Raw genomic sequence first — 140650 nt, forward strand, 5'->3', positions numbered from 1 at the left:
CCAAAGTAGCGGTGCAAGGAAAAGGTAATATCTTGATTAAGTTGAAGAATGGAAATCATGGTTTTATATATGACGTCTATTATGTGCCTGCCATGAAGAGCAATATTTTGAGTCTTGGACAATTGCTGGAGAAAGGATTTGATGTTAATATCAAGAATTCTTATCTGTCTATCAATGATGCTCGAGGTAATTTGGTTGCCTGTGTGAAGATGTCCAAAAATAGATTATTTGAATTGAACATGAAACATGATATGTTGAAGTGCATGAATGATGTTGTTAAAGATGAATTGTGGTTATGGCATTTGCGTCTTGGACATCTGAATTTTGGTGGTTTGAAGCTTCTGTCCTCAAAGAATATGGCAAAAGGCTTGCCGCATATTAATCATCTTGAAGAAGTTTGTGAAGGATGCATACTGGGAAAACATCACAGGCCAAGTTTCTCAAAAGAAATGAGATGGAGAGCATCACGCCCGTTGGAGATCGTTCATACAGACGTTTGTGATCCCCTAAAGCCTATTTCTACTGGAGGTAATTTTAGGGTTTAGGGTTTAGTATTTTCTAACTTTCATTGATGATTATTCCAGAAAGACTTGGGTGTATTTCTTGAAAAGGAAATCTGAGGTGTTTGATATTTTCAAAGAGTTCAAAATTGTTGTTGAAAGGCAGAGTGGACACTATATTAAAGTTCTCAGATCCGACCAAGGAGGCGAGTTCACATCCGATCAGTTCGAAAAGTTTTGCAATGATCATGGAATCGTTCACCAGCTTACACCTGCATATACTCCTCAACAGAATAGCGTTGCTGAAAGGAAGAACATAACAATTCTTGATATGTCGAGGAGTATGATCAAGGGAAGGACTTACCCCGAGAATTCTGGGCTGAAGTTGTCGCAACAGCAGTATATCTCTTGAATCGGTGTCCTACCAAAAGTGTTCGCAACATGACGCCTGAAGAAGCATGGAGCTTGTTCAAGCCCAATGTTGCACACCTGAGAGTTTTTGGCTGCATTGCTTATGCCAAAATTCCCGAAGCTCGAAGAATCAAGCTTGATGATAAAGGCAAAAAGTGTATCTTAGTGGGATATGGAGATCGAGTAATGGGTTACAAATTGTATAACCCACTCACGAAGAAGGTAATCATAAGCCGCGATGTGGTGTTTGAAGAAGATCAATCATGGAGCTGGGAGGATAAGAAAGTTGCAAGCTCGTCAGAAATTGTACCTGATCAGCAAGAAGATGCACGTGAAGCTGAAGAACCTGATTCACCAACATCATCTCAAGGTCCAGTCGGAAGGCCAAGAAGAATGCGCAATCTGAATGATATATATGAATCTACTGAAGAAATTGATGGGGCTAGAGAAGAAAATGTGAATCTTATTTGTTTTTATATGGATGGTGATCCTATTGCTTATGCAGATGCTGCGCAAGACAGGAAATGGAAGATTGCAATGGATGAAGAAATCAATGCGATCGAGAAAAATGATACTTGGTCGTTGACAACACTGCCAGAAGGCCGAAAAGCAATTGGTGTGAAATGGGTGTTCAAAACAAAGAAAAATACCAATGGTGAAGTGCAAAGGTACAAAGTGAAGCTTGGTGGCGAAAGGATACAAGCAGAAGGCCGGAATTGATTATAGTGAAGTCTTCGCTCCTGTTGCTCGTCTTGAGACGATTAGATTGCTTATCTCGCTGGTCGCCCAACACAATTGGAAGATCTATCAGCTCGATGTGAAGTCGGCTTTTCTAAATGGTTTTCTTGAAGAAGAAATTTACATTGAGCAACCTGAAGGTTATGTGAAACGAGGAGCTGAAGATAAAGTTTACAGATTGAAGAAAGCTTTGTACGGGCTCAAGCAAGCTCCACGCGCATGGAATTCCAGAATCAATGAGTATTTTCTGAAGAATGACTTTGTGAAGTGCCCTTTCGAACATGCTCTGCAGGTAACATGTTATTTGTTTGCTTATATGTTGATGATCTAATCTTTACTGGAAATTGTGAAGCAATGTTTCATAAATTCAAGAAGAGCATGATCAAGGAGTTCGAGATGACGGACATTGGTTTGATGGCACATTTTCTGGGAATTGAGGTAGTGCAAAATGAAGATGGGATATTTATCTCTCAAAGCTCTTTTGCAAAACAAATCTTGGAGAAATTCAAAATGGAGTCTTGCAATCATGTTAACACTCAAGTGGCGATCGGTCAAGAATTGAGGAAGCATGATGGTGAAGCAGAGGTGGATCCAACTTACTTCAAAAGCCTCGTTGGAAGTCTACGATATCTAACTTGCACTAGGCCTGATATTCTCTATGGAGTTGGATTAATCAGCAGATACATGGAAACGCCGTCACAGTCTCATTTGAATGCGACCAAGAGGATTTTGAGCTATATTAAAGGTACGCTGAATGAAGGTATACTTTATCCCTCTAACCAAGAAGTTAAGCTCGTTGGTTATTCGGATAGTGATTGGGGAAGAGACTTGGATAATAGAAAGAGCACTACCGGCTACTGTTTTTATATTGGAGATATTGTCTTTACTTGGTCGTCAAAGAAGCAAGCTATAGTGACACTCTCAACATGTGAAGCCGAGTATGTTGCAGCAAGTTCAACGGGGTGCCATTGCATTTGGTTGAGAAATTTATTAACTTTTTTGGGATTCGCCAACAAGGCTCGACGGAGATACGTGTTGATAATAAGTCTGCAATAGCACTTGCAAAGAATCCAGTGTTCCACGAAAGAAGTAAGCATATTGATACTCGTTATCACTTTATTCGGGAGCACGTGAACCAAAATGATGTGGAATTAGTGTACTGCAAGTCACAGGATCAAATTGCAGACATATTTACGAAGCCACTAAAGCAGGATGTTTTTAGAAGATTGAAGTTTATGCTTGGAATGAAGATCATGAAGAATTGAGTTTAAGGGAGAATGTTGAGTTTATTAAACTCAATTACTTCACAATTAAGGAATTTTAAGTTTATTAAAGTATTGGAAGCTTGGTGAACATTATGGAGAAATAAGAAAATATGAGATTATGATGAAGTGGCTAGAGGATTCTAGAAGATTAAAAGTTGTCATGCAACTTGTAATTATTAGGATTATCTAGCTCCATGCATTAACCGACATAAAGAGATATTATCAATATTATATTTAGAAAGAAGATAGCTCGAATTCTCTAGATGTGGTAATGTCGGTTAAGAACCGACTTAGACTTTCTATATATATTGCCACTAGGCCATTTTGTAGAATGTGTACACAAAAGAAATATAAGAAAGTGTGTGTGAAAATAGTGAGAAAAGAACCGTAGCTCATAGTTGGAAAGAAAGAGAGAGTTTTGTAGTGCGGTAGCACTTTTGTATGAGTGTATTTTGTCATTCCTTTTTAATGAGAAGTTTTTAATCCCACTTATCCTTCCATACTTCATCTTTGTGGAGTGCTTCTATATTTTGTGTGTCAAATACTCCAACACGGTTGAGCTTCTTTTTTAACAGCCAACATTTTGGCGACGATCTCCTCCGTAGAACCCTTTCTCTGACGCAGCATATCGTACAGCGCCTCCATGTCGACGTTTCGCTCCGGCAGTATTTCGCCGGGCTCCGCCATTGTCACTTCCATTTTCCTCTCACTTCTCCGCCTTCGCTGCACCCTCAGTAATAAGGGAAATATAAAAACATAAATTAAAAAAAAAAACTTGGTTTGTCTACATATTAAAGCAACTAAATTAAATGTAACATCTACCATTAAAAATCACTGATCTCCCGCCATCCTCCCTCTCCCCACCCGCCTCCGCCTCCCTCTCCCCCCACCGCAATCCTTAGCCATGAATCACGCCAACGAACAATTCGTCAATGTCTTCGCGGATCAGCTCAACCAAGAAGCTCATGATCTCGAAATGTGGGACTAGGAGGGCCAGGAGGATAACCCCATGAATCACGCCAACGAACAACTCGTCAATGTCTTCGCGGATCAGCTCAACCAAGAAGAAGCTCATGACCAGGAGGGCCAGGAGGATAACGTCGTCTTCGACGAGTCACTACCGAATTCAACGGTCACTTCCGTGGGCGATCAACAAACAGACGTGGAATCCTTGGGAAACATGGAAGAGCCCCAAGAAGAGGTATTGGTCATTGCCGAGGATGAAGGGGTGGGACATGGATTGCTCACTGATGAGGATGGACATGTAATGTGCCTGATCGTGCTTTGTGGTAGGGGTCCTGATCGTGCTTGTGGTGGCATTTCTCTCTAGTTTTCACCTTAAACACTAGTATGTATGTATTCTCCTCCTTGATTATGAAACTGTATGATCTCCCGCCTTTCAACTTGATATCTGTCACTCTGTCAGCTTTGTTATATATTTATTGGTTTTGTCAATGTTGCAAAATTATCTTTGGAGTTATAGATAAATGCTGTTTCTGGCTTCAAGGTCATGAGGCAAGGTTGTCTATAAAAATGATGAAATGTGACGATAATGCATATTAGTAGATGTTGGCTACAATGTTAGTTACAACAAACATGCTTTTTTGATGCTTCCGTAGCTATCTTTTTCTGAATTTTCATGAAATCAAGGTAATGGGACGAATCCACGGAATTCAATCAAATGGGACTGTTGTGAAAAATGTTGAGGTTATTATTATATGTTTCACCCTTTGTACCTCTAACTCTTGGTTTAATGTCAACTGTTTCAAGTTACATTTTCCTGTTGAATCTTCCTGTAATAGACTCCTAGTACTGATGGTCGATATCCATCTAGTTTAGTTGTGGGTTTAAGGTAGTCCACACATTCACAGATGTTTGATATAGATGTCCTGTGCATTGCCAGTCATGTGTGCAGAATATTTTTTTTCCATCAACTTAGAAACTGCAAGTTGCAAAACCTCCCTGAGAAACAGCCTTCCCTCTTCATGACAAGTAGTGTTAAATTTGATGAGTGCTTTCACTGGTTGATGCTTGAATGCACAAATAAACATTTATGTAGCTGATAGATGCGTACAATATCTCAAAGAATAGGTAGGTCAGAAAGTTAATTTTCTTGTATTTGTTGAGTTACAGTCAACTGTCAATCAGCGTATAACACAGAAGAGATTTCTCCTATGCAGGCATTCAGAAAACTTTATGAAGCAGTTGGTTTGGGATGGGTTTATGCCATTACAATATATGAACCTGTAAGTCCAGCTTCGATATCTTCAAATGATGTGTTGTTATTAGGGGTGTCGAAACGGGTACCCGCGGGTACCGGTACCCGGAGAACCGGGTACCCGTACCCGTTTGTAGCAAAAATCTTTGTCCCGTTACCCGACCCGCACAGTGACGGGTACCCGCCTTGTCGGGTACAGGATACCCGTACCCGACCCGTTTAAAATATATTCATCACGTTGGTACATAGGTTACGTGTTATAATTCTAAAACTCATCCCCAAATACTTGCCACCTAAATCTATATTTTAATGCATAAAGAGGTTGCATGAAAGAGTATGAAATATTTTGTAAAGACAGAACAAAATCTTGTTTCAGTTTTAATAATTTCCAACGCAGTTTCTTAGGAATTGGGGCAACAATCTGGAAGTTATTGACTTGAGCCCTTACCTTCTTCGCGGCAGGGGTCGGCGGCTGATGCGGGTGGCGGCGTGGGTGTGAAGAGCAGACAATTTAGGGTAATGGACAAAAGACTTCAGAGTTAATCCTAAAACGGGTATTAATTAAAATTACGGTAATGGACAAAAGACTTAAACGGATATTAATTAAAAAAATTAATACAATATTTATATTTAAACAGGTATATAAGCGGGTATCGGGTATACCCGATACCCCCAAAAACCTGAAACTCAATACCTGTACCCAAAGCCGTTCCCGCTTATGTCGGGTAGCGGGTACCCAAAACCCGACGGGTAACGGGTCGGGTGTGCGGGTACCCAATACCCGCTACCCGTTTTGACACCCCTAGTTGTTATTCGCCGTCTCTTTCCTCAACTGGAATCTTTTTTCATTTATTGAGTGGACTGATGACAATGTGTGGCCCACAGGTTGCAAGCATCGCAGCTGCAGTTTATGGAGTTTGGGCTAAATATTGTCTTAAAGGTTTCTGCGTATGAGCTTTACTACATATGGATGGATATACAGATTAGAAACAAAGAATACCCCTCATAACCAATCTATTTTATAGTACTACAAAATAGTAGAAATATTTTCACTTTCCACCCCCTAATTAAATGAATGCCCATGTTCACTAACAATTTTATATAAAAGCTTCCAATAAACTTCTCTATAGATATTACTGCACGCAACATTTAGTCGGGCAGATCATTTTAACATTCGACAAATGAATGGTCACGACGAACACATGTATATACCAACAGCGGCATGGCATCAAGATATCAACCTAGCACCGGCTCCTCCTAGATACGATTCTTTTCACAGAGAACCGCCATCTCAATACGCATGCCAAAAAGTTCCACCCTTTATGACTTCTATCACTGGGACTCCGTAGAGAACAATCTGGCTCAAAATACTTTAAATGCTCGCTTTGGGAGAATGCCCCGGCCATGGTATCAGTGTCACAGATTGAGGTGTCCACGACCTGACTAGGGAAACCTAGAGGCTGATCATACCCGATTTCCATTGGGTCGATACCAGGAAGATAGTAGTCGAAGCTATTGGAAGCTCCAAAGGGATAGAACGACTGCATAAAATCTGGGGAAGAAGCTACTAGTTGTGAGTAGGTGGATCTGCTCATGTTCTCAGAAGTTGTTGAATCTTGCCGGTAACTACCTTCTGAGAGCAAGTTTGAAGAAGGTTCAGCATTGGATACGCACGGCGAGGAGGTAGGCATATTAAGGGGCGATTCGTCTATGATGACAATTTTCTCATGATATCTAAATGCAGAGGTAACCAACTGATGAGCTTCTGCCTGAAATCAACATAGAATGCAATTACAGTGTAATCAGTAATTCATCCTATCAAAATATTACACAACAATACTATAAAGGTAAATGAATAGCATAAGGTAACCTTTTCATCATCGGACAACTTATCAGAGGTCACATACTGGCCATCGGAGAATATCCCTACAACTTGTCCTACAACATTGAAAACGACACCATTCTGTCCTGGAGATGCAGGGCTGTACATGTACAACTTTTTGTCCAGTACACATGTCCGAGCATGCTCCATTGTGACTTCCCACTTCTTAGTTGACATACCATTCCCGAGGATCAGCAGGAATTTCAACTACTGTTACTATCTTAGAGTAACTGTATATTAAACATATCTCTTTAATACTAATACATGACGAGTTTAATAGTATCTTTACGTTTCGAAGCCTTGTGGGGTCCAAGGAGAGCAAGAGCAGGAAATCATGCACGGTCCTGATTCCTTCCTTGCTCAAGCGCTTGTGAAATGCTCCGTCTTTTCCAATTTTCTCCAGCCGCCAAACTTCATCAGTCAGGGATGGAGGATGGTGCTTCTATTGAAAGGCGAAATACAAAATGGAAAAAGGTCAAGCAATGGCAATAAGAGAGAGATTAGATAATAAAGGGAGTGAACTCACATTCTCCACGATGATCCCTGACAACAAAGGGATCTGTTCTGGCCTCCCTTATTCTGAGACAGTTAGCCGAGGATGATGCAGATGGGAAGGTGATTCACTTTAAAAGTTTAATTTCAGTTTCAGCAGCTTCATGCTCTCATTTGATTCGTAGTAGTATTTATTTTCTGCAATAGTAAACTCATGCCATATGTAATACATCGTGCTTCTGTATAGGATGAAATCGTGAAGACAGTTGATATATCAACAATAATAAAGATGCTGTCAAGTAATCACACACCTGTGAGACATGCATCTGCGTCGCTCCTGCTTGAGCTGTCGAAAAGCCAATCTTCGTGTTATAAGATTGGGACAGTAGCTGGAGGTATTCTGATGCTGATCACTGTCAAATACAGACAATCCTCAGATGCATTTGCTTCAGAAACAGCCGATCAGATCTTGAAGAACTTGGAGATTCTTCCTGGTAATACCAAGATCATGGCAGAAAATGGATATTGGGAGCCATTGCTAGCTCATCTATTCGAAGGTAATAATATTCTTACTGCAGTGTGATTGTGAGTTAAGAGCTGAAGAGTTGAGTTGCTCAAGTTGAAAAGAAAGAGCCGTTGCAGACTCAAGGAGAGGATCAAGAAGTAAGCTAGGTGCATGAGCTGAAAGTAGCCGTTGGAATAGCGGTTATAACCGAATTTCAGTTTCAAGGAGATTGAGTTGGTTAGCTTTGTATCTCATATATTAGCTCAGCTTGTTCATGTAAATAGAGAGAGAGAGAGAGAGAGAGAAACCCACAACACACACGCATAGAATTGAGGGTTATGAGCTCTTGCTTGTGATTAGTTTAGAGCATTCGATTTGTATGTGTGAGGATCATCTTCTTGAGAGTGTGAATCAATAAACTTCGTTAGTCTTCTCCGTGGATGTAGACAACCATTGCCGAACCACGTAATCGCTTGAGAGTGCTTTACATTTCTTGTTTGTGTTAGTTCAATCGATAGAAAGATCCTAACAAGTGGCGTCGTCCGGTGGGAAGTCGATTGATCGAATCTTGGGCGATTGAAGTTGTCACTGCTGTTTTGGAGTTGATCTTGGCAGACGGTTCACCAACTGCTTGAAAAAATGTCTACAATGAAATTTGAGGTTGAAAAGTTTACCGGCCGCAATGATTTTGGGTTATGGAGGCTCAAGATGAAGGCAATCTTGATTCAACAAGGCCTCTGGGAAATCTTGAGCGGTGGCAACAGCGAGGAGGAAAAACCAGAGCAAGATGAGAAAAAGAAGAGCAGATTCAAGGAGATGCAATACAAGGCCTATAGCACCTTGATTTTGAATCTAAGTGATAGAGTACCCAGAGAGGTAGCTAAGGAGGACACAGCCTCGGGTATGTGGTCCAAGTTAGAGTCATTATACATGACTAAACCCTTGCAAACCGACTGCATTTGAAGCAGAAGTTGCTCACCTTCAAGATTTCAGATTCCAAGAGGGTATTGGAGTAGCTGGAAGAGTTTGGGAAGTGTATTGATGATTTGGAGAACATTGATTAGCAGATTAAAAATGAGGACAATGCCCTCATGTTGCTGAACTCTCTGCCAAAGAGCTATGAACACTTCAAGGATACAATGTGATGCGAAGCATATTTCCTATACATTTCCCCCTTAGACATTACATTTTATGTAAATTATAACTCATCAAATAGTGCTTTTATCAAAGTTTAGGATGTAAAGAGCTGGTTGGAGCTCACTCAAACGTCACTTGGTGTGCAGAAGGCGTGGAGACTCCAGACGAAACACCCGGTCGGGTGATTTCTCTCCAACACAACACCCGGCCGGGTGAAATGTGCAAAGCATGCGGAGTCCAGATTCTTCGCCCGGTCGGGCGATTCTCAGCTTCAAAACGCCCGGTCGGGCGAAATTCGTTAAGCATGAGGAGTCCAGAAGCTGCACCCGGTCGGGTGTTTTGATTTCACCATATCACCCGGTCGGGTGTTTTCCGCGAGGCATCCAGTAGAAGTTCGCCCGGTCGGGCGATTCTATCTTTTAATTTCACCCGGTCGGGCGTTTTGGTGTTCCAACCGCTAATTGGCAGTTTTCTCGGCAGTTTGAGGATTAAAAAAAGAGAGAGGACGACAGATGGGGGACGTTTTGGGACAGAGGATCTGGGAGAAAGAAGCAAGAGGAGAGAGGAGGAAGCCACGATCCAAATCTCCATTTGGGAGATCATCCATCATCCTAGAGTTGGAGAACACCATGGAGTTCACGGTTCACGGTTCTTTTGGTGTAATTCATTTTAGTATATTTGGATAGATCTCCTTTGTTACTCCGAATATGTTGTAGGGTGAATTGTTGGATACTTTGATTATTTTTATGGTTTAATTTATGTGTGATTCTTGTTTATGAATTGTTAAATCATTCTACTAATCTTGAGACGTCTAGATAGGTAGAATTTTGTAGCCATTATTCTAATGCCCCTTTAGCTTAGATTTTGGCCAGTACTCATATGCAAGGAACTCGAGATTTGATACTTGTTCAGAGAGATAGTCTCGAGTGGATCGATAGTTTTTATCTGTAAATTTGGTTTGGTGTCTGTTGCGCTTCCGCGTGGGCATTAAGTTAATATGATTTAATTATCATGTTTGACAATTGAAGAAACTAATCTAAAGCTTGCTACGCGACCTAGTAGTGATCATAGGTTAGTGAGTAGAACTTGGGAGACGTGTTCAGCTTATCCTAGGTATACAATTCCCTTGAAGTGTTCAACGGATAGGAAGCGTAAAACAAACTTAATCCTCTTAAGCATAGTCTTGATCGTAGTAATCCATCGAAGTATCCCAATTCATATGCCCGAGACATATAGGAGCAATGCTTTCTTCTTATCCTATTTTCTAATTTTTGTTTTTTTTAATCTTTGTTTGTTTTATCATCTCTTTATTTTATCTTTCTCTAATTAAATAACCTACGCCTCTCTGTGGTTCGACACTCTTTTACTACAACTACATATGTACTCTTGCAGAAAGGTTGTAATTTTAGAGCTCATTTATTAAGATTGTGTGTTATTAGTCCATTGATATAAAAGCTCGAAAAATACACATCACAATGCTTCTTGGAAGGGATTAAAAAATCAGCTATGAGGAGGTGCACTGAGCCTTGAAGCTCAAAGATACTCAGAAATCTACAACCAAACAAACTGAGCCAGCAGCTGAAAGTTTCTATATGAAAAATGGAGACAAGATAAGTTCCAAGAAAAAGTTTCAGAAAAAGCAAGATAAAGGGAAGGCAGATGGTGAAAAGGAGACTAGAAGCTGTCACTATTGCAAGAAGCCTGACCATCTCAAGAAGGCTTATTTTGCATGGAAGAAGAAGCAAGAGCAAGAAAAGAATGGTGGGGTGATGCTGCAGATGTGATCCAGGAAGTAGAGGCTCCAAAAGCTTTGAAATTTGCAAGATGGACTAGCATTGAGGAGTCTTGGATCATGGATTCAGGCTGCACTTATCACATCTGCTCACACAAATCTTGATTTCAGAATTTGGAAATCAGCCAAGGATCTGTGATATTAGGCAATGATCAAACCTATGAAGTCAAAAGAATTAGAGATATAAAGCTCAAGGTGTTGGATGGCAGCATCAAAATCTTGACAGAAGTCAAGTACATTCCTCAAGTAAAGAGAAACTTAATCTCTCTTGGACTACTGGAATCAAAGGGGTACAAGTTCAATTCTGAATCTGGAATTCTAAGGGTAACTAAAGATTCAAGAATTATCATGGAAGCTAAGAGAAGGAACAGCCTATACTATTTGATGGCAGAGATAATCACTGGATCAGTAAACATTACTCAGTCAGGGAGCATGAATTCTTGGCACTCCAGACTGGGCCATGTTGGAGAAAAGGGGATCAATGAGCTAGCCAAGCAAGGAGTGATCAAGTTGAATGCATCAGAAGGTTTAGGAAAGTGTGAGCCATGTATTCTTGGAAAGGCTAAGAAGCTGCCTTTTGCAACCGGGAAGCACAGCTCAACGGCTCCATTTGCGTATGCTCACTCAGATTTATGGGGTCCAGCTCAGGTTTCATCTATGAGTGGAGGTAAGTACTTCATGTCTATAATAGATGACTACTCTAGGAAGGTTTGGATTTATATTTTAAAAGAAAAGTCTCAAGCATTTGAAAAGTTTAAGGAATGGCACCTGGATCTTGGTGAGAAATCCATAAACCCATAAATTGATCAGCTGCAAATGGATTTTTAAGAAGAAAGTGGAATTTGTTGAAGTTGAATCTATCAGGTTTAAAGCAAGATTAGTAGCAATAGGTTTCACACAAGTTGAGGGGATAGACTATACAAAAGTGTTTTCCCTAGTAGTGAAACACACTTCTATCAGGATTTTGCTGGCACTCACTGCTCATTTTGATTGGGAGATGCATCAACTCGATTCAAGACTGCTTTCCTTCATGGGGACTTAGAAGAAACAATATACATGATGCAGCCTAAAGGGTTTGAAAGGCCTGGTGAAGAACACAAAGTATGTCTGCTAAAGAAAAGCCTCTACGGGCTGAATCAAAGTAGCAGACTAGAGATGCCCACGGTTCCGGAACCGGCGGTTCCAGTTTTGGAAATTGTTGAATTGGAACCGAACCGCGAGGGTGTTTCGCGGTTACGGTTTCAATTTCAAAACCGGCGGTTACGGTTCCGGTTCGGAACCGCCGGTTTTCCTGCTGTTTTTTACGGTTTTTCACTTTCCCGAACTGCCGGTTTTCGGCAGTTTCGGCACGATTTAAATCTCACGGTTCCGGTTCGAAACCGGAACCGCCGGTTACGGTTCCGCGGTTAACCGCCCGAACCGAAAACCTTGGGCATCTGTATAGCGGACAATGGATGAGGAAATTGGTCATTCATACATGACCCTTCGAGGAGAACCATCCTTTTTCAATCACTTTTCTCTTAATTTCCCCTTTTTTTTCAATATACCATTTCTCATTCAATCCTCTTTTTTCATATTCTTTTATCTATTCTATAAACTTATACATTTGAGATTCTAGAAAAAAAATTATCATGGAAAGTGCACTTTATAGTTTATACGTCCAAAGTACCTTTCCACTTTTTGGAAATTTTTTACAAGCTCAAAATGCTTTCCAATTACTCCTAGATAGCATTTAAATTCATACACACTAATACTCTATCCACATGCACATATGTATCTTTGATTTTTTTTCCGAATTTCTGTCAATATATTTTTCATTTACTTTTTTATGCCATTTGATAGGCAACTCCTATAAATTTATTTTACTCATATTTTATTATAAAAATAATACTACTATATAATAAATGGATTAAGATTTTATTAACCTTTTACATTTACATTCTTTCAGATTAAAATCTGAGCCAGCAAATGAGAGACATATTTGTCGATGGTAATAGGTACTACTAGAATTTTACATTTTTGAACTCTTTTGACCCATGTTTTTATTTTAGTACACTCTACTTATTTAGTAAACAATTATTTAATCAAACACATAATATTTGACTTGCACACTGGAATATATGATTCAGTCAAACACCACAGAAATCTTGGAGTAAATTCTGGGATCGTAGGCCCTGTTCTGTTTCGTAAAACTTAAGCAAATCGACGTGAGCAAAGGGTTTGAATTTCAAGGGATGTTCATCATCAACCAACTCCTTAGGAACTTCCACAGTCTTGGTAAGGAAAGAAAACAGCCCAGCTGTGTATCTTGTTTCCTTTCCCTTGCTGTCCATGGTAACTTTGTGGATCGCAGAAAGCACCCGATCATTACTCCATGCCTATTTTGTCCTCAGACGAAAAGAGAAAAAATGGTTGAAATATTGTTAGTTGAACGTTAATAAATATGTGAGAGAAAAAAGTTGTGTGTCATGCTACTAAATTTTGAAGGGGACTAATTTTTATGCGCAGACTAAAATAGAAAAACAGGACTATTATTAGTTGAGTTATGATATATGCTGACCTTGCAAGCATCTCCGGCCATGACAACGAAAGAGGTGGGTGGGAACTGGACATTAATCCACTTCCCGTCTCTTGCCATAGTTTGGAGGCCGGAGATGTGATTTTGATAGAGTATGCTTATGAAGCTCTTGTCAGTGTGTGGCGGAAGACCCAACGTTGTTTGTCCCTCGTTTGGGACCCCATACTTCATCAACAGGAGAAGATAAGTGGTCGCATCACGATGTGGATCTGCGTGCTTCTCCAAGCCGTAGCTCTCAAACAGCATCGTCGTCACCTTCTTCTCTAGCTCTGCGACCGTCTTTGCAAAGCTCATCGTGGTCTCACTAGAGATAACAATAAAAATTAGGGTTTTTTAAAATTAAAAAATATTAGGGTTAATAAAGAAAATATTAGTACCAGAAAGATTGGTTGCCCTGAGGCCACATGAGGGTGGTGAAGCTCTGAGCTCCTTCAAGAGTGTCAGCGTAGTCAATTCCTAAGGCTTCATGGAGAGGCGCGATGGGGATTTGACCCATGTATCCATGGTAGGGTTTTTCATTGATGTTTTGGATTTTGGTTTGAAGGGGAAGATCAAGAAGGTCTTGAGTTGCTTTGAAGATGGATTTGTGGAGTTGGGGTGAGATCTTGTCATATAATGCTACAAAAAAACCATGGTTTTCAAAGGCTTCTCTTATGTTTTTGGAGGCAGATGTCCAACAATTTGAGCCTGGCTTCATTCCTGGGTTGTTAAAGTCTAATATTAGAAGCTCAGGGGTAGTTTCGGAACCCATGATTGTTACTTGCTTATGATCTTGTGTTTTTGGAGAATGAGGAAATATAAGATTGTTTTGAAAAATAATTGTAGATTCTCACGGGTTTATATATGTTAAGATATTGAAAATAAAAATAAATAAATAAATATGGTAACATTATTAGGACTTCCTATGTGGATTATTATGGAGTATTAATGTATGTATCCATATATACACATGTATTTTCGTATGCATATATTGACTTTAATTGCTTTTGAACAAATTTAGTGAAATTACTTTAATCAACTTAATTTTGTTAATCTTCTTATTAATCATAATGTAAAATATTTTAATTAACTTTAGTTACTTTAATTAAATTAATTCATATTATGTTTACTTTAATTAACTTTAATCTGTTAATTTTTATATGATATTAATCATGATGTAAAATATTTTTGCGCATATATTAATATTGCCATTGCACATTATTAACTACATAAATGGTTATATGTTACTATATTAAAATATAAAGGTATCTAAATATAAAATATGATCTAAAAATTACATATATTATATTATATTAAATCTAAATCTACATTTATATAGCATGAAAAAACTCTAAAAACAAAATAAAAGTTATTATGCAAAATATGTCTCTACTTCAAAAATAAAATAAATATTAGTTGAAATAAAAGTCTTCCAAAAATATTTCATTTAAATACGTTGAATACTACTCCTATTTGTGTACACATGAATGCATGTGTTGTATATACATGGAGTATTAGGGTAATGATAAAATGCAAACTCATATATTGTACAAACTCCAAACTATAATCTGGACCGTTAGAAAGTGTCAACAGGTGATACAATAGTAGCAACAGAAAATGTCAAAACAATATCAACACAGCATCAACCATTGACACTGTGTTGACATTTTTGTTGCTACTATTTTATCACATGTTGACATTTTCTAACGGTCCAGATCATAGTTTGGAGTTTGTATAATATTAGTTTGCATTTGATCGCGTTCCTGGAGTATTATATGTAGGAAGTTCACAAAAGCTATCATATTTTAGTTATATTTCCAAACAAGGTGAATGTTATATTAGGTGAGATAATTGGGTTTTAATCTATTTCCACCTGTCAAATAAATATTGGTTGGACATACCATGTCACAGTGCCACCTTGGTATGTCTTGACTAGTGATTTTTTTCTCGATTAGGGATAGTTTCGGAACCCATTATTATTACTTTGTTTCAGATTTTAGAGATGTAAGTTTGCTTTGAAAAAATGGTGATTGTTATGGGTTTATATGGTAAGATATTGAAAACAAATAATACTAAAAAATTCAATAGTTATATCAAATGTGAATTTGTGAAGCACGAGTTCCGTTTTATTAAGATGGATTTCTTGTAGTGAAGATGTCACTTTACTAGAAGCCAAACATTAAGGGACATGTATATATGATATATTATCTATTTGATTCGAAGATATCATCTAGAAAATGAAATATAACAGCCAAGGGTCGTATTGTACGATGAAACAAAATAGCTTTGTCCACGTATGAATAACTCAGTAGTGTAAGAGATCTTCCTCAAATCAATTTAAGTAAATTTTAATGAGACCAGTAGTTGTTATGAGGAAAGTACTTGTTGACAAAATTGTAGTATTATATTTCTTGGGTGAGTTTGTGTGTGGATTGATTGCTAAAAAATGTTTTTAAAATTGTGATATTTTGAGTGATTTCACTAAAAACAAAGAAAATAAGAGCCTATTTCCACATCATATCACTGCAAAAAAAACCGGCAATTATTTAGCATCACTCGTCACCCGCAATCATACTATATCTTGTACTCACATATTGACTTATTCAAAGGTATAATTAAACCTGGCACATAAAATGTTATTAATCGGTCCAAGGGTACACTAAAATCTAAAATGGGATAGATAATTAGCTCAAATATTGCTTTAAAACAAATCCCATTTTTGGGTTTTTGGATAAACAATGCATATCTTTAAGTTTACACTAAACTCAAATCTAAAAGTTTTTCAAATTTTGTGAGTAAAAAATGCATAATGTCGAGAATATTCTTTTAAGTTTGAGTTTAGTGTAAATAATTAGAGTAAAATCATATTTGATGTGACATTTACATTAAAATGGATTTGAGTTTAGTGTAAATGGTTGGAGGGAGATGCTCTTAGAACAATATCAAAGTAGACTAAGATAAAAGGACAAACATGATACCAATTTTTAAATTAGCATTATATCAAATGAATAATTAAAAATACAGCTTTGTCCATGCATGCATGAGAGCATTGGTATACAATTGCAAGAGAGCTTCAACTCAATTTAATTGAAATTTAAGGAGATCGGCTGGTTTGATTCCCTTAATTAAGGGAATACTATTAGTTTATTCGAATGCTTAATATAAACGTTTCTTTTAAAAAAAAGCAAAATAAACTCTTTAAATAACAAAAATGGCAGTTTACTAGAAAATTTACTTATTTTAGTTAAGACCAATTAAAAGTTTATTTACGAGGAGAATTGGCAGTTTAAGACCTGAAACAAATCAAGGTGATAAAAGTTTTGTGAAGATGATTGATGAATCGGAGCAAATCCAGCTGCATTGATGTTCAAGAAAGCAGCACAAGCTGAAACTCTTCAGCTACAGTTGGATCTCGAGTAAATAGATGGATTAAGTCGCAGCCGTTCGATGAAAATCGACCGTTAGTTAGCTTTTGTTTTAAATAGCTGATTAGTTTGTTTTCTTTAGTTAGTTGAGCTAATTTTCAGTTTTCTCTCTTCGATTTAGTTTTCAATAAAAGTTCTTCCACAAGAAATTCTCTCGATTCTCTTCAATCAAATACGCAAACACGTATATACGATTCAGGAACAATTCCTAACAAATGGCGCCATCTGTGGGAAGCTGAAATCTGTGAATTGGTTCTGGTCTTGCGAAGAAGGAAGCGGATCTACGACGAAGATGGCATCAAGGTTTGAAGCGGAGAAATTTACCGGCAAGAATGATTTCGCTTTGTGGAAGATGAAGATGCGGGCTATGCTTACCCAACAAGGTCTTGTCTCGGCTCTGACGACGAAAGAAAGGGAGTCAGGGGACAAGGATCTTGATGAAAAAGTGATTCAGCAACGAGCGGAGACGGAGGCGAAAGCGTACAGTACGATCGTCTTGTGCCTTGGTGATAAGGTGCTCCGAGAAATTGCGAGAGAGAAAACTGCAGCAGGTATAATGGCTAAACTAGAAGATCTCTATCTTACTAAATCACTTGCGAATAGATTGATCATGAAGCAGAGATTGTATTCCTATAAGTTCTTGGAGGGAAAAGGAGTGTTGGAACAGCTGGAGGATTTTAATAAGGCAATTGATGACCTAGAGAATATAGATGTATTGATTGGTGATGAGGATAAGGCGATTTTGTTGCTGAACGCACTCCCATCAAATTATGACCAGCTGCGTGATGCAATATTGTATGGGAGGGAAAGAACTGTGACTTTCTTGGAAGTGCAAACTGCCTTGAGATCGAAGGAGTTGCAGTCGGTTGAGAAGAAGTCAGGGGGTTCGATCCATGAAAGCTTGAATGTAAAGAATTTCAAGGGTAAGAAGCCATACAAGAAATATGCTGATACCTCCAAACCTGGTCCAAGTGAACAAAAGGAGACAAGGTCTTGCCATTGGTGCAAGAAACCCGGCCATCTAAAAAGGGATTGTTTTGCCTGGAAAAGAAGGCAACAAGAAGGTGGTGCAAAGGCTGTGAATGCTACTGAGGAAGTTGATGAATGTGAGCTCCCAGTAGCATTAAATGTGACAGAGAAAAGTGACAGTGGCTCATGGATAATGGACTCGGGTTGTAGTTTCCATATGAGTCACAATTTAGCTTGGTTTGATGATCTGAAGGAGACTACAGGATCAGAAATTCTGGGAAACAATCAAGTTTGCTCTGCCAGAGGGATTGGTACTATAAGATTGAAGGCTGAAAATGGATGCATCATACTGTTAAGTGAAGTAAGATATATCCCTGAGATAAAAAGGAATCTTATTTCTCTTGGTTCTCTAGAGAAGAAAGGCTGCAGATTTGTATCTGAATCTGGTGTGATGATAGTCAGCAAATCAGGGAAGACTCTGATGAAGGCTAGGAGGATAGGTAGCCTGTATTACATGACAGTGAGTATACAGAATGATTGTGCTAAGGAAGCTTGTGTACTCATTACAGAAGGTCTGGGAACTTGGCATTCTAGGCTGGGACACCCAGCCTTTGGTACTGTGAAAGAACTGGTTAAGAGAGGGCTTATACATTGTAATGAGGTGGAGAGTGAGTCACTGAGATGTGAAGAATGTACACTGGGGAAGGCTAAGAAACTGAGCTTCCCAAAGGCGGCCATCCACACATCAAGTCAGCCTCTTGATTATGCCCACAGTGACTTGTGGGGGCCTGCTCAAGTTCAATCCATTGGAGGTGGAAGATATTACATGAGTATCATTGATGACTACTCAAGGAAGATCTGGATCTATGTACTAAAAGAAAAATATGAGGTTTTCACAAAGTTCAAAGAGTGGTGTGCTGAGGTGGAGGCTGAAAAGAAGACAAGTTTGGGGTGTTTGAGGACTGACAACGGTCTAGAATACCTCTCAAAGGACTTTGATATATTCTGCAAGTCAAAAGGGATTAAGAGGCACCGAACCGTCCCTCTGAATCCACAGCAGAATGGTGTTGCAGAGAGGGCAAATCGCACCATTTTGGAGAGAACAAGATGTATGCTATTAGCTGCTGGACTGGAGAAACGTTTCTGGGCTGAGGCAGCTTCTACAGCTGCTGTGTTAATAAATAAATGTCCTACATCAAGTTTGGATGGAGATATCCCAGACAATGGGTGGTTTGGCAGGCAGTGCAACTATGGAAATCTGAGAACATTTGGTTGCAGGGCTTTTGCACATCTCAGATAGGGAAAGCTTGAACCTAGAGCTATTATATGCATAATGCTGGGCTATCAACCGGGAGTCAAGGGATATAGACTCTGGTGCACTGAGCCTGGAAATGGTAGGATTGTGATCTCAAGAGATGTGGTATTCTGGGAGCATGACATACCATTTAAGAGGAAACGAGCTAGTAATTCTGATGATGTTTCTGAAGTAGTTGGAATTGAGGTGGAGGTGGAGGGTCAGAAAACTCAGGAAACTGAGAATGCAGCCGATGATAGAATTGATGCAGAAAGCACTTCACAACCATCAGCTGATGATAGAATTGATGCACAAAGCACTCCACAACCACCACAGCAATCACAGCAGTTGCAACAATCAATTTCCACTGCTGGGGGTAGTTGGAGATTGGCCCGAGATAGGGTGAAGAGAAATGTGAAGCCATCAAAGAAGTACTCTGATGCTGAGTATTTGTTTTTCTGTCTGATAGCAGCTGAAGAAGTGGATTATTCTGAGCCATGTAGCTATGAGGAGGCAGTTGGAAGTAAGGATTGGGAGCTATGGATGAAAGCCATGGTTGATGAGATTGACTCTTTATTGAAGAATGGGACCTGGGTGCTGGTTGAAAAACCAGATGGCAGAAGGATTGTGAGTTGCAAATGGATATTCAAAAGGAAGATAGAGGGTGTTGATGGTGAGAAGCTGAGGTATAAAGCCAGGCTGGTTGCAAGGGGTTTCACACAAGAATATGGAATTGATTATGATGAAGTGTTCTCCCCTGTTGTTAAACACACTTCTATCAGAATTTTGTTGGCAATAGTGGCAAGGAAAGATTGGGAATTGGAACAATTAGATGTCAAAACAGCTTTTCTACATGGTGAACTCAAGGAAACCATCTATATGGCTCAGCCAAAGGGGTTTGTCAAATCTGGGGATGAAGGCAAGGTTTGCTTATTAAAGAAGAGCATTTATGGTTTGAAGCAAGCTAGCCGTCAGTGGCACATGAAATTCAATGAGCATATGGTGAAATCTGGATTTCTGAGATCATCCTATGATGGCTGTGTATACATCAAGAGTGTAGGTGGAGCTGTGGTAGCCTATCTCCTCTTGTATGTAGATGACATGTTACTTGCTGGGGCTGATGTGGGTGAGATTCATAGGGTGAAAAAGGATCTCAGCAATGCCTTTGAGATGAAAGACCTAGGACCTGCCAGAAGAATCCTTGGAATGTCTATTCTGAGAAAAAGAGAGTGCAAGCAGATTTGGCTCACTCAAGATGATTATGTATCCAGGTTATTGAGGAAGTTCAAGATGGATAGCATCAAGGATGTTGGTGTACCAATGGGTCAGCATTACAAACTGACAGCTGAGAAAGGTCCAAAGACAGAAGCTGAAGTAATGGAGATGCAGAGAATCCCTTATGCGAATATCATTGGCAGTGTGATGTATGCCATGATATGCACACGCCCGGACATAGCACAAGCCGTATCAATAACTAGCAGATACATGACCAACTATGGAAAGGAACATTGGTCTGCATTGAAGTGGCTCATGAGATATTTGAAGGGAGCTGCTGATTATGGAATTATGTTCGATGGAGACAATGGGTATAAGGGAGATGCTTTGGTGGGTTGGAGTGACTCTGATTTTGCAGGGAACTTGGATACAAGGAGATCACAATCAGGTTATTTGTTCACTCTGTTTGGATCAGTCATCAGTTGGAAAAGCAACCTGCAATCGGTAGTTGCATTATCTACTACCGAGGCTGAGTTCATGGCAATGACTTCGGCAGTGAAGGAAAGTGTGTGGCTTAAAGGAATCTTGAAAGATTTTGGCATACCGCAGGAATCAGTGAGTATAGGATGCGATAATAACAGTGCCCTATGCTTAGCAAAACATCAAGTTTATCATGAGAGAAGCAAGCACATTGATGTGCGTCTACACTTCATTCGGGAAAGGATTGAAGATGGGGAGATAAAGGTGTTCAAGGTTGACACGACCGAGAATCCAGCAGATATGTTGACTAAGCCGTTGCCAAGGTCGAAGTTGGAGCTGTGCATGAGTTTGATAAACTTAAAGAGGAGCAGCTGATTGGCTATCGAGTCATCAAGGTGGAGTTTGTGAAGATGATTGATGAATCGGAGCAAATCCAGCTGCATTGATGTTCAAGAAAGCAGCACAAGCTGAAACTCTTCAGCTACCGTTGGATCTCGAGTAAATAGATGGATTAAGTCGCAGCCGTTCGATGAAAATCGACCGTTAGTTAGCTTTTGTTTTAAATAGCTGATTAGTTTGTTTTCTTTAGTTAGTTGAGCTAATTTTCAGTTTTCTCTCTTCGATTTAGTTTTCAATAAAAGTTCTTCCACAAGAAATTCTCTCGATTCTCTTCAATCAAATACGCAAACACGTATATACGATTCAGGAACTATTCCTAACAAGTTTAGTGGTAATTCTTAATTTGAGATAAAGGACTTATGAGGACCATACATAGATTATTAATTAGATGTAACTTTAGACATGTTAAATTACTTCCCTTGAATTTTATTTTCTTGGAAATCTACAATATCCTACAATTTAATGAAAACAGAATTGCCATTCAATCATTCATAATGTTCCAAAACAAACACCAACCCAAAAATGTTTACATGTTGTTAATGGTTTTGGACTTTTGTTTATAATTTAATGGGCAGAAAGTAACTTTGAATTATTTTTGTCTATGTAATTAATTATACACATTAATATGGGTTTTGTTCTAATATAGTACTATTGAATTGTGATCAATGATGAACTAATTTTAATGACCGAATTGGAGATCAAATTAGAGCCTAATAGATGTACTGCCACGCCCGCACTACCTAAGGATAGTATAGTACGGAAATTCGTGACTAAAAGGGAAGGGTTAAGAGAACTGGGGATGAGAAATAGGGATGAACAATAACAAGTACAAATTCAGACGGGAGATTATCAAAATATCATGTACTACATCCTGGGATACTTGAGTAGGAGTTTATATAGGATCAAAAGATGGCGTTATGATACAAAATCAGATTTGTAGTTATAGCTTTCACAGCGGAAGTAAACAACACGGTTTCATGTATAGAGACATAAACCTCAGAGGTCTTGCTAGATCAAACTCAAAAGAACTTTCTCTCAACACCCTTGCTTCACCGTTTTGCAGCTCAACCTGTACATTTAGAAATATATACAGAGCTGAGTACAGGAGTACTCAATGAACACAGTGCCGAAAGATATAATTATACATTTGAAAGTATTGTCACGTCATCACAACAACACTCATGGATTTTTACTTAAAAGGCCTGAGCTTGCTAAAATTCTATGTTCAAACGCGGTCTAAGTTCCTTTACCATATCTTAACATTTGTGTACCGGGAAGGTGGCCACCTTCCACGACGGTCACATGACCGGCCAACGGCTCACGGTTCATTTGTGTACACTAGTCCAAGCAAGGTTTGCGGCCTTACTTGAACCTGAATTCGATTATAACATATTTGGCATAACCAAGGCAGATAGGCATAAATCATTTATGATGGGACAATAACATTGACGAGCATGAGTTTGGATTTTCACCAAAACTCATCTCGAAATTACTTTGTGATTTTTATCCGCATTAGTATGTAGGATAGAAAGCTCACCTTATTTACTTTCCAATTATTAGAAAAAGATCCTTCGTTTCCCATCGTTACTTTCTTCATAAATCTCCCTTCTTGGTGTTGCTTCATGTTTATAAAAACCAAAATTCAGTTTTCGATTGTTATTTATGCACATATTTAGCCGTCACTTCTTACATTTATAATATCAGAGTTCGGGTCGTCACATCTTGATACCACTTAAACTGTGACACCTCAACCCCTCTGACGTATTTTTATAATAATTAAATCTCTTATCATAAAAGCAATTTACACACGTGTCTAATTTATAGAGCACCCAATCCTATACAACCCTATGAGATTATGATTAAGTTTTAATCAATTATACGCATGAAATATTTAAACATAGTGAAAACATTAATTTAGAAGGACATGTATTTATTAATGCATTTCCACAAATCTCATCATTATAGCTCTAAACAACTAAACATGTATACGACTCTATCAAATGAAGTGTTTCAAACTAACCTTCTAAATCCTTATTATCCCTTGAGACTGATTCCCTCTTTTTTTTCTTAATCTCTACCCCTACATATGTATATTTGTGTTTATATGTGCACGTCGGCTATTTGCCGACTTATACATATTAGTTAGTATGCTATTACTCCAAGTGGCATATCCCTAGCAAGACACATGGTGATACACGCCACCTACACACAATTGTGAGATAAACATGATTTACAATTATACTAACATTTAATATTCTAAATATATATATATAAAGCTCACTTCATTATGTGAAAAAAAAACTCCCATGCAACATGCACACGTACACATGCATTCACAATTACTATACTTTCATGCATGCTCATTAAATTTTAATATTGAACATTTATGATCAAATTTTATACATAATATATATATATATATATAGATATATTTAAGAAAACAACTAGACATAGTATAAATACATTACCTATTAAAGTATTGGACAAAAATTCTTACACACACAAATAGGCATAATACATGCATTTCTCATGCATACCAAATTGCAAAGTACGTACATAATATAAAATCATGCACACACTACTATCCCATGCATATGTAACCATGTACACAATTTAAATCAATAAATTAACATACTAAACACTTTATATTATACCTAATATATTCATTATTTATTTTGAAATACGGAATAAAACATGCAGTGATGCAAAATGATGTACGTTTCAGGTTAGGGATATCACATGTACGTAACTGAGTAATTTTTTTATGAGATTCGCTGATGTGTAAATTATTTCGGTCTTCATTACAAACTCATTTTACTTCATTGTAGTAGGTTTATTCCTTCATTCCACTACATAGTACCTTGAAACTACAGTATGTTTTTACTTACTTCCAGTAGGTTTTGAAATAATTCAACACATGTTTCATTCAAATTTATCGAACTGGATTTTTACTTACTTCTAGTAGTTTCAACTAAGTCTTGGGGCATTTATATTTAATAGGTATTTGGGCTGGACTATACTAGTTATGAGTTGGGCTGAAGTTTTGATTAAGTTTGGGCCTGCAAGTTGAATAATAAACTCGGTCGGTATTAAATCTTGGAAAATTGATTTTTATCATGTAAATCAAGTTTAAAATTTGGTTTAATTGTGTAATATCAGGTTTTAATCGTGTAATATTGGGTTCAGGTCGTTCTCGTGTCGTGTCAACCCATATTATATCATAGCGTTAACGGGATTGGATTGTCTTTAGATTTGAAGGTAGCAGGTCGAGTTATAGAAGATATCAAAAGACGTACATAAGGTAAAGAAACAATCATTACTACTAGACAGAAATATAACTATAAACTTAATTCCATTGGTTTATTAATTATATAATTTTCTTTATTATCATATCTATATCAAGCTATAGAAACATCTATATTTGAACGGTGGTGTCATTGCTTGCTATATTAGAGGGTGGATAACTAATCAGCTAATTTTCTAATTAAATAAAAATACAGTATTGATCTTGGGCTCAATTTGCATGTGCCCGTGTAATTTCATCTCATATGGTCCAATGTAGAATTTTGCAGCTTAAATGGCAGTGTTGCAGTGTTGTGATTCCACTGATTGTGGCATCAATATTGAAACATTATAATTTGTGATTAAATTGTTTCATGATTAATTGTTTCATGTTTATTATGTTTCTAATTTCATTTAATTAATTTATTGTCTCATATATATCAATGTTAAAAAATATCTTAATCCGTGTATCCATATATATGGGTGTGATACTAGTTTAAAAGTAAAAATAGAGTTATACATATAGGAGGAGGTTTTTCTAATTAAGTGTGATTCTTTTAACAATAAATGATATATTAAAATATGAAGTATATTACTCTTTTTGTTGTATCAAGCTATTTCTTTTTTGAAGCAAAGAACCTTTTCATATTTATTTTTACAAAATATCAAAAACTAAATAATGTTGAAAATAATTTTTTAGAGGATAGAGAGTTGGAGAGTAAGAGGATGTATTTCAACATTATGAATGAATACAAATTCCAAATATATATTATCTATCTAATAGGTGGTTCGACTCTTCTTTCGCGATCCGGGAAAGTGCCAACAAAGAAAACCCGGAAGTGAGCTTATCTATCACATTTATGTGAAGCATCAGAAGCTTCTATTATTATAGCAATAAATTAACAAGAAATTAAACACCCAAACAAGCAGACATAAAAGCTGATAATCATGGAATTTAGGCTCCACAATATTCCTTGAGAGGATCCAACGAAGCCCTACCAGCATATGTGGTGGTAAAATTAATGAACTTATAGTAATCAAAAGGCTTGTAGAGCAAAGGGTGATCTTCATTCACCAACTCTTCCGGAGTCTTAATCACGCACCCTTCTTTCGCAACCGTAAACAATCCGATAGTGTATCGAGTTTCATCCCCTCTAACCACCACATTGTGGATTGGATCATGCAGTTGCCCGTTTGTCCATGCATGTAAATGACGCGTACCAGTGAAGTAAAATACGAGATTCATTACAAATGAAAAGGCCAATAAATTATTAAAAAAAATTATGAAGTAAAATACGAGATTCATTACAAATGAAAAGGCCAATAAATTATTAAAAAAAATTATGATCTCCATTCATGTAAAAATAGTCTCAACAGTAGATGACGCGTATTTTAATGATAAATTAGTGAAATGAAGGAAATACATGTTTTGAGTACGTTGTAAAAAAATAGAAAAATAAGATTATTTTTTGTAAACGAGGATAGTAGTAACATACACGGAGAGTGGTCCCGACTATGACAATGATTGGATCGAGTGATGTTGGATCTGCAGGGATCCAAGTTTTGCCATCTTTGGTAAGAATCTGCAAACCTTTAACATGATTGAGTTGTTTCAGCGTGGAGATGATGTTCTTGTCTGTATGGGAATATAATCCGAGTGTTGAGTGAGGCGTTCGAGGCGCCTCGTACTTCTGGATACGACAGACGTAATCTGTGGAGTTGATGTGTTCGTCTATGTATTATTCCAGTCCAAGACTCTCCAACACCATCCGCCTCACAATCTTGTCCGGTTACAATAGTTTCTCACAGTATAACTGTATATCTTTGTTGTTACAATAGTACAATCAAGAAGGAAATAATCTGTCTTAATGCACAATTTTTTTAGTCAAAATTTAATGTTAGATGAAAGCTTAAAATACAATGCAACCCAATTGATGTTTCCAAATAAACACAAACAATATTCAACAAAAATTAATGTAAAAAAGAAACTATGTAGAACACTAGTACATAAGTATCATAAGAGAAACTATTATATGAATCTCAATAGTCAAATCATCAAAAGTTAGCAACATTAACCTTTTTAGTAGACCCACGTGTATTAAAAATGGTCATCAAGAAGGTAGTATTAATAAATTAAACAAAAAGGGGATTAAACCTGAAAGTGGGATTGCCTTGATCAGGCCACATCAGGTTGGCGAAGGTGTCGACTACGTGAGACGACAGGGCGCCATCGATGCCAATACTTTCCATGAGTGGACTAAAATTGTTTTGGCCAATATAGCCATGTAAAGGTTTATGTGAATTGTTAAGTAGTTTGATGGCTAAAGGGAGATCGAAAAGTTGTCGAATCCCATCACCAACTGATTTCCTCAACTCAAAAGGAATAATGTTATTGAATGTAGCTTCAAAACACCCATATTCTTGAAGGGCTTCTCGAATTTGGATTTTGGTTGATTCCCACCTTGGAGAATCATTTTCTCCTAGGTTGTTCAAATCAATCAAAGGGAGCTTCATGCTTGCACAACTCATTTTTATGAATAAAAACTTAGGTAGCTCCCTTCTTGTAGGAAAAAACAAATGATCTTGGTTGTGGTTATGGTATAATTTCCATTTTATAGGGCTGTTTATAGATCTTGGTTGTGGTTATGCTTTATTAGGTTTGTAAGATTGTATTCGAGATTAAATTTGTAGTGTGTTTGGTTCATGAGATTCAATCCCAAAACTCAATCCTAGATGGATCATGAGATAATTAGTCATTGCTAACCCCTACGACTAAAATAATCTCACAACTCAATCTTAGGTTATATCTTGGTATTATTTTATCTTGGAAACCAAATAGTTGTCGGTTTAATTATTCATTAAAAAGCTCATTTAGTAGGTATGGGTACGCATGAATACTTGTTAACATAGTACGGACCGAACTAACCAAATCCAATCCAATACAGGCTCTAATATGACCTACTACTACTACTACTACTACTACTACTACTACTACTACTACTACTACTACTACTACTACTACTATTATTTTAATTATTTGTACTTTAAACTTTATCTTTTTTAAATTATATTCACTCAAATTACTTATATATTTTTCAAAATCACTTTGCAATTGATATTTTTTTAAATAATTATAGGAAGATAAATTTGAATATACATATTTAATGTTCCATCTATCTCATATAAATAGTCCACTTCTATATTTGGTGACTTTTTTTGTCTAATGAAGTGGAGTTCATTCTCCACTAATACTCCAAATCACTTTCTCTCTCAAATTCTCTCATATTTTACCAATTTTGCATCAACCCATGTCATCCCAAAAGTGTCTATTTTTATGGGACGAAGGGAGTAATATTTAACGTGATTCAAAAATCATCTAATAAATATATATGAAATACTATTAAAAATAGAAAATTATAGGAATATATATAATTTAATTCTCAAATAAAACAATTTTTAATTTGGAGCACTACAATTTATTAAAAAAAACATTAAAAATACATTTTTAAAAAAATGATAAAACAATAATTTAATTTATGGGTTATCCAACCTAACTTGGGCTAGATTGAGTCTAAATTTATAGAAAGAAAATGCTGTCCAATCTCGCCTACTTTAGTCATGGGCATGGGTCTAAAATGGTCTTGACATGCGCCGCCAATTGACAACTCCTAAAAGGATGTAATGTGATGGTTGACATTTAATTTGCATTAAAAATAAGACATTGATCAAATTTCAATAGTTGTTCTTAATTTTATTTTATTTTTGATGAAATGAAAAATGCTCAAGCAAGCAAGCAAATGGAAACAACCATCAAACCACAAAAACAAAACACACCCAAACTAACACAAAAAGTAAAGAAAAGCTAGAAAGTAAAAACATCTATACCAGGGCTCTAGCCTCTAGGTATTAAAAACAAACACCAACCCAAAAATGTTTACAAGTTGTTAATGGTTTTGGACTTTTGTTTACTCCATCCGTCCCATAGAAATAGACCATATTTCCTTTTTTGTCCGTCCCATAGAAATAGTCCATATACATTTATGGTTAACATTTTTTCTTCTTCTCTTTTAGTTTATCATTTATGGTCTCACCACTCATTACCCAATTTCAACTACTTTTTCTTCTTTTCTCTTACTTTACCAATTACAGTACATATTAAAACCCGTGCCAACTCTAAAGGGCTTATTTCTATGGGACGGAGGGAGTATAATTTAATGGGCAGAAAGTAACTCTGGATTATTTTTGTCTATGTAATTAATTATACACATTAATATGGGTTTGGTTCTAATATAGTACTATTGAACTGTGATTAATGACGAATTAATTTTAATGACCGAATTGGAGACCAAACTAGGGCCATCAGATGTATGTAATTGAGTAGTTTTTTTTATGAGATTCGTTGATGTGTAAATTATTTCGGTCTTCATTACAAACTCATTTCACTTCATTGTAGTAGGTTTATTACTTTATTCCGGTACGTAGTACTTTGAAACTAAAGTATGATTTTACTTACTTCCAGTAGGTTATGAAATCATTCAACACATGTTTCATTCAAATTCATTGAACTGGATTTTTACTTACCTCTAGTAGTTTCAACTAAGTCTTGGGGCATTTATATTTAATAGGTATTTGGGCTGGACTATACTAGTTATGAGTTGGGCTGAGGTTTTGATTAAGTTTGGACCTGCAAATTGAATAATAAACTTGGTCGGGATTAAATCTTGGAAAATTAATTTTTTTTCTTGTAAATCAAGTTTAAAATTAGGTTTAATTGTGTAATATCAGGTCTTAATCGTGTAATATTGGGTTCAGGCCATTCTCGTGTCGTGTCAACCCATATTATATCGTAGCGTTAACGGGTTTTGGTCATATTCAGATTTGAAGGTAGCAGGTCGAGTTAGAGAAGATATAAAAAGGCGTACATAAGGTAACGAAATTCCGCCCCTCCAGAAAACATTTCTCGATCCGTCACCAAATTCAAGGATCTAATTGAGTATTATAGCAATCATTACTACTAGACAGAAATATAACTAGGGATGTTAATTTAGCCCGCAACCCGTGGGCTGGCCAGAATAGCCCGCCAAATTTACAAGGTTAGGGTTGGAAATTTCCAGCCCGATTAGCCCGCACCCGATTAACCCGCAACCCGTTAGGGCCAGACCCGAAAACCCGATGGGCTGGCCTGGAAACTCGATAAAATTTATATTGTTCTATTTGTTTGACTCTAATTCGACACTTCAAATATTATTTTATAATATAGATTACTAAAAAAATAACTTTCCATTTTATATATTAAATATATAAATTATATACTAAGTTTTTATTAATATAATAATAGATAAATGAATTAGAAACTTCAAATTCACTAAAAAATATATTTAAATTTCTAAACATGCTTTAAAATTTCTTGATGTTATGTTTTATTTTGTATAAATCTCAAATATTAGTATTTGATCATGTTTATGTTTGAGTTTACACATATATCTCAAATTTATCATAATTAAATATTTTACATTTTATAAATATAACTAATTTTTAGTATTATTTATTGGATTGATCGCATGTTAATTTTATCGGTAGCAACCCGATTAACCCGATGGGCTAGCCCGAAACCCGAGCTTTTAGGGTTAGGGTTGAACTTTTATAACTCGGAAAAATCAACCCATGTCATCCCAAAAGTGTCTATTTTTATGGGACGAAGGGAGTAATATTTAACGTGATTCAAAAAATCATCTAATAAATATATATGAAATACTATTAAAAATAGAAAATTATAGGAATATATATAATTTAATTCTCGAATATAACAATTTTTAATTTGGAGTACTACAATTTAATAAAAAAAACATTAAAAATACATTTTAAAAAAATGATAAAACAATAATTTAATTTATGGGTTATCCAACCTAGCTTGGGCTAGATTGAGTCTAAATTTATAGAAAGAAAATGCAGCCCAATCTCGCCTACTTTAGTCATGGGCCTGGGTCTAGAATGGTCTTGACATGCGCCGCCAATTGACAACTCTTAAAAGGATGTAATGTGATGGTTGACATTTAATTTGCATTAAAAATGCTCAAGCCAAGCAAGCAAATGGAAACAACCATCAAACCACAAGAACAAAACACACCCAAACTAACACCAAAAGTAAAGAAAAGCTAGAAAGTAAAAACATCTATACCATGGCTCTAGCCTCTAGGTATTAAAAACAAACACCAACCCAAAAATGATTACATGTTGTTAATGGTTTTGGACTTATGTTTACTCCATCCGTCCCATAGAAATAGACCATATTTCCTTTTTTGTTCGTCCCATATAAATAGTCCATATCCATTTATGGTTAACATTTTTTCTTCTTCTCTTTTAGTTTATCATTTATGGTCCCACCACTCATTACACAATTTCAACTACTTTTTCTTCTTCTCTCTTACTTTACCAATTACAGTACATATTAAAACCCATGCCAACTCTAAAGGGCTTATTTCTATGGGACGGAGGGAGTATAATTTAGTGGGCAGATAGTAACTCTGGATTATTTTTGTCTATGTAATTAATTATACACATTAATATGGGTTTGGTTCTAATATAGTACTATTGAACTGTGATTAATGACTAATTAATTTTAATGACCGAATTGGAGACCAAATTAGGGTCATCAGATGTACGTAATTGAGTGGTTTTTTTTTATGAGATTCGCTGATGTGTAAATTATTTCGGTCTTCATTACAAACTCATTTTACTTCATTGTAGTAGGTTTATTAATTTATTCCGGTACGTAGTACTTTGAAACTAAAGTATGATTTTACTTACTTCCAGTAGGTTATGAAATAATTCAACACATGTTTCATTCAAATTCATTGAACTGGATTTTTACTTACGTCTAGTAGTTTCAACTAAGTCTTGGGCTGGCCCGAATAGCCTGCCAAATTTATAGGTTAGGGCTGAAAATTTCCAGCCCGATTAGCCCGCACCCGATTAACCCGCAACCGTTAGGGCCAAACCCGAAAACCCGATGGGCTGGCCTGGAAACTCGATAAAATTTATATTGTTCTATATGTTTGACTCTAATTCGACACTTCAGTTATTATTTTATAATATAGATTACTGAAAAAATAACTTTCCATTTTATATATTAAATATATAAATTATATATTAAGTTTTTATTAATAGAATAATAGATAAATGAATTAGAAACTTCAAATTCACTAAAAAATATATTTAAATTTCTAAACATGCTTTAAAATTTCTTGATGTTATGTTTTATTTTGTATAAATCTCATATATTAGTATTTGATCATGTTTATGTTTGAGTTTACGCATATATCTTAAATTTTTCATAATTAAATATTTTATATTTTATAAATATAACTAATTTACAACATTATTTATTGGATTGATCGAATGTTAATTTTATCGGTAGCAACCCGATTAACCCGATGGGCTAGCCCGAAACCCGAGCTTTCAGGGTTAGGGTTGAACTTTTATAACTCGGAAAAATCACAACCCGATTAGCTCGCACCCGATTGACCCGCAACCCGAATAGGGTTGGCCCGAAACCCGGTGGGCTGGCCCGATAGACATCCCTAAATATAACTATAAACATAACTCCAATGGTTTATTAATTATATAATTTTCTTCATTATCATATCTATATCAAGCCATAGAAACATCTATGATTTGAACGGTGGTGTCATTGCTTGCTATATTAGAGGGTGGATAACTAAAAAGTTAATTTTCCAATTAAATAAAAATATAGTACTGATCTTGGGTTCAACTTTCATGTGCCCGTGTAATTTTCATCTCATGTGGTCCAATGTAGAATTTTGCAGCTTAAATGGCGGTGTTGTGATTCCACTGATTGGGGTATTAGTATTGGAACATTATAACTTGTGATTAAATTGTTTCATGATTAATTATTTCATGTTTATTATGTTTCTAATTTCATTTAATTAATTTATTGTCTCATATATATCAATGTTAAAATATATCTTAATCCATGTATCCATATATATGGGTGTGATACTAGGTAAAAATAAAGTTATACACATAGGAGGTGGTTTTTTAAATTAATTTTGATTCTTTTAAAAATAAATGAAATATTAAAATATGACGTATATTACTCTCCCTGTTGTATCAAGCTATGTATTTCAACATTATGAATGAATACAAACTCCAAATATATACTTTCTATCTAATATGCAGTTCGACTCTTCTTTCGCGATCCGGGAAAAAACCAACAAAGAAAACTCGTAAATGAGCTTATTTATCACATATATTTGAAGCATAAGAAGTTTCAATTATTTTAGCAGTAAACTAACAAGAAATCAAACACCCAAACAAGCATACATATAAGCCGATAATCATGGAATTTAGGCTCCACAATATTCCTTGAGAGGATCCGGCGAAGACCTACCAGCATCTGTGTAGATAAAATCAATGAACTTGTAGTAATCAAAAGGCTTGTAGAGCAAAGGATGATCTTTATTCACCAACTCTTCCGGAGTCTTAATCACACACCCTTCTTTCGGAACCGAAAACAATCCGATAGTGTATCGAGCTTCATCCCCGCTCACCACCACCCTGTGGATTGGAGCATGCAGTCGCCCGTTTGTCCATGCCTGTAAATGACGTGTATCGGTGAAGTAAAATACGAGATTTGTTACAAATGAAAAGGCCAAAAAATTATTTAAAAAATCATGATCTCCATTCATGAAAAATAGTCTCAACAGTATATGACACGTATTTTAATGAGAAATTAGTACAATGAAGGAAATACATGTTTTGAGTATGTTGTAAAAAAATTGAAAAAATATCACTATTTTTTGTAAACGAGGATAGTAGTAACATACATGGAAAGAGGTCGCGACCATGACAACGATTGAATCGAGTGATGTAGGATCTGCAGGGATCCAAGTTTTGCCATCTTTGGTAAGAATCTGCAAACCGTTAACATGATTGAGCTGATGCAATATGGAGATAATGTTCTTGTCTGCATGGGGAAAAAATCCGAGCGTTGAGTGAGGCGTTCGAGGCGCCTCGTACTTCTGGAAACGACAGAGGTAATTCATGGAGTTGAGGTGTTCGTCTATGTATTTTTCCAGTCCAAGACTCTCCACCACCATCCGCCTCACAATCTTGTCCAGTTCAGACAGTTTCTCACAGTATAACTGTATATCTTTGCTGTTACAATAGTACAATCAAGAAGGAAATAATCTGTCTTAATGCACAATTTTTTTAGTCAAAATTTAATGTTAGATGAAAGCTTAAAATATAATGCAACCCAATTGATGTTTCCAAATAAACACAAACAATATTCAACAAAAATTAATGTAAAAAAGACACTATGTAGAACACTAGTACATAAGTATCATAAGAGAAACTATTATATGAATCTCAATAGTCAAATCATCAAAAGTTGGCAACATTAACCTTTTTAGTAGACCCACATGTATTAAAAATGGTCATCAAGAAGGTAGTATTAATAAATTAAACAAAAAGGGGATTGAACCTGAAAGTGGGATTGCCTTGATCAGGCCACATCAGGTTGGCGAAGGTGTCGACTACGTGAGACGAGAGGGCGCCATCGATGCCCATACTTTCCATGAGTGGACTAAAATTGTTTTGGCCAATATAGCCATGTAAAGGTTTATGAGAATTGTTAAGTAGTTTGATGGCTAAAGGGAGATCGAAAAGTTGTCGAATCCCATCACCAACTGATTTCCTCAACTCAAAAGGAATAATGTTATTGAATGTAGCTTCAAAACACCCATATTCTTGAAGGGCTTCTCGAATTTGGATTTTGGTTGATTCCCACCTTGGAGAATCATTTTCTCCTAGGTTGTTCAAATCAATCAAAGGGAGCTTCATGCTTGCACAACTCATTTTTATGAATAAAAACTTAGGTAGCTCCCTTCTTGTAGGAAAAAACAAATGATCTTGGTTTTGGTTATGGTATAATTTCCATTTTATAGGGATGTTTATAGATCTTGGTTGTGGTTATGCTCTATTAGGTTTGTAAGATTGTATTCGAGATTAAATTTGTAGTGTGTTTGGTTCATGAGATTCAATCCCAAAACTCAATCGTAGATGGATCATGAGATAAGTAGTCATAGCTAACCCCTACGACTAAAATAATCTCACAACTCAATCTTAGGTTATATCTTGGTATTATTTTATCTTGGAAACCAAATAGTTGGCGGTTTAATTATTCATTAAAAAGCTCATTTAGTAGGTATGGGTACACATGAATACTTGTTAACATAGTACGGACCGAACTAACCAAATCCAATCCAATACAGGCTCAAATATGAGCCACAACAACTAACTCTATACTACTACTACTACTACTACTATTTTAATTATTTGTACTTTAAATTTTATCTTTTTTAAATTATATTCACTCAAATTACTTATATATTTTTCAAAATCTCTTTGCAATTGATTTTTTTTTAAATAATTATAGGAAGATAAATTTGAATATACATATTTAATGTTCCATCTATCTCATATAAATAGTCCACTTCTATATTTGGTGACTTTTTTTGTCTAATGAAGTGGAGTTCATTCTCCACTAATACTCCAAATCACTTTCTCTCTCAAATCCTCTCATATATTACCAATTTTGCATCAACCCATGTCATCCCAAAAGTGTCTATTTTTATGGGACGAAGGGAGTAATATTTAACGTGATTCAAAAATCATCTAATAAATATATATGAAATACTATTAAAAATAGAAAATTATAGGAATATATATAATTTAATTCTCGAATATAACAATTTTTAATTTGGAGTACTACAATTTAATAAAAAAAACATTAAAAGTACATTTTAAAAAAAATGATAAAATAATAATTTAATTTATGGGTTATCCAACCTAGCTTGGGCTAGATTGAGTCTAAATTTATAGAAAGAAAATGCAGCCCAATCTCGCCTACTTTAGTCATGGGCCTGGGTCTAGAATGGTCTTGACATGCGCCGCCAATTGACAACTCTTAAAAGGATGTAATGTGATGGTTGACATTTAATTTGCATTAAAAATGCTCAAGCCAAGCAAGCAAATGGAAACAACCATCAAACCACAAGAACAAAACACACCCAAACTAACACCAAAAGTAAAGAAAAGCTAGAAAGTAAAAACATCTATATCATGGCTCTAGCCTCTAGGTATTAAAAACAAACACCAACCCAAAAATGATTACATGTTGTTAATGGTTTTGGACTTATGTTTACTCCATCCGTCCCATAGAAATAGACCATATTTCCTTTTTTGTTCGTCCCATATAAATAGTCCATATCCATTTATGGTTAACATTTTTTCTTCTTCTCTTTTAGTTTATCATTTATGGTCCCACCACTCATTACACAATTTCAACTACTTTTTCTTCTTCTCTCTTACTTTACCAATTACAGTACATATTAAAACCCATGCCAACTCTAAAGGGCTTATTTCTATGGGACGGAGGGAGTATAATTTAGTGGGCAGATAGTAACTCTGGATTATTTTAGTCTATGTAATTAATTATACACGTTAATATGGGTTTGGTTCTAATATAGTACTATTGAACTGTGATTAATGACTAATTAATTTTAATGACCGAATTGGAGACCAAATTAGGGCCATCAGATGTACGTAATTGAGTGGTTTTTTTTTATGAGATTCGCTGATGTGTAAATTATTTCGGTCTTCATTACAAACTCATTTTACTTCATTGTAGTAGGTTTATTAATTTATTCCGGTACGTAGTACTTTGAAACTAAAGTATGATTTTACTTACTTCCAGTAGGTTATGAAATAATTCAACACATGTTTCATTCAAATTCATTGAACTGGATTTTTACTTACCTCTAGTAGTTTCAACTAAGTCTTGGGCTGGCCCGAATAGCCTGCCAAATTTATAGGTTAGGGCTGAAAATTTCCAGCCCGATTAGCCCGCACCCGATTAACCCGCAACCGTTAGGGCCAAACCCGAAAACCCGATGGGCTGGCCTGGAAACTCGATAAAATTTATATTGTTCTATATGTTTGACTCTAATTCGACACTTCAGTTATTATTTTATAATATAGATTACTGAAAAAATAACTTTCCATTTTATATATTAAATATATAAATTATATATTAAGTTTTTATTAATAGAATAATAGATAAATGAATTAGAAACTTCAAATTCACTAAAAAATATATTTAAATTTCTAAACATGCTTTAAAATTTCTTGATGTTATGTTTTATTTTGTATAAATCTCATATATTAGTATTTGATCATGTTTATGTTTGAGTTTACGCATATATCTTAAATTTATCATAATTAAATATTTTATATTTTATAAATATAACTAATTTACAACATTATTTATTGGATTGATCGAATGTTAATTTTATCGGTAGCAACCCGATTAACCCGATGGGCTAGCCCGAAACCCGAGCTTTCAGGGTTAGGGTTGAACTTTTATAACTCGGAAAAATCACAACCCGATTAGCTCGCACCCGATTGACCCGCAACCCGAATAGGGTTGGCCCGAAACCCGGTGGGCTGGCCCGATAGACATCCCTAAATATAACTATAAACATAACTCCAATGGTTTATTAATTATATAATTTTCTTCATTATCATATCTATATCAAGCCATAGAAACATCTATGATTTGAACGGTGGTGTCATTGCTTGCTATATTAGAGGGTGGATAACTAAAAAGTTAATTTTCCAATTAAATAAAAATATAGTACTGATCTTGGGTTCAACTTGCATGTGCCCGTGTAATTTTCATCTCATGTGGTCCAATGTAGAATTTTGCAGCTTAAATGGCGGTGTTGTGATTCCACTGATTGGGGTATTAGTATTGGAACATTATAACTTGTGATTAAATTGTTTCATGATTAATTATTTCATGTTTATTATGTTTCTAATTTCATTTAATTAATTTATTGTCTCATATATATCAATGTTAAAATATATCTTAATCCATGTATCCATATATATGGGTGTGATACTAGGTAAAAATAAAGTTATACACATAGAAGGTGGTTTTTTATATTAATTTTGATTCTTTTAAAAATAAATGAAATATTAAAATATGACGTATATTACTCTCCCTGTTGTATCAAGCTATGTATTTCAACATTATGAATGAATACAAACTCCAAATATATACTTTCTATCTAATATGCAGTTCGACTCTTCTTTCGCGATCAGGGAAAAAACCAACAAAGAAAACTCGTAAATGAGCTTATTTATCACATATATTTGAAGCATAAGAAGTTTCAATTATTTTAGCAGTAAACTAACAAGAAATCAAACACCCAAACAAGCATACATATAAGCCGATAATCATGGAATTTAGGCTCCACAATATTCCTTGAGAGGATCCGGCGAAGACCTACCAGCATCTGTGTAGATAAAATCAATGAACTTGTAGTAATCAAAAGGCTTGTAGAGCAAAGGATGATCTTTATTCACCAACTCTTCCGGAGTCTTAATCACACACCCTTCTTTCGGAACCGAAAACAATCCGATAGTGTATCGAGCTTCATCCCCGCTCACCACCACCCTGTGGATTGGAGCATGCAGTCGCCCGTTTGTCCATGCCTGTAAATGACGTGTATCGGTGAAGTAAAATACGAGATTTGTTACAAATGAAAAGGCCAAAAAATTATTTAAAAAATCATGATCTCCATTCATGAAAAATAGTCTCAACAGTATATGACACGTATTTTAATGAGAAATTAGTAAAATGAAGGAAATACATGTTTTGAGTATGTTGTAAAAAAATTGAAAAAATATCACTATTTTTTGTAAACGAGGATAGTAGTAACATACATGGAAAGAGGTCGCGACCATGACAACGATTGAATCGAGTGATGTAGGATCTGCAGGGATCCAAGTTTTGCCATCTTTGGTAAGAATCTGCAAACCGTTAACATGATTGAGCTGATGCAATATGGAGATAATGTTCTTGTCTGCATGGGGAAAAAATCCGAGCGTTGAGTGAGGCGTTCGAGGCGCCTCGTACTTCTGGAAACGACAGAGGTAATTCGTGGAGTTGAGGTGTTCGTCTATGTATTTTTCCAGTCCAAGACTCTCCACCACCATCCGCCTCACAATCTTGTCCAGTTCAGACAGTTTCTCACATTATAACTGTATATCTTTGCTGTTACAATAGTACAATCAAGAAGGAAATAATCTGTCTTAATGCACAATTTTTTTAGTCAAAATTTAATGTTAGATGAAAGCTTAAAATATAATGCAACCCAATTGATGTTTCCAAATAAACACAAACAATATTCAACAAAAATTAATGTAAAAAAGACACTATGTAGAACACTAGTACATAAGTATCATAAGAGAAACTATTATATGAATCTCAATAGTCAAATCATCAAAAGTTGGCAACATTAACCTTTTTAGTAGACCCACATGTATTAAAAATGGTCATCAAGAAGGTAGTATTAATAAATTAAACAAAAAGGGGATTGAACCTGAAAGTGGGATTGCCTTGATCAGGCCACATCAGGTTGGCGAAGGTGTCGACTACGTGAGACGAGAGGGCGCCATCGATGCCCATACTTTCCATGAGTGGACTAAAATTGTTTTGGCCAATATAGCCATGTAAAGGTTTATGAGAATTGTTAAGTAGTTTGATGGCTAAAGGGAGATCGAAAAGTTGTCGAATCCCATCACCAACTGATTTCCTCAACTCAAAAGGAATAATGTTATTGAATGTAGCTTCAAAACACCCATATTCTTGAAGGGCTTCTCGAATTTGGATTTTGGTTGATTCCCACCTTGGAGAATCATTTTCTCCTAGGTTGTTCAAATCAATCAAAGGGAGCTTCATGCTTGCACAACTCATTTTTATGAATAAAAACTTAGGTAGCTCCCTTCTTGTAGGAAAAAACAAATGATCTTGGTTTTGGTTATGGTATAATTTCCATTTTATAGGGATGTTTATAGATCTTGGTTGTGGTTATGCTCTATTAGGTTTGTAAGATTGTATTCGAGATTAAATTTGTAGTGTGTTTGGTTCATGAGATTCAATCCCAAAACTCAATCGTAGATGGATCATGAGATAAGTAGTCATAGCTAACCCCTACGACTAAAATAATCTCACAACTCAATCTTAGGTTATATCTTGGTATTATTTTATCTTGGAAACCAAATAGTTGGCGGTTTAATTATTCATTAAAAAGCTCATTTAGTAGGTATGGGTACACATGAATACTTGTTAACATAGTACGGACCGAACTAACCAAATCCAATCCAATACAGGCTCAAATATGAGCCACAACAACTAACTCTATACTACTACTACTACTACTACTATTTTAATTATTTGTACTTTAAATTTTATCTTTTTTAAATTATATTCACTCAAATTACTTATATATTTTTCAAAATCTTTTTGCAATTGATTTTTTTTTCCAAATAATTATAGGAAGATAAATTTGAATATACATATTTAATGTTCCATCTATCTCATATAAATAGTCCACTTCTATATTTGGTGACTTTTTTTGTCTAATGAAGTGGAGTTCATTCTCCACTAATACTCCAAATCACTTTCTCTCTCAAATCCTCTCATATATTACCAATTTTGCATCAACCCATGTCATCCCAAAAGTGTCTATTTTTATGGGACGAAGGGAGTAATATTTAACGTGATTCAAAAATCATCTAATAAATATATATGAAATACTATTAAAAATAGAAAATTATAGGAATATATATAATTTAATTCTCGAATATAACAATTTTTAATTTGGAGTACTACAATTTAATAAAAAAAACATTAAAAGTACATTTTAAAAAAAAATGATAAAATAATAATTTAATTTATGGGTTATCCAACCTAGCTTGGGCTAGATTGAGTCTAAATTTATAGAAAGAAAATGCAGCCCAATCTCGCCTACTTTAGTCATGGGCCTGGGTCTAGAATGGTCTTGACATGCGCCGCCAATTGACAACTCTTAAAAGGATGTAATGTGATGGTTGACATTTAATTTGCATTAAAAATGCTCAAGCCAAGCAAGCAAATGGAAACAACCATCAAACCACAAGAACAAAACACACCCAAACTAACACCAAAAGTAAAGAAAAGCTAGAAAGTAAAAACATCTATATCATGGCTCTAGCCTCTAGGTATTAAAAACAAACACCAACCCAAAAATGATTACATGTTGTTAATGGTTTTGGACTTATGTTTACTCCATCCGTCCCATAGAAATAGACCATATTTCCTTTTTTGTTCGTCCCATATAAATAGTCCATATCCATTTATGGTTAACATTTTTTCTTCTTCTCTTTTAGTTTATCATTTATGGTCCCACCACTCATTACACAATTTCAACTACTTTTTCTTCTTCTCTCTTACTTTACCAATTACAGTACATATTAAAACCCATGCCAACTCTAAAGGGCTTATTTCTATGGGACGGAGGGAGTATAATTTAGTGGGCAGATAGTAACTCTGGATTATTTTTGTCTATGTAATTAATTATACACGTTAATATGGGTTTGGTTCTAATATAGTACTATTGAACTGTGATTAATGACTAATTAATTTTAATGACCGAATTGGAGTCCAAATTAGGGCCATCAGATGTACGTAATTGAGTGGTTTTTTTTTATGAGATTCGCTGATGTGTAAATTATTTCGGTCTTCATTACAAACTCATTTTACTTCATTGTAGTAGGTTTATTAATTTATTCCGGTACGTAGTACTTTGAAACTAAAGTATGATTTTACTTACTTCCAGTAGGTTATGAAATAATTCAACACATGTTTCATTCAAATTCATTGAACTGGATTTTTACTTACCTCTAGTAGTTTCAACTAAGTCTTGGGCTGGCCCGAATAGCCTGCCAAATTTATAGGTTAGGGCTGAAAATTTCCAGCCCGATTAGCCCGCACCCGATTAACCCGCAACCGTTAGGGCCAAACCCGAAAACCCGATGGGCTGGCCTGGAAACTCAATAAAATTTATATTGTTCTATTTGTTTGACTCTAATTCGACACTTCAGTTATTATTTTATAATATAGATTACTGAAAAAATAACTTTCCATTTTATATATTAAGTTTTTATTAGAATAAGAGATAAATGAATTAGAAACTTCAAATTCACTAAAAAATATATTTAAATTTCTAAACATGCTTTAAAATTTCTTGATGTTATGTTTTATTTTGTATAAATCTCAAATATTAGTATTTGATCATGTTTATTTTTGAGTTTACGCATATATCTTAAATTTATCATAATTAAATATTTTATATTTTATAAATATAACTAATTTACAACATTATTTATTGGATTGATCGCATGTTAATTTTATCGGTAGCAACCCGATTAACCCGATGGGCTAGCCCGAAACCCGAGCTTTTAGGGTTAGGGTTGAACTTTTATAACTCGGAAAAATCACAACCCGATTTGCTCGCACCCGATTGACCCGCAACCCGAATAGGGTTGGCCCAAAACCCGGTGGGCTGGCCCGATAGACATCCCTAAATATAACTATAAACTTAACTCCAATGGTTTATTAATTATATAATTTTCTTCATTATCATATCTATATCAAGCCATAGAAACATCTATAATTTGAACGGTGGTGTCATTGTTTGCTATATTAGAGGGTGGATAACTAAAAAGTTAATTTTCCAATTAAATAAAAATATAGTACTGATCTTGGGTTCAACTTGCATGTGCCCGTGTAAATTTCATCTCATGTGGTCCAATGTAGAATTTTGCAGCTTAAATGGCGGTGTTGTGATTCCACTGATTGGGGTATTAGTATTGGAACATTATAACTTGTGATTAAATTGTTTCATGATTAATTATTTTATGTTTATTATGTTTCTAATTTCATTTAATTAATTTATTGTCTCATATATATCAATGTTAAAATATATCTTAATCCATGTATCCATATATATGGGTGTGATACTAGGTAAAAATAAAGTTATACACATCGGAGGTGGTTTTTTAAATTAATTTTGATTCTTTTAAAAATAAATGAAATATTAAAATACGACGTATATTACTCTCCCTGTTGTATCAAGCTATGTATTTCAACATTATGAATGAATACAAACTCCAAATATATACTATCTATCTAATATGCAGTTCGACTCTTCTTTCGCGATCCGGGAAAAAACCAACAAAGAAAACTCGTAAATGAGCTTATTTATCACATATATTTGAAGCATAAGAAGTTTCAATTATTTTAGCAGTAAACTAACAAGAAATCAAACACCCAAACAAGCATACATATAAGCCGATAATCATGGAATTTAGGCTCCACAATATTCCTTGAGAGGATCCGGCGAAGACCTCCCAGCATCTGTGTAGATAAAATCAATGAACTTGTAGTAATCAAAAGGCTTGTAGAGCAAAGGATGATCTTTATTCACCAACTCTTCCGGAGTCTTAATCACACACCCTTCTTTCGGAACCGAAAACAATCCGATAGTGTATCGAGCTTCATCCCCGCTCACCACCACCCTGTGGATTGGAGCATGCAGTCGCCCGTTTGTCCATGCCTGTAAATGAAGTGTATCGGTGAAGTAAAATACGAGATTTGTTACAAATGAAAAGGCCAAAAAATTATTTAAAAAATCATGATCTCCATTCATGAAAAATAGTCTCAACAGTAGATGACACGTATTTTAATGAGAAATTAGTAAAGTGAAGGAAATACATGTTTTGAGTATGTTGTAAAAAAATTGAAAAAATATGACTATTTTTTGTAAATGAGGATAGTAGTAACATACATGGAACGAGGTCGCGACCATGACAACGATTGAATCGAGTGATGTAGGATCTGCAGGGATCCAAGTTTTGCCATCTTTGGTAAGAATCTGCAAACCGTTAACATGATTGAGCTGATGCAATATGGAGATAATGTTCTTGTCTGCATGGGGAAAAAATCCGAGCGTTGAGTGAGGCGTTCGAGGCGCCTCGTACTTCTGGAAACGACAGAGGTAATTCGTGGAGTTGAGGTGTTCGTCTATGTATTTTTCCAGTCCAAGACTCTCCACCACCATCCGCCTCACAATCTTGTCCAGTTCAGACAGTTTCTCACAGTATAACTGTATATCTTTGCTGTTACAATAGTACAATCAAGAAGGAAATAATCTGTCTTAATGCACAATTGTTTTAGTCAAAATTTAATGTTAGATGAAAGCTGAAAAAAAAATGCAACCCAATTGATGTTTCCAAATAAACACAAACAATATTCAACAAAAATTAATGTAAAAAAGACACTATGTAGAACACTAGTACATAAGTATCATAAGAGAAACTATTATATGAATCTCAATAGTCAAATCATCAAAAGTTAGCAACATTAACCTTTTTAGTAGACCCACATGTATTAAAAATGGTCATCAAGAAGGTAGTATTAATAAATTAAACAAAAAGGGGATTGAACCTGAAAGTGGGATTGCCTTGATCAGGCCACATCAGGTTGGCGAAGGTGTCGACTACGTGAGACGAGAGGGCGCCATCGATGCCCATACTTTCCATGAGTGGACTAAAATTGTTTTGTCCAATATAGCCATGTAAAGGTTTATGTGAATTGTTAAGTAGTTTGATGGCTAATGGGAGATCGAAAAGTTGTCGAATCCCATCACCAACTGATTTCCTCAACTCAAAAGGAATAATGTTATTGAATGTAGCTTCAAAACACCCATATTCTTGAAGGGCTTCTCGAATTTGGATTTTGGTTGATTCCCACCTTGGAGAATCATTTTCTCCTAGGTTGTTCAAATCAATCAAAGGGAGCTTCATGCTTGCACAACTCATTTTTATGAATAAAAACTTAGGTAGCTCCCTTCTTGTAGGAAAAAACAAATGATCTTGGTTTTGGTTATGGTATAATTTCCATTTTATAGGGATGTTTATAGATCTTGGTTGTGGTTATGCTCTATTAGGTTTGTAAGATTGTATTCGAGATTAAATTTGTAGTGTGTTTGGTTCATGAGATTTAATCCCAAAACTCAATCCTAGAGGATCATGAGATAATTAGTCATAGCTAACCCCTACGACTAAAATAATCTCACAACTCAATCTTAGGTTATATCTTGGTATTATTTTATCTTGGAAACCAAATAGTTGGCGGTTTAATTATTCATTAAAAAGCTCATTTAGTAGGTATGGGTACGCATGAATACTTGTTAACATAGTACGGACCGAACTAACCAAATCCAATCCAATACAGGCTCAAATATGACCCACAACAACTAACTCTATACTACTACTACTACTACTACTATTTTAATTATCTGTAATTTAAATTTTATCTTTTTTAAATTATATTCACTCAAATTACTTATATATTTTTCAAAATCTCTTTGCAATTGATTTTTTTTAAATAATTATAGGAAGATAAATTTGAATATACATATTTAATGTTCCATCTATCTCATATAAATAGTCCACTTCTATATTTGGTGACTTTTTTTGTCTAATGAAGTGGAGTTCATTCTCCACTAATACTCCAAATCACTTTCTCTCTCAAATCCTCTCATATATTACCAATTTTGCATCAACCCATGTTATCCCAAAAGTGTCTATTTTTATGGGACGAAGGGAGTAATATTTAACGTGATTCAAAAATCATCTAATAAATATATATGAAATACTATTAAAAATAGAAAATTATAGGAATATATATAATTTAATTCTCGAATATAACAATTTTTAATTTGGAGTACTACAATTTAATAAAAAAAAACATTAAAAATACATTTTAAAAAAAATGATAAAATAATAATTTAATTTATGGGTTATCCAACCTAGCTTGGGCTAGATTGAGTCTAAATTTATAGAAAGAAAATGCAGCCCAATCTCGCCTACTTTAGTCATGGGCCTGGGTCTAGAATGGTCTTGACATGCGCCGCCAATTGACAACTCTTAAAAGGATGTAATGTGGTGGTTGACATTTAATTTGCATTAAAAATGCTCAAGCCAAGCAAGCAAATGGAAACAACCATCAAACCACAAGAACAAAACACACCCAAACTAACACCAAAAGTAAAGAAAAGCTAGAAAGTAAAAACATCTATACCATGGCTCTAGCCTCTAGGTATTAAAAACAAACACCAACCCAAAAATGTTTACATGTTGTTAATGGTTTTGGACTTATGTTTACTCCATCCGTCCCATAGAAATAGACCATGTTTCCTTTTTTGTTCGTCCCATAGAAATAGTCCATATCCATTTATGGTTAACATTTTTTCTTCTTCTCTTTTAGTTTATCATTTATGGTCCCACCACTCATTACACAATTTCAACTACTTTTTCTTCTTCTCTCTTACTTTACCAATTACAGTACATATTAAAATCCGTGCCAACTCTAAAGGGCTTATTTCTATGGAACAGAGGGAGTATAATTTAGTGGGCAGATAGTAACTCTGGATTATTTTTGTCTATGTAATTAATTATACACATTAATATGGGTTTGGTTCTAATATAGTACTATTGAACTGTGATTAATGACTAATTAATTTTAATGACCGAATTGGAGACCAAATTAGGGCCATCAGATGTACGTAATTGAGTGGTTTTTTTTGATGAGATTCGCTGATGTGTAAATTATTTCGGTCTTCATTACAAACTCATTTTACTTCATTGTAGTAGGTTTATTAATTTATTCCGGTACGTAGTACTTTGAAACTAAAGTATGATTTTACTTACTTCCAGTAGGTTATGAAATAATTCAACACATGTTTCATTCAAATTCATTGAACTGGATTTTTACTTACCTCTAGTAGTTTCAACTAAGTCTTGGGCTGACCCGAATAGCCTGCCAAATTTATAGGTTAGGGCTGAAAATTTCCAGCCCGATTAGCCCGCACCCGATTAACCCGCAACCGTTAGGGCCAAACCCGAAAACCCGATGGGCTGGCCTGGAAACTCGATAAAATTTATATTGTTCTATTTGTTTGACTCTAATTCGACACTTCAGTTATTATTTTATAATATAGATTACTGAAAAAATAACTTTCCATTTTATATATTAAATATATAAATTATATATTAAGTTTTTATTAATAGAATAATAGATAAATGAATTAGAAACTTCAAATTCACTAAAAAATATATTTAAATTTCTAAACATGCTTTAAAATTTCTTGATGTTATGTTTTATTTTGTATAAATCTCAAATATTAGTATTTGATCATGTTTATTTTTGAGTTTACGCATATATCTTAAATTTATCATAATTAAATATTTTATATTTTATAAATATAACTAATTTACAACATTATTTATTGGATTGATCGCATGTTAATTTTATCGGTAGCAACCCGATTAACCCGATGGGCTAGCCCGAAACCCGAGCTTTTAGGGTTAGGGCTGAACTTTTATAACTCGGAAAAATCACAACCCGATTAGCTCGCACCCGATTGACCCGCAACCCGAATAGGGTTGGCCCGAAACCCGGTGGGCTGGCCCGATAGACATCCCTAAATATAACTATAAACTTAACTCCAATGGTTTATTAATTATATAATTTTCTTCATTATCATATCTATATCAAGCCATAGAAACATCTATGATTTGAACGGTGGTGTCATTGCTTGCTATATTAGAGGGTGGATAACTAAAAAGTTAATTTTCCAATTAAATAAAAATATAGTACTGATCTTGGGTTCAACTTGCATGTGCCCGTGTAATTTTCATCTCATGTGGTCCAATGTAGAATTTTGCAGCTTAAATGGCGGTGTTGTGATTCCACTGATTGGGGTATTAGTATTGGGACATTATAACTTGTGATTAAATTGTTTCATGATTAATTATTTCATGTTTATTATGTTTCTAATTTCATTTAATTAATTTATTGTCTCATATATATCAATGTTAAAATATATCTTAATCCATGTATCCATATATATGGGTGTGATACTAGGTAAACATAAAGTTATACACATAGGAGGTGGTTTTTTAAATTAATTTTGATTCTTTTAAAAATAAATGAAATATTAAAATATGACGTATATTACTCTCCCTGTTGTATCAAGCTATGTATTTCAACATTATGAATGAATACAAACTCCAAATATATACTATCTATCTAATATGCAGTTCGACTCTTCTTTCGCGATCCGGGAAAAAACCAACAAAGAAAACTCGTAAATGAGCTTATTTATCTCATATATTTGAAGCATAAGAAGTTTCGATTATTGTAGCAGTAAACTAACAACAAATCAAACACCCAAACAAGCATACATATAAGCCGATAATCATGGAATTTAGGCTCCACAATATTCCTTGAGAGGATCCGGCGAAGACCTACCAGCATCTGTGTAGATAAAATCAATGAACTTGTAGTAATCAAAAGGCTTGTAGAGCAAAGGATGATCTTTATTCACCAACTCTTCCGGAGTCTTAATCACACACCCTTCTTTCGGAACCGAAAACAATCCGATAGTGTATCGAGCTTCATCCCCGCTCACCACCACCCTGTGGATTGGAGCATGCAGTCGCCCGTTTGTCCATGCCTGTAAATGACGTGTATCGGTGAAGTAAAATACGAGATTTGTTACAAATGAAAAGGCCAAAAAATTATTTAAAAAATCATGATCTCCATTCATGAAAAATAGTCTCAACAGTAGATGACACGTATTTTAATGAGAAATTAGTAAAGTGAAGGAAATACATGTTTTGAGTATGTTGTAAAAAAATTGAAAAAATATGACTATTTTTTGTAAACGAGGATAGTAGTAACATACATGGAAAGAGATCGCGACCATGACAACGATTGAATCGAGTGATGTAGGATCTGCAGGGATCCAAGTTTTGCCATCTTTGGTAAGAATCTGCAAACCGTTAACATGATTGAGCTGATGCAATATGGAGATAATGTTCTTGTCTGCATGGGGAAAAATCCGAGCGTTGAGTGAGGCGTTCGAGGCTCCTCGTACTTCTGGAAACGACAGAGGTAATTCGTGGAGTTGAGGTGTTCGTCTATGTATTTTTCCAGTCCAAGACTCTCCACCACCATCCGCCTCACAATCTTGTCCAGTTCAGACAGTTTGTCACAGTATAACTGTATATCTTTGCTGTTACAATAGTACAATCAAGAAGGAAATAATTTGTCTTAATGCACAATTGTTTTAGTCAAAATTTAATGTTAGATGAAAGCTTAAAATATAATGCAACCCAATTGATGTTTCCAAATAAACACAAACAATATTCAACAAAAATTAATGTAAAAAAGACACTATGTAGAACACTAGTACATAAGTATCATAAGAGAAACTATTATATGAATCTCAATAGTCAAATCATCAAAAGTTAGCAACATTAACCTTTTTAGTAGACCCACATGTATTAAAAATGGTCATCAAGAAGGTAGTATTAATAAATTAAGCAAAAAGGGGATTGAACCTGAAAGTGGGATTGCCTTGATCAGGCCACATCAGGTTGGCGAAGGTGTCGACTACGTGAGACGAGAGGGCGCCATCGATGTCCATACTTTCCATGAGTGGACTAAAATTGTTTTGTCCAATATAGCCATGTAAAGGTTTATGTGAATTGTTAAGTAGTTTGATGGCTAAAGGGAGATCGAAAAGTTGCCGAATCCCATCACCAACTGATTTCCTCAACTCAAAAGGAATAATGTTATTGAATGTAGCTTCAAAACACCCATATTCTTGAAGGGCTTCTCGAATTTGGATTTTGGTTGATTCCCACCTTGGAGAATCATTTTCTCCTAGGTTGTTCAAATCAATCAAAGGGAGCTTCATGCTTGCACAACTCATTTTTATGAATAAAAACTTAGGTAGCTCCCTTCTTGTAGGAAAAAACAAATGATCTTGGTTTTGGTTATGGTATAATTTCCATTTTATAGGGATGTTTATAGATCTTGGTTGTGGTTATGCTCTATTGAGTTTGTAAGATTGTATTCGAGATTAAATTTGTAGTGTGTTTGGTTCATGAGATTCAATCCCAAAACTCAATCGTAGATGGATCATGAGATAATTAGTCATAGCTAACCCCTACGACTAAAATAATCTCACAACTCAATCTTAGGTTATATCTTGGTATTATTTTATCTTGGAAACCAAATAGTTGGCGGTTTAATTATTCATTAAAAAGCTCATTTAGTAGGTATGGGTACGCATGAATACTTGTTAACATAGTACGGACCGAACTAACCAAATCCAATCCAATACAGGCTCAAATATGACCCACAACAACTAAGTCTATACTACTACTACTACTACTACTACTACTACTACTACTACTATTACTACTATTTTAATTATTTGTACTTTAAATTTTATCTTTTTTAAATTATATTCACTCAAATTACTTATATATTTTTCAAAATCTCTTTGCAATTGATTTTTTTTAAATAATTATAGGAAGATAAATTTGAATATACATATTTAATGTTCCATCTATCTCATATAAATAGCCCACTTCTATATTTGGTGACTTTTTTTGTCTAATGAAGTGGAGTTCATTCTCCACTAATACTCCAAATCACTTTCTCTCACAAATTCTCTCATATTTTACCAATTTTGCATCAACCCATGTCATCCCAAAAGTGTCTATTTTTATGGGACGAAGGGAGTAATATTTAACGTGATTCAAAAATCATCTAATAAATATATATGAAATACTATTAAAAATAGAAAATTATAGGAATATATATAATTTAATTCTCGAATATAACAATTTTTAATTTGGAGTACTACAATTTAATAAAAAAACATTAAAAATACATTTTAAAAAAAATGATAAAACAATAATTTAATTTATGGGTTATCCAACCTAGCTTGGGCTAGATTGAGTCTAAATTTATAGAAAGAAAATGCAGCCCAATCTCGCCTACTTTAGTCATGGGCCTGGGTCTAGAATGGTCTTGACATGCGTCGCCAATTGACAACTCCTAAAAGGATGTAATGTGAGGATTAACATTTAATTTGCATTAAAAATGCTCAAGCCAAGCAAGCAAATGGAAACAACCATCAAACCACAAGAACAAAACACACCCAAACTAACACCAAAAGTAAAGAAAAGCTAGAAAGTAAAAACATCTATACCATGGCTCTAGCCTCTAGGTATTAAAAACAAACACCAACCCAAAAATGTTTACATGTTGTTAATGGTTTTGGACTTATGTTTACTCCATCCGTCCCATAGAAATAGACCATATTTTCTTTTTTGTTCGTCCCATAGAAATAGTCCATATCCATTTATGGTTAACATTTTTTCTTCTTCTCTTTTAGTTTATCATTTATGGTCCCACCACTCATTACACAATTTAGACTACTTTTTCTTCTTCTCTCTTACTTTACCAATTACAGTACATATTAAAACCCGTGCCAACTCTAAAGGGCTTATTTCTATGGGACGGAGGGAGTATAATTTAGTGGGCAGATAGTAACTCTGGATTATTTTTGTCTATGTAATTAATTATACACATTAATATGGGTTTGGTTTTAATATAGTACTATTGAACTGTGATTAATGACTAATTAATTTTAATGACCGAATTGGAGACCAAATTAGGGCCATCAGATGTACGTAATTGAGTAGTTTTTTTTTATGAGATTCGCTGATGTGTAAATTATTTCGGTCTTCATTACAAACTCATTTTACTTCATTGTAGTAGGTTTATTAATTTATTCCGGTACGTAGTACTTTGAAACTAAAGTATGATTTTACTTACTTCCAGTAGGTTATAAAATAATTCAACACATGTTTCATTCAAATTCATTGAACTGGATTTTTACTTACCTCTAGTAGTTTCAACTAAGTCTTGGGCTGGCCCGAATAGCCTGCCAAATTTATAGGTTAGGGCTGAAAATTTCCAGCCCGATTAGCCCGCACCCGATTAGCCCGCAACCGTTAGGGCCAAACCCGAAAACCCTATGGGCTGGTCTGGAAACTCGATAAAATTTATATTGTTCTATTTGTTTGACTCTAATTCGACACTTCGGTTATTATTTTATAATATAGATTACTGAAAAAAAAACTTTCTATTTTATATATTAAATATATAAATTATATATTAAGTTTTTATTAATAGAATAATAGATAAATGAATTAGAAACTTCAAATTCACTAAAAAATATATTTAAATTTCTAAACATGCTTTAAAATTTCTTGATGTTATGTTTTATTTTGTATAAATCTCAAATATTAGTATTTGATCATGTTTATGTTTAAGTTTACGCATATATCTTAAATTTATCATAATTAAATATTTTACATTTTATAAATATAACTAATTTACAACATTATTTATTGGATTGATCGCATGTTAATTTTATCGGTAGCAACCCGATTAACCCGATGGGCTAGCCCGAAACCAGAGCTTTTAGGGTTAGGGTTGAACTTTTATAACTCGGGAAAATCACAACCCGATTAGCTCGCACCCGATTGACCCGCAACCCGAATAGGGTTGGCCCGAAACCCGGTGGGCTGGCCCGATAGACATCCCTAAATATAACTATAAACCTAACTCCAATGGTTTATTAATTATATAATTTTCTTCGTTATCATATCTATATCAAGCAATAGAAACATCTATAATTTGAACGGTGGTGTCATTGCTTGCTATATTAGAGGGTAGATAACTAATAAGCTAATTTTCAAATTAAATAAAAAATAGTATTGATCTTGGGTTCAACTTGCATGTGCCCGTGTAATTTTCATCTCATGTGGTCCAATGTAGAATTTTGCAGCTTAAATGGCGGTGTTATGATTCCACTGATTGGGGTATTAGTATTGGAACATTATAACTTGTGATTAAATTGTTTCATGATTAATTATTTCATGTTTATTATGTTTCTAATTTCATTTAATTAATTTATTGTCTCATATATATCAATGTTAAAATATATCTTAATCCATGTATCCATATATATGGGTGTGATACTAGGTAAAAATAAAGTTATACACATAGGAGGAGGTTTTTCAAATTAATTTTGATTCTTTTAAAATAAATGAAATATTAAAATATGACGTATATTACTCATTCTATTGTATCAAGCTATGTATTTCAACATTATGAATGAATACAAACTCCAAATATATACTATCTATCTAATATGCAGTTCGACTCTTTTTTCGCGATCCGGGAAAAAACCAACAAAGAAAACCCGTAAATGAGCTTATTTATCACATATATTTGAAGCATAAGAAGTTTCAATTATTTTAGCAGTAAACTAACAAGAAATCAAACACCCAAACAAGCATACATATAAGCCGATAATCATGGAATTTAGGCTCCACAATATTCCTTGAGAGGATCCGGCGAAAACCTACCAGCATCTGTGTAGATAAAATCAATGAACTTGTAGTAATCAAAAGGCTTGTAGAGCAAAGGATGATCTTTATTCACCAACTCTTCCGGAGTCTTAATCACGCACCCTTCTTTCGGAACCGAAAACAATCCGATAGTGTATCGAGCTTCATCCCCGCTCACCACCACCCTGTGGATTGGAGCATGCAGTCGCCCGTTTGTCCATGCCTGTAAATGACGTGTATCGGTGAAGTAAAATACGAGATTTGTTACAAATGAAAAGGCCAAAAAATTATTTAAAAAATCATGATCTCCATTCATGAAAAATAGTCTCAACAGTAGATGACACGTATTTTAATAAAAAATTAGTAAAGTGAAGGAAATACATGTTTTGAGTATGTTGTAAAAAAATTGAAAAAATATGACTATTTTTTGTAAACGAGGATAGTAGTAACATACATGGAAAGAGGTCGCGACCATGACAACGATTGAATCGAGTGATGTAGGATCTGCAGGGATCCAAGTTTTGCCATCTTTGGTAAGAATCTGCAAACCGTTAACATGATTGAGCTGATGCAATATGGAGATAATGTTCTTGTCTGCATGGGGAAAAAATCCGAGCGTTGAGTGAGGCGTTCGAGGCGCCTCGTACTTCTGGAAACGACAGAGGTAATTCGTGGAGTTGAGGTGTTCGTCTATGTATTTTTCCAGTCCAAGACTCTCCACCACCATCCGCCTCACAATCTTGTCCAGTTCAGACAGTTTCTCACAGTATAACTGTATATCTTTGTTGTTACAATAGTACAATCAAGAAGGAAATAATCTGTCTTAATGCACAATTATTTTAGTCAAAATTTAATGTTAGATGAAAGCTTAAAATACAATGCAACCCAATTGATGTTTCCAAATAAACACAAACAATATTCAACAAAAATTAATGTAAAAAAGAAACTATGTAGAACACTAGTACATAAGTATCATAAGAGAAACTATTATATGAATCTCAATAGTCAAATCATCAAAAGTTATCAACATTAACCTTTTTAGTAGACCCACATGTATTAAAAATGGTCATCAAGAAGGTAGTATAAATAAATTAAACAAAAAGGGGATTAAACCTGAAAGTGGGATTGCCTTGATCAGGCCACATCAGGTTGGCGAAGGTGTCGACTACGTGAGATGAGAGGGCGCCATCGATGCCCATACTTTCCATGTGTGGACTAAAATTGTTTTGGCCAATATAGCCATGTAAAGGTTTATGTGAATTGTTAAGTAGTTTGATGGCTAAAGGGAGATCGAAAAGTTGTCGAATCCCATCACCCCTACGACTAAAATAATCTCACAACTCAATCTTAGGTTATATCTTGGTATTATTTTATCTTGGAAACCAAATAGTTGGCGGTTTAATTATTCATTAAAAAGCTCATTTAGTAGGTATGGGTAAGCATGAATACTTGTTAACATAGTACGGACCGAACTAACCAAATCCAATCCAATACAGGCTCAACTACTACTACTACTACTACTACTACTACTAATAATAATGTTCCATCTATCTCATATAAATAGTCCACTTCTATATTTGGTGACTTTTTTTGTCTAATGAAGTGGAGTTCATTCTCCACTAATACTCCAAATCATTTTCTCTCTCAAATTCTCTCATATTTTACCAATTTTGCATCAACCCATGTCCTCCCAAAAGTGTCTATTTTTATGGGACGAAGGGAGTAATATTTAACGTGATTCAAAAATCATCTAATAAATATATATGAAATACTATTAAAAGTAGAAAATTATAGGAATATATATAATTTAATTCTCGAATAAAACAATTTTTAATTTGGAGTACTACAATTTAATAAAAATACATTAAAAATACATTTTTAAAAAATTGATAAAACAATAATTTAATTTATGGGTTATCCAACCTAGCTTGGGCTAGATTGAGTCTAAATTTATAGAAAGAAAATGCAGCCCAATCTCGCCTACTTTAGTCATGGTCCTGGATCTAGAATGGTCTTGACATGCGCCGCCAATTGACAACTCCTAAAATGATGTAATGTGATGGTTGACATTTAATTTGCATTAAAAATAAGATATTGATCAAATTTCAATAGTTGTTCTTAATTTTATTTTATTTTTGATGAAATGAAAAATGCTCAAGCCAAGCAAGCAAATGGAAACAACCCTCAAACCACAAGAACAAAACACACCCAAACTAACACCAAAAGTAAAGAAAGCTAGAATGTAAAAACATCTATACCAGGGCTCTAGCCTCTAGGTATTAAAAACAAACACCAACCCAAAAATGTTTACATGTTGTTAATGGTTTTGGACTTATCAAGGAGCTTTTCATCGTGTTTAGCAAAAAAATCGAATTTTCGAACCGAACCAAATCAAAATTTTGAAATTCGGTTCAGTTTTTTCAGATTTTTTGGTTCAGTTCGGTTATTAAAATATAAAAATTTTGATTTTTCGGTTCGGTTCGGTTATGGTGAAAAAATAAAATGAAAATAAAAAAACCAAATTATATTTTAAATGTAATATTATATGCAAAACTAAATTTAAATATAGAAATGCGGAACAAGGTCATATGTAGGTGATGCACTTTTTATTAGCACTATAAATATCTGCAAGTTAGTAGGAATAGTATAGCTAAAAGTTAGTACCTGACATCGATCACGAGGAAAACAAGCACATACTGTCTATCTTCTACTAAAACTCAATTACTGTTTGGAAAACCGAAAGTTTTGAGAATTTTTGAAAACAAAGAACTTTTGAAAGCAAAGAAACAACTAATTGCAAATAAATCACGGAGGTAAAAGTATTGAGCCTTTTGAGCATCAAATTATGAACACTATCAGTTGATAATACATGGCTTTTAATTTCTTCCGGTGCATCTCTAAAAAATTCTTCCTCAGGTACAAGTTCAATGTCAGGATACTTCGTCTTAAAATCCTTGCATGCCTTTATTGCTTTGACATAGTGATTTTTCTCGTACATCAAGTTGTGAAGCTGCAAGGTTGTCAAGTCTACAGGTGCCTTAGCACGCTCAGATTCTGCTTTAATACGATCTTCTTCAATCAAGATCGGCCTATTAGCCTGTTAAAGACCATTCACAGCTGATGAAGCTTATTCACATGGTACTATTTTGAACATTGAAATGTAATATCAACACAGACGCATAGGCATTGAGAAGTAGTAGGCACATGTGAGCTGAGGGCATCAACAAACTTACACAACTTCCCATCAAAAAATTACTGTCTACCAAATTCACAAGATTTATCAATTTCAATCTGTTAATAATACCATTCCTAAAGAAGTGCTCGCTTAATCCAGATGGATATGAAGTGAATACCAAAGCGCCTAAATCTATTAAACCCTAAACAATTTCAAGTCTCCGGCAACGAAATTGAACCCCGATGATAAAAAAATGGTATAAGTGCATTAATTTTAAATGAATCGGAAGCCGAATAGAATCCAGACCTGACACAGAGTAACAAAATTAAGGAGAGTCTTGAGTAATAAGTTCTCTGAGCTGGGATTTCGGGTTTGACATCAACGCGTTTGGCGACTGGGGGATGTACAATGTATTGGGTGGTTCGGGTTCCGGTTCATCGACGCCGGGCACCCAAGGCTCGTCGACGCCGGCGGGGTTCCGGTTCATCGACGCCGCACATTGAAGATGTTCCACGCTCACTTTGATTGAGTCGACAGAGAGGTCAAAAAATTTTGCGGCATCTACAAGACTGTAGCGCCTCATTACCAAAGCGGAGCCACGGGAGCCGACATTCTGAGATCGGCTTTGCGAGTCTATTTCGACGACACCGGCAAAGAATTCATACATGTCGATGTTTGGAGGTCGTCAAAGACGAGGCAAAGGGGGCCGGCGGTGTCCAGTCCAGCACGGGCTCGACCTTGAAGCGCACGGCATTGTGTATCTGGCGGGACAACTCGGTATTCCGCCTCCACCGCGTCCGGGGGATGATTCACCGGCGGAGTAGTTTTTATAATTTCTATAAAATTGTATTTTAAATTATGTCTTTTTTATTTATTTTGCCACAAATTTAATTATGTATTTTTTTTAGGATTTTAAGTTGTAATTTTATTTTATTTAATGAAGTGTAATTTTATTAATTGAATTTGTTGGAAATAAAAATAAAAAATGAAATTGAATGAATAGTTAAGGGATGAGATGGTTAAGAGACGGATAAGAGATGGAGGGTTGCAGGTTCTGTCTCTAAATTAAGAGATGGAGTGAAAAGTACAGTGGGGGCCATGAATAGTTAAGAAATGAGACGGATAAGAGACAGCGTTGCGGATGGCCTAAGGGTTGTAAACAAAATTATAGTTTTGTCCATGTATGTATAATTCAATAGTGACATTCCTCAAATCAATTTATATGAAATTTGATGAGACATCCTTGTTAGGAGAAAGGTAGTTGTCAAGGAAATTGTACTCCCCTAAATCCATGTCCGCGTATTTTTTTTTCATTTCGATTTTGATTGGGACGGAGGGAGTACTATATAGTTTACTACAAATGATACATAAGTATATACTCCAACAATTTATTTAACTTATGAAACTAAGTATATAATATGCGCCATCTTTTTCTACTTATTTATAACTAAATACCATAGCTGATTTGGTTTGATGGCTGATTAGTTAATTACCATAAAAACAAATTGAAAATTATTTATAGTTTCAGAACCCGATTTTGATTTACTTCTAACATTTTGTTTTTGGAGATGAGGAAACTACTCCTGTCATTCTATAATAGTAGAGTTATTTATCACCTTAGTACATTCCATAGTAGTTGAGTCATTTCTCTTTTAGTAAAAGTCAACACATTTATTTTCACTTACTTTACCCACTTTTACTTTATTCTCTCTCAATCTCTCTACATTTTCCATTTCCTATTTTATCATTTCTTTACTTAACTCACTTAACACAATTTTTCTTGAATCGCGTGTCGAAGAAACACCCCTGCTAATGTAGAAAACGGAGGGAGTATATGATTGGTTTGGGAAAGTCATGAACTAGCTTGTGTTTTCTTGAAGTAAGAGGACACATCACACATGTGATCCCAAATTTTTTTATTAGCATTATTAGTTCTTATTAAAAGTGTTGTAGATATTAACTAAGTGAAGTAGTGTATGTGCATGGAAGCAATGGTGGAATGCTCAACACACAACCAAGAAGAAGATATTCAAAAGATAGTTAAAACGGCTACTAGCCGTTGGATGCTGGCGTTGGAAGCTTCTGTTCACAGCAGTTGCAACTGATTAGTAACGAAGCTCTCATTTACCTAATGAGCTCTAGATTGTATAAATAGATAGCTATGAAGAGTTAGATAGTTAGTTGCTATAACACATTCTTGATATTCACTGAATATGATTCCACATTTTTCTCAAAGAAATATTCTTCACTTCTTCATCATCATTTTCTTGTTTCATTCTTGATCGGCTATCTCATTGCATAATTCAACAATTGGCGCCGCCTGTGGGAATCGCGTGAGATTGATCGATCAAACGGTGCTGCAATGGCGGCTAGACTCGAAGCTGAAAAGTTCACGGGTAGAAATGATTATGGATTATGGAAGATGAAGATGAGGGCGATTCTGGTGCAGCAAGGCTTGGCTTCTGTTCAGACTTCGACTGAATCAGATGGAAAAGGGAAGGCTGCACTGGATGATAAGGCACAAGTAAAGATGGAAGAGATGCAAATGAAAGCTCATAGCGCAGTTATCCTATGTTTGAGAGATGCAAATGAAAGCTCATAGCGCAGTTATCCTATGTTTGGGAGATAAAGTGTTGTGCGAGATCAAAGGACTGCATCTGGAATCTTGAAAAAGCTTGATGAGGTTTATTTGGCCAAGTCCCTGGCTAATCGCCTATACATGAAGAGAAGGCTATATTCGTATAGTTTCTCAGAGGATAAGCCCATTATAGAGCAATTGGAGGACTTCTGCAAATCACTGGATGATCTTGAGGCAGTGGATGTCAAGATCAGTGATGAGGATAAGGCTATCCTAGTACTAAATGCCCTCCCAAATTCATATGATCAGTTGAGGGACGTCATTCTATACGGAAGGGACAAGGTCATCACCTACAATGAAGTGCACTCTGCACTTATGGCTAAGGAACTGCAGAAAGGCAATCAAAGAGTTCCTGAACAGCATCAGCCTGAATCTCTCAACATCAAAAAATGGAGCAAGAAGAAGTTCAAGAAGAAGGCTGATGAATCTAAGCCAGAAAGCTCTGGAATGAAGGAGACAAGATCTTGCCATTGGTGCAAGAAACCAGGACATTTGAAAAATGAGTGTTTTGCTTGGAAGAAGAAAATGGCTTCTGAAAACAAGTCCCATTCAAATGTCATCAGCAGTGATGGAGAGGAAGCTGCTGAAGTCATGAATGTTATGGACAAGATTGAAAGGGGTTCTTGGATAATGGACTTCGGGTGTTCATTTCATATTTGTCCACACCTTGATTGGTTTCAAGACCTAGTATAATGTAATGGATCAGTACTGCTAGGCAATGACAATGCATGCAGAATCAAGGGTGTTGGCAGAATCAAGCTCAGATTAGGTGATGGATCTATCAAAATTCTCTAAAAGTCAAGTACATTCCAGAAGTGAAGAAGAATCTGATATCTCTTGGTACACTTGAAAGAAAGGGCTATTCTTTTGTATCTGGGAATGGAATGATGAAATTCTGCAAGGGACAAGAGGTAAAGATGGTGGCTCAGAGAGGTGGAAGTCTGTATTACTTGCAGGCCACTGCAATCATTGGTGAAGCCAATGTCACTACACGATATGATATGAGACAATGGCATCTGAAGCTTGGGCACCCGGCAGAAGGGACATTGAAAGCTCTAGTCCAGAAAAAGCTCATTGAAGTCAGCAATGAGGAAAAGATGAATAAGTGTGAGGATTGCTTGTAAAAGTCATGGATTAAATATGCCCGGTCAATGGATTTTGACCAAACAATGTGACGAGACATTTAATTTTATGAAATTAAATGATATAGCGTCGATCTACATTTTACGTAGATAAATGTAGTATATTCACTTTCTCTAATCCGATTTCCGGTGAGTGAGAAATAGTGGATTAAAGTTGGGCATAATTAGCTTTTAATTAAAGCTTTAAGTTAGAGCTTAGGGAATAATTAACTATTGTTAATTATCCCACATTGGAGAAGTAACACATCTTTTAATGTGTTTAAATTAAGTGACTTTATGTTACTTGATAATTATAGTGGATGAAGATGGGTGAAAGAGCCCACACGCGCGCGCCGCCGCCGCCGCCGCCCGCCCGAGCCCGTGCCCGTGGTCGCGGGCCTCAGGCCCGATCTCGATCTTGGACTTGGACTTGGACTTGGCAATTGGTCTTTGGGCTTGGGTGTGGACAATTACTAATCTTTTTAGACCACCGCCGAGTCAGCAATCTAAGTGGTCTGACACATTGTCAAGCGTGGCACAGTCAAAGCCTACACGGCTGCCACGTGAGAAATCCACACGCTCCACACGCGAAAGGCACACGTCTGCCACAAGCTCTCGTAACGGTCGTAACGTTCGGTAGTTACACTCTCGCAATGATGACAGCTATCATGGCTGTTGACCCCTCAGCAGTGGACTGAGCCTATAAATAGGCTAGCCATTCCATGCATCTCTACACAACATTCACAAGCATTTGCACCATAAGCTTTATCCCTCTCTGCACTGTCTTTCTGTCGAAGCTCTGCCCTCTCCTCCATCCAGTTCGTCGGAGCTCTGCTGATAGCGGTGCTGCTTCACCAGAGACGTAGCCGTTTTACCTTTGGGGACGACACGCCAAACCGAGAGCACTACCGAGGCGTATCTCGTCTTGCGGGAAGAGGCCTCCTCGACTCGGCTATCAAACTTCACTGTTTAGTTGTTTCAATTTTCAGTTGTAATTTCAGTTCAGTTTTCCATTTGTTTCCTTCTTTTGGGTTGTATTACGCCCTACTGTTATCTCTTGTAATCCAGAAACCAACAATCGCAAGACGAGATATAACTTCCCTTTGAAGAAATTTGGACCTTAAACTGAACTAAAACTTTCGAAACAATTAACACCTTTTGCTGGAGATGTCGACCGAATCTAACACCGCTGCTGCCACCTCCGCCGCTGCCATTCCCTCCACCATGGCGACCACTGGACCGGTCAATACTTCGTCGATTCCGACGATGATACCCACTCCCGGGCGATATCCATCTTCATCAACAACCCCTTGGGAGTTCGTTAACCCCATTGGGCACACTGGTGGATCCACCTCGAGTGGATTGGTTGGTTCCACTTTTAGTGTTTCCTTCGGATCCTTTAATGGATCGAGTGCTGGGGCCTTCGGGTCTCACACGAATGTTGGGGCCTTCGGGTCTCATGCGGGTGCTAGTCCCTTCGGGGATAGTACGATCATGGCGGGCTCTATGCCAGCATGAATGGTGGGGGCTCTATGCCCAACCATGGTGTTGGCTCCTTCGGGGGCAACGGAATTGGTTCCTTCCATGGACCAAGTGCAGCACCTTTGGCACCAAGAATGATGCCACCTGCCGAGAAGCCACCAAAGTTTGGAGGATCTGACTTCAAAAGGTGGTACCAAAAGATGTCGTTCTATTTGACAATATTGGGCGTCGCCAACTTCCTCACGGAAAACGAGCCGCCCGCGCCAAGTGATCAAGAGACTAGGCTCGAAGTCATGGCGGACTACGAAGCTTGGAGAAAAGAGGATTATCTATGTAAAAATTTTATTTTAAGTGCATTAGATGATAGCCTCTACAATGTATACTCCAATGTAACCACATCTAAACAAATGTGGGAAAGCCTAGAAAAGAAGTATAGCATAGATAATGCTGTAGGTACTGAACAAGTTGTAGCATCCAAGTTTATGGACTACAAGATGGTCGACTCTCGACCTATCATGGAGCAAGTCCAAGAGCTCCAAATGATCATCCACGCATTAGTGGCTGAAGGGATGACCTTGCCCGACAAATTCCTAAGGTGCACGATCATTGACAAGCTTCCTCCCAGTTGGAAGGACTTCAAGAGCTATCTCAAGCACAAGCGAAAGCAGATGACCCTTGAAGACTTGATCGTGAAATTGTGCATTGAGGCTGATGTGCGCAAAAGCGACCTAAAGGCTAAGGGCTTCACCCCACTTGAAGCCAAAGCCAATATGTTGGAGCGGGGCGGTCCCTCCAACAAACGCCCTCGCCCAAATCATCCAAATGACAAAGGGAAGGGAAAGCAGCCTACAAAGAAGTTTGAAGGCGATTGCTACAAATGTGGCAAACCGGGCCACTTTGCAAAGGACTGCCGCAGCAAGAAGAAGAAGCCGGCTGCCCACGTCGTTGAGAAGGAGTTCAAGGACTGGGATGAAAACGACCTCATTGTTGTGGTCACTGAAGAGGTTAACCTTGTTGACAACAAGGGTGGCTGGTACATAGACACCGGCGCTACTGCTCATGTCTGCTCAGATAGGAGCAAGTTTGCCTCCTACACTGCTGTTGAAGGGAGGAAGATCAACATGGGGAATCAAGCATCGTCCGAAATCCTCGGCATTGGCAACGTGATTCTCATGATGACGTCTGGCGTCACTATCACTCTGAAGGATGTGCTGCATGTCCCGGACATCCACAAGAACTTAGTGTTAGGATCAATACTAGTTAATAAGGGGTTTAAACTTGTATTTGAGTCTGATAGGTTTGCTTTGTATAAGTTTGGAAAATCCCTCGGAAAAGGTTATGTAACGGATGGGCTTTTCAAGCTTAGTGTAGCAACTCGCAATGTTGCAAAGCCATTGGCTAATAATAATAAAGCATCTATTTCCTCTTATTTGACTGAGTCTTCAAATTTATGGCATTGTAGATTGGGACATGTAAATTCAAAAGCCATTAAAAGATTAGTAAATTTAGATTTACTAAATGCTAATGAAGTGGATTCCCAAGATAAATGTGAAATTTGTCTTGAAGCAAAAATGACTAAGTTGTCGTTTCACTCGGTTGAACGAAGCACAAAACCCCTTGAATTAATTCACACGGACGTATGTGATTTAAAGATGGTGCAAACTAGAGGTGGTAAAAAGTACTTTATCACTTTCATAGATGATTGCACAAGGTATTGCTACATTTATCTTTTAAGAAGTAAAGATGAAGCAATAGAAGCGTTCAAAAATTATAAGAACGAAGTTGAGAATCAACTTGGTTGTAAAATCAAAACGATTCGAAGCGATAGAGGAGGCGAATATGTAGCCCCGTTTGAGGAGTTATGCAACGCAAGTGGTATAATTCATCAAACGACTGCACCATATTCACCACAATCTAATGGTGTTGCAGAACGTAAAAATCGAACTCTAAAAGAGATGATGAATGCACTGCTTCTGACTTCAGGATTACCACATAACATGTGGGGGAAGTTGTTTTGACAGCCAACTATATCTTGAATAAAATCCCTCTCAAAGGAAAAGATGTTACTCCTTATGAGTTGTGGAAGGGAAGTAAGTCATCCTACAAATACCTTAAAGTGTGGGGGTGTTTGGCTACGGTGATGGTTCCTCCGCCCAAAGAAGTTACAATCGGACCTAAAACGGTTGATTGCATCTTCATTGGATATGCACTTAATAGTAGTGCATATCGATTTGTTGTTCACAAGTCTGAAATATTGACTATTACTGTAGGAACAACAATTGAGTCAAGGAATGTTGTATTTCTCGAAAATACATTTTCTTGCAAAGACAAGGAAAAAGTCTTAATCGATTCTGAGACGACAATTGAAGAAGAAGCCACTAGTTCTAAACCAGTGGAGATTGAAGCCACTAGTTCTAAATCAGTGGACGAGGAACCTGAATCGCGCAAGCGTGCAAGGCCCGATCCAAATGATACATTACTAAGACGTGGTAGTAGGGTCAGAACACCAAAAACATTTGGTCCTGACTACATTGCTTTTATGTTAGATGAAGAACCGACATCTATAAAAGTAGCCTTTGATGGCCCAGATGGGCTACATTAGAAAGAAGCTGTTCAAAGCGAAATTGATTCAATTTTGCTAACACTTGGGTGTTGGTAGATCTACCTGAAGGTGCGAAACCTCTAGGTTGCAAATGGGTACTTAAAAGGAAATTTAAGGCCGATGGAACAGTGGATAAGTATAAAGCCCGATTAGTAGTAAAGGGTTTTAAATAAAAGGAAGGACATGACTTCTTCGATACCTACTCACCTGTAACAAGGATTACATCTATCTGAGTGCTTTTCGCTATTGTTGCATTGCACAATCTTGAGATTCATCAAATGGATGTAAAGACCGCGTTTCTAAATGGTGAACTAGAAGATGAAATTTATATGGAACAACCCGAAGGGTTTGTAGTACTTAGACAAGAGAGAAAGGTATGCAAGCTCGTAAAGTCTCTATATGGACTAAAACAAGCGCCATTGCAATGGCACTTGAAGTTTGATAATGTGATGTTATCAAATGGGTTTAAAATCAACGAGTGCGACAAATGTGTCTACATCAAGAGCACTAATAACGGTCATGTTATAGTGTGTCTATACGTTGATGATATGTTAATCTTGGGTAGCAACACTCAAGTAATTAACGATACAAAGGCTATGTTAAAGAGAAACTTTGACATGAAAGACGTGAGTCTAGCCGATGTAATTCTTGGAATGAAGATTCTAAGAACGTCTGATGGAATCATCTTAACACAATCACATTATGTTGAGAAAATATTGAATAAATTCAAAGCCTATGATGGCACGCCGGTTAAGACTCCAATTGAACTCGGCGTTCACTTGAGCAAAAACAAAGGCGAGCCCGTTGCACAAGAAGAGTATGCACGGGTCATCGGATGCATTATGTACTTAACTAATTGCACTCGACCTGACATTGCTTGTGCCGTGAACAAGTTGAGTCGTTACACGAGCAATCCAAGCAAAGAGCTCTTGTGAGGGTTTTGAGATATTTAAAACATACTCAAAATCATGGGCTACACTTCTCGAGATACCCCCGGTACTTGAAGGGTACTGTGATGCAAATTGGATATCCGACAATATAGACTCACTTTCAACAAGTGGATATGTCTTTACTATTGGGGGTGGTGCTGTATCATGGAAATCCACAAAACAGACATGTATAGCCCAATCAACAATGGAATCGGAGTTCATTGCCTTAGATAAGGCGGGTGAGGAAGCCGAGTGGCTTAAGAACTTCCTTGAAGATATTCCATATTGGTCTAAGCCAGTGCCACCAGTGCTGATCCACTGCGATAGTCAAGCGGCTATTGGAAGGGCAAACAATGGTTTCTATAAAGGTAAGTCTCGACATATACGTCGACGACATAACACCGTGAGACATTTGATCACAACAGGGGTAATTACAATTGACTATGTGAAGTCAATAGATAATCTAGCGGATCCGCTAACCAAAGGGTTAAACCGTGATCAAATGAATAAGTTGCTAGAGGGAATGGGTTTGAAATCCACAAACTAAAGAATTATCATAGTGGTAACCCAACCATGATGACTGGAGATCCCAAAAACTTGGTTCAAAGGGACAACTAAGCTATGAGAGTTCATGAGAAGCACTCAACTATATCTATTCCCTAGAAGAGCAATAGAGTGTTGGAGAACTTGTCTAGTGGTAAAAGCTAAGTCTATGGCTTTTAATGGTTCTTAAGGATCTCAAAGGGATGGAGTTCTCAAAGAGACCAAGTATGGCAAGGTACTTGACTAAGAATCACCTATGTAAGTGCGCAGTGTGGTCGCTTCATAAAACGTACTTATGAATCCAAAGTGATGTCCAAGACCGCAATGGACACAAAACGTGAGAACGGATGAGGTTGAGGTGTTTAAGCGTTAACACCATTGTCTCGGTGCACGCCGTGGGGGATTAGTTCAAAGCATCGCGCTACTAAGCCGTCTGTGTATCCGATGGTGTCGACTATGGAGGGTTCAAAGCCAACAACCACCTATCCTTATGCTTATATACCTCTCGAGGGTTGAGCTTGTGTCTGCATGCATATGCATTCGGTTATTTCCACTCATGTGGGGGATTGTAAAAATATGGATTAAATATGCCCGGTCAATGGATTTTGACCAAACAATAAATGTGACGAGACATTTAATTTTATGAAATTAAATAATATAGCGTCGATCTACATTTTACGTAGATAAATGTAGTATATTCACTTTCTCTAATCCAATTTCCGGTGAGTGAGAGATAGTAGATTAAAGTTGGGTATAATTAGCTTTTAATTAAAGCTTTAAGTTAGAGCTTAGGAAATAATTAACTAGTGTTAATTATCCCACATTGGAGAAGTAACACATCTTTTAATGTGTTTAAAAGTGACTTTATGTTACTTGATAATTATAGTGGATCAAGATGGGTGAAAGAGCCCACACTCGCGCACACGCACGCGCCGCCGCCGCCCGAGCCCGTGCTGTGCTCGCGGTCGCGGGCCTCGGGCCCGGGCCCGAGCCCGATCCCGATCTTGATCTTGGCAATTGGTCTTTGGGCTTGAGTCTGGACCATTACTAATCTTTTTAGACCACCGCCGAGTCAGCAATCCACTTGGCTTGACACATTGTCAAGCGTGGCACAGTCAAAGCCTACACGGCTGCCACGTGAGATTAACACCCAAATTAATCTCGCCTAATATGACATTCTCTTTTTTCGGAAGTATACTAAAATATGGTAACATTATTAGGACTTCCTATGTGGATTATTATGGAGTATTAATGTATGTATCCATATATACACATGTATTTCGTATGTATATATTGACTTTAATTGCTTTTGAACAAATTTAGTGAAATTACTTTAATCAACTTAATTTTGTTAATCTTCTTATTAATCATAATGTAAAATATTTTAATTAACTTTAGTTACTTTAATTAAATTAATTCATATTATGTTTACTTTAATTAACTTTAATCTGTTAATTTTTATATGATATTAATCATGATGTAAAATATTTTTGCGCATATATTAATATTGCCATTGCTCATTATTAACTACATAAATGGTTATATGTTACTATATTAAAATATAAAGGTAGCTAAATATAAAATATGATCTAAAAATTACATATATTATATTATATTAAATCTAAATCTACATTTATATAGCATGAAAAAACTCTAAAAGCAAAATAAAAGTTAATATGCAAAATATGTCACTACTTCAAAAATAAAATAAATGTTAGTTCAAATAAAAGTCTTCCAAAAATATTTCATGTAAATACGTTGAATACTACTCCTATTTGTGTACACATGAATGCATGTGTTGTATATACATGGAGTATTAGGGTAATGATAAAATGCAAACTCATATATTGTATAAACTCCAAACTATAATCTGGACCGTTATAAAATGTCAACCGGTGATAAAATAGTAGCAACAGAAAATATCAAAACAGTATCAACACAGCATCAACCGTTGACACTGTGTTGACATTTTTGTTGCTACTATTTTATCACATGTTGACATTAAAATGAGTTTGAGTTGCTCTTAGAACAATATCAAAGTAGACGAAGATAAAAGAACAAACATGATACCAATTTTCAAATTAGCATTATATCAAATGAATAATTAAAAATTCAGCTTTGTCCATGCATGCATGAGAGCATTGGGTAAAATACAATTGCAAGAGAGCTTCAAATCAATTTAATTGAAATTTAATGAGATCGGCTGGTTTGATTCCCTTAATTAAGGGAATACTATTAGTTTATTCGAATGCTTAATATAAACGTTTCTTTTCAAAAAAAAGCAAAATAAACTCTTTAAATAACAAAAATGGCAGTTTACTAGAAAATTTACTTATTTTAGTTAAGACCAATTAAAAGTTTATTTACGAGGAAAATTGGCAGTTTAAGACCTGAAACAAATCAAGGTGATAAAAGTTTAGTGGTAATTCTTAATTTGAGATAAAAGGACTTATGAGGACCTGTTACGGACGTTCTCCGCAACGGCTCCGTGATCTTCCTTCTCGACGGAACAACGAGCAATTCCCACGACAAACTCGCGGAAACTGACCGAAACCTCGCTGATTTGGTGGACGTCTTCCCCAAAGCAACAAGAACGTAAAGATAATTGCTTGTTTCACAAGATAGGTTTAGGGAAAATATTTCATTCATAAAAATAATGTGTTGATGAAATACCCTATTTTATACTAGAAACCCTAGGGCGGTTCGACGTATCCTAATTCATCCGGGAAAGAACCGCAAAGAAAACCCGAACGGGGCTTATAAATCAGGCCCGACTCAACAATAAGTAAATTAATGTTTCAAAAATACCAAAACATAAAAGGAAAGAAATAAAAAGGAAACAAAAAGAATCGGCTAATTCTTGAACTTGTTCGGCGCCTTGAGCTTGTCTCTCGGTCTCAAGGATCTCTTCGACACAATCAATTCGTCACTTCGGTCATTCACGCATTGCGTCGTGCTGTTCGGCTGCGTCGTGCTGCTCGGCTCCGGAAGCGCTGCGTCGTGCTGCTCGGCTGTTGTCGCCTCCAGCTCGGCATGCTCCAGCTCGGCATGATCCAGCTCGGCATGCTCCAGCTCGGCATGCGGCTCCGCTGTTGCGTCAGGTGTCGGGGGTCTCGTATCAACCCCCCCTCCGTTAAAAATCGCCTTGTCCACAAGGCGAACCCCCGGGAACTGCCTACCAATCGCCTCAATCGGCTCCCACGTTGGCGTGGACGCATCATCTTCCCACTGCACCAGGCATTGCTTCTCTGGTCGGCCCTCGCGCCAACTCACGCGTTCTTCCAGCAACGCTACTGGCCGTGCCACCGGCCTATTTCCAACGAACTCCGGGGGGAGTTTCACCCCGTCTACATCACCTTCCCCCGCCACAAACTCCCGCAATAGACTTACGTGGAACACATTGTGGATCCGACTTCCATCTGGGAGGCGCAATCTGTAGGCTACTGGGCCAACCCTCTCCAGCACTTCAAAAGGCCCATAGAACCTCGGGGCTAGCTTAGCCGATAGTGGCTTCGCAACCGAATGTTGTCGGTACGGTTGCAGCTTAAGCCAGACGATATCCCCGACCTCAAACTCGACGTGGCGACGGTGCCGGTTCGCCACGTCTGCCATACGCTGCTGAGCGCGCAAAAGGTTACGCCGGAGGGTGACCAACAACTCCCCTCGCTGCTTGATAATGTCTGCGACGTTAGGTGGTGTCTTTGCCGATGGAGGGGCTGCGACCAGGGATGGAGGCTCTCTCCCATACAAAGCGCGATACGGTGACGTGCCCAACCCGGAGTGGTGAAAACAATTGAGAGCGAGCTCCGCCCACGGGAGAAAATTTGTCCATTTCGAGGGCGTATCAGAAACAAACGCACGCAAATACTGCTCCAGACCCCGGTTACGGACCTCCGTCTGCCCGTCCGACTGCGGATGGTACGCCGTGGAGAAGTGAAGTTTGGTCCCACTCAACCGCATCATTTCCTCCCAGGTTGCATTAAGGAACACCGAGTCTCTATCCGAGACTAATGTCGTAGGGAAACCGTGGTGCCGCACCACTGTATTAACGAAAAGGTGCGCTACTCGGAGAGCGTCGAACTTGGTGGGGATGGGGGCAAAGTGAGCATACTTTGAAAGCCTATCCACCACTACCATGATGACCGTATACCCGCGGGATTGTGGGAGCCCAGTGACGAAATCCATGGAGACATCTTCCCAAACTTGCGATGGGACCGGGAGTGGCTGCAATAAACCCGCTGGTTTGCGGGTCGAATATTTCGTGGATTGACACACCACACATTCATTAACAAATGTCACCACGTCCTTGCGCATTTTTGGCCAATAAAAACTACTTGCCAGAAGACGGAACGTCCTCTCGTGGCCCGGGTGTCCCGCCGACGGCGCACAATGGTGCTCTTTCAGCAATGTCCGCTTTGTCTTGGACTCCGTACTCACAAGCACCCTCCGATGATAATATATGAGGCCATCCGCCCACGTCAAATGAGGGGGGGCGTCACCAGACTTGATTTTCGACGTTAATTCGACCAAATCGGGCAGTGATGCGGTCTCCTCTTGCAGAACTCGCATTACATCCGGTACTGGTCGGGCCAGCGCAACGAGCAGCTGGTCGTCGGTTACTGTCGTCCGATCCTTGGCGCGAGGCGACTCCCTGGGGATACCGTCGGTCTGTCCCCCCGACGTGTCGTGTTGGCGGGACAAGGCGTCTGCTGCCTTATTTGTGATTCCACGTTTATATTCTATCACGAATTTGTACCCCATAAGTTTCCGGACATACAGCTGTTGGTCCGGTGTCTGCACTACCTGCTGCAGCAATTCTTTTAGACTCTTCTGATCAGTGCGAATAATGAACTCGCGCCCCAACAAATATTGTCGCCACTTTTGCACGGCCTCCACAATAGCATATAATTCCTTATGATATGTTGACGCTACTCTTCTGCGAGGCCCCAATTTCTTACTAAAAAATGCAATCGGGTGGTCGAGCTGCATTAGTACCGCTCCAATTCCGACCTCACAAGCGTCCGTTTCCACGCAAAACGGCAAGGTGAAGTTCGGCAGTTGCAGGACCGGTGCTGAAGTCATTGCCGATTTCAAAGAGGCGAAAGCGGTCTCGGCCTCCGTGGACCACCGAAAAGCCTCTTTTTTTAGCAAGTCCGTCAAAGGGGCCGCTATCGTTGCGTAATGAGCGACGAAGCGACGATAATAGCCTGTCAGACCCAAGAAGCCCCGTAGCTGCTTTACAGTCGTCGGTGTGGGCCATGACGTCATTGCATCTATTTTAGCTGGGTCGGCCTTGAGTTTGCCGTCGTCAATGATGTGCCCCAAGTACTCCACAGACACACTACAAAATGAGCATTTGGAAAGCTTGACGAAAAAATTATTTGCGTGAAGGAGCTGCAGTACTGCTTTCAAATGGCGGCCATGCCACTCGAGGGACGGGCTGTAAATCAGTATATCGTCGAAGAACACAATAACACACTGCCTGAGCAGCGGCTGAAAGATAGAATTCATCGCTGCCTGAAAGGTGGAAGGCGCGTTTGTAAGGCCGAACGGCATCACGAGAAACTCGAAATGGCCGTCATGAGTCCTGAAGGCCGTCTTAAAGATGTCATCCTCACTCATTCGAATCTGATGATACCCCGAGCGAAGATCCAATTTTGTAAAATACTTCGCACTGCCCAGCTCGTCAAACAATTCCTCTGCCGTAGGTATGGGAAAGTGATCCGGGACGGTTGCCTTATTGAGGGCGCGGTAATCGATACAAAAGCGAAACGTGCCGTCCTTCTTGCGGATCAACAATACCGGGGACGAGAAAGGGCTGCGACTGTGGCGGATGATACCCTGGTCCAACATATCGCGGACCTGCTTCTCAATTTCCGTTTTCTGGAAGTAGGGATACCTATAAGGTCGAACATTGATTGGCCGCGTCCCTGGTAAAAGATGAATCCGGTGATCGAACGAACGTGCCGGTGGGACGCCGCGGGGCTGCTCAAACACCGCCCGGTGCGCCGTCAATACCTCCAGTACCTCGGCTGGCAGGTCCTGCGGAAAAAACTCCATACTCTCGGCCTCCCCCGCCCCGGATGAGGTGTGGATTGGCACGATTTCATAGAATTCGTGGTCCGCCGGTTGCGTCGCTAGTGTGTACAACGAGTGAAGCGAAATCTGCTTCGGGCCCGGCATCAATCCTTGCAAAAACACCGTCCGACCCTCTTGAATAAATTCCAGCGTTTTCCTGACAAAATCTGCCGACACTTTCCCTATGGATTCCAACCAGTGCATCCCTAATATCACATCCGGCCCATGGTGGGCGAGAACATGCAGATCCACCACAAAGACACTACCCTGCAGAGCTAGCTTCGTGCCCCGCGAGATATGGGTACACAACAGGGATGCACCATTGCCCACGAGCACTCGAAAAGGTCTAATCGGAGTCAGTTCCAATTGTAGCCTCTCCGCAATCCTTGGGTGGAGGAAGTCTAGTGTCGCCCCTGTGTCTATCAATACCCGGACGGGAGTATCACCCAACGTCCCCTGGACAATAAACGGCTTGGAGCTCCCACGGCCATCCAAGGCGTGAAGGTGTGATAAGTCTGCAGTAATTAATTCCTCCTCCGGAACCTGCTCTCCGGCACCTGCCTCGTGCGGTTCGGCCCCCTCATCATCCATATAGCAAAGCAACTTGACTTTACACACGTGGCCGGCGACCCACTTCTCGGGGCAATGATAACAGAGGCCGCGACGGGCACGCTCCGATTTCTCTGCATTCGACACCCTCACCGGGTATATCCGTGACTTGTCCACCTCCCGGACCAGCGAATCCTGTGGATGGGGCACGGCGGCCTGGTGAGAAACAGGGGTTGGAATGGCCCGTTGATCCTTGCCCTGCCATGGTCGACGTTGATACGACGACGTGTGCTGTGGACGTTCCTCGTGTGTTGCGGCTAAACGCAATGCCAGGGCCATTGCCTCGGCCAGTGACTCGGGGTGCTGCAATTCGACCTTCTCTTGCAGAGGCTGCTTCAACCCTTGAATAAAGATTGGAATCAATGCCGATTCCGATAGATCGGTCACCCTATTGAGATACCGTTCGAACGTCGCGTGATATTCCGCTACGGTGGTCGTTTGAACCAGTTTGGCGATCAAACCCGTGTAGTTCCTGAAGCTCTGGGGGTCAAATCGATGCCTAACATCGTCCAAAAAATCTGGCCACGTAACAAATCCATTTGTCGCCCGATAATTGAATATCCACTCCGACGCGGGAGGGTCGAAAAGCATAACTACATAATGTAAGCGCTCCGCCTCCGGAACCCGCTTGTGATCAAAATAGTATTGGACGCGAGAGATCCAATTCGGTGCGTCCACCCCATTAAAGTGAGGTGCGTCCATCTGCACGCCGGATGAATAATCCGCTCCCTGGCGGTTGAGGCGTTCCCGATTTAGGGGTGGATCCCAACAGGTAACCCCGCGCTCTTCGTACCCTTCATCGTCCCCCTCCTCGTGTCTCTGCGGTAGGTCCCAATTATCCCGACGGCGACCCGTTCTATACGCTGCATCGTCCCGACGCTGACCAGGACGGCTTCCTCGGCCTGGGAGCACTCCCTCCCCAAAACGATCTCCGCGGCCACCTCGATTAGGGCGACCACGACCCCGACTCTGCTGGCGGTAGGGGCGGTCATACTCCTCACGGCCGCTCCGACCATTCCCGCGGTAATCCTCCCACGAGTGGTCGGCTTCATCCCAATCGGGCTCGTGGCTCTCTACCTGCGGCGCCGGTCGTCGTTCCAAGTTGTCGACCCGACGATCCATCGTATCAAATCTCGCGTTCAACTGCGCAAACCCTAACGTGACTGGGTCGACGTGCGGTTGTCTCCCGTCGACGTCTCCTGGGTTCCTCTGCCGCGCAGGGCCCAATTGCAGCCCCGACGAGGTCCCTGCATGCGGAAATTCTCCCGCCATCGCTTACGTAATCAAGAAGATGTTGAGTTATCGGGATGAAAGCACCAGATGTTACGGACGTTCTCCGCAACGGCTCCGTGATCTTCCTTCTCGACGGAACAACGAGCAATTCCCACGACAAACTCGCGGAAACTGACCGAAACCTCGCTGATTTGGTGGACGTCTTCCCCAAAGCAACAAGAACGTAAAGATAATTGCTTGTTTCACAAGATAGGTTTAGGGAAAATATTTCATTCATAAAAATAATGTGTTGATGAAATACCCTATTTTATACTAGAAACCCTAGGGCGGTTCGACGTATCCTAATTCATCCGGGAAAGAACCGCAAAGAAAACCCGAACGGGGCTTATAAATCAGGCCCGACTCAACAATAAGTAAATTAATGTTTCAAAAATACCAAAACATAAAAGGAAAGAAATAAAAAGGAAACAAAAAGAATCGGCTAATTCTTGAACTTGTTCGGCGCCTTGAGCTTGTCTCTCGGTCTCAAGGATCTCTTCGACACAATCAATTCGTCACTTCGGTCATTCACGCATTGCGTCGTGCTGTTCGGCTGCGTCGTGCTGCTCGGCTCCGGAAGCGCTGCGTCGTGCTGCTCGGCTGTTGTCGCCTCCAGCTCGGCATGCTCCAGCTCGGCATGCTCCAGCTCGGCATGATCCAGCTCGGCATGCTCCAGCTCGGCATGCGGCTCCGCTGTTGCGTCAGGTGTCGGGGGTCTCGTATCAGGACCATACATAGATTATTAATTAGATGTCACTTTAGACATGTTAAATTACTTCCCTTGAATTTTATTTTCTTGGAAATCTACAATATCCTACAATTTAATGAAAACAGAATTGCCATTCAATCATTCATAATGTTCCAAAACAATATTTTCAATAGCAATACTTGACTTATATTTTTCAGACAACAACACTGGAAATTAACCAATACACAGAACAGTTTATTTCCTTAACACAACATTCAACTTATGTAAAAACCACACAAATTTATTACACAAGTGACACACTATCATTGTGAAACACCACAATAGGTAGTTATAGCATTCTCCAACCTTCTGTTTTCTTCTTGGCTGAAAAAATCAAGATACTTGAGATGATCAAATGGCTTGTATCTCAGAGGATGTTCAACGTCCACGAACTCATCGGGCGTCTCCACCATCTCTTTCTCCATGAATGAGAACTGCCCAAGTGAGTATCTTGCTTCACTCCCTTCCATAGTCACCCTGTGATGAGGGGACTTTATTCTATTGTTGCTCCATGCCTATTCCAAAACAAAGTCCGTTAAAATGAGTCACTCACCCCCTTAACAGACCTCATAAAAAAGAAAGATTATTGACGAATGTATCGAAGAGACATGATCACTGCCAAGTTGATATGAGACGAGGGTTTAATTCAACGAAGTCAAGAGACAAACAACACTATACTTTCAGGCTAAACTGACCATGATTGCATCACCGGCCATGACGACGATGGAGGAGAGAGGGAGGCCGCGGACGCCAAACCATTCACCGTCCTTGGCTTTGATCTCAAGACCATCAACTTGGTTTTGATGGATAGTTGACATGAAACTTTTGTCTGTGTTGAGAAGATTATAAACGAAGCATGATTAAGTTTGAAGAGAGAAAGTCTCGATTGTTTTTATTGTATGAATCAAAAAATGAACTACAAAAGAGTGAGCTCACCTTATATACGTGGTGAACTAATTCTCTGAGCTAACACAAAATATCTACAACAAAATATCTAATGCCAGCTAGCTATAACAAACTTTAACTAACTAACTAATATAGCCGTTGGTGGTTGAGCTAAGATAACCGGCACTCTCGAAGCTTCCATCCTCTTGACTTCACGTGTGCATGGCTGCTGATGCCTTTATATCTAAGAGCCCCCCTCAAGATGGACTATAAACGGTTGTGAAATCCATCTTGGACAACAAGGTGTGAAAGGGAGTTGATGCCAAAGGCTTGGTGAAAATATCCGCAAGCTGCAAGTTATTGTGAACATGGACAGGTTTGATGATGCCTTCAAGTAGCTTCTCTCGAATGGTATGACAATCGATTTCTATGTGTTTAGTGCGCTCATGAAAGACCGGATTCGAGCTGATATAGACTGCCGCTTGGTTGTCGCAATAGAGAGGAACGGGTTGTTTGACTGATACACCAAAGTCTTTCAATAGAGCTAGAATCCATACCACTTCACAACATGCTAAGGCCATCGATCTGTATTCTGCTTCAGCCGAAGACCTAGAAACGGTGTGTTGCTTCTTTGAGCGCCAAGAGATTAGAGAGCTTCCCAAAAAAAGGCAAAAACCTGAAACACTCCTTCTTGTATCTGGGCAGGCAGCCCAGTCAGCATCAGAGAACATGCTTAGGTCTGAAGCTGACTTTGCTGAGTAGAAAATGCCATGGCCTAGTGTGCTTTTCAAGTACTTGAGAACCTTTTCAGCTGCAAGCATGTGGCCCGAGCAAGGCTTAGATAAAAATTGGCTAAGGTTATTCACTGCAAAAGTGATGTCCGGTCTAGTTATGCAGAGGTAAACTAGGCGGCCAATGAGTCTTCTATATGCAGTAGGGTCAGTAAGTGGTTCCACTTCATCTTGTTGCAGATGTTTGGATGAATCCATGGGTATGGAAGAGGGTTTACACCCAAGAAGGCCTGCATCGGTGACAAGATCTAAGGCATATTTGTGTTGGGAAATGAAAATGCCACTGTTGTTTCTAGCAATCTCAATCCCCAGAAAATATTTTGGAGAGCCAAGATCCTTATACTTGAAATGAGCAGTGAGAAACTCTTTGAAGTGTTCTATCTGCACATCATCAGTGGAAGCAATAAGAATGTCATCCACATATATAACAATTCCAAAGAAAGAACCATCATTGGAATGCTTGTAGAAAAAGGAGTGGTCCGAGGCAGATTGAGAGAGACCAAAGCCAGATAGAACTTGTGAGAACTTCAATTACCATTGCCTAGAAGCCTGCTTTAGGCCATAAAGAGACTTCTTCAGCTTGCATACAAGCTGTCCAGAAGCAGCAGTCTCTGAAATGATCAAACCGGGTGGCAATGTCATATAAATTTCTTCATCAAGCTCACCATATAGAAATGCATTATTGATATCAAGATGAGCAAGCTTCCATCCACGTATAGCAGCAAGAGCGAGCACCATCTTGACAGTGGTGAGTTTTGCCACTGGTGAGAAAGTATCATGATAGTCTACACCGGCTTGTTGTGTGAATCCCTTGGCAACTAAACGGGCTTTGTATCTCTCCACTGTAGCATCAGCCTTAAACTTGATCTTGTATACCCACTTACAAGAAATTGGAATTTTACCCGGAGGCAGCACTGTGATTAACCAAGTGTCTGTCCTTATCAGAGCTTCTATTTCTTCTTGCATTGCCAACACCCACTCAGGATGTGTAGCAGCTTGTTTGAAGGACTTGGGTTCAGTGAGAGTGGATAGAAGGATGATGAATTTCTGATAAGGTTGAGAAAGCTTGGCAAGAGAAAAATAGGCAGATATGGGATATTTAGAATCAGTCACCACTGAGTTGCATATATAATCACTGAGGTGTGTAGGTGTTTTAATAGTTCTTCCCGAGGATGACTGAAGAGGAGTTGTGGATGGAGCATCAGTGACAGAGGTGGATTTTTGCTGAGGCAGAGGTTTTGAGTTATTCTGAGGCTGAAAAATTTTCTGAGGCAGAATGGATGTTGGAATATCAGAGGTGGAATTTAAGTGAGAGAGTGGGAATTCATTTTCATGAAAAACAACATTTCTGGAGATGAAAATGGTATTGTTTTCCAGATCCATGACTTTATACCCCTTGTATCCAGAAGGATAGCCAATGAATATGCACTTTATGGCTCTAGGAGAGAACTTGTTTCTGCTTTTGTCAAGAGTGGAGGCAAAACAAAGGCATCCAAAAACTTTAAGGTGAGAGTATGTTGGGGATTTGTTGAAAAGCATCTGAAATGGTGTCATTTTATTAGGTAGTACATAGGAAGGAAGCCTATTAATGAGGAAAGAGGCTGTAAGAACACATTCACCCCAGAATTCTAGGGAAAGATGTGATTGAAAGAGCAGGCTTCTTGCAACATTTAAGAGATGTTGGTGTTTTCTTTCCACTCTTGCATTTTGCTGAGGGGTTTCTACACATGAGTGTTGAGACATTGTTCCATAAGTGGATAGAAGAGAAGTGAGATTGAATTCGGGGGCATTGTCACTTCTCAACACTTTAATTCTCTTGGAAAATTGAGTGAAAACAGTGGAAAAGAACTGAGATAGGACAGTAGGTACTTCTGATTTTTGAGATAATAGGAAAGTCCAAACAAAGCGGGAACAATCATCAACAATAGTGAGGAAATATTTGAATCCATTGTGTGTAGGGGTATGAAAAGGTCCCCACACATCACAATGAATTAAGTCAAAAATGTTCTGAGATCTGTTTGAAGAATCAGGAAATGGTAGCCTCTTTTGTTTAGCTATTGGACAAATATGACATGAAGTGGTTTGAGAGTTTGAAGCAGGTAAAGAATTGGACAAGATTTTGAGTTTATTGAGTGAGGGATGACCCAAACGATTATGCCATACATCCAAACTAACAACTGAATTAACAGATACAACAGAAGTTTCAATGGATGTGTGAGTATTTGTCATACTGGAATCAATGTGAGATTGAGCTAAATCAAGGATGTAGAGATTTCCAACACGGCTACCCTTCCCAATCATGATCCCCAGTGAAGCTTCCTGGATTAGAAAATGAGTGTGAGTGAAGGTGACAGTGCATGATGAGTTGTTGGTTAACGCACTGACAGAAAGAAGATTAAAAGAGAAAGATGGAACATGAAGGACTGATGTTAGAGTGATCTTTGGAGTGAGATGGACAGTACCTATGTGAGTGATGGGGGCAGTTTGACCATTAGGAAGGTTCACAGAAGCATTGGAGACAGGTGAGGCAGAAGACAATAGGGAAGGATCAAAGCAGACATGGTGTGTAGCACCTGTGTCTAAAATCCATGTAGATAGACTGGATGATGAAGATAATGTGTAAATAGGAGATGATAAAGAAATCGTACCAGAGAAGGGAGGAGATTGAGATTGGGAGATTGACTGTGGAGTTGGAGATGAATTTGGAGCAGTGAGGTTTTGAATGTGATTCTGAGTGTGGAGTTGGCTTTGCAATAGATTCACAAGCTGCTGATATTGATCCATAGTTGGTAAATTTGTAGCATCAAGCTGAGCTCCAGACTTAGATCCTCTCCAATCAGAAGAATCAGAGTCATTTTCCACAAAATTGACAGACTTATGCTTGTAAGATGTGGATTGATTGAATCCACCAGATTTCGGTTTGTCTCGGCCATAACCTGGAGGAAAACCATGAAGAAAGAAGCATTTGTCTACATTATGGTTAGTTTTACCACAATGAGTACATAAAAATTTGTTGAAGCCTCTGTTAGTATTGGAAGCTGCATTTGCGTAGGGCTGTTCACTTGCAATAGGAGTTGGAGCTGGGGAATAAGCTGAGGAGATAAGCTTTCCATCAATGCTCCGTTGTCTCTCTTCCTGAACCACTAGAGAAAAAACCTTAGAGAGTGAAGGCAATGGAGAGATTGCTAGAACATTAGATCTGATCTGAGAATAAGATGCATTTAAACCAATGAGGAACTGGACTGTGCACTCATCTTCCTGGTGCTGATGCCATTTAGCAGCACTATGGCATGTACATCGATTGCAAGTACACCACGAAAGAGGCTGAGAATTTTTGAATTCATCCCAAATCGATCTCAAAGTGGTGAAATATGTGCTCACATCATTGTTTCCTTGACTGAGTGACATTAATTGCTGCTTCAGTTGGTAGAGACGAGCAGAATCTCCAAGAGAGAAGCGATCCTTTAGATCTGCCCAGATTTCATAGGCATTATCTAGAAACATGATACTCGAACAAATCTGAGTAGAAACCGAATTGCGTAGCCAAGCAACGACCATGCTATTGCACCGGATCCATGCGTGATACAATAGATCATCACTAGGCGGCCGAAGGATAGATCCATCCACAAACACTAGCTTGTTCTTAGCTAGTAAAGCTGTGGTGAAGGAGCGACTCCACGTTGAATAGTTAGAACCAGCCAACAACTGAGGAACGAGAACAACACCGGGATTATCACTAGGATGAAGGAAGTAAGGACTGGTAGAATCATCAGATGGAGGAATTTGAGGGCGATTTCTGGTGTTCATGATGATCGGAAAAAAAAAAAAAAAAAAAACAGAACAGAAAGAGAGGTGAAATCAGAGAAGAATAGCGGAAGATCTTGTTTTCTCCTGATACCATGAGAAGATTATAAACGAAGCATGATTAAGTTTGAAGAGAGAAAGTCTCGATTGTTTTTATTGTATGAATCAAAAAATGAACTACAAAAGAGTGAGCTCACCTTATATACGTGGTGAACTAATTCTGTGAGCTAACACAAAATATCTACAACAAAATATCTAATGCCAGCTAGCTATAACAAACTTTAACTAACTAACTAATATAGCCGTTGGTGGTTGAGCTAAGATAACCGGCACTCTCGAAGCTTCCATCCTCTTGACTTCACGTGTGCATGGCTGCTGATGCCTTTATATCTAAGATGTGTGTGACACAAATGCCATTTTGTTCTCACCGATCTTGGGCTCTCTGTACTTCATCACTCTGCAGAGGTAGTTGGCAGATCCCTCGTACCACTCGTAGTGTTTTCCAACACCATAGCCCTCGAACACCATTCGCACCACGACCTTGTCAAGTTCCGCTGCCAACTTTGTGTACGCAACTAGATTTTCACTGAACAATATTTAAATCATGAAATTTGGTCAAATTTTGTTCTGACCTATAAGGTTTGAAAACAGTCTATTGGTAAGGCTGAAATAAAAGTCGTTTCATGAAAAAAAAGAGAAGAAAATAAAACTAACGACGAAAAAAACAATCAAAAGTACTTATGTTAATGCAACGACGTTGTATTGAGCATCACCAAAAGATGTTATTTCGTACGCAGACGAGACAATTACGAAAAAAAAAAAAATTTCACCTTTTGGTACTATTTTGAATTCAAAGTGACTAACTAACAAGCGACACGAAAACACGCACGTACCAGAAGGTGGGGTTTCCGTTAGGCCACATGACGTTTGAGAAATCTTGAATTCCTCGGTTGGTGTGGGCGTCGTCGATGCCCATGCTTTCGAAGAGAGGAAGGAAGGGGATCTGGCCGACGTAGCCGTAGAGGGGTTTGGAGGACTTGTTTTGGACCTTGGTTTGAGTTGGGAGAGTGAAGAGGTTTTGCAAGGATTCGAACACTTGTTTGTGTATTTCTTGGGTGAGTTTGTCGTAAATTGCTACAAAACAACCATATTTTTCTAGAGCATCAACTACTTTTTTACATGTCTCCGGCCATGATTCTGTCTCAGGGTTTGTGTTCTTGTCTGTGAATTCTATCACAGCCAGTTTGTGAACTGTCTCCGATCCCATGGTTGATTGATCTTGTGTGTGTGTGAGAGAGAGAGTGTGTGTTTCCGATACTTATTTATAACTAGATACCATAGGTAATTTATTTTGATAGGCTGATTAATTAGAAATGTAAAAAACGAAAATGACAATTTCTGAGTTGTATAAATGATAGGTCGTTATATGAGTGAAAACAATATGAAGTTTTTAAACATACATATCTTATCGCTTTTGTTTGTCTCGGTTGGTACGTTTTGTAATTTTGCCATTTAAAATTTTGAAATAGTAGTACTATTAAATAATAAAAAATAAATAAAAATATGATGCAATTCTTTAAAATACTTTTACCACCGAAAAGGAAAGGATTGATTGCTAAAAAACACACTTATAATTGTGACATCTTGCAATCACTTCACTAAAAATCAAAGAAAACATATATTCCATCCGTTCCGACTTTGACTCAACACATATTTTTGAAAATATAAAATAAAATAGATGCAAAAGATTAGTGGAATGTGCGATGCATTTACCAAAATAAAATAAAAATGAAATGAAACATATAACTCTTGGAAGTTTCAAAATGACATATGAACAAATTATGGTGTACAGAGGGAGTATTTGAATAGAAACATGTAGTATACATTATTTATCAAGATGCAAATTGTGCAATTTCAAGGTGAAATAATAGATTAGGAGCTAAAAACTACAGTAGGTAACTTAGTCACTAAAGATATGCTTGGTACAATGTTCTTAGTTACTAAAGATATACTAGTACTTGGTACAATGTGGAATAGAGATTGAGAATGAAATAATCATGTTTACCTTTATTCCATTTTTTTGCTTGAATCGTCATTCTATTTGGAATCACCATTCCCACTAGATTAGATTAGAATACTTATCACTCGCAATCAATTGTATTTGTCTTTCATTTTCTTCTAAATTGACCGTTTGACAAAATTACCTTTCTATGTATATGATTTTACAAATTTACCATCAGATTTTGGACATAAGTCAGACTTTACAAACAACTTAGTTAATGCAACAAATTCAGGTTTCAGGGTATTCAAAGGTAAATCAAGGAGAAAACTAAAATCTCATAACCACCATATCAATTTACAGACATCATTAAAAACATGTTCCAGTGTGGAATTAGGCCAACAATTAGAAGATATAAATACTCCATCTTATGACCTCTAAAGCACATTATAAAACAGCAAAAAGAATGAAACTGGCCATGCTCTTAAAGCTAGAATTGATTGCATTTACATGTAAACCTCACCTTAGTCAGACAAGTCAGACATCAATCTTGATCACTCTGTGTCGCGTTCTTCCTCGGGCCTCGAGTTCTTGTTAACACCCGAAGAAAGCTCAGCCTCGGGAGAAACAGAGGGCAGCCTCTCATACACTTTGGATCCCAAAGGTAGGAACTTTGCTCGGCCCACTCGAAGCGTTTCGCTGAGCTTCTCATAGTTCCATCTCTGCTGAACATAAACAGCAACCGCTAGAAGAACTGCGATAGCCGGTATAGCAATGTCACCAAACTTGGAAAAGAAATCCATCCGCGGATTCACAAACTCGTACTCCTCGGAGAAGTAAGGGTTTGGTATGGGTGATGTTATGTAGTCATAGACGTGGGGGAGGAGCCGGACTGAGGTTATCCCGATGTAGTAAAGTTTCCGGAGGGGCTTGACGTGGATTCTCCACATCAAGTTAGCAATGACCTGAGGAAGGAGGAAGAAATCCTGAACTAGGCCAAGATACTCCTCCAGCTCCGTCTCCCATTCACGTATCACGTGTGAATATCCCGTGGAATCGACAAACTGCGCTGTTTGAAGAGGTTTGTAGCTTGTACTCACATAGTGGACAGTGAGAGCAATGATGTATCCAAAAACATGTAACGTTAAGGTTGTGATAAGTACTTTCTTGTCACTTGGGACACGGTGAGGCTCGAGAGGGGCTCGTGTCTGTAGTCTGATACGCGATTTCCACACCTTCTGACAGAGGCGGAGGGTTAACGAAAAAGCTATGAGCACTAGAATCTTTACCGTGTAGTCGATTACGTGCAGCCATTGGCTGTTCTGTAGGTCATCGGATTGGTTTTCACTGAACTCGGATGATGCCTTTCTTAACAGAGCTTCCGCCCCTGTAACGAGCGGGAAGCTGTACCCGAGAGCTTGTACACCCAGCATCACGAGAGATACAAAAGGAATGGATTCCGAGTTATCTCTGATGTAAAACAACTGGCTCAGAATGCAAGCGATTGCAATGGAGAGTGTCAAAACGCGGAGGATTCCCTCCACGCCTCTACGTGATATGATGTCCTCGCGTTGCCTTCTGTACATAATGGGAACTGTTTGGAGTTTCACCGGGATAAAGTAGAGTGGATCGTCTTCAGTCCGGTGGCTAGTGATGGAAATCCTGGCAGTTGGATTGACTAGCCACCGGGCTGTAGTCGGGGGATACGAAATCATCACATCAACCAAACAATCCAGCCCGGCCTCAAGGTCCATGCTTTCATATAAGGTGTTCCACGAGGCTCGAACATCCCTGCAACCAACCAGATACATCTTTCCAACGTGTGGATCATATATCCCCTCCACGAATAGTGAAGAGAAGTTGGAATACTTGTTTCCAACGAGAGTAAGCTGGCCGGAAACGTTGAGGAGGAGCTGGCTTTCAGTGTATTCACCTTTATCAGAGTAAGGGATTTCTTTCTGTAAAGTTGAATCATATTTTCCCGGCCAATAGCGTCCGAACAAAGGGCCGAGCGACAGAATCTCCATCTCCAAGTCGGCTTTCGCCAAAAAAGTTTTAGGAAACGGATCGGGTACAGCAGCTATGTGAAGAGTAAGATCTTCAGCTAAAAGAGAGAGACTGTAATGAAAGTTTCCCATGTCTTCCATTTTCGGAAACTTCAAGAGTGACTTCTTGATCACAGTCCCAAAGTTAAAAGGCTCGTCTCTTTCGAGTATAGCACCAGCAGAGTCAATTTTCGAGTACTTGTAATATGGATGAGTGGAAGTGAACTGATCCCATAACTCAGCAGGACGGACTAGCTTCTCGAATGCCAACGGGAAATATGGCGAATGAGAGATATCAATAATCGACATAGTACCAATAAGTATGCTACGCTGTTTTATGGAGAAAGAAAGAGGAACGTACAAGCAAATGCGCGTATCACAGCCACTTCCGCCCAAGCAACCAACCATACAGAGCTGTCCGGACGAAGACTTCCATATCCCTTCAGCAGAAAGAGTCATGTTACCAAGCCCTGTCCTCTGTGCTGCAGTGAAACGATTCTCGGAGGGAGGAACAGCTCTGAACACGGAAGACACCCTCATAAGCCTACTATTGTCACTTGAAGTCATATTCTCACAGCGGACGTCCTGAAGAACAAGCTTGGCATCTTTGAAGCTCCCATCCGTGGCGTTAATCTCCTTATCCGACACAAACGGACCTAACCTACTGCAGAACTCATCCGTGCCGTTGCACTTCCAGTTTGGAAAAATTGTGAGAGCCTCTTGGTGAGTGAACCTCTCGAGTATGTCGCAGAAGTCGAGCCCTTTGTACACATCAACATCACCACTAACCGAGCTATCCTTATACGGATAAGGCTCACACGCTTTGGAGACGAGATTTCCAGAATCAAACTGGTAATTCGCAGAAGACCTCAACAAAGAAGAGATGCGAACCTCATCAAAGTACTTGAGGTTCGACTTTGGATTCAAGCTTCTCACGCTCCCATGGACCGCCCTGCTCCTCAACGACACCATCTTAGGGTAACGAAGCACGAGCACAATCCGATCATCCTGTGAGAGAAGTGGCTGGTTAGTATAACCAGACTCCTTCACCCACCCCCACGGATCACCCGAATCAGGCTGACGAGAGGGCAGCACTGCACTCCCCAACAAACACATCACCCTCTCCCCATCTGATTCAGTGTAGATCCCCTGAAAGATAACAGAGAGCTGCGAATGGCCGGGCCATATATCGAACCTAGGGCTCCCTTCAAATGGCTTTTCTGAGAGCAAACCTTCAAGAGTCACCCCCAACTGCAAAATCCCACTAACAAGTATCGAATTCTTCGAATGAAGGCGACGACCAACGTCGGTAACCCAAAAGGAGGCCAAGTTTATTGGAGATCGAAGATCATCATCAGCAGAAACTCCCCTATCATCAAAGGGCATCAATGGAGCACCTCCCCCATTCAATTCCTGCCACCAATCACCATTCAAGAAAGAGAGCTCCTCTTTTATAGTATACAAACGGCTATCATCAGGTTTCAACACAGCAGCAGATTTCAATACAAATGCACAAGCTTTATTCACTTCACCAATCCTGTCATAGCTGTAGCTCACAGAATGCTTACTTCCTCTATCTCCAAAATTATCAGAATTCGAAAGCCCAAAACATGAAATCACCCAAAACCCAAGTAGAATCCAAGATGCAGGCATCATTAATCAATTAACACCGCAGGAAAAGGGGAATGGTGTTTTCAAACTGCACATTTGTATACAAAATCAAATCTTTAACACTCCCATTGAGATTCGACAAGAATAAATTAAAAAACGCAGCTAAATTCCGAGATTTCAAGACTTACCGGTGCAATTTTCTACAATCGTCGTTGCAGGAGTGAAACTCATTTTTGTGAAAAAAATGGGTTTAAAATGAAAAAAGAAAACAATTTGAGGTTGAAGATGTTTAGTTGGTGAGATTTTTGCGAGTGAACAGTGACTGTTAGGGAATAGGGATCAAAGGCTGACAAAAGTGTAGAGTTCAAGTCAAGGCAACTCCATTTTCGACATAAAAAGCTTAGTTAACTGAGTTTCATCAATTTTCCTCATTTAGTTTGCACTTAATTGCATAACTAAGTATATTAATTTAAGTCAAAACTCAAAATGATTGAAGTAAATTCAATTTTGGTTTGGTAGCATTAGATAGGATCGATTATTTTTAGTTAGTTGTTACATTGTTAAATTGTAGGAGTATTTCTAAACCATATATTCATAATCTCTCATAAATTTATTCAGATATAAGTTTGTGAGCTTCTCCCTGCATCTCCTATATAAATTTCTCTCTCTAATAAATGAAGCTCATTTTTCAGTAACATATATACTTTCTTTTCAAAAGTTGTTATTAGTAATTAGAAGACGGGGAGTATTATTGGTTTTGTTTTCTTGCTTTTTTAGAATAAAGTTATTTTTATTTCATTTTGTATGCTTAATAAAAAGAGCAAAAAATATGAGATTTTTGTATTGACTAATTTATTCATCCTTTTCCAGAAGACGCCAGCGGCGTTCTCCGTCTCCTTTCGCCGCCAATCCTTTCACGCGCTGCCGTCAGTGAATTTTTGAATAGCTCGAAGGTTAGCGATCGACGCATATTCATCTTTCTTTGTGTTTTCTTAATTTGATGTATTCTAAGATGTGATTATTGGTAAATCGATCTATGTTTTGAGGTGTATTAGAATTTTGCTTTCTAGGTTTTGCTTAATCTGAAATCTGCAATGGAAAATCTTATGAATTAAGACATTAGTAGCATCTGTAGCCGAATATTTGTTTATTCGGGCTCATTTATGATCAATCAAGCTCACTTCGTTGGTTCAAGTTGCTAAATTGAAATTTTTTGCTTTCTGTAAATGGAAAACAATTGGTAGTAATTCTCACCGTTTTACTTGTTTTCGTGATGGCTGAAGAGTTTAGTTAGGCCTCTTTTGTTGTAGAAGATGGTGGTTAAGTTTTCAATTGAATGATGCAGTTAGAACAAGCTAGTTATTGGGGAATTAGTATTCTGTAAGTTCATTATGTTCTGTTTATTCCTGATCTAATTTAACTGTGATTCAGGTTAGCAATATGGTGTCGGGATTAATAAACGCGAACCCTGTTGTCTATGAGAGAAAGGAGCGTCAAACTCGAAGTGCACCAGGTGATGTGGATGAATACGCGGTTGAGGCAATTGACCAGCTGGAAATTTTTGATATCCTTTGACACGAGTTAGAGTTAGATCTCTTTTTTTCGGAGACTCAGAACCGTAATCTGCAGCTATTAATCCCTTGCCTAGGCTGAATTTACTCCATAACCATACCAATTTCTTTTTCGTTTTTGGTTTTGGTGGACTAATCTGCCAATAATCTAATGTATGAAGCAAAAACATGCTGAGGGAAAATCACTAAAAGGATATTACAGTATAAAGCATGATATGTTTTACACTGTTCCTCAAATATGTGAAAAGTAACTATTGAGGAGTTTAGACATGAGAACCTTATTTTGTTTTACATGAATGATAAATGAGTTTCTTGGGAACTTTTTAAGTCGCTAGAGTTTTGTATCCTTAATGTTGTTACAGCATATTAGAGACGTAAAAGATCCAGAGCATCCTTATTCATTGGAAGAGTTGAAAGTGATCACGGAAGATGCAATTGAGGTTGATGACAAGCGTAGCTACGTGAGGTATAAAAGTAAAAAGTACATCCTATGTGTATTCATTTAGTTGACTATGTCTAGTTTATGTCAACTTACTAGAAATGATCTGCTTCAGGGTCACATTTACTCCGACCGTAGAGCATTGCAGCATGGCTACAGTAATTGGCTTATGCTTGCGGGTCAAACTCATGCGCTCTTTGCCACAACGTTACAAGGCAAGTATCCTAAGAACCACCCAGTGAAGCATAATTTTTAAAATCTGAACTAATGAATGCTAGTAATTTTAGCAATCTCTATATAAATATGCCTGTTATGTCGTATTGGTAGTTCTGCTGTTCTACTTATATAATATCAGCTTCTAGAATTTATATGTTTAGTTATATGTAAATCAGCATCATGATTTCTGAGGATTCTATAATTATCCATGCAATTATAGTGTTTCAATTTTTATGTTGTTTCCAGGTGGATATTAGAGTAGCACCTGGCTCTCATGCCTCTGAAGCTGCAGGTTCTCTCTCTCTCTGTCTCACCTTATCTAGTCATTTTGCTCTCCCATTTGTTAGCAATGTTTTATGTCTATGCGTTAGCATGGCCACTCTCTCTCTCTCTCTCTCACACACACATCTGGGATTCTGGATACTGTCAGTACATTGATTTGGTCATGCCTAGCTGTTTCCAGAACTAAATAATAATTTTAGAAGTAAACCGATAAGATGTCCGTTGTTTAGTACTAATATTTTTTCACGTGAACTACAATTTGGGTATCCTTCGACTAATCCAAATTTACTACGTATAACTGTTATTTACACTTTGTTACATGTTCAAATATATTAATCTTAAGATGATTTGCCTATCTGCAGTAAACAAACAGCTGAACGACAAAGAACGTGTGGCAGCAGCTTTAGAAAATCCTAACCTCGTTGATATGGTCGATGAATGCCTTGCGCCCTCATATGGATGAAAAAAAGGCCTCTGTTATAAACTTATAATAATCCTCTCATCATAGAATCTTTTGCAATACCGTATTTGTATCTGGGAGTTTTCTGTATTTTTTTTCTATACATGTCAAAATTGTATTGATTTTGTCACATCATTTAGATTTTAGAGTTTTCTTGTAGTTGATTAGATTCAGTTTTTGACAGTGTATGCCTTGATTTATTTCATTATTACAGTTACTGAATAGATGTACTGTATCAATAACAAATTACACACATTGTTTAAGAATTTGATCTCTACATGTTCATCAATTACAAATATATTAGCCTGATTTTCACATATTATAAAAATCTTGTATTCTGCTAAACTCTCATCTCCTCTGGAAATTGAATATTTTGATAGCAAAAGCAAATGTAACAGCAAACACGACTCCAAACCCAGCAACAACAGCAGCAGCAACACCTATGAAATCGTGTTGGAATCCGAGGTAACTTCGCACAAACTCTCCAACGGACTGTCCGGTCGCGAACTGATCCGTCACGTCTCCAAACTGAGATGCAGATAGACCGTACACAGTCCAAGCAACAGGGTTCACCCAGTGGTACCATCTCCACCAAACCGGTGTCAACTGTCATTCCCAAAAAAATAAAAATGTTACTTTCATTGTCTGTGTGTCGTCAACCAAGTTCTCGTTATCAGACGTACCGGTCTGGACACTACGAACCCTGAAAACACATTCCAGATTCCGTAGAACGTGTAGGACACGATGTTGGCGATGTGGTGGTTAGGCGTCATAGCCACAGCCATCATGCCGTAGAACACAAAGTATAGAAGGGTGAAGAACATGAAATACAAGAACCAGAAGAATTTAGCAGCAGTCCAGTCGAAACCGATCATTGCATACATGATGAATCCATACACGACAGCTTGGCCGAAACAGTATGGAATCTCCATCATCATCTGCTAAGTTTATGAATGAGTTCCATTTTTCCAAACAACACAAAAAGATCAAGACTTCACCTGTCCTAGTGCGTATGGCAAGGCCGAGTACAGCCCTGCAGCCTTTTCGCGGTAGAAGACTGTCCGTTCCACGACCACCACTGGCTGCACCGATGTAGCAATCTGAACCCCTAGAAAGAAGACGGAACTATACATCGACCCCATAGCGTTCAAAATGTCCTGGTAAGAGCCCCTGATGTGTAACAATTCAAAAACTAGGATTAAAACTTAATGAGGTTATGACCAAAAGGATATCTTCCCTGCTTACCGTTTGGACCCGAGATCCCAGAAGAGCGACCCGAACATGATGGCTAGGAAGGCGGTGTACACCATTCTTACTGCGGAGTAAGTGGGATTGCGCCAATACGACCAATGCTGCTTCCATAAACATGCCAAGCACTGAGTGAAGAAAGGCTGAGAATACTTGGTTTGGAAATGTAGGTCCTTCGTCCCAGGGCGAGGCGTGCTAAGCTCTTTCACCAGAGCTTTGTTGCACCTATATAGCTCCGAGTTTCTGTAAATCTCAGCGAAATCGATCCCAAGAATTTGCTCTTGGGACGAAGACGATACCTCCAACATCCAAGTTGCTGGATTATATCCATCCCTGATCTTCTGAGTTCCTTGTATCACCTCAAAGTAGTGAATCAAGTTGCACGAATGTTGCCCCACCGGGCCAACGTATATCTCCTGCCCGCCTCGCTTCATCAAGAACAACTGCAGAAACAACGAGCAAAAGATGAAGAAACAAGAAAATCAATGTATAAATGTAGTATAACACAGACATGCCTCATCAAAAGCTTCAAAGATGTCAATACTAGGCTGATGGATGGTGCAGACCACAGTCCTCCCGGTTTCCACAGTGTTCCGGACCGTCCTCATCACGATCTGAGCAGCTCTCGCATCCAGCCCCGAAGTAGGCTCATCCATGAATATGATGGAAGGATTCGCCACGAGCTCCACTGCTATTGTCAGCCTCTTGCGCTGTTCAGTTGACAGGCCGCTCACCCCGGGCAGCCCAACCAGTCCGTCTCTTATCGGAGTCAGCTCAACGAGCTCCATCACATTCTCGACAAACAGCTGCAACCACACAGAATCAACATACTTACTTACCTGAATCCCTGATCACACACAATGACATTACCTTTCTGGTTGCAGAATTGACTTGAGGCGGGAGACGCAGCCAAGCCGAGAAAAGAAGGGACTCATAGACCGTGACACAGGGGGAATGGATGTCGTTTTGCTCACAGTATCCCGAAATCCGAGCAAAGGTCTCCTGCTTCTTCGGATAGCCAGAGATAGTAATGTTTCCTTCGATATACCCACCTGTTTTCCGACCAGCCAGCACGTCCATAAGCGTGGTTTTCCCAGCCCCGCTGACCCCCATCAAGGCAGTGAGCACGCCAGGCCTGAACACCCCACTCACACCCTTCAGGAGCACCAATCTGTCCTCATTCGCGCCTTGGTTTTTCATCTCCTGCAAGCCGAATTCAAATGATTCATTTCTTTCTAGTCTTTACACACTTTGTGTATTTTTCAGTTACCTGTGGCATGTCAACTGAGTACTTCACATCATCAAAAGCCATGGAGTGAGGTTCAAAAGATAAAACCACATCTCTCTTCTTTCTTTCATCCTTTCTCTCTGCAAAATCATGAGATAATCACATAAGAAACAAGTTTTTTTTTCCGACAAAATCAAACTTGAAGTACTAGAATAATTCTACTCACCATTTTTGTCAGTTAAAACCTCATTCTCATCTTCTGGTAATATGGTTTGAGATCTTCCCATAGCTACAAAAAACACGACACCATTTTTTACATGTGGGATTCATGTTATGCTGAAAAAAAACCGGAAAATGTTATCCACACTCACGGTTAAGATAAGTAAGAGCAAGAATGTAACAAGAGCTGAACAGAAAGGTCATCCCTATCAACGCCCCTATTCCGATCCAATACCAATACGAGCCTGGGAAGTAGCCTTGAGACTTCAAAACCTCGACTCCCAACGACATGTTTGCATCCGGAGAAGCCTTTGAGATACAGAAAAAAAAAGATATCAGTATTTCTTACAAGGCTATTAAATGGATGATATTGATATCTAAACTTACATGTCTCCAACTATGACCTCGGAATTCATTAACCATCAATGCATTTTCTGCATACATCATTGGTGAAATATAGTAGCCCCAAATCCACCAGTTCTTGATGGCCCCTGTTGAGAATGTAATTAATGAAAGTCTCAAATACAAAACGAGTAGCACCTCGAGAAGGAACACATTCAATACCTCGAGGCAGGACAAATCCGCACAGAGACAAAACCAGGAGTAATATGAAGTAGCCGTACAGGAAAGCAACGATCATATCCCTACCAATCGCTCCAATCAAACGAAACAGTGAAGTCGAGGCTTGCATTAGCATCAATAGCAGCAGGTAATATTTAACAAATCTGTGGCAAAAACACCCTACATTAGTACTCATTTATACAAGAGAAAGAGACAGATTCTTACTACTCTTACCTTCCAAAATTTGGATCAAATCCGATTTCGTAGTAAGTGATAACAGTAAACACAAGCATTTCAAAAGCATTCAGAGGAATGGAGAATATCCACTGAGGAAGAACATATGCCCAAGCAGGAAAAAAGAAGAAATTCCTCTGCCTATAGAATACCGGCAGCCTGAGAATTCCCATCACCATCTCCGCCAGCCCACCGAACATCACATTGGACAAAACAAAGTAGATCGCGCTAGCAAACTTCCTTCCATCCGCGAGGCTGTCTCGCCCCATCTTTGTCCGAAAGAAGAGTGTCATTGTAACAAATCCCATGACACTAAGCTGAAAGAGCCTGAATATATACATAAAAGAGTTCCTCTTCATCAGCAAGAGCTCTCTCGAGGCACAAGCTTTCAAGATCTCCTTTTTGCTGATGCCACTGTGCTTCGTTGTCAAAGCAGCCGGGTGGCTCTCCCTCTTGTCAAACGGGATTGCCAGATCAGCCGTTAGCCTCTGTCCTACATGGAACGACCTGAAGGATTCAGCAAACTCCCTCGCTGTAACGAACCTGTAAAGCCTGTCCTTATCCGCCCAATACTGCCATTGATCTCTCCTCGAGGTCACCTGCACAACGAAAAAAGAAAGTTCTAGAAAAAAACCTCTTCCCTTCCGAAATCAGACAAAGGCTGCTGCTTACTTCTTGCAAGAATTCGGCCACGCCCTTCCTCTCCGGACATTTGAACCCCATGGATCTGAAAAAGCCAATGACATGCTCACGGGGCCCTTGGTAGACGATCTGGCCCTCGGAAATGAGCATGATGTCATCAAAGAGCTCGTACGTCTCTGGCTCCGGCTGGAGGAGTGACATCAGAACTGTCCCTTTCAGAATGTGTGTGGATTCTCTTATGCAGTTCACCACTTGGTAAGCTGTGGAACTGTCCAATCCTGTTGTGATTTCATCCATGAAGAAAGCCTTTGCTGGTCCCACCAACATCTCCCCTGAGATATATATTGACAAATTACACATGAACAAGCTGTGTTCATAACTAACTTAACTGTTTTTTTTCTTACCTAATGTAACTCTCTTTTTTTGTCCACCTGAGATGCCCCTAGTCATGTCATCTCCTACAGCAGTATCAGCACACATGTCCAATCCTAGTATCTGCAAATTTGATTAAGTTTATATTTATGTACTCCATTATCTACATTGCTTGTAAGAACAAAAGCAAGATTTTTTACCTTGAGAATATAGTCTGTGACAATACTTACTTCTTGACCTTTCAAATAGGCTGCCTACAAAAAAGAATTTAGCCTTATAATAGCCTCTTTCTGATATAATTTTCCACACTATAATTCAATAAAAGAAAGATGTTTTTTTGAATAAAAGTAAAGACTTTACCTTCATGTAAATATCCACATCAGGATCAGGTCTGATATTAGCTTCTTTTTCTCTTCTTGACAGCTCTGCCAGCATTTCTGCAGAATTTTGTCATACAAAGACCATTCATTAATAGCTCAATGTTGATTACTCATGGGTTATAAATATCAAAGATTTGATTTTTTTTTAAGTGAAGGGTGAATTTGGACCAAGATTGGTTCCAACTCCTTGACATCTCGCTGAGAATGCCAAGGTTTCTCTGACAGTCATTTCTCCTAAATGGACATCATGTTGGCTGATGTATGCAGCACTTCTTTGAGGCACAAATTCTTTCAACTCATGTCCATTATATGTCACATTTCCCTTAACCTGCTCACAAAAAAAATAATCATTTTGTATTTAATATGTAGCTAGTTGAAACTTTTTATACTGTAGTACAAAAAATCATGAAACTGCAACTAGCAAATTTTACACCAGTAGAAAATTTTCAAAATAAAATTGTGGCACAACACAAGCAATTTTGAATATTCCAATCAATTTATTATTTTTTTCGGTTTCATAAATTTTAATAAAATGTCAATAAAATGAGTAAGTGGGAGTTGAGATTCATTTACTGAAAAATAGTATAAGTAAGTCAAAATGAGGCATTAAATAGTGTACATCCCAGAATATCAATAAGAGATATTTAAAAATGGACGAGATTACCTTCATATCGGGATGAGGCATTCCTGCCAAAGTTAACAACAACGTTGTCTTTCCGGAACTTGGCGGCCCTAAGAGAAGAGTCATCCGTCCCGGTTTCAAGATTCCGAAAACATCCTTTAGGATCGTGAACGGCCTTTTTCTAGTCGAAAGAACATGAGTGTAGCTTGATAGTTCCTATTGTGATCATATAAAAAAGATTAATTTTCCTTTTATTGTAAATTAATTGATCATATATTATATTCATGAGTGTAGTATTATTACCTCAAAAATATTGGCAAAGAAGTTGATCAAAGTAGGCAAACTTCTGCGGCCTACATAAGCTTCTGCTTCAACCTTTAAGTTCTCAAATCTAACTTCAATACTTGGTAGATCAATTCCCACACTAGAAATACATGCAAAACATAAGAATCTATGTTGACAAATTAAATAAAACAAATTAAAATAAAGTGTTTATGTACTTATATTAGCTGAATTAGTAAACTTGGTGATAAGAAATGTTATGTTACTTATCTTATATAAGCATCACTCTTGTTCAGTTTACATTATTTGTTTTGTTTTACATATCAATTTGATTTTAATATCTTAATATTGACACAATTAATTTAACAACTTGCATAAAAAAATTCAAGCTCTATTAATGCTATAAGCATATCAAAATTTGAAAAACTTACTAATATTTGTATACTCCATATGAGAGTAACAAATATACTTACGCATCAATTCGATTCTTGAGCTTCAACAAGAACTTCTCATTGTCTTCTCTAGCATCCCTAACAAGCCTATCAAGCAAGTTCTTCCTCTCTTGAAATCCAAGATTCCTTACATCATCAATTTCTCCGAAACCACCTTCTGATCCCACCAAGATTCCTCTTCTCAGACGATCAAACGTCGGAAGCCTTTCTATGGCGGCCCATTTCAGAGCTTCTTCGTCGTCTTCTTCTCCCCGCGACGACCTTGAGAACATCTGCAGCCCATTGTTTCTCCAAAGAGAAGAGTTTCTTCTGAAACTTTCACTCATGTCCATCTCTTCAAGCACAACTATTCAAACCCTAACATTATACTATTTTCTTACTAAGAAACATAATTGTGTGTTTTAAGAATAATGATTCATTTATTTGTAGCATCGTGTGAATTCTCAAAGCTATTAGTATTCAATATTCTAGTTTTTAGGTAATGCAAAGCCTACGGCATAAATACATTCTGGTGCAGTCTTTTTGGAATATTTAATCTTGGATTTGCTAAATATTAATTGCTTGCATTGATTTATAACAAACTTCTTGTGTAAATGCTCTCATCAATAATACTACATCGTTTTAATTGCTACATGAATGCTATACAAGGTTTAATGAAGTATATTTTATGTGACGTAGTTGATCACATTTTTTAGTTGCTAGACCAAGGAATTTAAGGTTACTTCATAACCCATGGCTGGAATCGAACAACGACAAATCTAATACACTCGACCACACCCCTTAGGTTGATTTCATTTAATTTGATGGTATATGCTAATTTGTCAAAATTGATCTAGCTTGGTCATGGGTCTCGGATGTATATAGAGAAATATTACGGTACATACTTTAATTATATGAGCATTGATCTTTAATTAGTTCATGTTAGCACTTGGTATGTCGCACAACAAACACTCAATCAGATATGACCCAATTCTAGGTACGTCCCTCGAGCAACCAAACACATGTCTAGGTCCCTCTCGGGTTTCAAACGTTAGCCGAAATCGTCGCTAACTTGGAGTTACACTTGCCATGATAAGCGCTGTCTATGAAAATTATTATTGAAGTTATTAACTCATCATAAACAAAGCTCGGACTATTTATTTTCTCTATAACTTTGCCTAAATAGATGAAGTGGGCTTGCTGTCAATGGGCAGGATATGGGCCTAATTTGTCCAATAGCCTGAAACTAGTGGCCCGGTCCAACAAGCCTAATCCGAATTTATTTTACTAGTAATATCGAATTTATTCTCTCAAGTAATTATCTGATTTTAGAATGTGTTATTTTTGTTGGTGAATTTTAGTTGTATTCTTTACTGTTTATTTTGGTCTATTCTAAGCAGTAAGCACAATAATATTCATTATTAAGCCTTCTAAATTCTAACATAATTTGTTAGGTACGTCCGTACGTACTCATATAATTTCGACTTTAGTCAATATTATACGTTATTCTAATTAATTTGTATGTTTAAGCCTTTCTTATTTTCTTAATGACTTTAGTCAATATTATACTACTTCATTCTTATTAATTTGTATATTTAAGTCTAGTATTTTTCTCAAGACAATGGCACTCGGCACTCCACAAGCGCTATCTTCAAAAAACCAATATTTTGTTTTTCCATTTTTGTCTTGAAACTATTCACTTTTTTACTAATGGTAGTAGTTTTATAGTGAGATTCACTATACATTCACTTTCTTGACTCAGGTGGAACTCATTTTCCATTCAGAATACTTATACCATAATTAATGCTATTATTTATGAATCAAGGAGTACAAAATTATAAATATGGAGTATATTTCAATATATATATATATATACACACACTACCTTTTCTGGAAATTGAACACCTTTATAGCAAAAGCAAATATCACACCAAAAACAATTCCAAATCCGGCAACCATGGCAGCCACGGCACCGATAAACTCGTGTCGGAATCCAAAGTAACTTCTTAGAAAACGCCTAACAGTCACATGCGCGTCTTCCAACACATCCATCTCTTCACCATACTGCGACACAATCAAACCGTACAATGTCCAAGCCACGGGATTCGCCCAATGGTACCATCTCCACCACCCCGGTGTTCTCTGATAAAAAGTACGACAAATGTTATCCCGCAAGTTTTAGTAAAAAGTGGTTGAAATATTCTAAGTAGAAAATGTCTCTTGTTATTAATAAAAAAAAATGTATGTAGGTGAATAAAAGGGCATGTTATATGATATAAATGATAAATAAATTAATAGTATAACGTAAAATAGTTACTATAAAAACAAAAGGGCTTATTAAAGGAGGGATTATAGATATGCAATCGTCTAATTGTAATAGTACTAGTAGACTAAGTCGATGAAAAATTGTTTGGTTAAGTACTCAATGTAATGGTGAAATTCGAACTTACGGGTCGAGGGATGATGAATCCGGAGAAGAGGTTCCAGATCGCGTAGAACGAGTAGGAGACGATGTTGGCGATGTTCTCGTTGGGCGTGAGCGCCACTGCCATCATGCCGTAGTAGGTGAAGTAGACGAGTGTGAAGAACATAAAGTATATGTACCAAAAGTACTTCTTAGCCGTCCAATCAAACCCGATCATTGCATACACTATGGTTCCGTACACAATCGCTTGGATGAAACAATAAGGTATCTCTATCACAGCCTGCAATACAATTGATATTAAACAACAAGAAAAACATAATCACTAACTATGCTTGAACGATGCGACACCTGTCCAAAGGCGTAGGGGAGGGCCGAGTACAGCCCTGCAGCCCTCTCACGGTAGAAGACAGTCCGTTCCACTGCCACCACCGGCTGCACGGACGACGCTAGCTGGACGCCGAGGAAGAAGACAGCTGCATACATCGAGCCCATGGCGTTGAAAATGTGCTGCTGAGAATCCCTAAACGCCGATACATGGTCAACATTTGATTAGTGTTGCAATGTAACGAGCAGGGTCGAATGCATAAAAAAAAATTATTTCGTTAGGGGATGTATTTTATAAATTTTAATAAGTTCATTTTTCTATGGTTTGGCTATATTTCGCATAAATACCAAAATTTTGACAATTTTACTTGTATACAAAGAAAAAAATTAATGGCAGGGGCTCAAGCCCCCGCAAGCCCCAAAATTTGTTTGTCATGTTTTCTTACTTTTTGTCACCGAGATTCCAAAACATGGATCCGAAGATGATGGCAAGGAAGGCGGTATAGATGATCCGGACGGCGGAGTAGAGAGGGTTACGCCAATAGGACCAGTGTTGCTTCCAGAGGCAGGCCACACACTGAGTCCAGAAAGGCTGAGCGAACTGCGTTGCAAAGTGTAGATCGTTTGTGCCTGGACGCGGGGTGCTCAGCTCGCTGATCAGAGCTTTGTTTCTCCTATAAAGCTCGGAGTTTGTATAAAGCTCGGAAAAATCTACGCCCAACGCGCTTTCTTGGGCCGAAGATGACACTTCAAGCATCCAGGCTGCTGGATTATAGCCGGCCCTAATTTTCGTAACTCCCCGAATTGCCTAGATTTTAATAGCACAACATTAGCTCAAATTCTTTTTTAAAACTAAGGATGATAATCATTTAAATCACGGAATTTGGTCCAACCTCAAAGTACTGGATCAACTGGGTGGACTGCCGGCCGACTGGTCCTACATAGATCTCTTGTCCCCCTCGCTTCATCAAGAACAACTGCAAAATTTCTCAAACCAAAACTATGTAACAATCAATAAAATACAAAGGATTGAATCATATTAGTGTAAGTAACAGAGTCTCACCTCATCAAAAGCTTCAAATATGTCAATGCTAGGCTGATGAATGGTGCAGACCACGGTCCTACCAGTGTCGACCGTGTTCCTAACTGTTCTCATCACAATCTGCGCAGCTCGGGCGTCCAGACCCGAAGTTGGCTCATCCATGAATATTATAGAAGGGTTCGCCACCAGCTCCACGGCTATGGTCAGCCTCTTCCGCTGCTCTGTCGACAGACCGCTCACACCAGGTAGCCCGACCAGCCCTTCTCTCAACGTAGTCAGCTCCACGAGCTCCATCACATTCTCCACAAACGCCTGTCACCAAAATACGGCAACAAATTGAATATCTAAAGGATACATGATCAGACAAGTTCAATATGTGTCCGTACCTTTCTGGTTTCATCATCCACGTCTTGGGGCAGACGCAACCAAGCTGAAAAAAGTAAGGACTCGTAAACCGTGACACAGGGCGAATGGATGTCGGTCTGCTCGCAGTATCCTGAAATCCGAGCGAATGTCTCCTGTTGTTTGGGATATCCAGATATGGTGATACTTCCCTCGATATAGCCACCTGTTTTCCGGCCGGCCAACACATCCATAAGCGTTGTTTTCCCGGCGCCACTGACGCCCATTAGAGCGGTCAGGACGCCCGGCCGGAAAGCGCCACTTACCTCCTTGAGTAGGACTAGTCTATCCTCACCCACCCCTTGATTCTTCATTTCCTGCATTAATTTCAAAGAGTGAACTACATAAATAATCAATTTTTTCGATAAAGTACTATTTTTCGGCCAAGAGGTTGACTGCGAGATTTTGAATCTGACTTATCGAGTACCTGTGGCATGTCTACAGAGTACTTGACATTATCAAATGCTATAGAGTGTGGTTCAAAGGGAAGAACAACATTTCCCTGTCTTCTCTCATCTTTTCTCTCTGCATCATTTTAACTCAAGTGAACATATTAATAAACAAATTGAGTTACTTAGTCATTCTATAATGCTAAAACTTACCAATTGGTGTCTCATTATCATCTTCACTTATCATAGCAACTGTTTTTCCCAAAGCTGTCACCACATTATCAACAATATGTCACCCAAAATCCTTCCAATTTTTCCAAAGACACCAAATCATAGTATAAACAAAAAGCAAAAGATTTACTCACGGTTGAGATAGGTAAGAGCAAGAGTAGACAAGACATTGAACAAGAGAATCATGCCAATCAATGCACCTATTCCAATCCAGTACCAGTACGAGCCCGGAAAGTAGCCAATTGACTCTATAACCGCGACCCCTAAAGAAAGTGTCACGTTCGCCTCGGGAGAAGCCTGTCAAGACAAAAAAAACAGATCAACCATCACATCCACAGGTCAACACACAAACAAACACACACAACCACATGATCAAGAAATAAACAAACATGTTTCCAGCTGTGGCCTCTGAACTCATTCACAATGATGGCATTGTCTCCATACATCATAGGGGAAGCATAATATCCCCACAGCCACCATTTCTTCACACTCTCTGCATAAGAAAGGATTGAGAAAATTTCATATTTTTATTCTTATTTGATCATTTACGATAGTGCAACATTTTTTACGTACTCCGGGCAAGGACAAAGCCGCTCATGGCGAACATCATGAGCAGCACGAAGAACCCGTACGTGTTCGCGACGATCATGTTCCTCCCAACAGCCCCGATCACTTTGAACATGGACGAAGCTGCTTGCATCTGGACTAATAGCACAATATAATACTTGACAAATCTGCCACACATTCAAGATTGATTCAGTATTTCAATAATACAGGTGTGCATTCAATTTTCATTACGCTATTTTTTTGCCTAAAATGAATCGAAAATTAAAATTAAATCGAATTATCCGAAAAAATAAAACCAAAATCTAAACTCCAAAAACTGATGAAAGATCCAAATTGCAAAAATATTTCCAAAAAAACAAAAATTTAATAAAAATTGGATAATTAACATATCAAATAATTAAAATATTGATAGAATATATATCATAACATATGCTAATATAAAAACACACAAGTAGAGGTTTTTTAGGCATAATATATTATATTAAAATTTAAATTAGTTTTTCAAATTTTCAGTTTTATATATCTGAATTGAACCGAACCAAAAAAATCAAAATTGGCCAAAAATTAAAACCAAATCGTATCAAGATCCATAAAAAACGAACCAAAGTTTAAATTTTAGTTTGCTTCGAATGGAATATTCGGTTTTTGGGTATTGGTACCTTCCGACATTGGGATCGTATCCGATTTCATAGTAAGTTAAGACCGTGTACGAGAAGACTTCGACGATGCTAATGGGGATGCTAACGAGCCACAAGGGAAGCGAATACGTCCACGCCGGAAAAAAGTAGAAGTTCCTCTGCTTGTAGAAGACCGGAAGCTTCTGGATGGTCATGGCGATCTCAGCAATTCCGTTAAACGTGACGGTGGTGATGGAGTAGAACAACGACCCCGTGAATATCCTCCCGTCCGTCAAGTTGTCCTTGTCCATCTTCGGGCGAATGAAGAGCGTCATCGCGATCAGCGCCATCACGCTAAGCTGACAAAGGAGCAAAAGCACCCTCAATATCGGCATTGGGTGCTTGGGGGCTGCAGCACCCCCAATCATAGAAACAGTTTTTTATTTTAAATGGTGATGTTTACTAACTTGGGTGAGCTTGAAGGTGTAAAGGAAGGAGTTCCTCTTCATCAGGAGGATCTCTCGGGCGGCGCAGGCTTTGAGCAGCTCCATCTTGCTGACGCCGTAGTTCTTGGTGGTGAGGGCGGCCGGGTGGCTCTTGCTCTTGTTGTAAGGGGTGGCGAGATCCGACGCCAGCTGCAGGCCCATATGGAATGATTTGAACGCTTCCGCGAACTCTCTCACCGTGATGTATCGGTATGGCTTCTCGGCTTCTGCCCAGTACTGTTGTTGATCCTTCTTTGATGTCACCTGCAGTTATGGAGCGGACGTAGAAAAAAATATTTGTAGGAGTATGTTTTCTAAAATTTATTCAATAGTAATTTCTTAGGTGATTTAGAGGTTTGTACCTAACAATTTACATAAATTTGAATAATTTTGAAAAGTCTATGAAAGATAAAATTTGATGAAGATAGACTCTGTAGGGCTTAAGCCTCTTAACCTTTCTACAGTTATGACTGCAAAAAAAAATGTTTTAATTTGATAGTTACTATATATTTTTATTTTTTTTAGTTTGGAAATCAAAGACAAATATTTTCTTAAATTTCGTCGTGATGATAGGGAGTTTGCACAACGAATTAAAACAAATTACCGAAAATTCGAGAGCGATACTTAAAGTAGTGTGAACATAAAGATGGAGAAATGGGCATACTTCTTGCAAGAAATCTGCGGCCCCTTTTCGTTCAGGGCATCTGAAGCCCATGGATTCGAAGAACTCGAGGATGTGGTGGCGGGGGCCATGGTAGATAAGATGGCCTTCGGAAATGAGAATGATGTCGTCGAAGAGGTCGTAGGTTTCGGGTTCGGGCTGCAGGAGTGACATGAGGATCGTGCCTTTGAGAATGTGGACGGATTGTCGGATCGAGTTCACCACTTGGTAAGTCGTCGAACTGTCCAACCCGGTCGATATCTCGTCCATGAATAGCGCTTTCGCCGGTCCCACCAGCATCTCCCCTGCATTATTTCGAGAAACAATTGTACAAGAGTATTAGCAACGTCGCATGTTGTTCAAGTCTCAATGGGACATAAACGCAAAAATCACGTGCGGGTACCCGGCCATTCTCGGCATGCTTTCACACAAAGGCGTGCATCATGCACGCAGTTTTTTATTTATATTTTATTATATTATTACTTGTATAAACAACTTTACTATACATAAAAACACAACATATTTATCTATTTCTGTGTGAAACAATAGTTGAGACGGAGTAACTAATTAATATGTTCTCGGTTCTAGAATAGTTACATAATTGATGAAAATTTATTCGGTGTGTTAAAATTCATGAGAAATATTATATTTTTTCAAGTGAATTAAATATTTTACTAAACTATTACTGTACTAAAAATTAACTGATATTTATTTCAAATAGAATTATGATCACTCATTTGAAATTGCATGTAATGAAAAAGGCGGCGTGCAATCGTCGAAATTGAGTCCTATATAGTCTAGTAGTTAGTTCAATAAATACAACTACTAGTATTCATTTTACTACAATTTATTTGACCTCAAATTAATAATTAATTAATTGTTAATTAATCTTGATGTCTCATGTTTATAAATTAATAGTACTATACATTTTGGATAAAATTGATGCAATAATCACTAAGTTAGATTAAATTTGTTCTGCCCTGCTCCTTGAAAATAAGCATGAGGTTTAAGGTTGTTGGTCACAACTGGTCGCACCAATTATAAAAACGAACCTGTCGTAACTCGTTTTTTCTGCCCACCTGAAATTCCCCTGATCATGCTATCTCCTACAAGAGTATCAGCACAAACATCCAATCCCAATATCTACAAAACAAATCATCTCATTTAACATAATAAAATAAATTAACTTAGTAGTATATAGTATTAATTTATTAATCTATACATCATATTATCAAAAGTAAAAACTATTCCTAGTTTCAGTAGCTAGATAGGTACATGAAAGAATCCCATTAAACTATTTTCATATTCATTACCTTAATAATATAATCTGTCACAATATTTGCTTCTTGGCCCTCGGTAGCTGCTGCCTACATGATTACAACATTAGTACAATTAAGTTATGAAGGAAAATTCATTTACTTGAGTTACAAAAAATCTTACTTTCATGTAAAAATCTAAATCAGGATCAGGCTTAATATTCGCCTCTTTTTCCCTTCTTGACAATTCTGCCAGCATATCTGCACATGGAAATCGCATGTATAATATGACATCATCAGTATAGTAACGTGTAAATAAAACACGGGAGTATTAGAAAATGATACGAACCGTGATTGCTTCCGACTCCTTGACATCTTGCAGAGAAAGCTAATGTCTCTCTCACCGTCAATTCTCCCATGTGTACATCATACTGACTTATGTATGCTGCAGTTCTTTGAGGCACAAATTCATTCATCCCATGTCCATTATATGTCACACTTCCTGAAAACTGATCATCATGAATTGCAATTAAATTTTAATTTCTTGGCATAAAGACATTATTAACTAAAAAAAAAGGTTACAAGGTTGTGTTTGTATTACCTTTAAAGAAGGATCAAGCATCCCAGCCAAAGCCAACAATAGTGTTGTTTTTCCGGAACTCGGAGGCCCTAAAAGAAGCGTCATACTGCGACCACGACGAATAAATGAATAAATCACGAAATATGAACAAAATTTCCACAAATAAATGAACTAGTTATTACCGGCTAGGCTTCAAGACTCCACTGATGTTTTCTAGGATTGTCAAGGGCCTCTTTTTGCTAGGGAGGATATGAAGAGAGTTCAAGAAGTCCTTCAACACACAAAAAAGGCATTACAAAGTTTCCAAAAGATGTTCAATTTGTGCTACATATACTATATGGGGTTTATAGATCATGGATTGTGTAAGGCTGCATATGTAGAAATTGGGCTCTCTCTCCTAATAGGCTAATCTTTTGGAATATGTTCCCCTGTTTGGTCTATGTAACATGAGGCAATATCATTGGTCATGGATGGCTTCTTCCCCACTCCGAGTTGGCTCCCCTATCATCCCCGTTGGTCTTTCTTTTGGAAACACCAAAAGGTGGGGGTTAAGCGACCCCCAACCTAGGCATATTAATGATGGAACATCACTTGTTTCGTAAAGAGTCCAATCCCAAAGTGACTTCGACTAGACACCTACAACTAGGAAAGAAGAGAAAGCGAGCAAAGGCGGGTCAAAAACCAACAAAAACACATGAAAACAAACCAACAAAACCCAAACGTCATCATTGGTCACAGCTGGTTTTTTCCCTAGATCACGATTCTTGTGGGCTACAACTCCAAGTTGTCGAACCTCTCAACTAAAGCGCTTTCATACAAAAAATGACAACTCATCCTATCAAAAGATATAAACACAATCGATTTGCACTGGATTTGTAACACACTTGGAAAATGGTACACATACCTCAGCAATATTGATGAAGAAATTGAGGAAAGTAGGCAGAGCCCTACTGCCAACATAAGCTTCTGCTTCAATCTTAACATTCTCGAACCTAACCTCAACTGTCGGCAAATCAATCCCAACTCTGTAACAAACAGACAATAACAAATCAACAAAACACCAAACAAAAACACAAAATGAAAACAAATGAAGCATCAACTAAGCCATCTTCTTGCTACCTGTCTATTCTGTTCTTGAACTTCATCAAGAACTTCTCGTTGTCTTCCTCCACGACCTTAACAAGCCGGTCGACCAGCTTCGCCCTCTCTTGGTAGCCGATATCAGCCACATCAACCTCGTTGGCCCCACCCCGTGACCCGAGCAAGATGCCTCTCCTTAAACGATCAAACGTGGGTAGCTTCTCAAGGGCTGCCCACTTCAGAGCTTCTTCGTCGTCCTCGTCTCGAGACGACTGAGAAAACATCTCCAGCCGGCTGCTCCTCCATGCCGATGAAGTTCTTCTCAAGCTGTTGCTGATCTCCATTTCTCACTCTCAACCTTTTTCAAGATACAAACAAGAATGTCATGCAAATATAGAATGAAAAAAACATGGCTAAGTTGTAAACGTCTAATCTTAATTACGAAAGGATATATATATACTTCTCTTTGGGTAATATGACACTAAATTCATAAATTTTCATCAAATTCTGATTTGTATACCAACTTCAAAATTTTCTTGTGAATTACCTAAATAATTAATTTGTTCTAATTTTACCACTATTCAAGATTTCAATGGTGACATAGTTTGATTGCTTACTTACATGACTATGTGACACTATAGGATGCAAATTAAAATAATGATACATTTTAGGTAGTGAAACAATATCATATTATACTCCCTCTGTCCTAAGGAAGATGAGTCCTTCCTTGGACGGCACAAGATTTTATGCAAATTTATTTTGTGTATTAAGTAGAGAATAAAGTAAGAGAGAGAATAACGATAAAAAATTTCTCATTTTTAGTAATTAGTCATTTTGGTTGGGACAAATAAAAAAGAAAAGTTGGTCATCTTCAATTGGACTAAGAGAGTACTAAATTAAATAATTTCATAGGTTGAATTAGGTTTATATTAATTATTATTAAGACACATGAGCACTAAAATCTTGATTAGTTGCGAAATCATAATAAATCAATAGCCTGATAGTACATAACTGATTTTTTTTTAAAATAAAAAACAAATATCCAGTTTTCTTTTAATGACCATAAATTAAAACAAATTTGATATTCACATTTTTCCGTAAGTATAGCCTTAAACAGCTTTGTAATTAGTTAGTAGTGGTATTTATTAATTCGTAGATAGAAGGTCATGCTGCGTCTGCCCTCTCCTAGAACCGGGAAATTTCTGAGTCTATATAAGTTAGGGGCTAATACAATGAAGCAACTTCATTATGGTTAGTTAATGTTGTAGATTTGAGTATCCTTTTTTTTCTGAATAACTACCCAACATTTAGGACAAGGATGAGATTATTTAGTGGACGCCATTATGATAAATTTTCTATTCTTGTTGGTAGACATGCATGGTTGACGGGAACCGGGAAAACGGCCTAACTAGAACCGGCCCAATAGTTTTGTCGAGTCGGTTCTGGTTGCGAAATTTTTGAATTGAAAATAATCGATTAACATGGTTCTTGTATGTTGTAAGTCTGATAGACTAGGGGAAGCTTTCGGTCAAGAAACCGGCGGTCTAGTTATCTCTTTGATCCCACAAAAGGAAAGCAAGAATCTAACAAAATAAAATCTAATTGCCTAATTGCTATGATACAAGTTATAATTGTAAAAGAGTGTGATATACGTTACATACATGATAAATATAGGGTTAATAGCAGTTCTTGATAAGCTATAATTGTAGTAGGAGTACAAATTAATTTGTGTAATTGTAATTATAAATGCAATGCCTCTAATAATTATAAATATTACTCCATAAATTTCTACTAATTAATTACAATTATATTTATCGGTTTTTATCAAGAATTGATATTAGCCCTATATATGTCTTTAATGTTTATTAATCACATTTATTAAGATAATTTATATGGATGATAATTTAAGTAAGGATATTTTATAAACCTCTCAAACTATGCCATAATGGACTGTATATATAGGATTGATAATGGACTACTAATAATATTTAATTTGGAGTAATATTTGTGCTCGTAGGTTGTTCCACGCAGTCCCTAAAATTTTTAGATAATCATATTTTGGGTGATCTAGACTAGATTGATATATTTAATACTTTTAAACGGTTCAATGGTTCTTAGTTAATCAGAATCAAAATCAAAATTGACCGATCAATTGAGGAACTGGGAACCAAAAAACGGTTTCGGTTCTCTATTAATCAAAAACCGGTTCCGATTAGACTGGAAGACTGGTTCCTAACCGGGAATCGAATCATATTTTTTTTATAATTTAATATACTAATTAATCTAACTTGATTGAATTAATATGGCATTGAAATAAAATAATTTGAAACATTGAGTGATTTATAGATTCAAACCGTGTTAAATTTGCGAATTTTGTTTTCTGAAGTATTTAAAATGTTTAAATAGTAATGCTTTGAATCTACAATTATTGCCCCGGTCCAATTTTGATCTAACTTCTAGAACTATAGTTATAATTTTAAAACTGTCAATACATTCTTTTCAAAACCCGAGACACAATAAATTATGTTTTTTATATAAACTATTTTACCATTTTTTCCTCCACTTTTATTTGATTGGTACAATTGAATATTATCACAAATGGATCCTCTTATAATGCTATACTTATAGCATTATAATCCACAACTAAGATCGAATCTACACCCTTAGATCTTGAGATGGGTGGATAAGATTAAAGCTCATGAATTTCAACAAAGGGGTAAGATCGTCATTCTGTTATCATATGATAATTTTTGTAGTTTTTTTATATCAACATAGTGTATTACAAATATCAACATATTTTTTATCGTCCGAACATATGCAATTGAGATCTCATTAGAATCCTTATAAAATTATCTTTAATTTGATATATTTTTTGCATAAAAATAATTTAAATCGAGAGAGTTATATAAATTTAAATTTTTATACAATTTTAATGAAAGAGAAAGTGGTTAGTTTTAACTACTATATATAGAAATTGACATTAATAATCTTTAAATTTATTTAATATTTTTTTAAAATTTAAAATATATTTTGTGTATGGCATTATTTCAATCACTAGATTTCATAATCTAATGACTAACAATTAATCTTAATTTGTAATTATTAATTAGTTTACAGTTTATCACGACCCTTATCACAATATATCTTATTGTAGCTTTGTTTTACTCAAATTGGTGCTTTCAGAAAAGAAAATCAAATATAATGAAAAGTGGTAATATAGATAGGGGGCCTTAAACTTAATAACTCTCATAAATGGTGAAGGCATAATAGAGAAGGGACTAGAGTACTACAAATTTATTAAACTATAATGTTCATTTTTAACATAATGTACTTTTACCTCGCTAGCTTTGTCGCCTTTTCAAGAAAATATCTATTGACCCGATATTATTACGTGTACCAACATTAGCCAATATTTTTGACCGTGAACAATACAAATTTTAATGTAAAAGTAGTTTAGTTATACGAGTATAACTGAGATAGAAGCTTAGCAAAAATAAAAGTGTTTAATTTTATTGGGCAATCCAAAATAGAGAAACGCGACTATTTATTGTCAACATAGTAAGTCGGCTACTTTAGGTGGCTCGGCCCATTAAGGGCATCCAGGGGCGGCGCGCCGGCCGCCCCATGTCGCCATCGCTCTGCCTAACTATAGTGCGAGTAGCGTCCGCCCCGAGGAGGATACAATTTTTGGGGCGGAAGGCCCTCCGGCGAGAAGAGTGCGAGGACGCGCCGACCTATAGTGCGGCGCGGCGCGACGGATTGGGGCGGACGAATTTTTTTTATTTTTTTTATAAATTCAATTTAATTTATCTATAAATACACCACATTCCCTTCATTATTTTTACACAATTCCAACTCTTCACTCATACTTTCTCTCACTAAAATATGTGGATTCAATTGGTATTAAAAATGGACGACTTGTGGAATGACGCGTGGAATTCTCTGATTCAAGAGGTGCAGAACCAAGCCGACGAGGAGGATGCGGCGTGCGCGGCAGAATTGGCGGAGGCCGCGATCCCTCGTGCGATTACTCGTCGTCGGACCATCCAACGAGACCATAGCGGAGCGCACCAGCATCTAATGGCGGACTACTTTGTGGATAACCCCCGTTATCCACCCAAGATTTTCCGTCGGCGATTCAGAATGTCGCAACGGATCTTCAACCATATAGCGACGAATTTGGCGGAGCGGTACCGGTGCTTCACCCTCCGGAGTGATTGCACTGGCAGGATCGGGCTGTCTACTTTTCATAAATGCACCGCTGCAATTAGGCAGCTTGCCTATGCCGGACCAGCTGATATGTTCGACGAATACCTACAGATGGGTGAGACAACTAGCCTAACGGTGCTCAGGCAGTTTTGTAAGGGGATCCGGGAAATATTTGGCCCGGAGTTTCTACGAAAGCCCACATCTGATGAGTGTCAAAGACTGCTAGATATGCACGGTTCGGTTCACGGTTTCCCAGGGATGTTAGGAAGCATCGATTGCATGTATTGGAAGTGGGAAAACTGTCTGGTGGCGTGGAAAGGCCAGTTCACTACTGGTTTCAAAAGCAAAGGTCCATCGATGATTCTGGAAGCCGTTGCTGACTACCGTTTGCGGATCTGGTATGCGTATTTCGGTGTTGCAATTTCGAACAACAACATCAATGTTCTTCAGTCTTCGCCTCTCTTCAATGATGAGTATCGGGGGGAGGGTCCAGAAATCAGCTTCGTAGCCAACAGAACGCAGTACCATAGGGGATACTATTTGGCGGATGGGATATATCCTTGGTGGCCCGTATTCGTCAAGACAATTTGCCAACCGGTTGGATCGCAGAAACAATATTTTGCGCGAAAACAAGAGGCTGCTAGGAAGGATGTTGAGCGAGCTTTTGGAGTGCTCCAAGCGCGATGGGCCATTATACGGTGCCCGGCATGAGTTTGGCACGAAGATGATGTCGCGAATATTATGTTAACATGTATCATATTGCACAATATGATAATAGAAGATGAATGATTTGCTGCAGAGCGTTGGGCACTGGAAGATGGCGCAAGTACAAGTCACGGTGTTGCCTCCGTGCCGATACAGATGGGTGTACCATGTAGTAATGAATATTTGCTCTAACGTTTCACTGATATGAGCAGGAGCACAACACATACCACACTTCAGGCCGATTTGATTGAAGAAGTTTGGGCACGTAGGGGAGGTGGCGCAGCGTGAAGAACATTGTGATTTTCTATTGATTAAATTTTCATTGTATAATTTTTCTATTACTTTAATACGACAAAAATTTAGTGTTTAATTTTAATTTATTTAACTATAGTAATTTTTTCTAATTAAGTATAGTCCGATAATCTTAATTATAATTGAATTAAAATAAATGAAAAATGAAATAAAATGAAAAGTGACTAAAAAAAGTGTCCACTACAGTTGTGGCTATTTTTTTTATGGCCGCGGACAAATAAACTGGAGCTATGGATAAAAAAGGGGGTTGGGCTATTAGAAGTGTCCGCCTTATAGTGATGCCCTAAGAGGGCCTAGTTTTTCCATATTGGGTCAGCTGGAAACGGCAAAACTTCCAAAGGAAAAAGAAGAGTAAAATGTCAAACGAGATTGTTTTGAATTTTTTAACCCGCAGAATTACAATTTTACCCCTAGTTAAATTAAAAAACAGAAAAAGAGGAATCATTTTTCCTTCTCTCCTTTCATGTAGTTCACTTCCCCAAAAAAGGTTATGTCATGGATTCGCCACCGTGAAAGGAGTTCATGTTCTGGATCCGCCACTGTGAAAGGGCAAACTCGCTCCGGCAACAGTTTCGCCGATCTTACTAGCCTTAAACACAGCGCCGCCGAGCCTCCTCCAGCTGAAATATCCCTTCTTTTTCTCCAACAACTTGTCAATCTGTCTCTCCATGATCAGGCACTGCCTCTGCAGAATGGCCACATCCTCCTTGAGCCTCCTGATCTCCATCTCCTGCCTCACCTCGCGCTTCGAGAGGCACCGGGCTGGCGCGGCGAGCCCCACTCCCGGGCTGCGAAGCCCGGCCAGGAACCCGCTCCAGTCAATGTGCTTGCTCAGCTTGTCCTGCTCGGACAGGAGCACCCGGATGACGGCCCGGACTGGGAGCCTCTCGTTTTGCGCCGCGTGGAGGCATGCCTCTGTCGATAGCTTTCTGCTCTCCATTAACATACATAGATTCTTTCTCTCTTGCTTCGACAATCCTGGATGTGCCTGCACAAATTTCATTTTTTTTCATAACTGAAATTACAATTATGATTCTTGCGATTGAAGAAATCTTAGTTATGCATGTATATATAATATCAGTCCGAAATCTGAATACACGTCTCTTTGTTATAATTTTATACCCATTGCAAGATTTCTGTAATTCTAGCATTATCAATTGGATAAAAATCATGCATTATGTAAATAGTCAAGGGTTTTAGGATATCTTGAAGTTTTCTATCCATCTTAATTAGTGCATAAATACATTATACTACCATTTTGTATCTTTCTAGTTTAAATGTTTAATCCTAAATATAGTACACACTTCCTATCTATCCTTGAAAGGTATGTAACGTATAAGTAGTAGTACTATATTTCATTTTCTAGTTAAATCTTTATATGAGAATCTTGTGTCAGTTGATAGAAATCAATGGGTTCCATCTTAAAACCAATTGGTGATAAGAGAAGAGGCCCATGAGACTTATATAGTAGATTAAGCTCTTTGTATACACCGATGTGGAATATTATTATATTCATTTTTATGTTTCAATTGCCAACACTCTCCTTCAAACCCTTCAAGGTGAATCTCGGAGGGGTTGGACCTTTTTATAATCGATTGGAAAATCGGCCCAATTTTTTTTCGATCGGTTGGACCACTGACCCAAATTTTCTGCCCAGTTATACTGCTGGGTCAATCATTTTTTTCAATTTCAGCCCAGATATACTGCTAGGTCAGTTAAATATGACCCACAGTCGGCGACCCGCTCTGATACTATGATAGAAATCCATGGGTTTCATCTTAAAACCAATTGGTTTTAAGATAAAACCCATGGATTTCTATCACCAGTGACACTCAAAAAAAGTCAACAAAAGAAAGTGAAGTTTCTGAAAAAAAAAAGTAAACAAAGTGTAGTACAATCAAGATTTTGTGACACAATCACAAAATATAAAGGGTAAAATGTCGGAACAAATCATAAAATTCTAATTCGGTCTGTAACTTTAAAATCGATAGGAAAAATCCTTAAATCACATTGTTTTGAATTATCCCATAAAGAAATATTCAGATGGTCTACATGCAGTATACTACTGATGTGGTGTGTGCATATCTCAGATTGATGACTTGGTTAGTGTGTTGCCAGAGACATTAAGATTAAAGAGATATAAACTCAAATATATGTTGTCATGTTAGATACAATTTTCTTAAACTTCATTGTTTTTCTAGCTAATTTTTAAAATTGATTCAGAATTTGCCGAAATATTCCACATATAATTACTAGGTAGCTTACTTTGATGTATATATCGATGGCACGATAAATCCCATTATCGGTGGCGCGTGCATGGCACGGGACGGCGCTAGCAAGAGCAACAAACTGCGGCAGCGTCAGATTCCGATCAACCGCCGCCTCGGCAAGGTAGCTATGGACGAGCCTAGCCACTTTGCTAAGCGCCGCCCCGCTTCTAGAAACTTCCACCTCGCTCAAGAACCTCCTCACCAGCCGCACCACCACCTCGAAGTCCAGCGCCGCCAGCTCCTTCAGCGGAGCCTGGTCGAGCTGCCGCGCGGCGCGCCTCTCGATCTCCTCGCGGCAGCCGGCCTCGGCCCCGACCTCGCCCGCTACTCGCATTGCCCTCAGCAGGAAGCCGCAGGGGACGGAGTCCTTCTCCTGTGGCAGGATTCCCACCAGAGTCTCAATGAAGCGCCTCCTCTTCCGCCGCGACGCCGCCGAGCCGTCGCCGTATGCGGCGGCCTGGGGCTGAGTGTCGTCGTCGCCGGCTAGGGCGGGGAGGTATTTGGAGGCGTAGTGTGTGATGATTGAGGCGATGAGGTCGGGCCGGACGCCCTTCCCTCGGATTCGGTTCAGGGTTTTGACGAAGTTTTCAGTGTCGGAGGCGGAGGCGTCCTCGGACCAGCATTCGTCCGAGAACGTCGCCTGCTTGCCGGAAGATGGGCTTGGGCTCGACTGCATTTTGTTGCTGAATAAGATGCGTAGCGGATATGCTTTATATAGTTATGTTACGAAGTAATGGTTCGGTTTGATGGATTAGATAATACTGAGACTTATGAATGTTGTTTGATTAGTTTATAAAGATTGATATTTGACATGTAAGATTATTCTTGGGTTGAGTTATGACTTTGTCGTGGGACAAAATTAATTTCGGATAGTTATTAGTCAATTTAAGCTTAGGTATTTCGGAGCAAGTTAATCATAAATAACCGAATATCTGTGAATAAATGATTGCCAATTATGAAGAGAGGATGGGGAAATTGATGAGACACTGTGAATTGTTATACTAGATGTTTAATTGTGAAGAGAGTTATCATTGTTTTTTGGCGTTGGTAGGAAGAGAAAGAAGGATAAGATTGTAACTTGTAAGGAGGGGTTGTAATATGATGTGAGGTGTTGGCATTGTCTTCTCTCTTTCCATCTAAGGCAAAATAGAATAAGCCATGGTATATGTCTTTTCATGGAAAGATTGCATTAAAATCCATTGTCCTCTCTATCTGTTTCACGAGAATTCTTCCATGTAAACAATGGCAAATGGCAAATGGCAAATGGTAAATTTTAAATACACTATACATTTTATTATTATTTCTTATTTATATATTTTAATTGGGTACTTTTTATATAACGAAACATACTAATTTCATTAAAAATGAAAATTACATAGTTAAATTAAAAAATCAAATTACATAGTTGACATATATGTATGTTTACTACAGCATATGATATTGTTACACTCAATAACCAAAATCAGTTTCACTCTTATTAATTTAATAATAATCTGATTCGAATATTGATAATAAAAAATAATCAGACCACATGGCACACTTTAATTAGGCGACACTTAATCGTTATGTAAAGTTCTTTTAGACTTCGCAAAGTGTAAACACTACATGAAGGTGGCGTTCGGTTGCCATGACTAATATCATGAGACTATCCATTTAGGATTAAGTTGTGAGATTATTTTAGTTGGATGGGGAGGCTATGACTAATTATCATTAGACTATTCATCTAGGATTAAGTTGTAGGGTTCAATCTTATGAACCAAACATGATACATATTTAATTATGAGATTTAATCTTGGCAACCGAACACCCCCGAAGTGTATAGTCAATGACGAGATGTGGTCAGGTAACGCCTAAGCACTCTGCAGAGTGCTTTTACACTTTGTTTAATGTAAAGTGCTAATGAAGTACTCTGTCAAATAATTAAGTGTTAATAGCGTGCTTTGCGCGCTATACAAGGTGCCTAGCATTACTTAGTTCTTATAGATTTTTGCATTTGGGGCATGCCCAATATCAATCTCGACTGTGTAAATGTTGAGTTAAATTGTTCACAATTTTGGCATTAAAATCAATATGAACAAGTATGTCATCATTCGTCGAAAAAAAATCAGGCTATGCTCCATTTCAAAAATTAAAATAAATTAACAGTTTAGTAATCAGAACAAAACATGAATTCATCAAAACAAAACAAGAAATTCTGTAATTTACAGATTTTAAAAGCTAATAGTTTACAAAATCATAATTTGACGAAAGCTATAGGAAAATGATCATTTATTTTATAATTACTTAAAACATTTATTACGCTAGTAGATTTTATTGCATACGAGAAGCATGTGGTGTGGAAGTGGCGACGTCATCTCGGGGACCAAAGTGTTGTCCCAATTTGAAGTGGCATTTAATTAAAATGTCGTGAGTTTTTATGGCCTTTGTATTTTCTCAACGGATTTACAATAAACATATTTCAAATGTCAAATATAATAGATATGGAATTCATGATACAAATTATAACACGATTAAATCGAATCCAACACAATTTTTCTAATTCTTTCTAAAAATTTGATAATGTAGTCATTTTACCGACGTGATAATTATGAATTTGAATAATACATACATTTATCATTATCATTATAAAAATATGTACTATCACAAAATACAATTATAGTACGTACTACTTTGTAGAAGTATCAAATTTTGCGATTGAGGAAGTATTTAAAGTTAGGAGTTTATCATCAAGTTTTGTGTTAATTTTCATTTTATCCCTAATTTGTTTTCAAATGAAAGTCTTTATTTTTCTCGATGCCTTTTAAGAAATGTTAATAATCATGAGTTTGAAAAAATTAATCAAATGCAAATCTCACTTTCATATACTATACTACTAATTTTATAAAGTAATATAAATGAAAATAGTTAACTAACACACTATGCCATAAATCATATAGATTCTCCCAACTTAACTAACAAAGCAAAAGAAAACAAGAAAACTAGATTTAGTGAACATTCTATATATTAAACCATTGGGCTTAATTAAAGTAGCATGACTAAGTAGCTCTCTAATTATTTTATAAGCAGGAAAACAAAATCTTACAAATGAACTAATTATAAGAATTACTGGATGGAAAATCAACCCCAAGTCGATGGTGACTCAAACCTGGCCAATCTTACGAAAACATCGTTGCTTATTCCTCCCGTTATCGAACTAAACGTACTCACGCGCTTCGAGGAGACGAGGATTCGGAAGAAGCACCTGACGGGTCGCCTCCTGCTGCATTCAAGGTCGACTCACCGTTAAGCGAGCCGTTACCACTATCAGTCGAAGACACGACCGGGATCTTCACTGCAGCTCTTTCCATCTCCTTCTCGAGATCCTCCTCTTTCCTCAATGCGGTGAATTGGCCGTCTAATGACCTGGCGGCTCCTAACCACGCGAGAACAATAACGAGAAGTATCCCACCGAGATAGGGAGTCGAATTTGCTAGTGATCCGAAGCTCAAGATCATGAACTGCTGGATCAGAGCACCTCCGGATTTCCCCAACGGATTGCACACAACGTCAATAGCTGCCTTCCCTTTAACCTGAAACCCGAGTTTTTTTAGTGAGTAATAACATTTTCACGATCACAACACGTACGGTGAAATTTGTGAAACAATACCTTGGTGTCCTCGTCCAAAGGAATGTAAGCCATTTCCTTGCAAGGATCGAACAAGCTGTACTTGGCACTCTTACTGAAAATGTTCTGCAACGCCCCGACATACACAGCTGCTAAAAGTGGAGTCAACCCGAATTGAGCAAGGGTCGGAGCGAGAGGGGCACCAAATAAAATCAACGAAAAGAATCCAACTCCAGTTAGAAGCAAGACGGTAGGCGTGACAGTTGCTGCCACTCCCCAACCGTATTTGCCAAAGATCCATTGACTCAAAAGCATCATAGAGAAGGTGGCTATTCCAGTAGCAGTTGAGAAGTCACCCATAAACGACGAGTATTCATTTGGTGTTGGGAACTGTGCAATTTAGAGAGAACAAAAGTATGAATACATCGAAAGGTTAGTTTAAATGCTAAGAAATGGTGCGTTCGGAGAGAAGGCCTTGTTTACCTGGGCTTTAAGCTTTGATTTCCATGTAACCTCGACAAGGTTGATGCTTATACCATATGCTACCACCAAAGTGGCAAGATCTCTAATATATTTCGAAGATACCAAAAACTTCAAGCTCTCCATTGTTCCCATTTTCGGCTTCTCCTGATATGGACAAAGACACGGTTAATAAGCAACTGGAAGCAGGAAAAATAGACCTCTAAAAGTAGACAAACATATGGAAAAGACACAGTGGATGTAAACTGTCAGTAGAGTGACAATTAGGGAATTCTCGAAAACATGTAAAAATATATTTTAGCTAAAACTAGTCTTTCAAAGCCACCATTATGAACTACTAAAAGAAATGAAAATGAGAAAAAGCAACTTCTAATACCTTCTTCTTCAGACTACGGGCGGGAAGCTGAACATTGTTATTCACCCACCAGTAAAGGAAACAAATTGCAAATCCCATCGCCACCACGATACTCATCATTCCCTTCAAGGAGATGGCCCATCCATCGACACCGGGAGCCAGGGTCTGCCTCATTTGGGAGAAGTACTTCACTGTCCGGCCAGAGAAGATAAGGGCGATGTTCGCACCAAGTCCAAAGAGTGGATAGAATTTCTTTGCTTCGTCCACTGTAGTAATCTGCCAAGACAGTGCATTGAACAGCGTTTTACAAATATGTCGAAAGACAATTCAACATATATGGAAAAACATACAAAACTATATCAGTTCTGATCCTATATCAATGAGAATATCACACCATCCCCAAATCAATACGGAAAACAACTTCATCAACACATATATTTGCTAACAACCAGTAAAGCCATCACCATACGATAATCGATTTACTATCCATCATTTCACCAACTAGAGTCCAGGCATAAACTAGGATTCACAAACACAGAACTATAAAAAGAGACAAATCAAATCAATCCCTGAGAAGCAAAGCATGGATGAAATGAAACCACAATTCATCAAAAGCAGAGCACTGAGATGATGAAAAACAAATACCTGATTAGCAAATCCCCAAAACAGAACTGAGACAACCACACTCCCCCAGAGCTCAGCCATGACATAGAAAAGACAGAAACTCCAAATCCTCAAAATAGCAAGAGGGCCAAGAAACCTCGGACCAAGAACATTAAGAAGGTTATCCGCAAGAGCTGTGGGGTGGAAATACTTGCTGAGGGGATACAGAACGAACCCGAAAGCCCCGAAAAAGCCGATAAAGGGGAGGATAGTAGTATAAAAGAGGGCCTGCTTGGACAACACATTAGACATCTTTGTGTACAAGAGCATGAACCCAATAGCCATAGGCAAATTCACCCATGTTTTCAAGAAAGGTATAATCTCAGCACTAGACCCTGGTGCTGTCACCACCAAAACATCCTTTGTATCCCTCAGAATTGTGTAATTAAACAGAATACAGAAAAACATCAACCCAAGTGGGACAATTTTCTTGAGTGTCTCAACCTCAATTCCCATAAACTTAGGTGATGCATCTTTCTCCCCAAAAACAGGCTGCCCATCAGCAGAAGCTGCGGCGGCCTCAGCTTTACAGATGGGATAATTTCTACTCTTTTGACCGAAAAATTGAGGCTTTGCCGCAAATCCTTGAAACCTCGAGAATCCATTGACGGATAACGAGGGCACATTAGGTTTTAAAGAGGGGTTTAAAGGGCTGAATCTGTACCTCAAACCCTGCGACGGCTGGGGAATGAAAGCTCTGATTTTTGGGTTTGAAGGCAGGGAAAGAAGCCCTTTTGACTGAAGAACGCCTTGCATTTTTTCTCCACCGACCCCTCTCTCTCCCTCGCTGCTCTGGTTTCAGACGGGTTTTCTCGAGAAACCTAGCAAGATTTGATTTTTATGAGAGAGAAAGGAGAGATGGAGGGAGATAAGGTTGGGGGATGGAGTAGAAGATAGTCTTTCTCTTGTTCGAGGAGGGGTTTTTGAAGGAGGTGTTCAAAATTCATTTTATATCTCGTAGAATTGAAACCCTTGAAAATCTAGGTTGTACAAGATGACAAAAAAAAAAGATGGGACTTTTATAATATGTATAAAATGTGATTACTAATTACTTGAAAATGGTTTTAAAAGGGTTAATTGTAATATATCATCTGAATTTTGGGATTATTTATAAAAATGACATGAATTTTTAAAACATGTAGTGGCCGGAATTTTTGGAAAATGAACTTTGAAAAAATTACGAAATGGTATGAACTTTCATAAATATTGTAAAAAATCAGGAAAAATCTCGTACGTGAGCAACGAAGAATGGATACAATTTAGAGCATTCGGAATCGATTGAGTTTTCTGAAGATAGTTTTATCTTCTACTCCATTTCATAATAAATATGTTTGGAATAGTTCACAATTTTTAAACAAGTTCAGAATATTCTTTCGTTCGTATATTTTAAAGCAAGAGCTTTTTTTCCAACTTTCATTAAAATTCCCAAAAAATATATTTTTATAGTTGTAGTCATTTTATTTAAAAAAATCCATGTTACTTTTTCATATTTCAAACTTTAGATTTTTATAAATGATTTTAAAGTTCGACTATATAGCCCGGTAGTAGATGATATTTTAGAGCCACAGACCAAAAGTGCAAATGAGATCACGTGAATAGGAAGTGTGTTGAAGCCTAGGATATTTTTGAGTTGCATACTTACACAAGTTTCCATAAGTGGATTTTTCATAATATCTTCACTCATTGAGAAAGAATATTATGATACTTGCACATTTTTATAAAAATTACAAAAAGTAGCTTTTCTAAAATAGTTAACCCTTTGCGAGAGAATATACTATGAATCTATGATATTGATACTTGCTCACTTTTATACAAATCCCAACAAGACTAAGAGCACCCACAACCGTACCCTTGCCAATGAGCACGGTTGTGAGCTCGGCCCAACTTTTTCTGCCTGCTTTTAGGCAAGAGCACAACACCCACAGTCGTGCTCTTCCGCAAGGACGAGAACAAGGGCCCACCGTTCTATTATTCAATTTAAATAAAAACATTTCCATAATATTAAAATTCATTAAAAAAACTGAAATAATATTACAAATTATAAATAAAATAAAAATTACATAATTAAAATCCTACAAAATAAAAATTACATAATTAAAATCCTAAAAATTAAAATTACATAATTAAAATCCTAAAAATTAAAAATTATATAATTAAATTCATAAGTGACCGAATTTCGTCCAAATGAATAATGAATGTGTGTATTTATAGATGGTTTTGGGATTAATTTTTTTTAAAAAAAATCAAAAAAATTTCAAAAAAACGGTAATAAAACAGCTATATTTTTGGGAATCCGAAAATATTTTTTTTATTTTTGGTATTATTTTTTATTTTTTTTTTTTAAAGAAAAAAAGAAAATGCCAACGGCCAATAGAAACACGCCACGTCGCCCTGCTCACTGGCACGGACGTGTTCTATGCATAGAGCACGTCCGTGCTAGCGGCAAGGCGCAGCGGAGGACAAGCGTGTCCTTGCCAGCGGCAAGGACGGACGGTGAGTTTGTGCTCACCGTTGCAGATGCTCTAATAGTCTGCCTCAAAAAAGAAAATTTCATTTAAGATGATGAGGTGGGGAATATTTTTATTTCAGATATGAAGATTCTTTGGATTCCCATAATGATTTTGGAAGGCTCTGGAAGTAAATCAATGAAAGCTCAAGAATTTCTCAAACTTTAATTTTTTGTGGAAAGTTTCTCTGATATTTGAAAAGCAAGTAGTATTTCTTTTTCAGTTTTTAAAATGTGAGATTAATACAAAAATTACACCGCGTATTCTCATTTTTCATGAAGTTCTTTTATATTAAAGTTATTAATATATTTAACCAGGCATTAGTCATGTCATGCATCATTATATATAATTAGAATATTATTTTCAAATAGGAAATTATAATCAAACTTTTCAATTGGCCAAACCCTACATATATAGTTACTCCACTAAGTATTTTATTTGAGTTCACTGTTACGATAGAGTAAACTATATATCTCTCTAATTCTTCTTTGGTGTTTGGTGTGGTGGGTAGGGATGTCAATGTAGCCCGTAATCCGTGAGTTGGCTCGAATAGCCCGCCAAATTTATAAGATTAGGGCTGGAAATTTCTAACCCGATAAAATCAAAACCCGATTAGTCCGCACTCGATTAACTTGCAACCCGTTAGGGCCAGACCCGAAAACCCAATGAGATGGCCCGAAAACCCGATAAAATTTCTATTATTCTATTTTTTTACTCTTAATTCGACACTTAATTGATTAATTTTATAATATAGATAAATAAAAATAACTTTTGAATTTATATTAAATATACAAACTATATATTAAATTTTTATTAATATAATAATTGATTAATAAATTAAAAACTTCAAATTCATTAAAAAAATATTTAAATTTCTAAAACATGCATTAAAATTCCGTGAAATATCTCAAATATTAGTATTTGATCATGTTTATGATTGAGTTTAAGCATATATCTCAAATATATCATAATTAAATGTTTTACATTGTATGAATTAACTAATTTTAATCATTATTTATTGGATTGATCGCATGTTAATTTTATCGGAAGCAACCCGATTAACCCGTTGGGCTAGCCCGAAACCCGAGCTTTTAGGGCCAGGGTTGAACTTTTATAACCGAAAGAAATCACAACTCGATTAGCTCTCACCCGATTGACCCGCAACCCGACGGGCCGGCCCGATTGACATACCCAGTGATGGGTATAATTGATTATTTAAACTATTTGTATCATTTTATGATTCACAAAGTTTGTAACATTCTGGTCTTAGTTGGAATGATGTGGACATTAATTAAATGGGCCCAAGAATCTTTTGTTGGAGTAGGACGACTATAGAATTTTTAATAATATCATTACTACTATGTCATTCAAAGTTGTCACCTATAAATAAATAAATAGTAGTAAAGTTGTCACCTATAAATAAATAAATAGTAGTATAATTTTCTACTACTAGTATTTTTTAGTCAATCACAAGGCCCAATAGTTTAGAGATTGGTTACTATAACTATGCTTAAACAAAGTAGGAATAATTTTATCTGGATATTATATAGTCTTCCTTCATTTGCATAGCATAATATAAAATGAAAGTTATACATGAAAAAATGCATGGAAAATTTATCTCACGTGAACTAGCTTTGTCACATAGGCATCTTGATTTAATTTAATTTAAGTGCTGTCTTTTCAACTTTTCTGGCTTTATAATACAATGAAAATATATATAAGACTAATAATAGTTTAATCTACTCATTTAGTTTTAGTCAGTTCATCATTTAAAGCTGATTTAGGTTAAAAACCGAAGCTTTTCTACCCTAAACATATCTTAGGTTTGATATGTATCCGTAGTCTCTCTTTAGACAATATATATATATATATATATAGCTAAAGGGTAAAGCCGAATTTAGTCTAATATTAGAATTTTTGTATGTGTTACAAAACTGGTGAGAAATAGAATAGCATAATAGTGTTTCAGAAGACAAACAACAACAATAAAAATAACATTTCCAAGATCGATACAAGATAAACTAAGCATCAGACGAACAATAACGAGAACAATTGCACTGTCAAAGATTTAGGCCATAATACTGAATGCATTAATATTTGATAAGCATTGAATCAAGAATGGTCCATTCCTAATTCATACACTTTAGAATAGTTTACCAACACGTGATGAACGTTCTTAGTTTTGTTAAGTTGACCAGTCAGAGCTGCACCAACTCACCCCCTTCCTACAAAATTTACAACACCCTATTCTCTACAAAAAAGTGTCCAAATAATTATGAAATGTGCACTATCTTAAGTTCAAAAATATTAAAATTTCATATTTTCCTGATAATAAAAGTCCAAATAACGTTCCAAGTCAATTCAGCTGGCTCTCCCTATATTTTGTTTTAAACATTTTTTTAAGACTTTAAACAACTGAAATTGCAAGTCGTTAAATGTTCGGTATTCATGAGACTTCTATTGCAGCAAAAAAGGCGATTCCGTCGCCTTGTCGGCCCCCACACTCCGGCCCGACATCATGTGAGGGGGTTAAATCAGGGTACGCAGTAGCCCGTTAAGGGGGAGGCCTTAACCCACTGACTGCCAGAAGCTCATCTCCCAATGCCTCACACTTGTGCCTGAGAGATGGAAGCAACTACACGACAGCAGTGAGATTTGAATCCAGGCTCGTTGCAGTAAGATCTACCCCTCCGTTGCTAACTGCGCTACGCCCCTGCGGGCATTCATGAGACTTTGATGTAAACAAAGTTGGCGCAAATAGTGAGACCAACACTAATAAAAACTAACAAACTTAGAACTTATATATTAATTTTAGATAAAATTCAATGAACTAGGTAAACAACTTGTGACGATGAAGAGCTCGGCATGGAGCTGTTGGGAGACTACTCCTCGTTGGTAAGTGAGGTTGACGGATAATGCCATGAGGCTGCAAGGCCACTCCTCTTCTGTATGCTACTTTTCTTTTATAATGATTTTGGATAAAGTGTTTATTTTTCTCTATATATTTTTTTTGTTAATGTAATTATTTTAAATTGCTTCGAGAGTATTATTGTGCTGCTCACCAATTTTAACTCTAAGTTTTTCATTTATATAAAAAAATGAAAAGTTCAAAACATTTTTTTTTATAAATTCCTTTTACCTTTGGATAATTAATCTAAAGCCTAATACCAATTTAAGAATACAAAACAGAGGTAGAGGCCCATGAGCCCGTAAGCCCACATTATAAAGTAAGCCTTACAACATAGACACGTGTCTTCCCATGATTGATTTTATTGATCACAAAAACACAGTCGATTAACTGATTTTTTCCGATCTCCACAGGAGATATGGTGGCTTCATCGAGTTCATGGGCGCGAGCTTTGCTTCAGATCTCTCCGTACACATTCTCCGCTATCGGAATCTCAATATCTATCGGCGTCTCAGTTCTCGGCGCCGCCTGGTATTTCTCGCACATTGTGATATAATCCTTCTGCGTCTCTTGCTTGTGAATTTTTCGTCTGATTTTGCTTAATTGGTGGAAATTTAGGGGAATATATATAACTGGAAGTAGTTTGATTGGTGCTGCCATCAAAGCTCCTCGCATTACCTCCAAAAACCTAATCAGGTACTTTTCAAATCAGAGCAGTTTTAGATTTGCATTACTAGTTATTGTCAATGCTGATATATTTAGCATTCAGTTCCGAGTTTATTGCTTAATCGTAGCTTAGTATACTGTTTTTGAGTTTACTGTGGTGATTAAATGCTAGTTTGGTGATGCTTCGTTTCGAACTTAGTGAGAATCGGAATGTGAAGAAGTATTCTTTAATCTGAAGCTAGTTCATTCATTGTTTAGGAATACGATTTGATGTTGAACGTCGTTTAAATCGAGTTCTTAGATGCTGATGTCCTCAAAAATGATTTCAACACTTTGGAGGGAGTGTTGTAGGGGATGAAGTCATAAAATGGCACAGTTTCCTGATTTCTAGTTTTTAAAGAAAATATAGTATTACTCCTACTAGTTAAAGCTGCTAAAAATTGGTCAGAGACTATCTCAGGGACTCAGAGTAAAAAGTAAAAACTGAATGCTTATTGGTTTACTTGGATTGTTCTAAGCCAACCTTACCTATTGGTTTATGTCATTAAAAATGGAATGGATTTAAATAACTAATGTTTCAGATAATTTACTTGCAAAAGCATATCACATTGTATTCCCTCACAAATTGACTGAGAAGAAATGAGTTCAATGACTAAACCTATGTTCCTACTGCCTGTAGATTTCAGTTAGGTTTAATCTGAGGAGTCAGCCATATAAATTTCAGGGAGTTTCTTTTCTTGTACTGTATCTGTCTATAGAGAGAGTTAAGGACTATAAATTGAAGAGTGATGATAAACAACCAAATTTTGTATAACCAAAATAAGGTTAGATTAATAATTTGATGTATTAATTATATATTAAAATAATAAATGTAGTAAGTGGACAAGTTAAAAAAGACTTATTAGCCTTTAACCTCATTTTTTATTTTTATATTTGAATTTCCTTTCTATTGTTTTTAAAATTTGAATTAAAGTATGCACTAATTGCATTTATGGTTTAAAAAAAGTAAAAAAATTATATACACAAATCATAAATATATGACCACAATATTATGCAGTGTCTATGTACTATATATGTATCCATATATCTTAATTAAATGCATAAATAAACCTTTTTTTTCAAATAAACTAGTTTTTGGTTGTACAAAATTTATTCACATAGATTTGTTGTAAATTAAAATGCTCAAGTGGTCTGAGAAGATAAATGAGCAAATTCTTATTTTGATTATCTCGTTGTTTGAGAGAGAACTAAGCGCTAATGTAGTTGAGATTGGAAAACGTTCATGCTATCCGTAATGTAACGACTAACGGTGTCACTGCTAGTAGCTCTGTCTAACTCCACCCTTCTCCCAGTGTGATTTTCTGCGAGGCTGTTGCCATATATGGAGTCATCGTGGCTATCATTCTTCAGACAAAGCTAGACAGTGTGCCTCAAACCAAGATTTATGACCCAGAGTCCCTCAGAGCAGGCTATGCTATATTTGCATCTGGAATCATCGTGGGTTTTGCAAATCTTGTCTGTGGGTGAGTTTAAATTTTCTTTCACCACCTTTATGTCAGATTTAAGATACATTTCTCCCTCCACTGATTTTCACCTCCCTCTGTTCTGTTTCACACAGGCTATGTGTTGGAATAATTGGCAGCAGTTGTGCTCTGTCGGATGCACAAAACTCGACTCTTTTCGTTAAGATCCTCGTTATAGAGATCTTCGGGAGTGCACTCGGACTATTTGGTGTCATCGTAGGCATCATTATGTCTGCTCATGCAACTTGGCCTATGAAGTAAATCATTCCATGCAGTAAAACTCGGGTATCTTTAATGCTTCATATATTTTTTTCTTCTTGTAGTTTATGTTCTTCTAGAGAGAAACCAAAATCCCAAAAATATTCCACTTAGGCTGTGTATGTAATTCTTCCCATTAATAAATAATATCTGATCCTTAAATTCTTTTCTGGTTACTTCAGTGTACTATAATCAATCTAATGTAACACACTTTATTAATTTTAAAACAATGGGAACAAATTCTTCAATGTTAGGGCATACAAACATCACTCATTTCCATCAATTCTTCTTACCATATCTCTCAACTCTCTCATCAATCCAAGCCCTCATGTCAGCCAGCACGAGATTCGCATTCTCGTCAGGCTCACCCTGTATCAGAGAGTGGTACATCCCTTCGTACAGCTTCAGCGTCTTGTCCTCACTGCTCGCCTTGTCGTACAACAACTGTGATCCGGACCACTCAGCTAGCCCATCCGATGTCCCGTGGGCAGCGAAGAAGGGGATGGTCACCTTGTCGAAGTTGTTCTGCGCATACTCAGTCTGCCTCAGCAACTCCCTCATCGTCCCCACCCTAGGTTTCCCAGTGTACCTCATCGGGTTGCTCGCGATCACCTTGAGCTTCTCCGGGTCTTTGATGGCCTTGCCGACCATCTTGTTGTCCGGCATTGCAGCCCATGTATCAGCTAACCCGAATAGCATCCCGTACGCGAACAAGTGAACCTGAACAAACACATTTTATCAAGTTGAGATGTCGAAAAAAATGTATACGATGCAAGAAACATGTTTTACGGATGAGCCTAATGAAATAGCACGATGCTATAACAAAATTATTTTCTTTTGCTAAGTCTATACACAAATGGAATTTGAAGTTTATCATAAATAAGAAACTAATTCATCCAAAAAAAGTTTATCATAAATTTGAAGCTTAAATTAGTCCATGTACATTTATGGTAATTTTTGTATATCGAGATGAGTCATATTTTCTAATTAACATAAACCATTTTATTATGTATGTCTCTCATTCTTTGTCAATTTCCAGATCGAAAATCAACTCAATCACTACACAGCAATAAAATCAAGCAGAATCGAAAATCTCACCTTGGACGGCATCATGCTCTCAGGAATGACGAACAGCGGTGCGGAGAAGATGAGTCCAGTCCACAGATCCTTCTCCGACTGGAAATACATCAGCAGCGTGGCAAGCCCTCCCATCGACTCCCCGACCAGGAACGCCGGAAGATCCTTGTACTCCTCGCTAACCCTGACGCTCCTGAAGAACGCGAGCGAGGCGGCGGCGACCTTGGGCAGATCCCCCATGTAGCATCGGATCCCGTCGGAGCGGCCGTGGCCGAGCATGTCGGCGGCGAAGACGGCGTACCCCCAGCCGGCGTAGCTGATGCAGAACTTCTGGAACATCCAGGAGGTGTCGGAGCCGTAGCCGTGGGTCATGAACACGGAGCCCTTGACGGGGCGGGTCGGGTCGAGGGGGAGGAACGACTGCGTGAAGAGGCGGCCGTGTGGGGAATCGAAGTAGGATTTGGAATTGCGGACGCCCTGGGAGGCGTAGTACTCCTCCTCCGGTGTATCGCCCCAGAAATTGGCGGGGGCGGAGGGATTTTCCGGCGACATTGCTTTGATTTTGGGGGTGGGAGTTGGTGGGAGAGAGGGGTTGTTTAAATTGGGGGGAATTTTTGGGGGTGGTTGGGAGTGGGTTATGTCTCACAACCAATTTTGGTGGGGTCCACCGCATTTTATTTCCTTTTACAATAGTCAATAGTTCACCAAACATATTATATGATTTATTTAATATATTCGATAAGGTTTGCTCTGAAATATTCAGACGTTCTAAATTAATTGTTTAATGGAGTAATTTTCATGTAGTACTGTACAGATGGAAGTTGGTAGCTTTCTCCAAGTGGAAAAAATGGTAGTAGTAGTTATTCTTTTCAAAAGTCATTTTACAATTCTATTTTTCGATTAAGTGGTCGACATTTTTCATTCACAATATATATATTCTAGGCTTCTATCTGTATTTTCAGTCACTAGCTATCTATTTTTCATTTTAATTTGGTATATTCATGTAATTTGTGATATTTATAAAAATCCAAATAAAATGTTAAGGATTAGGAAATTACTTAATTAAATACTAGAAATTACAAAAAATAAAATTCCTAATGGTACAAAACTAAAATATATGCTCCCTCTGTCCCACAAAGATTGTTCTATTTTTCCATTTCCATCCGTCCCACAAAATTTGTCTCATTTCACTTTTTACCATTTTTTGTAGTGAACCTCATATTCCACTCACTCATTCTTACTCACATTTTATTATAAAACCAACACATTAAATTAGGACCTACATTCTACTAACTTTTTCAATTCATTTTTCATTACATTTCTTAAAACCCGTGTCAGGTCAAAGTGGGACAATCTTTGTGGGACGGAGGGGTAATATATAAGATATGGTTTTATTGTAGTAGCTCGAGCTAGTTTGATGCCGGGTCATGAACCCCTCGATAATTTTACTCTTTACCTATACACTCATATTACAAATTGATGCAATAAACATGTTATCTGGATAGCGCATATGGTAATGCGATCGCGTTCATGTTCCTCGTAGTCTCGTGTTCATATAATATAAATATATCATATGATATTAATAAATTTAATTCCAAATTTTGTTTTTCTTAGTCTTTTTCTTTGATTCATATCTTTATCATCTATATTAATTTTTTTTTGTGTGTGTTTTTCTTATGATAATTTTGCTATTTTTCTACTTTTTCAAGTAGTATTAATCCATTTTACACTCCACTAATTAATTTCATCAAATAATTCATTATTTTAATGTTAAACATGTATACTATGTGAGAATTTAGTATCGCCAATAATAACTGTTGTTTTTGGTGACGTTGATATAAAAAATTATCCTACAACTAACCAACTTGGGCCGCATTATTAAAAGTTTGGCTTTGCCACTTCCTACATATAGGACAAGCCTTTTAGCAATGTGTTGCAAAATCAATGATTACAAATATTCATACGTTAAAATTAATTAGAGATAAGAAGGTAGTCGCTTGATCGAAGAAGATGGTCGCACACCTCCACACGATTTCACATTACCTTAATTCATCAAGCAAATTGAAAAGCAATTTCGCATTGGATAAGAGTTGTTGAACTGATAATATTTGAAGGGGCCCACTACATGTTTTGCAATTTGGACATTCCACTATGCTCACTTTTATCTTACAACTAACACGACTTGACTAATAATTTACGATCATAAATCAAATCCAACTTTCAAATTGGAAGCAACACAAGACCCTCCAAATCAATGTTAGTATAAAGTTCAAGCCAAATCCAACGTTGAATTCAAAAATAAGACAAACCCCTCTAAATCAATGTTAAAATAGTGAATGTAATAAAGATTTTGTAATTAACGAGCTCACACTGTCACATACAAGTACTCTTGAAAATGCTTGTTTAGTTACCAAGCATAAAATTCTCAATAATTTCGTGAATTTTGCTAGATAAGTTAGCCACCATTATTATACCGAACACTTTATGTGACCAGATATTTATGGTTTTACCTAGTATTGTTGTCTATGTAACGAGCATTGTGCATACTGAATGCTATTTTCTTAGTGGTTATTAATATGTCGAGCAATCGTGAATATTTACCCAATAAAGAGCTAGTATACGTGTGGAAATGCAATTTTCCTCAATATGTATTGTCGAGCCAAAATATTCCAATAAATATCCACCATGAGCATTTTCCCAACTTTTGATATCTAATTTTGCTGACATTCATTATTTTATTTGATCAACTAGAATAAGCCCATGGACTATGCACTAATGTTAAACCACATAAAAAAAATTGATTACTCAAATAACTGAAAACTTTCATTGGACCTCAGTCTCAAATTTGAACGCGTGAGTCGTGTGACATAAATCTTTATCTTGAGTTCTCATCAAATATAAAAAGAGCAGAACCTTATAAATTATAATAAGAGGTGCCAAATAGAATAGTCAAACAAACTGTAATAATTATTCAGATCCTTTTCGTGGTTCAACATCATAACCTACACTAGACAAGAAATATAGAGATTCAACGAGAGAAACCATGGGAATTCAATCACATTTTACTCATAAGATCATTCGATCAAAGACACAGGATTTTAAGCCTTACGTTTATTGCAAAAAAGATCAAGCACCCAACTTTTACGCCACCCTTACAAACCTTCTTCGCTGCTGGTCAGGCAAAAAAACTACAACACACACACAAAAGGAAAACATATAAATCTTTAACCTAGTCTGCCTCCGATTCCTTCTGGCTACTTGGCTTATCGCTCACATCATTCGTGTTGTGTTCAGCAATTTGGACATTTTCGATCTGGTGAGTAACTTGATCCACTTCTTTTAGACTCGGCCTGTGTGTAGTGGCACCAGATGTTACCTCCTCCGAGTTGTTCAGAGGAGCAGTCTGCCATATCCTAATAGTTCCATCTTCAGATCCAGAGGAATAAGATTCGCCACCTGGTGAGAAACGTACACAGTGCACCGGACCATGGTGGCCTTTGTTGCAACCTGGACATGACCAAATGAATGTCATATAGCTCACCAAACAATAAAATATAAGGAAATACTTACTAAAACTAATAACAGTGCCTAATTGTATAATACATGTGTCAGCCTGTCCCAAAATCTGATTGTCAAAGAAGTTGTAATATTCCAGAACATCTAATTTATGCATTGAATGCCAAAGAAAGCATTTTCTTAGTGCATGTTACGCACATAAATTGCTACTAAAAACTGGGAAAGGGTGGATAAAGAAAAAATGATAGCAAAGGAGAGGATATCGTAATTGTGGAGATAAGATACAAAGCAAAAACAAAAATGTGTCTGCTCAAAAATACACAAATTTAAAACGAAGTTACCAATTTCAACTCCTGTGTGGAAATCAAACATGTGAACCCACATGTCTTCTCCACCAGCAATGAACTTGTTGCCATACTTTGGTTCCATCGAAGCTGATTCTACAATGCACGGCATTTCATAACTCTTTACCAACCCAAAGCTGTTAAAAGAAGTCCCGTACATTATTATAATGTTAAAATCAATAAAAACTAACTGTCATGACAACTAGGCAAATGCTGTAAAATCCAACAAAACATACTGATTCGCATCCCAAAACTTTACACTTGTTCCATCAGCAGTTGTTATATAGCGGCCATCTTGACTCACTTCAGCACTGGTTACAGAAGCCTTAGTTTCAAGAGTCCAAACAATTGTGCCAGTTCTCACATCCCATAACCTATCAGCAATGGCTTTACATATTAGATACTATAAATATGTAAGAAATCAACATAAGATTTAAGATAGAAACATGAAAACATAGAAATAAACAGGATAGCACAAAAGCATGAAAAGGCCAGACAAAGAAGCATGTAATGTGACAAAAAGGTAAAGACAAAATTTGGTGCAGCCTCAGGGGAAGTGAATGAATGAACAGGAATGTAAAAAGCTCATGTGCATAAAATGGTAGAATCAGTTCTATTCCACAGTTTGAAAAATGGTGCTGAACTACTTGATAAATTCAAAACGAAGCTAATGTAATATTGGATGGTATTATTACCCTAATGGATATGACAATTTGATGTTTTAGGACAATGTGACATAGATGAAACAAAATAAGCATCAGGAACACTATCTCCACACAATTAGCATCTTCAAAATTAGACTTGCAATGTTTATAGTGAAATATATACCACGTTGACTGGCAATGTTGGAAAGTACATAAATAATGTGTTATGCCCCAATTAGGAAATCAGAACTCAATTCTTTAGATTTTGCATACAAACTGGACACTGACCAGTAGGTTGAACGGTACCTGATGGTAGCATATAGAACTCAAGTTCAAAGTAATCATCACAAAACTCTACAAGAATCACTAACAAAAAAATGACTTGATGGTTCACATACCTCACACCACCCATATCAGTACAGGAACCTAAGATGGTCTGATCACTGTGGAGCCATGAAATAGTCCTTACAGAACCAGGAGACTTTTCGATTTCCCTAGGAGGAGCATCAGGCCTATTTAGATCAAAGATGCGGAGAACTTTTTCCATTCCCCCAGTTAAAAGCAAGTGGGAATCCTGCAGTTTTATAAAGAAAAATTCAATCAGCACAATCTGCATAAATGAGAAACTTGGGGCACATGAGAGATTTTGCTACCTTTGAGCATGTTATATTTACATACACACCTGTGTCCATAACCATATCCTGATACTGGATATCATTTAACATATGCACACACGTATTCTCTGTATTTCAAATGAAGAAGTCGAGGACTCATAGAAATGCCCACATCAGAAAAACCAAAAGAAAAAAACTCTTTGACAATTGCAGCAAGCAAATGGATAAATCATCTTTTCAACCTATTGGTCTAAGATCAAAAATCAAACCATCCACCCCATAAAAAAGTCTCCACGGTATTATGCGACACATTACAAGTAATATTGTTTTCAAAACAAAAGCAGTGAAAGCAAACAGACAGGTAAAAGAAAGTACCTCTGAGAAAGAACAGGCACGGGCAATGTGTTTGTGCTCAAATGAATGCAGTTCATCCCCAGTTAATGCATCCCATAATTTCCTGCAGCCAATCATAGAATCAGGCATATAATTCTCTACTTGCTCTTTCATGAAACTTGAATATCATTACTTAACATTTACTCCCTCCTACCCATTATTAGTGGCCCATACGAGTTGGGCATGTAGAATTAGAAGTGTTTTGTGTGTAAAGTGGTAGGGTCTAATAAAGTTGACTAACTTTTTGTGTGTATAAAGTTTGGTTTTTCGGACTAGACCACTTATGGTGGGACTGCCGAAATAGGTATACAGGCCGCTTATAGCGAAATGTTGAGAGTAGTACATATTCCAATTGGATAATAAGGAAAGAAACAATCAAAACTTTAACTCATACGCAGAAAAATCAGCAGATGCAGAGGCAGCGCGCATGGCTTGTTTATCGAGGCAACAGCTCCACACTGCACCTTTATGTCCTTGAAAGGTCCCGATCCAATCTCCTGTCTCTCCATTTCTTAACATTGGTGTTGAATCTAAAAAGTGATGAGAACTGTGGGTTAGTACTTTATGAAAGCTTCATCTAAAATATTTTAAGTTGTTAAGAGCCCTCTTCGCCTCAAATTAATCTCGAGTATACTTTTTTATAGATGAATCTCCAGTAGAGAAGCTATTCTAGGATATGTTTCCTAGACTAATCAAAGATACAAAATGATAATTTCAACCTGTAGACGAAAAATATGATTTCCACCTAATTAAAAGTACAGCGTACACAACAATTCAGGTTCAACAAGAGACGACAATAGTTCACCAGAAAAAAAAATATACAGAAGACTAGACCATGTCAATGTCAAGATCATCAATAACATGGTGTTGCTCTACTTTACAGGCTTAACTGGTGAAAATAAATGGATAACAACATAATTGACCAAAAGGATATACTGCGATTTCAATTCACAAATCAGAAATACCTATTCCACAACAACTAATCACATCAACAAACATACAACTCATGAAGTACATTTGCGCAGCAAAAAGTAAAATAACAGAAATTGTTTCAAGTGGATAAATACTCTTAAACTGTAACAATATACACTTTCAGAATTCATATTGTCCAACAATACATTGAGCCAAGAATCACAAACACACTAAAGAGAATAAAACTGTCATTTCCAGTAGAGTTCGAACAAAGGGCAATAACAATGGATGGAAGGTGAAAACGCATCCAACAGGGGTTCTTACTCTCATTTTAAGATTGATAATCAAAAGTGTTTTCCACACAACAACATTATAATCGTGATCGATATTAGCATTACTGAATATTTTGACCAAACTATATGATGAATTCACACATAATGTAGAAGCACCGTATTCAAACGACATATTTCATCGAAAGGTATGCGTAATTACCCTTGCTTGCACTAACAAGGAAGAACCCATCAGGCGTTACCGGACTATAGAACAAATCAACAACGGGTCTAGAATGCCCATGGCAGACCAATGGAGCTACAACCTTCTTCTTATCCATTCTTCAAATCCCCCAAGAATTGCCCCGACAACAACTTTTGTTTTCCAATGTACAAGAAAAATACTCAAAAACAACAGCAAATGAACACTACTCCCCCGATCACAGTTCCAATAACCACATTCAATCGTAAATTACGACAATTGACACACAAAAACACGTCAAATCAGTCAAAACTCCTCAAACTGGAAACATGTGTAAGACAAAAATAGTATATGTCGCTGTATGTATATGCAGTGGCGGCAATGAACACAGGTGCGAAACCCTAATCTTTTGAAAATTTGTGATCGGTCAGAATTCTGCGCCGGATCCACACCTCCTAACCCTAGATAGATCAAATTTATTCGTTAATTTGGTAAAAATTAGAAAAATAATTACTAAGGAAATGGAAACAGTGTAAAACTGAGCTATAGGGCTAGGCGCAAGAATGTTGGAGATGCCCTAGTTTATTTATATACACAATTTCAGAGAATTTCCAGTTTTTCGCTCTCCTATTTCTTTCTTGTTTTATGTCACTCATTATTTTGCAATCAAAGGGCCTCACCTTGCTATAATATCAACAAGTGACCTTTATTTTTACTCTTTTTTGCAAAGAGTGCCATTAATTGTTTCCTAGTATTTAACTTGAGTTTATAGTAGTTCGAAATGGTTCGAGAAAAAACGTCTTAGGCCATTCACTATTGGGGCTGCAAATGGGGTATCGAACCGCTTAGAGGGGTGCGGTCTGTGGCAGGCCCGTCCCTTGGCCCGTGCGGCCTGTGCGACCGCACATGGCCCCCAATTTTCAGGGGCCTCTAAAATATTTCAGCTCATATACATGTATTCCTATTTTTTCAGCCCAACAAAGCTATTTCTCTTGTATAGCAACGCCCAGACCTTTTTCTAGCATCGTGACTCCAATTCTGATCGGTTTCTTTTCCCGATCGTAGACCTGGGAGCCGCCTGTTCGTGTTCGGTGTTCCTCATCGACAAACGCCGCAACAGGGACCAGCTCACCAGAGCCATCGTTGATCGCTTCTGCAGCGCTTGCCATCGTCGGCCATTGCGATTGGGAGCAGCGCAAACGCATCAATTTGTCTTTTTTTCTATAGTATATTTCTTTAAAATGCATTGTCTTTTTTTCTTTAATTATCATATAGCTTTAAAATGCATTGTCTTTTTTTCTATAGTGGTAGGCCTCATTTTAGATTTTTGCACAGGGCCTCTGATTTTGTCAGGACGGCCCTGGTCTGTGGCACCATGCGTTGCTGAAGGAGGGGTTCAGGATGGGGCGCGGTGGGACGCATGAACTAAGTTGTAGTTCAGGACCTAGCGCGGTAGACATTCTTCCATGCGCGACCGCATGCAATTTAATACGATAATTAAGACCTAATTACCATGATTTATACTTTATTAACCTCAATCAATGTCATTAGTATAGTACTTTACTACATAATTAGTGCGTGCACATGAGATCAGCCAGCGTGCACCTAAGTTATTTTCACATAATACGGAAAATATATTTCATGTTTAGTGATTTAGTCTATGAATTATTTATTTATTTAGTTGGAGATTTCTTTCTTTGTGTAACCATGACATTGCTCATATATCATTGAAACGAGGATTTTTTAACACGTGTGCACAGAAATAGATCACTGCAAGCGCTTGGTCAAGACACCACGCTCCTTAAATCCACTAGAGCACAAGGTCTAGGAACTTAAGAGAACATAAAGTGTTTGGTCGTTGGACACACATCGACTCCCCTTCAAAAAAATATAAATCCCTCAACCCGAATACTATGAATTAGTATAGGGAAGTGGGGTCGATCCCACAGAGATGGACTCGCAAAGTAGTGCTCAGAGACTTTGGACAGACAAATGGCTGCTGCCACGCAACAAAAGGGTTGAGAATTTTAAACTAACTCTAGACCTAGGCAGAAAATGTAAATGCTAGACCTAGGACATGTTAAACTTGTAAATTCAGACTTCGACAACAAGAAACATAACCACTTCCTAGACAGTATAAACAACTACCTAATCTAGCTAAACAGAATATGACTGAAAGTGGGGACCATAATTCCAAAAATGGCAAGTACGGAAAGAACTGCAGATTAACAAACTCTGACGCTAGCTCGCAGCAAAATGCATCCTCTCAACCGAATTAAACTTGCAGATGAACAAAACAGAGCAAAAAGCGAGATTCGACAGAATATAGAGATTTGGTCGTCGTTATCTTGCTGCAACTCGGAAACACATCAGATCTGCGTACACTAGACGGAATGAAAGAAAAACACGTAAACTAAGCATGAAAATCAGATCGAAACTACTCAGATTCACGTCAGAATACTTGATCCACTCCGGATCCAAGACATCCGAACCCAACAACCAACAAATCCAGCAAATCCAACCAAAATTCTTCCACAATCCAACTCCAATCTCCCGGATCTGACCATTAACCTACAATAACTCAGTAAACAGCTGTGAAACGCATCCAACTCAGACAATTTAAAACTCCAAAATCTCAATAAGCGAAACGATCAAACCAGAAATCAACACAATCGCCATAACGGAAAATCAAACTTGCATTTAAACCAGAAACTATTCGGTGAAAACAGCGAACCGAGCTTCGAACAACGAAGCTCGGCAGAGTAAGTAAAATGCGGAAAGCGGAAAATAAATTGTTTCTTCGCTCCTAACAAGAGCGGTGTTACACCATATCGGAAGCTAAGATGAAACCCGAACGTGCGAACTGAGATCTCCTCAAAACTAGTATCAAGTGTGTGTGTGGGAAAGTGAACTAAGCAACAGGCTGTGGTGAGGTCTCCCCCGAGAAGATCCCTCCAGCTTGCATGCTTCTGCCTTTTATAGATGCGGACATAGCCCTTGAGTCTTCGTAGAAATCCCTATTCTACCCTTCAACTCTGGAGCTTCCTCCGTCGAGCAATTCTCTTCATAATCGTTCACTAAATCGCCAGTTCCTCGACCTTGTGATTTTTTGGTCTTCTTTCCTGGACCTGGCGAATTCCTTCACACACCTGGCTTAAAACGTGCGTTAGTCCTAGTAAAATCACGAATTAAATCCCTAGACACATGCATGAAATTAGCCTTATCAAATTGCTCACACTTAAACCATGCTTGTCCTCAAGTATGAAAGACAAGAAAAAGAAATAAGGCGAATTTCAATGCACGCCCCCCCCAAGTACTATTCTACAAACAAAACAGACTCCTAGACCTAGACAACTACAACACGAAACACATAAAAATCACAAAAGAAAAGAAAACACATAAGCGCATAAACTGGTATTTTCCTAGCAGCCATCCCCACAAGTTTAAGGTCAATCCAAGCGTTTACAGCCTCAGATTCCTCCCCCTCCCTTCTTCTGTCTAGTCAAGTTGTCAGTTCGTCAAGATAGCCTTCTGACTTCCCAATTATTAGATTCACTCGATCACTCATTCCTCACCAGGGATGTTAGGATCGGATCGCTCTTAAGTTAAAGTTACTCCACTGATGCATCGGGTTATGAGAGTTTCTCCTTCCTACCGTCTCCTTTTTATTCCTGGGTCTGGTTACTACTGCTTCCTGCCCTTAAATTTTTTTTTTTTTTTTTTTTTTCCTGGACTTCGTCCAGCTTATACCTCCGGTTTTATTATTTTAACTCCTCCCCTGGACTTCGTCCAGCTTATACCTCCGGTTCCTGGACTTCGTCCAGCTTATACCTCCTTTTCCTGGACTTCGTCCAGCTTATACCTCCTTTATTCTCTACTCCCTAAGCATCAAGTGGTAGCCCATTCTTTTTACAAGTTAGCTCAAAGTGTATAGGCTTATAACTCGCTCTTATAGTAGGGCTGCACAACTGGGTTATCTAAGGCATCCTCTATCGTTCTTACTTCATCCAACTGACTTTGATTTATTAAGAGAAAAGGATTCACAATTTAGCATGTATTTTCTCTTCAATTACTCTCCCTAAGGGGCTTTTTGCTATTTATTTTACCAGTTATGCAAACACGAAACCTAAAAAAAACTTCTACAAACTCCTAGACCTAACAGAATATGTACAAGACACTAACTGCACTAACTGCGTCCCCCCTCCCACTTCATTTATGCTTGTCCCCAAGCAATCCGTATGAAGTGGAAAGCAAGCCAGTTAGTGGCGACATGAAACGAACTCAACAAAACACAAACTTCTCACACTTAGACCAAGCATTGGCTAAGTGGGAGAAGGAACAACATACAACACAAAACATGTTATGACATATAACCCCTTCTCACACTTAGACCAATGCTTGGTCTAAGTGGAAGGGTTCAACACATATATACAGAACCTAGCATGCTGGCAGGTAAAACAGAAATAAAACGAAAGAACTGTTAAATAAAAGAAAGAAAAAGTTACTTGGGTTTGAGGGGAAATTCAATTCGGTGTCTGGCCCCCGTGGGAGCCAAACTTTGGTGGCACCGTCGGCTGGGTCACCTTTGCTTTCTTCCTGGCCGGCATCTCCGGCTTCTCTGGTCTGTCATCAGTAGGTCGGGGTATGGCTGTCCTCAGGATCACGGGTCTAGCGGAAGAGGGGGTGATGTGAGGCCTCGGGTCTTGTGATGGCTTCTGCGCGGATACACTTCCTGGACTTAGCGTTGTAATGTTGCCGCTAGACCCAGGAATAGTTTCTGATGCATCCGGGAACTTTTTGTGCAGCCATTTCAGCATGGTCGTCATCAAAGCAACACCCTCCGCCATCCTGTTGGTTTGCTCACTTGACGAAGCCACCCAATCGGTGATACGTCCCCTCAGGACTGCGGCCTCTTCCCTGCTTTTTCCGAATTCCCTTCGGATCTCAGTCATTTCCTTGCGTACCCCGTCGATTCCTTTCCTTACCTCCTCAACTTCTTTCTGAACTCCCTGAACCATCAGCCTGACTTCGTCCTCAGTGGCTTGATCCTTTACCTCCACACCATCGGGTTCCTGCTTGACTTGTGCCTCTGACTTACCGACCTCATAAAAACACACCTCCTTCCCTCGGGCGATCAGCAACCCCTTGTTGAAAAAAAAGTCGAAATTGAAGACTTCCGGGGCTGAGCACATCTTTACTACACGGCAGGCCTTGCTGATTTTAATTACAATGTTGCGCTGCAAATAGGCCCCGAGAAGATGGCACGTGTACAGATGCCTGGACGGGTTGGAGGTGACTTGATGGCAGGCTTGGGCTAACCAATAACCCAAATGAACTCGTACTCCTGTGGCCATGCACCACGTAAAGTATAGGTCGGCGGTCGTCAGGGCGTTGTTGGCAGTGCCCATCAAGTTGTAGCTAACAAAAGTTTGGGCGAATCGCAGGACCCGATTTTCTATATGGTGTGCCTTCGAAAAACTTGTTTTAAATTGACCCACTCTTGAGTGAGTCAAGAACTCCCACGCACCTTGTGCCTGAAATCCTGGCGTCAACTTCGGCGGACCAACCATTCAGTCGTTCCACAGGCCCTCATCATCTTCTGTTCTCGTTAGCAAGCCCATCCGCAGCGTCCACTCCCGGATACTCATCCTATGTTCTTCATTAAAAAGCCTGAAAGCTATGGAATCCGTATCCAAATCGGCGGTGGATTTGAACCGGAAGGTGGAAAAGAATTCACGGGCCGCGTCGACTGGAACTTCGAAAGTGCTGTGCTTTAGTAACCAATCAAAACCGATTGCATCTATATACCCCCTGAACTCATTGTTAGAGCTAATATGTTTGAGTTCCGCCGGGTGGTACATTTTTCCGGACTTCGCCACCTTTCCCTCAGCACTCTTTTCCTTGTATATGGCCACACGTTTTGGATCGTCAAATCTTCTCATATCGTCTAGCAGCTCTTTTGTAATCCAAATCTCCGTCGGCTCAAAGTTCAGTACATCCTCGTCTTGCTCCTCCTCTGAATCACTGGACCTGGCAGGATTCTCGGGCTCTGTGGCGTATGGTACCTTGGCGGGTGGAGGAAGTGGGGATTCAGTAGATTTCCCCCTCTCCTTCTCGGTCGAGGAGGAAGCAATTTGTTTCCCTTTCCTCTTCTTAGCCCTCGCGCGGCGCCCCTCTTCGTCACTCTCCCTTCCACTCGGCCTGGGGGAGTCTTCCTGCGCAGACACGGCTGTCGCTAGGTCCAGCGTATCCTTTTCCTTTTGTTGGGCAGATACGTCAATGTCATCAAGAATACTCCGACGTGTCCGTCTCCTTATTTCCCTTAGATTAAGCTGCGAATCGGCCTCCTCAGAGACCTCAGTTAAATCCACTATCATGTTGAGTCCTGCATCGACAGTTTCTTGAGCACCCTCAGAATCGAGTGCTCCACTTTCCTCTGCTAACAATGGGGTTGCCCCCGTGATATAAACAGGGGTTTCTAACCCCGTAAGATTTCCTTCAGGTTGGGCTTCAGTGCCCACAGATTTTTCGGGAGTCCTTCCCGCATCAACATCTTCCTCAGTAAATTGGGCTTCATCGCCCCCAACTACGTCTAGGGTTTCCTTTTCTACATCCTTCTCAGAATTTAGGGCTTCTCCGCCCACTTGAACATCATCATCATCAACAACGGCATCCCTCTCAACAGACGCCTCCAGAACAGGGGTTTCCCCCTCAACCCTACTAACAGTAATAGCGGTGTCCTCAACTACCGCAACAAGAGCATCTACCCCCCCAACAACACTCTCCACCAAATTCACAGCAGAAATATCAAGGTTTACTCCCTCTGAAACACCATCACCTCCAAACTTTAAAACATGGGTTTCCTTCTGAGAATCAGAACCTAACCTGGGTTCACTTACGGCCAATAACGTCAGTCCCGCGGCCAGATCTGTCTCTACTTCGCGAATCTCCGCAATGGGTGATCCTGGAACGGCGGGCACTGCATCGTCCTCCGGCCTGGTGGCGGTTTCTAGGACTGTGTCCTGGGCAGAGGTGGTTTCTTCTGGAATAATGGTAGCAGCCTCCGGTGCGGTTTCTTGTAACAGCAGTGGGTGGTGTCTCGACAACCTCCGGTTGTGTCACGGTGGTTGTTGGAACGGCTGGCATGGGTTGTCCCATTGCAAACATCGCGAACGCTTGCATCGCTTTATCGGCCCCTCCGAACTTCTGAAATAGTTCATTCATGAACTCCGCCGCACTCTTCTCGGCGGATCCAGAAGCGCTGCTGGTTCCTTGTTGGTTATCCATGGTATTCTGCAGAAAATTTTGAAAAGAACTTGGGCGAAATTTTCAGATTAGGGTTAGAGAGAGATTGAAATTTGGGGTTTTTGATTTGGGAGAGAGAATATTTGGAGAGAGAATGAGTAATGAAAAAATAAGAAGGCCAAAACCGATCATAGTGTAGGCATTGGAGAGGACAGTTTCCTTTTGCAGGCGGGTGCAGGTGGTGACGCTAGCGACCGTACGCCTCCCCATAAAGTGCTCTTTGAAATCCGGACCGGTGCCAACTCCCTCCAAAACTCTTTTACCCCACAATTCCTTGCTCAAGTAAATTCCTTCTGCCAAAACACACTAAAAGAAAACATCAAACTAAAAAAAACAAATATGAAACGCCAAACTCCCCGGGTCTAGGATATGACAGCATCAAAAACATTCCCGATGGGTCTGGTGTTTCGAAAATATTTTTGGAAGAATAAAATTTTTTATTTGTTTGGATTTTTCTTGATTTAAAGAAAGCAATTAAATATTTACAAAATTGTTGTCAAGTGTTCTCAAAATTTCCT

The 140650-nt window shown here is 38.0% G+C and overlaps 17 protein-coding genes and 3 pseudogenes across 20 annotated transcripts; 2 read left to right on the plus strand and 18 right to left on the minus strand.

Moving 5' to 3' along the window:
• Window positions 1-6164: 6164 nt before the first annotated feature.
• LOC121800190 (calmodulin-binding protein 60 A-like) lies at window positions 6165-7828 on the minus strand. The gene is made up of 5 exons (XM_042199778.1): window positions 7818-7828; window positions 7532-7593; window positions 7304-7458; window positions 7003-7221; window positions 6165-6901 (listed from the first exon to the last, which is right to left on the minus strand). The coding sequence occupies exons 1-5, from the start codon at window positions 7826-7828 to the stop codon at window positions 6374-6376; spliced, it is 975 nt and encodes a 324-aa protein (XP_042055712.1). The 3' UTR covers window positions 6165-6373.
• A 5191-nt stretch (window positions 7829-13019) lies between these two features.
• On the minus strand, window positions 13020-14295 carry LOC121800276 (probable 2-oxoglutarate-dependent dioxygenase AOP1). Its single transcript, XM_042199851.1, has 3 exons — window positions 13896-14295; window positions 13501-13822; window positions 13020-13318 (listed from the first exon to the last, which is right to left on the minus strand). Exons 1-3 carry the CDS (start codon window positions 14267-14269, stop codon window positions 13070-13072), a joined length of 945 nt encoding a protein of 314 aa, XP_042055785.1. The 5' UTR covers window positions 14270-14295; the 3' UTR covers window positions 13020-13069.
• An 11221-nt stretch (window positions 14296-25516) lies between these two features.
• Window positions 25517-27130, minus strand: LOC121800465 (annotated as a pseudogene).
• A 5654-nt stretch (window positions 27131-32784) lies between these two features.
• On the minus strand, window positions 32785-34509 carry LOC121799329 (probable 2-oxoglutarate-dependent dioxygenase AOP1). The gene is made up of 3 exons (XM_042198654.1): window positions 34067-34509; window positions 33408-33738; window positions 32785-33176 (listed from the first exon to the last, which is right to left on the minus strand). The coding sequence occupies exons 1-3, from the start codon at window positions 34438-34440 to the stop codon at window positions 32928-32930; spliced, it is 954 nt and encodes a 317-aa protein (XP_042054588.1). The 5' UTR covers window positions 34441-34509; the 3' UTR covers window positions 32785-32927.
• Window positions 34510-37750: 3241 nt separating this feature from the next.
• LOC121799248 lies at window positions 37751-39475 on the minus strand (annotated as a pseudogene).
• A 3221-nt stretch (window positions 39476-42696) lies between these two features.
• LOC121799527 (probable 2-oxoglutarate-dependent dioxygenase AOP1) lies at window positions 42697-44420 on the minus strand. Its single transcript, XM_042198921.1, has 3 exons — window positions 43979-44420; window positions 43320-43650; window positions 42697-43088 (listed from the first exon to the last, which is right to left on the minus strand). Exons 1-3 carry the CDS (start codon window positions 44350-44352, stop codon window positions 42840-42842), a joined length of 954 nt encoding a protein of 317 aa, XP_042054855.1. The 5' UTR covers window positions 44353-44420; the 3' UTR covers window positions 42697-42839.
• A 3248-nt stretch (window positions 44421-47668) lies between these two features.
• LOC121800201 lies at window positions 47669-49388 on the minus strand (annotated as a pseudogene).
• Window positions 49389-52682: 3294 nt separating this feature from the next.
• Window positions 52683-56576, minus strand: LOC121800205 (probable 2-oxoglutarate-dependent dioxygenase AOP1). The gene is made up of 5 exons (XM_042199793.1): window positions 56445-56576; window positions 55758-55915; window positions 53932-54141; window positions 53273-53603; window positions 52683-53041 (listed from the first exon to the last, which is right to left on the minus strand). Exons 1-5 carry the CDS (start codon window positions 56574-56576, stop codon window positions 52793-52795), a joined length of 1080 nt encoding a protein of 359 aa, XP_042055727.1. The 3' UTR covers window positions 52683-52792.
• A 17702-nt stretch (window positions 56577-74278) lies between these two features.
• On the minus strand, window positions 74279-75131 carry LOC121797871 (2-oxoglutarate-dependent dioxygenase AOP3-like). The gene is made up of 2 exons (XM_042196629.1): window positions 74711-75131; window positions 74279-74530 (listed from the first exon to the last, which is right to left on the minus strand). The coding sequence occupies exons 1-2, from the start codon at window positions 74831-74833 to the stop codon at window positions 74279-74281; spliced, it is 375 nt and encodes a 124-aa protein (XP_042052563.1). The 5' UTR covers window positions 74834-75131.
• A 26-nt stretch (window positions 75132-75157) lies between these two features.
• Window positions 75158-76143, minus strand: LOC121800212 (uncharacterized mitochondrial protein AtMg00810-like). The gene is made up of 2 exons (XM_042199796.1): window positions 76138-76143; window positions 75158-76072 (listed from the first exon to the last, which is right to left on the minus strand). The coding sequence occupies exons 1-2, from the start codon at window positions 76141-76143 to the stop codon at window positions 75158-75160; spliced, it is 921 nt and encodes a 306-aa protein (XP_042055730.1).
• Window positions 76144-79885: 3742 nt separating this feature from the next.
• On the minus strand, window positions 79886-80762 carry LOC121800214 (probable 2-oxoglutarate-dependent dioxygenase AOP1.2). The gene is made up of 2 exons (XM_042199797.1): window positions 80389-80762; window positions 79886-80081 (listed from the first exon to the last, which is right to left on the minus strand). Exons 1-2 carry the CDS (start codon window positions 80760-80762, stop codon window positions 79886-79888), a joined length of 570 nt encoding a protein of 189 aa, XP_042055731.1.
• On the minus strand, window positions 79950-85765 carry LOC121797868. 2 transcript variants are annotated; one of them, XM_042196626.1, is made up of 3 exons: window positions 85339-85765; window positions 82018-85238; window positions 79950-80081 (listed from the first exon to the last, which is right to left on the minus strand). In XM_042196626.1, exon 2 carries the CDS (start codon window positions 85193-85195, stop codon window positions 82049-82051), a length of 3147 nt encoding a protein of 1048 aa, XP_042052560.1. In that variant the 5' UTR covers window positions 85196-85238; window positions 85339-85765; the 3' UTR covers window positions 79950-80081; window positions 82018-82048. The 2 variants fall into 2 exon arrangements, with proteins under 2 accessions (XP_042052560.1, XP_042052559.1); XM_042196625.1 differs by lacking the exon at window positions 79950-80081 and having other exon boundaries at window positions 81809-85238; window positions 85339-85764.
• Window positions 85766-85784: 19 nt separating this feature from the next.
• On the plus strand, window positions 85785-88342 carry LOC121797869 (protein AE7-like). 2 transcript variants are annotated; one of them, XM_042196628.1, is made up of 7 exons: window positions 85801-85904; window positions 86021-86103; window positions 86582-86714; window positions 87082-87187; window positions 87276-87375; window positions 87623-87668; window positions 88021-88342. In XM_042196628.1, the coding sequence occupies exons 3-7, from the start codon at window positions 86591-86593 to the stop codon at window positions 88119-88121; spliced, it is 477 nt and encodes a 158-aa protein (XP_042052562.1). In that variant the 5' UTR covers window positions 85801-85904; window positions 86021-86103; window positions 86582-86590; the 3' UTR covers window positions 88122-88342. The 2 variants fall into 2 exon arrangements, with proteins under 2 accessions (XP_042052561.1, XP_042052562.1); XM_042196627.1 differs by having other exon boundaries at window positions 85785-86103.
• Window positions 88343-88446: 104 nt separating this feature from the next.
• LOC121797872 (pleiotropic drug resistance protein 1-like) lies at window positions 88447-94693 on the minus strand. The gene is made up of 20 exons (XM_042196630.1): window positions 94380-94693; window positions 93928-94048; window positions 93667-93840; window positions 93171-93330; window positions 92983-93059; window positions 92823-92876; window positions 92655-92745; window positions 92281-92582; window positions 91609-92207; window positions 91378-91538; window positions 91201-91304; window positions 90966-91122; window positions 90821-90883; window positions 90637-90734; window positions 90237-90569; window positions 89882-90172; window positions 89364-89809; window positions 89117-89288; window positions 88802-89056; window positions 88447-88724 (listed from the first exon to the last, which is right to left on the minus strand). Exons 1-20 carry the CDS (start codon window positions 94688-94690, stop codon window positions 88467-88469), a joined length of 4227 nt encoding a protein of 1408 aa, XP_042052564.1. The 5' UTR covers window positions 94691-94693; the 3' UTR covers window positions 88447-88466.
• A 1436-nt stretch (window positions 94694-96129) lies between these two features.
• LOC121797873 (pleiotropic drug resistance protein 1-like) lies at window positions 96130-104799 on the minus strand. The gene is made up of 23 exons (XM_042196631.1): window positions 104436-104799; window positions 104221-104341; window positions 103499-103587; window positions 103338-103422; window positions 103086-103245; window positions 102921-102997; window positions 102794-102847; window positions 102533-102623; window positions 101484-101785; window positions 100802-101083; window positions 100377-100693; window positions 99724-99884; window positions 99540-99643; window positions 99285-99447; window positions 99133-99186; window positions 98958-99055; window positions 98515-98847; window positions 98150-98440; window positions 97980-98063; window positions 97533-97894; window positions 97111-97282; window positions 96788-97042; window positions 96130-96479 (listed from the first exon to the last, which is right to left on the minus strand). Exons 1-23 carry the CDS (start codon window positions 104738-104740, stop codon window positions 96219-96221), a joined length of 4221 nt encoding a protein of 1406 aa, XP_042052565.1. The 5' UTR covers window positions 104741-104799; the 3' UTR covers window positions 96130-96218.
• Window positions 104800-109979: 5180 nt separating this feature from the next.
• Window positions 109980-112632, minus strand: LOC121799295 (coleoptile phototropism protein 1-like). Its single transcript, XM_042198615.1, has 2 exons — window positions 111888-112632; window positions 109980-110610 (listed from the first exon to the last, which is right to left on the minus strand). The coding sequence occupies exons 1-2, from the start codon at window positions 112566-112568 to the stop codon at window positions 110143-110145; spliced, it is 1149 nt and encodes a 382-aa protein (XP_042054549.1). The 5' UTR covers window positions 112569-112632; the 3' UTR covers window positions 109980-110142.
• A 2243-nt stretch (window positions 112633-114875) lies between these two features.
• On the minus strand, window positions 114876-117918 carry LOC121797874 (plastidic ATP/ADP-transporter-like). Its single transcript, XM_042196632.1, has 5 exons — window positions 116977-117918; window positions 116353-116607; window positions 115980-116123; window positions 115539-115886; window positions 114876-115461 (listed from the first exon to the last, which is right to left on the minus strand). The coding sequence occupies exons 1-5, from the start codon at window positions 117748-117750 to the stop codon at window positions 115096-115098; spliced, it is 1887 nt and encodes a 628-aa protein (XP_042052566.1). The 5' UTR covers window positions 117751-117918; the 3' UTR covers window positions 114876-115095.
• A 4881-nt stretch (window positions 117919-122799) lies between these two features.
• Window positions 122800-125990, plus strand: LOC121801292 (V-type proton ATPase subunit c''2-like). 2 transcript variants are annotated; one of them, XM_042200756.1, is made up of 5 exons: window positions 122800-122940; window positions 123028-123105; window positions 124428-124598; window positions 124694-124883; window positions 125896-125990. In XM_042200756.1, the coding sequence occupies exons 1-4, from the start codon at window positions 122828-122830 to the stop codon at window positions 124857-124859; spliced, it is 528 nt and encodes a 175-aa protein (XP_042056690.1). In that variant the 5' UTR covers window positions 122800-122827; the 3' UTR covers window positions 124860-124883; window positions 125896-125990. The 2 variants fall into 2 exon arrangements, with proteins under 2 accessions (XP_042056690.1, XP_042056689.1); XM_042200755.1 differs by lacking the exon at window positions 125896-125990 and having other exon boundaries at window positions 124694-125032.
• Window positions 125055-126534, minus strand: LOC121801291 (caffeoylshikimate esterase-like). The gene is made up of 2 exons (XM_042200754.1): window positions 125955-126534; window positions 125055-125576 (listed from the first exon to the last, which is right to left on the minus strand). Exons 1-2 carry the CDS (start codon window positions 126483-126485, stop codon window positions 125136-125138), a joined length of 972 nt encoding a protein of 323 aa, XP_042056688.1. The 5' UTR covers window positions 126486-126534; the 3' UTR covers window positions 125055-125135.
• Window positions 126535-128979: 2445 nt separating this feature from the next.
• Window positions 128980-133431, minus strand: LOC121797876 (serine-threonine kinase receptor-associated protein-like). Its single transcript, XM_042196633.1, has 7 exons — window positions 132849-133431; window positions 131839-131974; window positions 131427-131508; window positions 130836-131011; window positions 130030-130167; window positions 129791-129930; window positions 128980-129440 (listed from the first exon to the last, which is right to left on the minus strand). Exons 1-7 carry the CDS (start codon window positions 132964-132966, stop codon window positions 129163-129165), a joined length of 1068 nt encoding a protein of 355 aa, XP_042052567.1. The 5' UTR covers window positions 132967-133431; the 3' UTR covers window positions 128980-129162.
• Between the last annotated feature and the right edge of the window lie 7219 nt (window positions 133432-140650).

This window comes from Salvia splendens, chromosome 4 (assembly GCF_004379255.2).
Source record: "Salvia splendens isolate huo1 chromosome 4, SspV2, whole genome shotgun sequence".
Taxonomy (NCBI): Eukaryota; Viridiplantae; Streptophyta; class Magnoliopsida; order Lamiales; family Lamiaceae; genus Salvia; species Salvia splendens.

Excerpts from the sequence above, each read along its gene's own strand:
- LOC121800190 (XM_042199778.1), bottom strand. Across the intron at positions 7,459-7,531 it reads TCGTGGAGAATGTGAGTTCA|AGAAGCACCATCCTCCATCC; the intron begins CTCCCTTTATTA and ends TCGCCTTTCAAT. Across the intron at positions 7,222-7,303 it reads ACCCCACAAGGCTTCGAAAC|TTGAAATTCCTGCTGATCCT; the intron begins GTAAAGATACTA and ends TAGTAACAGTAG.
- LOC121800276 (XM_042199851.1), bottom strand. The coding sequence starts at position 14,269 with ATGGGTTCCGAAACTACCCCTGAGCTTCTAATATTAGACTTTAACAAC. Across the intron at positions 13,823-13,895 it reads CAGGGCAACCAATCTTTCTG|TGAGACCACGATGAGCTTTG; the intron begins GTACTAATATTT and ends TGTTATCTCTAG. Across the intron at positions 13,319-13,500 it reads TGGCCGGAGATGCTTGCAAG|GCATGGAGTAATGATCGGGT; the intron begins GTCAGCATATAT and ends AGGACAAAATAG.
- LOC121799329 (XM_042198654.1), bottom strand. The coding sequence starts at position 34,440 with ATGAGTTGTGCAAGCATGAAGCTCCCTTTGATTGATTTGAACAACCTA. Across the intron at positions 33,739-34,066 it reads CAAGGCAATCCCACTTTCAG|CAAAGATATACAGTTATACT; the intron begins GTTCAATCCCCT and ends CTATTGTAACAG. Across the intron at positions 33,177-33,407 it reads TGGTCGCGACCTCTTTCCAT|GCATGGACAAACGGGCGACT; the intron begins GTATGTTACTAC and ends CGTCATTTACAG.
- LOC121799527 (XM_042198921.1), bottom strand. The coding sequence starts at position 44,352 with ATGAGTTGTGCAAGCATGAAGCTCCCTTTGATTGATTTGAACAACCTA. Across the intron at positions 43,651-43,978 it reads CAAGGCAATCCCACTTTCAG|CAAAGATATACAGTTATACT; the intron begins GTTCAATCCCCT and ends CTATTGTAACAG. Across the intron at positions 43,089-43,319 it reads TGGTCGCGACCTCGTTCCAT|GCATGGACAAACGGGCGACT; the intron begins GTATGTTACTAC and ends CTTCATTTACAG.
- LOC121800205 (XM_042199793.1), bottom strand. The coding sequence starts at position 56,576 with ATGAGGCGCTACAGTCTTGTAGATGCCGCAAAATTTTTTGACCTCTCT. Across the intron at positions 55,916-56,444 it reads CCGGCGTCGACGAGCCTTGG|GCTAATAGGCCGATCTTGAT; the intron begins GTGCCCGGCGTC and ends GGTCTTTAACAG. Across the intron at positions 53,042-53,272 it reads TGGTCGCGACCTCTTTCCAT|GCATGGACAAACGGGCGACT; the intron begins GTATGTTACTAC and ends CGTCATTTACAG.
- LOC121797871 (XM_042196629.1), bottom strand. The coding sequence starts at position 74,833 with ATGTCAACTATCCATCAAAACCAAGTTGATGGTCTTGAGATCAAAGCC. Across the intron at positions 74,531-74,710 it reads TGGCCGGTGATGCAATCATG|GCATGGAGCAACAATAGAAT; the intron begins GTCAGTTTAGCC and ends GTTTTGGAATAG.
- LOC121800214 (XM_042199797.1), bottom strand. The coding sequence starts at position 80,762 with ATGGGATCGGAGACAGTTCACAAACTGGCTGTGATAGAATTCACAGAC. Across the intron at positions 80,082-80,388 it reads AACGGAAACCCCACCTTCTG|TGAAAATCTAGTTGCGTACA; the intron begins GTACGTGCGTGT and ends AATATTGTTCAG.
- LOC121797868 (XM_042196626.1), bottom strand. The coding sequence starts at position 85,195 with ATGATGCCTGCATCTTGGATTCTACTTGGGTTTTGGGTGATTTCATGT.
- LOC121797869 (XM_042196627.1), top strand. The coding sequence starts at position 86,591 with ATGGTGTCGGGATTAATAAACGCGAACCCTGTTGTCTATGAGAGAAAG. Across the intron at positions 87,188-87,275 it reads GACAAGCGTAGCTACGTGAG|GGTCACATTTACTCCGACCG; the intron begins GTATAAAAGTAA and ends GATCTGCTTCAG. Across the intron at positions 87,376-87,622 it reads CTTTGCCACAACGTTACAAG|GTGGATATTAGAGTAGCACC; the intron begins GCAAGTATCCTA and ends TGTTGTTTCCAG.
- LOC121797872 (XM_042196630.1), bottom strand. The coding sequence starts at position 94,690 with ATGGACATGAGTGAAAGTTTCAGAAGAAACTCTTCTCTTTGGAGAAAC. Across the intron at positions 93,060-93,170 it reads AGGAGTTGGAACCAATCTTG|AAATGCTGGCAGAGCTGTCA; the intron begins GTCCAAATTCAC and ends AAAATTCTGCAG. Across the intron at positions 90,735-90,820 it reads GGTTTTAACTGACAAAAATG|AGAGAAAGGATGAAAGAAAG; the intron begins GTGAGTAGAATT and ends ATGATTTTGCAG.
- LOC121797873 (XM_042196631.1), bottom strand. The coding sequence starts at position 104,740 with ATGGAGATCAGCAACAGCTTGAGAAGAACTTCATCGGCATGGAGGAGC. Across the intron at positions 103,246-103,337 it reads TGCTTGATCCTTCTTTAAAG|TTTTCAGGAAGTGTGACATA; the intron begins GTAATACAAACA and ends CATGATGATCAG. Across the intron at positions 102,848-102,920 it reads ATTTAGATTTTTACATGAAA|GCAGCAGCTACCGAGGGCCA; the intron begins GTAAGATTTTTT and ends GTAATCATGTAG.
- LOC121799295 (XM_042198615.1), bottom strand. The coding sequence starts at position 112,568 with ATGCAGTCGAGCCCAAGCCCATCTTCCGGCAAGCAGGCGACGTTCTCG. Across the intron at positions 110,611-111,887 it reads CCATCGATATATACATCAAA|GCACATCCAGGATTGTCGAA; the intron begins GTAAGCTACCTA and ends AAATTTGTGCAG.
- LOC121797874 (XM_042196632.1), bottom strand. The coding sequence starts at position 117,750 with ATGCAAGGCGTTCTTCAGTCAAAAGGGCTTCTTTCCCTGCCTTCAAAC. Across the intron at positions 116,608-116,976 it reads TTTGGGGATTTGCTAATCAG|ATTACTACAGTGGACGAAGC; the intron begins GTATTTGTTTTT and ends CTGTCTTGGCAG. Across the intron at positions 116,124-116,352 it reads CCCGTAGTCTGAAGAAGAAG|GAGAAGCCGAAAATGGGAAC; the intron begins GTATTAGAAGTT and ends TGTCCATATCAG.
- LOC121801292 (XM_042200756.1), top strand. The coding sequence starts at position 122,828 with ATGGTGGCTTCATCGAGTTCATGGGCGCGAGCTTTGCTTCAGATCTCT. Across the intron at positions 122,941-123,027 it reads TCAGTTCTCGGCGCCGCCTG|GGGAATATATATAACTGGAA; the intron begins GTATTTCTCGCA and ends GTGGAAATTTAG. Across the intron at positions 124,599-124,693 it reads TTTGCAAATCTTGTCTGTGG|GCTATGTGTTGGAATAATTG; the intron begins GTGAGTTTAAAT and ends TGTTTCACACAG.
- LOC121801291 (XM_042200754.1), bottom strand. The coding sequence starts at position 126,485 with ATGTCGCCGGAAAATCCCTCCGCCCCCGCCAATTTCTGGGGCGATACA. Across the intron at positions 125,577-125,954 it reads AGAGCATGATGCCGTCCAAG|GTTCACTTGTTCGCGTACGG; the intron begins GTGAGATTTTCG and ends GTGTTTGTTCAG.
- LOC121797876 (XM_042196633.1), bottom strand. The coding sequence starts at position 132,966 with ATGGATAAGAAGAAGGTTGTAGCTCCATTGGTCTGCCATGGGCATTCT. Across the intron at positions 131,975-132,848 it reads CCTTGTTAGTGCAAGCAAGG|ATTCAACACCAATGTTAAGA; the intron begins GTAATTACGCAT and ends ATCACTTTTTAG. Across the intron at positions 131,509-131,838 it reads GCATCTGCTGATTTTTCTGC|GAAATTATGGGATGCATTAA; the intron begins GTATGAGTTAAA and ends GATTGGCTGCAG.